The sequence below is a fragment of the Scardinius erythrophthalmus genome (genome assembly GCF_964197995.2).
Source record: "Scardinius erythrophthalmus genome assembly, chromosome: 16".
In the NCBI taxonomy this organism is placed as follows: domain Eukaryota; kingdom Metazoa; phylum Chordata; class Actinopteri; order Cypriniformes; family Leuciscidae; genus Scardinius; species Scardinius erythrophthalmus.
The window spans coordinates 7325028-7469206 of NC_138236.1; the positions used below are offsets into that span (position 1 = coordinate 7325028).

General features: G+C 38.3%; 2 protein-coding genes across 4 annotated transcripts in view; both read left to right on the forward strand.

The window, feature by feature from the left end:
* Positions 1 to 212: 212 nt before the first annotated feature.
* Positions 213 to 106412, forward strand: LOC308703988 (oxidation resistance protein 1-like; the record flags this gene model as incomplete). The annotated part of the gene is made up of 4 exons (XM_081388035.1): positions 213 to 354; positions 18441 to 18505; positions 91045 to 91238; positions 106369 to 106412. Exons 2-4 carry the CDS (start codon positions 18489 to 18491, stop codon positions 106410 to 106412), a joined length of 255 nt encoding a protein of 84 aa, XP_081244161.1. The 5' UTR covers positions 213 to 354; positions 18441 to 18488.
* Positions 106413 to 113417: 7005 nt separating this feature from the next.
* LOC308704542 (oxidation resistance protein 1-like) overlaps positions 113418 to 144179 on the forward strand; it is a 73788-nt gene continuing 43026 nt past the window's right edge. Inside the window, exons 1-4 of one of the 3 annotated variants that reach the window (XM_081388930.1) lie at positions 113418 to 113784; positions 130320 to 130402; positions 138025 to 138132; positions 139923 to 140039. In XM_081388930.1, the coding sequence (XP_081245056.1) occupies positions 113646 to 113784; positions 130320 to 130402; positions 138025 to 138132; positions 139923 to 140039 (447 nt within the window). In that variant the 5' untranslated portion in view covers positions 113418 to 113645. Of the gene's footprint in view, positions 113785 to 114087; positions 114107 to 130319; positions 130403 to 138024; positions 138133 to 139922; positions 140040 to 144179 lie in introns of those variants that run through there. The other 2 variants (XM_081388929.1, XM_081388931.1) reach the window with 2 other exon arrangements.

The following is a 144179-nucleotide window of genomic DNA, read 5'->3' on the forward strand; positions in this document are numbered from 1 at the left end:
ATATATATATATATATATATATATACATGATATAAACAAATATATACATATATACATTCTATATTTGTTTATATAATGCAATAATATTCGGATCTTTTTGTACGTTGGAATTATACAGGATACTGGAAACTTGCTGTTTGGAAAATGTTTTAATTCACTGTGTGTGACATAAATGATTTGGTATGATCCATTCCTCCCCCTTTCTCAGTGGTTCGGTCTGTATTTAGAAGGTCGGATTACTCTGCATGTGTGTCTCATCCTGCGCACAGATGCACGTGTGACTGGCTGCATAAACTCATCTCAAACATCCGAGCACGAGAGACCTGGGTCATGGAGAGAGCTTCAGTTTAAAGAGTGAGTCCCATCATTTTTCTCTTCTCTGTCTCTTGCATGTTCAGGGAAAGACACTGCATCACCTGCATGCTGTGACAAGGGAAGTCTTTGAACACCTGGATGATACGAGACTCCATGCATGCTGATATTTATATAGAAAGTGATAAGACAAGCATTTATAGATGCTGATGTTTTACATGATGTTCATATGAACACACAGGAGTCGCTGTCTAATTTTTGGGATTGCGTTTTAACTTCTAAGTTTTACTACTGTTGCAACTCAGTGTCAAATGACATGCAAACATCATTTAATTTTACTTAGAGATTTAGTAAAAGTAAAAAATTAATAATAATAGTAATAAGTAAATAAAAAATGCATTTAGTTAGTAAATTAAGGCTAGTTAAGAGTTTTTTTTCTCTTTAATTTCTTTAACACTGCATTTTTAACCGATTAATAAATAATATGAAACTATGATATTATTACTGTTTTTAGTCATTCTTTCAATCTCTTGTTTCCCCTTTTGTAAAGGTATTCTCCTTTAAAGCTATTAGCTGTGACAATCATTTCTCTGTATATATTCTTGCTCTTGCTGTGCTGTTTTGAATGATTCTTCTCTTGATTTATGCTACAAAACAGTTAAGATCTTTCTCACAGAAACAGAACATCTTTATAAGCAATTAAAAACAATTAGACCGTAGTTCACTTCAAATATTAATGTCTTCGTTCTTGGAATGATTTTCCCTGAGAGCGGCTCTGTGATCAGAGATGAGCACTGACTCAACCCTTGTTGAGAATAGAATTGCAGTTTTATGGATTCATGAAACTTCTTTAATCATTAAAAATTGTGTTCAAAAGTGCAAATATTTCAAAATGACTTTGACTTGAAATTGACTTCAAAATGAGTGTGTAATGCACACGTCATTGCTGAATGTTCTGCCTGCTGAGTTTGGATAGAAATATTTTTTATATTAAATATGAGAAACAGTTTTTTATTCAGTTAAAGGACTTGTATGTAATTCATCTCATACTCTAGGGGGAGCTCTCTATCATAGATTTGCCTCCAGAAAACTTTTGAGTTTCTGAGAGAATCAAAAAGCAGCCTGAGGACATGAATCTGTTTTTTATGCTGACTTTAACTAATGTGCCCAATTAGCCAATTATGTCCTAGCGTTGCATTATGAAATGAAACCCAACACATTGTTCACATTTCATATCACAGATTGTTGAGAGGCCTCTTTACACATAGTAAAATCAATGTAAAGTGTATCCTGTGAATATTAAGCGCCACAGTTTAATATTCTTTGACATACGAGTTCAGATTAAATATTCAGAGAAGCGCAAGCCCACCAGAGGATTTGATTTATCTACAATGAATATATACTTCGCTTTATTCCTCAGTTCCTGCTAGAGAACATAGATACTCTTGACAGTCATTTTTCAGATAATATATTTCACTCCTTGGTCTTGGAGTAGAACAGCAATCAGAGGTGCTCATTTTATAGCAAAATGTAAAAGTATAAATCTTGACAACTGTTTCCTTTACTCGTGACACTAAAATGACAGCTGCTACATTGGTTCAAGGCATTTGCTCCACTGTCTGGAAGATCAATTTTGAGATTTCCTAGAAAACACTGTTTCCCTTCTTTATTTGACAGAAGACGTTTATCTGATTTCGCTATAGACCACTTTGATTTTATGTTCTCCCACAATATTAGTAACAAAAAGAATTATGGTAGCACTTTAAATTAGGTCCAATTCTCACTATTATCTAGTTGCTTACGCGCATGCATATTATTAGGATATTTGCTGTTTATTAGTACTTATAAAGCACATATTAATGCCTTATTTTGCATGACCATATTCTACATCCCTTAATCCTACCAACTACTTTACTAACTATTAATAAGCAGGAATTTGAGGATTTCTTTGAGGATTTTTTTTTTGTAAGGTTTTTGAAAGACATCGCTTTTTATTACTATTTAAAATAACTATTTTCTATTTTAATTTATTTTCAAATGTAATTTACACATGATCCTTCAGAAATTATTCTAATTTGATTTGATGCTCAAGAAACATTTCATTATCAATATTGAAAACAGCTGTGCTGCGTAATCTTTCTTTCTTTAACCCCCCCCCCCCCCCCCCCAAACTTAAAACAATGTCGACTAACAAATCCACATTCTTTTGTTCTGGTTTTAGATGCTCAAAGCTTAAAAAGCTTGAAATTCATATTCATTTGTGATAAATGTTGTGTCCTTGCACGCCATTTATTTTCTATTTCTCTAATTGCACAGCGGACCTTTTCACATCTCTTAGTGAAATTAAAATTCAGCTCTATTCTCTCTGAAAGACTAAACAACTTGAGAGCTTGTCTCTCTCAGATTCATTTATAATAAGGGTTTCACTTCAGTTTTGACAAATCACTAATTTACAGCACTTAAATAAATAATACATACGTGCATACATAAAACAATGGCTGTGTGCCAACAAGAAAAATCTCACTCCGCCCTCTTGGATACATTGGCTGCGTCCAAAAGCTTAAAAATGCTGTCTTTGGAGGATGCATTCCAAGATAAGAAGGCATCAAGGCACATCCGAATCCAACGTTAGCTTCTCTTCCTGTCTCCTGAGATACCTTCATCTTATTGATTTTTGAAGGCAGCATAGATGTATCCTTTGTTGATATCCCACAATCCTGTGCTTTCCATTCTGTGACAGTTGAGCTATAAAGATGGCATCTGAAAGTTGGTCAGTTTGTGTGTAAATGTACGTTTTTGACCAACGTTTTCCACTTCTGATTTCATTTCTAGTGTGAAATGACTACTGTAGAAATTAAATATTTGCTTAGTTTACCAAAGCTCTCTCTATTTTGCTGTAGATCATTAAACCGCTACGCTTCCTCAGAAGTCTGTGTGAAATCAGCTGCCTAAGTTTTCGGATGCATCTCTTATTTCAAAGAGCTTGCTGCAATGCACTCTATGATTGTCATTCTTATGAAAGATGCATACAATGTTGCCTTTTACAATTTGGCTTAAATAAAGTATCATAATCATGCTACCTACTTTTTGGAACTGACTTAAAATGCTGCCTGCATACAGTCAGCTCATTAGGTTTTGGAACAGAATCAATGTGTTTGTGTTGTTTTGAATGCTGCAATAAGAGTTTTTTTTTTCTTCTGTGTCTGAGGCATTATAGTCAGCTCATGCTCTTGCGTAATAGTGTAAATCCTAAATCCAAAGAAGCCGGTCGGAGTCCTCCAGGTGGTTGGAGCTTTTCAGTCTATTGTGATATATCATAGAGCCACACTTCATTTATGAATTAATAGTGCGCTTACGCAAACTAGTCAATGATTTATGGGGAAGACGGAAAAAGCTGATATATCAAGACTTTAAAGATGGTTGTTGTGTGGGACTGCATACAGATGTATTAGGTATGCTTCTTTTTCACGAGGGTAAAATGTCTAAGCTCTAATCACTATCAGTTTGTTAGTGATAGCGCTGCTAACTAATGCAGTAAACATTTGTGTTGTGTCACTGTACTCGTTTGTTTGCATTGTGTATTTTTGTGCAGGTTTGATGTCTTTCTAAAACCTAAAGCAATAAGACATCAGACAGCATGCATTGCAATTATTAGTTCTTGAGCATGATGTGAAGCCTTAAAGTGTAAGTTGCAGGTTAACCACCACAACCAATTAATGTGTAAATTAAGTGCTCAATATGTATATATGTAAACATTTCTGTCTTAAAATGCGTTAAAATAACATTTATTGGGGTTTCTTCAAGGTAGCGCGTTTTTACAGCAACTGGGCGATGACGTCATAGAAGGAAGTTGCAACCATACTCCGCTAGACTCCTACTGTTTGTGGCTCGATTATGGAGAACGACTGGGAGACTGAGGAGGTGGGAAACTAGCGTTGTCAAAGTACCGGTACTTCGGTACTGAAAATGTGACGTTACCAGCATTTCTGTAGTACCGGGTATATTCGGTACGCAGTAATAGGCAGCTGCGTTAAGTCGCTTCCCGCGCGCTGTTTTCAGTCTAGCTGCTGCCAGTCACGATATGATGACATGATGAAATTCATCTCCAGAGCCACTCTGAGTCATTTTACCGTTTCATTTGAGAAAAACTATCGTCATATCATAGCTACACACAGAAACTCAAAGGTCTTTGCGGCAACCCATCAAAATAAAAGTTCGGTTTAACTTTGCGTGCATGCTGCCTGAACCCGTTTGTTTTGCGAATAGCTTACTCTGATTTCAGGCGGGATCACGGTCCTCTTGAAGCCAGCACACACGATTATGTTTACAATTGAGTTATTTCAATATAACTGCTAGCCTACTTGCCATTAGACTACAGTAACTCTAGGCTTGGAATTCCTCTTATGACGTCACGCCCAGCCTAGTGGAAGGGAGAGGGAGTGCTTAAAACCACTAAAAAGTTCCAACTTTTCATATTATATTCAGCATTTTGGTATGAAAAACATACAAAACAGTGGTGGACGGTTCTTATCTTTATGTTTATTGCATTTTCTTCGTGAAAAATTTTACCTGCAACTTACACTTTAAGGGCATGTGTTCAAATCAAACATATGGCATTGAAGTGGCATGTCGCTTTTATGTAACATCTGCAACAATATTCAATAAATAAATGTATTAATAATTGAAATAAAATACTTTGACCTCAAGCAATATAGTTCACTAGTCTGTAATGATGTTTTAAAATGGATTTTGTGTCATAAGAGTGGCCTTGGAAATGAGAGGATCTCTTGAATACTAAGAGCACTCTGGTCATTAGCTTATAATTTGAACAGCTATTAACACACAGTTTTCACATTGCATAATATTTAATAGTTATGATGATCGGTTAATGGTGCTAGAGGTCCAGTAAAAGCTTTGAATCCACATTGTAAACAGAAGTGAAGTGCCGGCTGTAGATTAGAGAGGGATTTTCTCTTTTAAGCCCTAGTACCACAGTGACTGACCCCTGTAGCCTGGGCTGTCATGTGTTACTCATATGTTGCATGCTTTACATGTATAACAGTCCACATCATGACAGCATTTGAGAGATGAGTGACTCATTTTTGACCAGTTTCCTGCCCCGTTGTAGAGACATTTAGTTTGCTCATCTGCTGTTTTTGATGTTTCCCTGCAAAACCCAACGAGTTAAGCTAACTGAAACCATTCAAGGAAACCAATTGCCTTAAACCAATTAAGATTCCACAAAAAGAGAATATTTTAATCCACTCAAATACTTTGTGTAACTAAAACAGAAGTTGCTTAAAACAACTAAAATCATAAACTTTAACTCAAATCGTTTGCAGTTACTTGCTAACAAACTAGCTAGCAATAGCACAAGCACTCATTCATGTCTTAACATAATGTTCATCCCGTTCTCATCCCAAGGCGTCATATAGAGCTGGTAAGTCCCGCCCATCCGTAAAACCCCAAGTGGACCTCTAGGTTGAAAAATCGTCAATGCAAGTGAATGTGAGAAAATAATTATTTTCTGGTCCCGTTTGAATTGTGCCATGAATGTGAACATATGTTGTCTGTGAATTTTTTATATAACTTTTCGTGTAAAGAATGCTACAATTTAGCGGGTAGAAGTTTGATACGGTTAGACTTTGTGTGAGAGCACTTTGTGGACTACAACTCTTCGCTGCTTTCGACGCGTTTGAAACGTCAACACCACTAGCACACGACACTAGCTCACGGATCCCGCTAAACATGGCTGTGTCTTTGGTGCACTTCACCGCCTTCTTTCAGGGAGAGGACAAAATCGTTGAGGTTGGCGAAAACCACGGGTAAGTCAACTTTATGGGGTGACGTCACATAGGCGACAAGTAGTCTTTCTCGTTATGTCTTTTCCACAACTGCTAGCCGAAGAATCATACCATATACTGTCAAACTCGTAACATGACAAAGTTATATAAAAAATTCACAGACAACATATGTTCACATTCATTTTCACTTTTAAGCCCTAGTACCACAGTGACTGACCCCTGTAGCCTGGGCTGTCATGTGTTACTCATATGTTGCATGCTTTACATGTATAACAGTCCACATCATGACAGCATTTGAGAGATGAGTGACTCATTTTTGACCAGTTTCCTGCCCCGTTGTAGAGACATTTAGTTTGCTCATCTGCTGTTTTTGATGTTTCCCTGCAAAACCCAACGAGTTAAGCTAACTGAAACCATTCAAGGAAACCAATTGCCTTAAACCAATTAAGATTCCACAAAAAGAGAATATTTTAATCCACTCAAATACTTTGTGTAACTAAAACAGAAGTTGCTTAAAACAACTAAAATCATAAACTTTAACTCAAATCGTTTGCAGTTACTTGCTAACAAACTAGCTAGCAATAGCACAAGCACTCATTCATGTCTTAACATAATGTTCAGCCCGTTCTCATCCCAAGGCGTCATATAGAGCTGGTAAGTCCCGCCCATCCGTAAAACCCCAAGTGGACCTCTAGGTTGAAAAATCGTCAATGCAAGTGAATGTGAGAAAATAATTATTTTCTGGTCCCGTTTGAATTGTGCCATGAATGTGAACATATGTTGTCTGTGAATTTTTTATATAACTTTTCGTGTAAAGAATGCTACAATTTAGCGGGTAGAAGTTTGATACGGTTAGACTTTGTGTGAGAGCACTTTGTGGACTACAACTCTTCGCTGCTTTCGACGCGTTTGAAACGTCAACACCACTAGCACACGACACTAGCTCACGGATCCCGCTAAACATGGCTGTGTCTTTGGTGCACTTCACCGCCTTCTTTCAGGGAGAGGACAAAATCGTTGAGGTTGGCGAAAACCACGGGTAAGTCAACTTTATGGGGTGACGTCACATAGGCGACAAGTAGTCTTTCTCGTTATGTCTTTTCCACAACTGCTAGCCGAAGAATCATACCATATACTGTCAAACTCGTAACATGACAAAGTTATATAAAAAATTCACAGACAACATATGTTCACATTCATGGCACAATTCAAACGGGACCAGAAAATAATTATTTTCTCCCATTCACTTGCACTGACGATTTTTCAACCTAGAGGTCCACTTGGGGTTTTACGGATGGGCGGGACTTACCAGCTCTATACTGAGGCTTTTGACATTTTGTCTACATCGAATGCACATGGCACCCTTTAGCGTCAATATGAGACGCAGATAGATATGGGCCAGAAGGCGCCTCCTAGCAATCTAACCCTAACCCTACCCCAGACCTAAACCTACCCATAAGCGAACAAAGCTCTGTGCGTGTCATATTAACGCTAAAGGGTGCCATGTGCGTTCGATGTAGACGAAATGTCAAAAGCGTCAGTATATGACGCCCAAGGATGAGAATGTGTTGCAATGTTCTTTGGCCCATCCACAACCCAACCAAAGGCTCATACTCTTCACCACAATGGTAACCCAGTTCTCTCCATCTCTGAAAAGCCAAGCCAATGTTGATTCTTGTATTATTACAAGCTCTGTCGTGTTTTTGTTTTGCCAGCAGACTCTCCTCTGTTTGGATTTTTTTTTAAATGGGTGATTTGAGGTTGGAGATTTATCTGCTCCATGTCAACCTTTCTTGCTCATTGTGACAACTAACCTATGCCACTCCCACACCATACACGTGTGACAAAGTAGCCCGAGCAACTTTTCTCAATTTATGGATATGACGAGATGTGCATGGGCGAGTGACGTATGTATGCAATTTCCATCTCACAGGGTTTAATATATAGACGCTTAACAAACTTATAGTAATTTAGACAAAAACATGTTTTGGAAGAAGGATTGATGAGCTATTGACTCAAGTACAGTTACATAGTGTACCTTTTATTTTGTGCAAAAATACACAAAACAACTCTTCATTTCAACAGTCTGACGCAAAGCATTCTGAAAATGAAATTTGCTTTAAATTATGCTGCACTCACACCATGTCGTAATTACGAGATGACAACACGTTCTACTCTGAGCTTTCGGACTTGGAATTCTATGCTTCTATGGCAACATTATCAATACCCATATGAATCTGCCGTGGTCCGGTGGTACAGCGGTCACGTGTTACAAGTTGGAACTTTCAGAAAAGTACAAGTTTACAAGCTCTAATTACGAGTTCTACAAGGACATGGATGCTTTTCACAAGTTGGAATTCAGTAGCAGCAGGTATCACTCTCTCGCTTCGATTTGATTTTTTTTTTTCAATTTGATTTAAAATTTGGGATGGAACTAGATACTGTTTGAACAATGGTAGATTATTTTGGATGTTTTTTTTACCTTGCAGATGATTGAATGTTGGAATGAAACGGAGGTTGCGATAGTCTTTTCTTCCCTATTGTGACGTATATCCGAGTGAAAAGGCTTTTCAAACAAGAAAAAATGTAGGGCGGGACTTCATATCGTTGTTGTTTGCTTAAAGGTGACCTATTATGCCCATTTTCACATGATGTAATATAAATATCTGATGTCCTCAGAATGTGTCTATGAAGTTTCAGCTCAAAATGCCACCCAGATTTAAAAAATGATTTAATTATATAAAAGTATTAGGTGGATTTTTACCATTAAAGGCTGGTTGTTTACACACACTGTAGACACACATCTTACTTTACTAATTTTACTTTAAAAGTAAATTTTGCATAATAGGTCCCCTTTAAATTATGAGGGCACATGAATTTTGAACAAAATTAAAAAGATAAATCAGTTATAGTAAATACTGCAATATTCCATAAAAAAAACAAGAATCGTCCATTATGATTCCATGGGGACTTTAAATGTGTAAAAAAAAAATGAGCCAAAATGGTACACCTCCCCTTTAAATATGCATTACAGCCAGCTCTTGATAGTCATTGAGATAAGCATGACAAACAACTGGCAAATTCCTCATGCACATGATAGAGACCAAAGCGGGAATGAAATGCTCCTATAGGACTGAATTAGTGCTCTGTTGTACTGAAATGTGTCCAGCTCTCGAGATTAAATTTACCTTGGAACAAAGTCATTTTAGAGCACTGCCTCCTGAGGCATTTGTCTCTGTCAACATAATATCATTTTGTGTAATGACTCAGCATAAATCCAGAGTTGGACTGACAAGTCCCACCTTGCCAGGAGCTCAAACAATCAGGTCTGTGTTCGGCATGTAAATTGTTGGGAATGTAGCTGAAGCACATATCACATTTCTGCAAGGTTAAAGCACTGTTTATGTTATATGGATCTGATAATATATTTACTGGAGCTGATATTTGTGGCTCAATCCCAAATGCATTGCAGTTCAAGAGGCTTTAATATTCTATTTTCAGCATCCGTGGCATGAGATTGATTAACACAGACAAACAATTGGACTAATCCATCAGTTTGTAAAAAAAGATTGGGAAATGCATTTACAGTGATACATTAAACAATGTAAGCCTAGCAGGTGATTTTGCATCTTAGTGAATAAAAATGTAACATTTGAAACCATCACACACTGTATTAAATGAGATTAAGCGACCATTGGGGTGAAGGTACATTTGAATGGGAAGATGCTTTCTGATGCTACAGTAACTGACCAAAATGTATTTTTCTTAAAAAGTCACCTTTCAAATTTAATACAGAATATATTCATCAAATGCAGAATTATTGCCTGTGTTAATCCAGTGATAATCAGTCACACAGAGACCGTAAATGACCTGGAATATTCCAGGAAAACAACAACAGAACTCAACCACATATTAGGGAACTGCATCATGGCAAATCCCACAGGTCTGTGTCTCGTCAGTTTAATAGTTAATTAAAACAAGTGTGTCTGCTCAAGGGTGGCAGGGTCTTGTAATGAATATTCTGAGCAGATCTCAATCCCAGCGTGTCTCGGATATCACGACCCACACAACTTTCACTTCAACTCTTCACTTACTGAATAACCATGCGGACGTGCAACTGATTTAAAGAATCGAGCATTTGCATTCTGACCTCGTAAACTGAAAAATAATAATGTGATTTTACAAAGTCTTTTTTTCTGTGATGTCGACCTTATATTTTTTGTATTCCTCAAGCCAAGCACAAACTACAAGACTGAAGCTAGTTACACTTTCATGTTTTTAATACGTTTTCTTGAAAAATCAAACTGCTGCCCACATCTCCCCAACCACTGTCTCGTCCTTATTCTTTCAGCCTTTTATCATGTTCTGTGTAAATTCTTAAAAGTTTTTCTTTTAAGTTGTTGGTTTACAAATCAAGAATACATTTTAGCGTATAGCTATGTGCATGCGAGAACGAATTTGGGCATCATAACTTCAGTTGGGGAGGAGAATTATCTCTAGTCCAGGGGTGTCCAATCCTGCTCCCGGAGGGCCACTGTCCTGCAACGTTTAGCTCCAACCTCAATTAAACACACCTGAGCCAGCTATTTAAGGTCTTATTAGGCATACTAGAAATTTCTAGGCAGGTGTGTTGAGGCAATCTGGAGCTAAACTCTGCAGGACAGTGGCCCTCCAGGACCAAGTTTGGACACCCCTGCTCTGTGTTAAAAAAGTACACACCAACATGACACAATACAATAAACTAAGTTTTAAAAGTCAGTAAATCTCAGTAAAACAATCTTTGTCTGGCATGAGAAATTACCATTTACCAACCAGATAATCATTTTGCCCACATATTTTAGCAAACATATGGTGTGTCCCGTTTTTGTAATGATCTTATACGATTGCAGAAATTGCACAGTCTGTATGCAACAGTCATAGACCAGTAAGAGCTGTGCATGTAAACCTCACTCCCCTGATCTCAAGAGGCGCTCTAGCAACTGACGCGGTCTTTAGCCTCCTTGTTAGAGCGCCCGCCTCCAACGCCGGAGACCACGGTTCGAATCCCATTTCACTTGCTTCCTATCGTTTATTATTCGACTTGTATGCAGCAGTTGTTAATACCCACATGGATATTTTTCTAGATATTGAGGTTGCTCTGTCACACTACAGTAGCTTAGAAGATACTGTATCTCTGAACTCTCAGTTGTGTTTCAATTAGATATCAACTTTATGTCAGATGTTTCTTCTAAGAATAAGACTGTTATTGATGGTGAGAATATAAAGTGGACTGTGTAGCTCAGATAGTATTGGAAGATAAATTTGAATGCTTGCTGAGAACTGACTTTTGCTTGGCAAATCTGAGAACACATTGAGACATTGTTTAACTTTAGATCTTGTGAGATCACTGGAGTCTGTTTCTCAGGGGAAATGTCTAAGAAGAGTTCTTCATTTGATTTCCATTGCTGTAGAAAAATTGAGATATCCTTTTTTTCTTTATAGGTATGTAATTATCAATTAAATTCACATGCTTGAATTTTTGTCAACACACATTTGCATGTAAAAAACTAAATTGCTCCAAAAAGGCCCAAAATCTCATTTTTGGCCTCGACGGACATGAAAGATTCAGTGTAATTTCTGTGCCATCTAGTGCATTCATGCAAGGAAAATGCAATAAATACACATTTTGTATTGAAATGAATTATTGATCTCTTAGAAGGTCTGAAAATTGATCATAATTTAATGAAAAATGTTAATAAAAAAAAAGATGCCATTTTCATTTTTAGTATTGTGTATTGATTTTGCTGGGGATAGTGGCACCAAACCCCAAACAGAATTACATTGTACGATGTACATACGCATACGTACATTGGTTCAATCTTCCATACAAACTGGCACTGTAGTTCTGTCCAGATCTCACACCATGGGTTGACCAGAGTTATGTTTAGCATTCAATGCTGTTAAGATGCTGTTAAGAGTAAAAAATACACACTTCAACTGTATAGACATGTATTATACTGTACGCTGTTAAATGTCAAACAAAACATCATTTTTAAGCATCGCCATTATTTAGTGCAAGGCATGATTGCATTTTCTGGCAAAACTATCAGGTCATTAATGAAGAGTCTTGTATGATGTCATTATGTGATGAACTGATGAATACACTCCAAATGTTTGTAGAATCAGCAGTGTTTATGCAGGTCTTTATTTGTTAATCTGCATGAGCAAATCGTCCCCCTGTGCTTTGATTTATTGATTAAATGGCAGGCAGTGAAAACAGCGACCTGTGATGAGAACTGAACCTCTGGAATGAATGTTAGCACAGCTCTTTGAATCAACACTGGGGCTGTTTACACGTCTACAGCAATTGCGAGGGGAATTTCCATAATTATGCCATGTTTTCTGCAGGCTTCATTTGACCCCTGTTTGTCCCTGGAGATGCTTTCAGCTTTAAAAAGTTTCTGTAAGAATCAGGTATGACGAGAATCAGGATGACGCGAGCGCGGTGGAGGATGAGTCACCACCACTGATCTACATTTATATAGATCACCTCGCTGAAGCCACACAGTGATTAAGACCAGAGAAAGCCAAACCAACTTGGATGATTTGTTTGTTTATGTGCGGGTGATTGTGGGAACTCAGTGAGGATGAGTCAGAATTTGCTTTGTAATATTCGACATCTGTTTGTTCCATTTAAACACGTGTTTTAGGATGGCAAACAGCTCTAATAAGAGTACCATGGTTTTAACAGACAGACAGAGGACCTGTAAATACCATGGTGGGCTGTATTATCAACATCTTGAAATTAATTAATTACTTTACACAATAGTTATTGTTTCAAAATAACTATCATCTCATTTCATGACAAGATGAATTCGATATTCTATGATATTTTTCAGATAATAGTTGAAACATACGGGAACTCTAAACTTCCTCCCCAGTCTAAAACCTGAATCTAATATGCAAAAATTACTTCTTTTTGTTCTTCTGCTACTTTGTCATGCAGATGAATGACCAGAGTATGTGTGCAAAGTTAATCGACAGCAATTTTCCAAAAGCATTCAAATCTGCTCCGTTCACTCCGGATTTTCCTGCATTTCAGTCTCTCCTGTTCACTGTTCGCTCCATTGCATTCGGTTTTGTTGCACCGTAATGTTCTTTTAATTAATTTTTTTTTTTATAAACACTACCATTCAAAAGTTTGGGGTCAGTAAGATTTTTGAAAGAAATGAATGCTTTAATTAAGCAAGGATGCACTAAATTGATCAAAAGTGAAGACATTTATAATTTAACAAAAGATTTCTATTACAAATAAATGCTGATCTTTTGAATTTTCTATTTATCAAAGATTCCTGAACAAAATGTATCTCGTTTCCACAAAACTTTTTAAGCAGCACTACTGTTTTAAACATTGATAATAATAAGAAATGTTTCTTGAGTAGCAAATTAGCTTATTAATGATTTCTGAAGGATCGTGTGACACTGAAGACACTGGAGAAATGATGCTGAAAATTCTGCGTTGCCATCAATAACATTTTAAAAATATTAAAATAGAAGACAGTTATTTTAAAGTGTAATACTATTTCACAATATTTTTTGGTTTTACTGTATTTTAGATCAAATTCCGTAAATGCAGCCTTGGTGGGCATAAGAGGCTTTTCAAAAACAAAAAAATGACAGCATCATTTTTAAGTTTTTCTTTTTTTTTATGTGAAAGGAAGACTTCTCACATGTATTTTGTTTTTTAATACACAATAAATCTTTGGTCATACCACAGTTTGAGAGTGGGGTGGGGGAATCACATCAAATATTTTTACACTCAATACGGAGGACCACAATTCCCAATGGGAAGCAGCACTCAAAAAAAGACAAGCCATCAAAGTGCCAGCGAGCGTCTGCCCACGTCTCCCCAGTGGCCGTCTCATCCATATTGTTTTTCTTCTTGTTCTGTACAAGAAAATGACCAGAAGCCATCCTTCATTTTGTTTGTTGATGTTGTCAAGAACTCTTGAGTTGCTTTGTGTGTCAGTTTGTATAAGAACAGAGGGACTTTTGGGTGTGATGTTTAAGGTCAGGGAAGAGAGTAATGGTGTAATTCATGCACCTAGTCTGAGATTAGTTGTGTAAACTAGGAGCCTTTACAAATCAGTTGTTTGCCCTGAGTGTTCACTGCGCCTTATATTTCAATGTCAACAGTGTTTAGTTTCCTCAACAAGCTTGCCGCTGCCCTTTGAAACCACACACACAGTCTGTGCCACTTTATTTTGGAGCGATAAAAGGCTTTTGATGAAATCACTCTAAATCTGTAGAACGCTTAGACCAGAGGGATGACTCACTACTGAGAAGAGGAAATACAATAAAATGAAATAACCTTCTGAACATGCCATGTTTCCCTCAGCACAGACCTCTGCTTCCGTTGCTGTTGTGTGCTCTGGGTTTATGACATGAAACGCTGAACACAGATGATTTTTTTAAATACCTGCTGCAGGTACCACAGCTTTCATGATTACGTTTCTTCTGTCTTAAACATGCCCTGTCTGTTTTTTTCACATCTCCTCCCACACGTGTCTCAGATGTGTTAGGTTAAAAATAGACTTGATTAAACCGGCAAGTGAAGATCAGAGTGTGAAAGTCGGAGTGGAATACCGAACAGGAGAAAATCCCATGATTCACTGCTGTTCATCAGTGACATTTCTTTGTGTATTCCCAGCACTCCGCAAACCACGGATCTTAAAATAGACCGTTTTGTGTGACTGTGGACTTTAGAAGGAATAAATCAACAAAGCACTGACACAACTGCACACACATAAAAAAGTACCTTTATTTTGACCGTTTATTTTTATAACTAGTAAATAGGCAATTTTCAAGAGGCTAGCAATAGCAAGCTAGCTTTGAACAAATGAACGCGTACCGCCGGGAGCAAAAAAAAAACGTCACAAGACGGCGTCGGCGTTAAAGGAGAACTCCGGTCATTTTTTTTGTAAATTTGGAGTGCTGTCAATACAGAGAATGACAAAAATCGGTGTTGCCTACACCATGTTATCCTCTTTTTAAAATTTGCACCCTGTTGACTTCAATGGGGCAAGTTTTAAATCAGCTTTTAGCCTCTTAACATCCTTGATGTGTCATTACAAGTGCACAGCTAATGTGAGTGATTCCTTCAGAGTGAACACGGGTGAATCTGACTTAGTGCTGGGCGGTTTGACCAAAAATCCACATCACGGTTTTTTTCTAAATTAAACCGGTTTCACGGTAAATGACGGTGTTTTTTTTTTGTTTGTTTTTTCAAGCATGATGGGTGTTAACCACATTTTCTACTGAGTGAGAGAGGAAATACTGCAGTAGATTAACTTATAATGCCCTATTTTATTGTCATGAGTGAATGAAAAAATCCACACTAATATTAATAATACAGGTTTGCAAGGCTGTTTACAAAGAGGTGCCAGCAGGACGCGCTTTAGGAGCGGCAGAAATAATGGTTTCCCCAGCAACGCTGCTTTATCAGGAAAGATAAAGAAAGATTCAATCGTAATAACAAAGAAACTTTTCTAAAGACCGTCAGTTCACTTCAGATATGTTCATACAGTATAAAAACACGCGCGCCGCGAGAAAAAAAAAAACACTCTCACCCCCACACGGCTGCGACACGGCTACCGGAGCTGATCGCGCCCATTCTAGTCAATGCTTGTGTTTCAGATCGAAGCTTCCCAAAAGCAGCTCTCCGCGCCGCTTCGCTAAATATAGGCGCCTAGTCTATTTTGACGCACGCGTGTGGAGGACGGAATAAAACCTTGTCGCAGACGTGTGTTCTGTGTTGTAAATGAGGTGCGAGACAGTGTCGCGCAACGCCGCGTTCCAATTAAAGCGACATACACCGGTATTGCGGTTTATTAAAAATTCATATCGTAACAAAAATAAACACCGGTATTCGGTTTGAACCGGTAAACCGCCCAGCACTAATCTGACTGCAGTAGATGTGAAAGATATGAATAAAAATGATGTTATTTCAGCCAGCGCACATACCTGTATTTTCTTCCTGTTTTCGGTCGAAGTCCATAGTAATCAATTGTCGAGTTCACCCGCATAGGTTTAGTTACCTATGATCACGCGCGTGAACTCGACAATCGACTACTATGGACTTCGACCGAAAACAGGAAGAAAATACAGGTATGTGCGCTGGCTGAAATAACATCATTTTTATTAATATCTGCAAATTTTAAAAAGAGAATAACATGGTTTAGGCAACACCGATTTTTGTCATTGTTCTCTGTACTGACAGCACTCCAAATTTACAAAAAAAGAGCTCAATGTTAAAATTGACCGGAGTTCAACTTCTCCTTTAAACTACCTCATGGCTCAAAGCATGAACATAAACATCTTAAACAGCACTGACCTGCACCACCCGACAGCTGCAGATTCATGTCGGCATTGATAATGTTTCAGAGTCGTTTACCTTGTATCCTAACTACTTCAAGAATACAGCTATGATCTGTACTCCAAATTCGAAATCCTTTTAGTAACTTATTTAGTGTGCTGAATAATCTAAATCGCAAAACATCTCCTAACAAGGCCACATATTAAGGTCTGGTTAGATTAGATGGTAAGCAAACAATAATTAGTGTGTTGGATGCAGAGGAAATGGGCAGGATTAAAGATCTGAGTCACTTTTGACAAGTGCCGAATTGTAATGGCAAGGCGACTGGGTCAGAGAATCTCAGAAACGGCAAGGCTTACATACTAATGAATTTTCTCTGTCTGCTCCCAGAACATTAACTTATGCACTTACCAACTCTTCCAAGTGAATATTTCTTATGGCAGGTTTATTTTTGTAAAGGCACATATAACTTGAAGTCTTAGCTACAAAAAAGGTGAACTGAACTCTTCCACCATTGGCCAGAAAGATATTTGAACACGTTGACTTCACGCCATGTAATACCTTAGTTTTTTGTAAATGTCTTCCTCATTTTCTCTGTCTTTCTTTCTCTGTCACAGCCACAAATGTGTTTTTTAAAAGCTGTTTTTATCATGCTGAAGCAGAGCAGTCACTCCCTCTCATTATGACACATTTCCATGTTTAAGGTCCTGCGCATAAAAGATGACCTTTACCGTCAGAGCTGTAACCTTTGTGTTAAAGAGTAGCTATAGCCTGCAGGAGACATCACTTATGCATGTACTCCTGTGTAGCATCTTTTCAGGTGCATAGATTAAAAGATTCTGCTTTTCCTATGCTCTGTAGATATACAAGCCACTTTTATCCACAGAAATCCATATGAAAACCTTTTAAAATGAAAGTTTGGGATGATGGGAAACATGGAAGAAGCACATCTTTTTCTTTGCATTTTTCTTGAGTAATAGACTTTAGCTTCCTTTTCCATTAAACGAAGTTCAAATATTTCAATGCATAAGTTGAGGAGTTTAAATACGCATACGATCTGAAATCTATCCAGCTCCCATACTCTCTTCCACTACTCTCCACTGGAAATGAATGACTTCTGGTCTGTCATTTGTCAGAGACAAAAAGGTGGTTTCGGGCAATGTCTAGAATAACATAACATACTACTCATACTGTTTCTGTTGTGTGTAATATGTGTCCCACAATGCACTGCTCTCAAATTGACCTTTCATTTCCAGTGTACCGAAGAACAAGAAGTAATATCAGTGGTTGAATTCAGAATAGTGTACTTGCAAACTATATGTCTGTCATATAAATATATGGCAGAAGTAGAAAAACTAATATTTTATTCTGAATTCAGCCAGCATCACTTGTAGAATTAAACATGCTATATCATCATGTGACAATAATGTGGCATGTTACTTTTTCTAATATTTATATTAACATACTGTTCCACATACTGTTTAAAAAGATTAGGCAGTTTTCTGCTAGTCTTCCATCTGTAACAACTTTAATGTTGACAACTCTCTTAATTTACCCCCAATTAACAGATGTAGATGACTGCAAACTTTTCCTTCTGTCTTTAGATCGAGTACAGCTTACACTCGCCAAACATCTCAAAACATTCAACCAGTGGGATAATGAATTATTCATCAGCTTGGAGAAACTATAAGATCTTTGAACTCAACTTACTTCAGTCAGACATTAATCAACCAGTTTGTTTTTTATCCTTATCCTATTTTTCTTTTGCAAGGTGAAAAAAATGATCCTACTCACAGACTTTTTCTTTTTTAGCGGATGTAAAGCTTGTAACTGTGTTTGAGTTTGTCCTGAATATGGTTTTGGGTTTTTTGGGGATATAATCACTCAGTGTTGTTTTGGAATGTTTTGGGCTCAGGTCACCTTCACATTTCTGCTCTTAATATACTTTCTGTCTCTGGTTGCTTTCTCAGGTTTGTCCCAGAAGGAAACCTCTGAGTCAGAGACATCGTCCTGCCAACATGTTCAGCACCAAAAGGTCAGAGCGACACAGTGGCTTGTTGTTTGTTTTTGTGATCTTTTATAAAAATGTACTGTGACTTTGAGGGCTAGACTTTATTCGCATCATTTAATCATGACCTGTCCTCTTAGGGACATGATAAATCACTCGCAGCCGGTTAATGAAAATGCACTTACTTGAGATTGTGTTACATTTTTGCTGTCACTTTCTGAATGTAGGATTGAAGGGTTTACCCATAAATTTATGTATTTTTTTCCCACCATTTTGATAGATCTTGTGAAGCCATAGGCCTTTGTACTAAAATATATTGTAGGATTCAAAACTCAAAACTCTAGTCTGAGGTTATCCTTCATTGAATTTAAGCAGCAAAACATCGTATTCTTTGAAATGTTAACATATGATCGCCCACTTTTTTTCCCACCTGAACGATATACTAAACAACACATTGTATACTGAGATTTTACCATTGAAATTTATTTCATTCAGGCTGTATAGTTTAGATTTTCTTAGTAATTAACACTGATCATGTTTGTCATTAGAGCAATTTTAACCTAATATATTTCTTATGAGATGTTCGTTTGACATTCTAGATGTGATGGTGACGTTTTTGTTAGTCAGCCCTGTAACCCATTCTGACTGACTAATGACTTTTGGCAGCATTAATCCAAGAGAAAGAGCAAAGAAAAATCCATATAAACATATGTTGGGTGCATATTGTGCATACATTTTAATGGGAAAATCTTTTACTTAGACATTTCCTTTGATGCATAGTGGAAGCCTGTTGCCATTTTCTGGTCAGAATGTTTTCACATTCCCATTGCTTTATATTCCAATAGCCAATAGTAGATTTGTTGTTTTGTTGAAATTTGCATAAATGTAATTTGCATAAAAAGTGACTGTTGAAGCATGAAACATGCATGGTTGAATTGTTCGCAATAAGATCAACAACATGCAATTAGAAAATAAATAGGGTGAGTTTTCATTTCATGCCAACTTTAAATAAGAGAATTTCCATTTTAACAGCTCATAAGTTTTAGCTTGTAACTAAATGGTGCATGTTTGGCTTATTTTCTTTCCGCCTCCTTCAACAGGGCAAAGTTGCTTAAATTCTTTTCCATCGCATTCCTTGTTCTCTTGGTATTTCCATCCAGCATTTTTTTTATGCAGTATGTATCCCATAATTTTCATTAAAAGAATATGTTGATGGAAATCTGGCTAATGACCCTAATACTGAAATGACAACGCTTTCCAACACTATTAGGGTATAGCGCATGAGCACATCGTTTTGAACCAATCCACATCCAGTATAGAGCTCTTTTATTGTTTGGGTTTTCATCAGAAATGTAATGGCTCATGTTTACACGCGCTTGTTAAACTGAAACGGGAACACGGCTAAATTGAATTCTTCATCGCTGGGATTGTTTATTAAATGCATTACAGTTGGAGCAGCTCATTAAAATTTTTGCCCTGCCATCAGTCTTCTCATGAAAAACGAGCTGTAGTTTTCTTTGATGTTGCAGTAATGCGTATGCGCTCTGGGCGGCAGATAAGGCTTCCTCTAATTAGACTTACCAATGTTTGCGTTTCAAAATAGGCTCGGGCAGTAAGAGCTAAATCCTTCCTCTGATGCCCCGGGCACTGGACTCATTACGCAGTCGTCACATTGCAGCCAGTCACCGGAATCATCTTGACCTCCCGTAGCTACAGTGTCACTTAAAATCCTGCAAATATACATCTGACCTTGGGTAATGGAAAGAAGGTTCACTTTTCAGGTCTGTTTTGAGACAAATCACATTATAGCTTAATTTAGTTGTGCATCTGTGACTCCTACGCACAGAATGAAGTAGACTCCTCCTTAGGATGCAGAGACTGAGCTATCACATACAAGGTTTTAATTGTTGTCGGTGAGAACTCTCTTGATATTAATGTATCAATGAGTTGGACTCATGAGCTACAGCGAACGGTGTGATGCTGTCTAAAACAGGAGGATGTCGTATTGTCAGGCTGAATGACTTCATAAGAATGGAAATAGATAGTAGTGTCACTGAGAGGCTGTTACTCGTGGAGAGAAAATTTTGGATATGATTGTTAACTTGACAGAAAGATGACAGCTGGAGACTTGCTCCATCATTTACTTTGGTTGTGTGAGGAAAACAGAGACGCATGCATCTTGGACGGAATTAAAAATCTCGGAAATTAAAGCCTCGGAAACACAAATGTATGTAATAATGATATGATTGTCAGGTGTGTGCTTTGTGTTTGTTTCTGTTTCCTGCGACCTAGTTTTTCAGTTTACCTGTTGTTAATCAATTAGCTCATTAGTTCCCTCATTAGTCGTGGTATTTATACTCCCTGTTTTGGTTCAATCCTTTGTCTTGCCTCATCTACGATTTAAATGTGGTTGTGTAATAAGTTGGATTTATTATTAAAAATAAGTTTATGTGAGCTATTCCTCTTGTGCGCTTCATTAAGCACAGCCACCAATGATATTATTTTGGATATTGGATAACATGCTAATTTTTCCTGTATTTAAATTTGCATTACTTTTTGCCATATTCTAATACTCAGTTAATCTTTAAAAAGACTAATTTAATAACAGTGTTAAATGTAATATTTAATTCTTAAAATTAAAATTATGAATATTTTTACAATTTATAATAATTCTATATAATTGTATAATTATTATATAATAAAATATTATATTATACTAATTTACTTATTATAATTAAAGGAACCGTATGTAAGATTGTGGCCAAAACTGGTACTGCAATCACTTTCAAATTACTGTAGAGCGGTGTATCCCCTCCCCCTCCCCCCTGACTCGAGGTTGCCAGTTAGGCTGCAGGATCCAGCAGGAACGTAGGCTGCTACAAGGAGCTTCCAATGGCAAGTGACGAGTCCTACACAGTAAGTTTTTTTTCAATGTTAGCAATGACGACTCGCCGTTTTTATTTCCCAAACAATTCCTTACCTTTTCAATTCGATGACCCACCTCCTCCATATGCGCTAACGCAGGGGTCGGGAACCTTTTTTGACCAAAGAGCCATTTTTTCATTTTTGGATAATGCATTTTTCCAAAAGAGCCACAGTAGGAAAAAAAATTGCCTATATATATATATATTATTAAAGTTAATATTAAAGACGTGCTTTTTTCAATAAAAAATTCAACCGTAGTAATTATTATTAATATTATTTAATTATTAATATTATTAACAAATATTCAGCAAACAATAAATAAGTTGGAATATGGAATTAATTCTGCAGGGCTTTCACTGTGAGGTTGAGTACCAAGTGATGAGCATATACCATTTTGTGTGCGTGTGAGAGAGAATGAATGCACACAGTACTATCTGCTGTGTTTACGTGAATACTCGACTTAGCATTTTGATATATTTCTGTGTTTATTTGGCCGTTTAGGCGCGCAACCGAAGACAAAGGCTGCTTGTCCGTGTTGCGCTCGGAGCGCGCGCACAGTATCCTGTCAGTTCTCTTTCGCGACTTATCGCGCTTTTAATATTTCTTTTCAATATAAAGCACATCCTGTTCTTTTCTTTCTCATTCATTCATGTTTTGTTTTTAATAACTTTAAACAGAATCGTCAACTGAAATCTGCGCGGATTATCAAAAATACGACACATTTATAGGACATAAAGGGTCTCTGCGGCAAAAGTGAAAGTAGCCTACCAGCGGGTGAAATGTCTCTATGCGCAGCAAAGCACCCTTTCAATAAAATGTTATATTAAAGTTTATAAAGTCTACTTTTACATTTTTGCTGCTGTTCTAGAATGGTTTTCGCCAGCTTGAATCCCAGTGCAGGAGCTGTAGGTTACCACAGAAACGTAAGCGGTTAGTTGATTGCTGTGGTGACTCGTGACACTCGCGAACAGCACTGAACACGCACTTTTGCCGGTACAACTTTAATATTATTATTATCATAAACTTTTCATTAACTTCAGTAGGCTGTACTACAACAAGGGAATTGTAATTGGTTGCTTTTTCTGCAGAGAGCCGATCTCTGTTGATGTGTTTTAATTGTTTTTCATCGATGGTTTGTTGGTAAAGGGTTAGAGACCTCGCGAGCCACATGATTTTTGCCAAAGAGCCAGATGTGGCTCGCGAGCCATAGGTTCCCGACCTCTGCGCTAACGTAACGTTACTTTGCACAAACATGCATAACTTTGTTCGACTGTCATGAATATTTGAAATGTCCATTTACATTAAGTACAAGTTAGCCAAACATAGATGAATACCTGTCCAGGAGAAAATTTGTAACATTGGCGTCTGTCTTCAAATTCTTTTCCGTTTTCAGCCGTCTCCATCTTTCAAAGGCATCTCCTATACAAATCCTTGTTTTATTTCGGACTTTATCACAACGTATTTCAGATTCATAACAAGGTCTTTTAGGTTTCGTAACGTTAGACATTTTTTTTATCCGACACGTTTGTAGCTGCAGCTGTGGTAACTAGAGCAGAGCTGGCAACCCGGATGCCGAAACACTACTGACTTTGTGATTGGTAGATAGGTGGAGGGTGGGGCATCAGACAAAAACACAACATGACAACATCAGTTGAGGGCTTCAACTTCACTTTTTAATGACAATATCCTGGCTGGACTACTGTTGTCAGTGATATTGTATTTGAAATGAACATGATTTCTTAATGTTTATATCAGGGCCATTTTATGATTAATTGAAATACATTTCTTACATACGGTTCCTTTAATAATATTAATACTTTTTTAAACAATAATTATGAATATCTTTCGTACTTTATACTGTTGTGACAGCTACTGTAAACTGACTTGTTTAATCCAAAAGCAGGTGCAAAGACAAACACATACAACAACCGACAACCAAAGACTGAAAACAGAGGAACTAAATACAGAGAAAATGAAATGATAGCGAACAGGTGTGATGATTAGCGTCCATGACAACTGATGACTGGCGGGAAACTTAGAAAAATAAACACATGTGACTGATGAAAACAAACTGAAAGTTCATGAAAACCGAGAACAAACAAAACTAAGTGCGTGTGACCGTAACATAGGGGGAATGCAAAAACGAAGGAGAGCCAAACTGAGTGAATTTTATAAACAGAATAAACATAAAGCTAACACCAAGAACTTTAAGGACGAGACTCGAAAAGGAACCCAAGAAATACTGGAGTTTAAATACACAAGAGGTAATAATAGGCAAACAAGACACACCTGGGAATAATCACAGAACTAATAAACAGGAAGAACTACAAAGGACTACAAAACATGGCGCAGAACAGGAAATAACAGGAAAGCCTGGATCATGACAACGTGTAGCATTTAAACAATTTTGCTTTAGTTAAGTTTCAATCTTAACATACCAATAATAAATATCAGCTTACCGGTATCAGCCAGAATTTTAATATCAGTCCATTCCTAATCTTTACCTTTTGAATATCTTCTTCAATTCTTATTGCTTCTGATCTTTCCAGACCTGCCGTTGTTGTCAAAAGCAAAATTGATTTAAGACAAATCACAGATGTGACGTTGACAGCAGCAATCAACACCACGCTGTTCCCATGTGTAAAGTGGGCCCAAATCAAACTCCCTAACCTCGCCAAAGAGGGCACTGACTTCAACGGCCCACACTTGATTAGCTGCATATGCAGAAGACGTTCTTCTTTTGGAGAACATAAGCCATAAAGTGAAATTCAGTCCTCATCAAAGGCACAATGATCTAATCAGGTCTGAATGACCTACAGTTATGCACAGATATCCTGACTGACATTGGGAATGCTTTGGAGTTCTGAGATGAAATCGCAGAGATGTGTGGAGAGCTCAACCGATTACTGTTTTGATCCCCTGCAGTTCCCTTTCCTGAGGGTGATTTTGATTCCGCAAGGGAAGGTTCATTAGCATAAAGGGGAGGGGTCTGTGAGTTATTCCGAGTGTGTTTTTCAGATCACAGGAGGCACATGCAATCATCGGGAGCTGATTTTGGACTTGTGCTCTCAGGGTCCACAATTCACACTCTGCAAGAGTAAAAGTAAAGTAAAAAGTAAAAATTGCCTTTGACAAGTAAATAAAATAAAGGCATATAACTTTATTTGGAATTGTCGCATTAGATTGTTTTAAGTTGAATTGTGAGAACTGTAGTCTACCCCTGAGACGTGTAAGAGATGTGTATGTGTCCTTGTTGACGCACATTGAGTCATCCATCGGCTGTTTCTAGTTGCTGTGGCGATAGATACATGCGGTTGTTTCTTCAACTATGAATAAATAAATAAAAAAGCACACTTTTATACTTTACTAGTTTATTTAAATTGTCTAACAGTGTCCAACAGTGTATATATGTGCATCACAGAAGCCATTTTTGAAACTGATCATTTTCACAGCAATGTCTATTCTACCACATCTCAAATTATGTGTTTGCTTTTAATAGCATTCTTTAGTGGCAATAACAGTAGTGGAATTTACTATTTTTTTAGTATAATATGGCAGAGTCTTTTGTCTTGCAATTTCAGCCAGCATGTTATATATGCTAAATAAATACATTTAATTTAATATTTTCATTAAAGGTAGGGTAAGTCATTTTTTTTATAAACGCTTTTTGTTATACTGGTTGAAACTCTCTTCACATCCTGATAGCAATCAATAATAGAATTGGTCTAAATATAAAAACATGTACATATATCTTCTGTGGAAGTTTTAGGACCAAAAAATGTTTGTCCAATCATTACATTCGGTCCGAATGCAGCGATATGATGTCTTACTTGCCTGTCATGTGTATTTCCATACCTCTGCGCACACCCTGCTCACGCAGACATCACACTTTTTGCCTAATTTAACAATTTTAGCTTGATTGTAAATGACGCACAATGAAAATATTCAGTGCACAAGTGATTTTTACTTTGATTTTTGTTTCATCTTTACAAATCATGTATATCAAATCAAGCATGCTCTTCACTGACACAATTTTTGCATTACCTTTCGTACACCAACTTTTAATAAAACTGTTGTTTGTGATGGAAAAGAAGTCTGAACTGAAAATAAGAATCAGACAGTCGTCATTTGTGTAAAAATTACTACCATTTTCATCCAATAAATGGTTTATGATTTCAAACTCTTTATTTAGGACATGACTGTTTTTTCTGTTGTTGTTGATATTATTATTATTATCATTCAGATTTTTTCATGGTTTTTATCAGTAGTAGCAGAAGTGCTTTTCACATACTATGAAACAGTTAACTGGCAACCACAAGAGCATTTACATCTTTAGGGCAGAGAGATTTTTAAACACTGTAGAATGAACGCAGCTCCCTCTGCAATTCCCTGACCTATATTACAATCTCTTAGACCACAGTAAATTTATTTAAAGCTCTGGAGACATAGACGAGGGAGGGCTGCTATAATTTCAAAGCCATTTCATTGGCTACTTATGAAAATGCATTTTTATATCAATTTATATTATTTTCAGAGTGACTCATTGCCACTCGTGGCACGAACACTGTCCCAAAAGTTAGACTTAATTATGCCTTCTAAGATGCATTCTTTTCTCCAACTTTCAAGGTGGGAAAGCATCTGTATTCTTGCATGGATTACAACACATTTTGTGAAATAAATGAATTGATTATTAAAGGTCCCGTTGCATGCGATTCCATGTTTCAAACTTTAGTTAGTGTGTAATGTTGCTGTTAGAGCATAAATAATATCTGTAAAATTATAAAGCTCAAAGTTCAATGCCAAGCGAGATATTTTATTTAACAGAAGTTGACAACAAAAAACGGCTCGATTGGACTACACCCCTCTACATCCTGCATTAGTGACATCACCAGAACCGTTTCTTGACTAACCTCCGCCCACAGGAATGCTCCCTCAACTCTACTGGCTACTTGCGCACTTCTTATAACTTAGGCTACTGTGTTTACTCAGCTCTTACGGTGATTTTCTGAAGTAAAACTGACGCTTCATCTTTTGTGTGATGTACAATAAACTTTATTAAACTCATCAGTATATGTTTGATCATCATTCAGACAGCAGACTTGTAGGCTATTAATAAATAATGGATAAATAGCCTACAAGCAGATGACAAATACGTTATAATAACCGTAATTAAACTACTAAACTATACCTGTTTCATCTCTATACAGCACTCTGACTCTGTAGACATTATTGTCCGACTCGAAATGAACGCCGTTACTGAGAGTTTCTGATATTATCATCATTCCGTGAGATGAAATTTTCCTGACAGACTGAGCGCGAGCTCATGAAGCTCCGCCCCCTGTGTCGTCCAGCAGCACCTCATTTGCATTTAAAGGGGACACACTGAAACGGCTCGTTTTTCTGAGCCCCAAAAAATGTCAATTTAAACATGCTGTAAAAAATTATCTGTTGGGTATTTTGAGCTCAAACTTCACATACACACTCTGGGGACATCAGAGACTTATTTTACATCTTGTGAAAAGGGGCATAGAACGGGACCTTTAATATAATCAATACAATACTGAAAAATATTGTTTAAAAATAGTTTGGTCTACAATTTTGCTCAATATTTGTGAGTGCTGCGTGTTTTTATGCTGGTGTAAAAATTACAAGATGCCAATTCCCAACACTATTGAAATGAATTGTGAATCAAGTCTAATGTGTGCTTCGCATGAGCAGCGCTGTTTGTTGTGATTTCGGGTTAAGATGCCTACAGAGCTGTTGACTCAAGAAAACTCTTTATATGGCGAGTTGAATTCATTTAGGTGGACCGTTTTATATGGCCATTTGCGTTATTCCATCTCCATTTACCAACATGCTGTTCACAGTCTATTAATGACTCCAGCTTCCCTCCATCTCTGTTTCAGTGCTGGGATACGGTCGTTTTTTTTTCCAAAGCCAAATACTGAAGCGGTTTTTATGCCCCAGTAAATGAAGCTCCATTTTTATGGGATTATTTTTTTAGGCTGCGTCTTTAACTTCAAAGAGACTGATCATTGCCGGAGGTTATTCCATTTTCTATAGGAATATGTTTCAACATATTCCCTTTCTGACTGTAATTTATCACTATTCCATATCTCTGTGTTAATGTTTGGGTATTTTATTGCAATATTTGCAATTTGATTCAATTTGAAGTGTTTTTAATAGTTAGTAGTTTATAGTTTTTAATAGACACAGTTGTCACTAAGTCTTGATTTTGTGTATGCAGTTTGTGTTTCAGATTGACCTCGTGATTGTCAAATCTGAGAAATTTAGATGGCGTTCCAAGGTACTTTAAAGAATACCACAATATTACCATGGCCAAAAACATAGTAAGTGCACAATTTGTGATTTTGACAGCAAATTTTTATTTAGTTTTAATCAGTCTTTTGCCATTTAGTCATTTTTAAGTCATCTGAATTGTTTTAGTCTACTAAAATCTAAAGGGTTTAGTTAAATTGTAATGCATCAATTAAGCATTTCTCTAAAATGTCAAATCTCATCATATGGGTTCTCCTAGAGAAAGCATCTGATGATATGAGGTTTGAACATGCAATACAGACAGATTTAACTGCTGTGACATATAACATGTCTTTATTTATCTTAAAATGAAATAAAACCACTTCTCATAAAGAATCAAGAACATGGTCATCTTTTTAATTAATGATATATGCATTCTTTATAACAACTTTCATACAACATTATTTGTTTGTATATTACAATATTCTTCATTCTTTCAAGCAGACATATTTATTTGTATTAAATATAGATTCACCCTTATGAAAGCTATTAATATTATTCAGTCAAGAATACTGAGTGATTTTTCTGTTTGATTACATAAATGATGGACAGCAGCAGGTTTATTAGGCTACTGTCACTTTAAGGCTGAATGTACATTCACTTAAGAAACAATCAACTGTGTTTAAGTGAATACTTGCCAAAATTGCCATATGTCTGGTCAAGTTTACATTTTTTAATGTTTTAGGAGACATGCAGGCTGATGCAGCAAATGTATGGCAACTTATATCCTGCCAGGTACATCAGGACATTACAATTCAAATGTGCACATCAACCAGACAGGACATCATTCTGACTGGATCTCTTCCCAAATCTTTTTTTTTATTATTCATTGACGAACATGTCAGTAAATCTATGTCATAGTTTTAGTTGTCATAGAACTTACTTAAGCTGGACTGTGACACTATTTTCTTCTGGAAACAAACTTTGTTGCATTATTTTCCTGTTATCTCTGTAAAGCTGCTTTGAAACAATCTGTATTCTAAAAAGCGCTGTATAAATAAAAGTGACTTGACTTGACTATATCTTTTAGATTATCAAATACGATCCTTTTGTTGTCTCTGACAGGATTTTTTAACACAGTTCTCATCCTTCAGCTTTTTATTGATGTTTTGCAAGGACAGAATGTTGTAGTTGAATTCTGGCAGCTGACTGGACAGTATGGCAGCGGGTGTTGTGACAGGCGGTGCTACTAAGCTGCCATGATCATGCACTGAGTATTGAAATGGGTTGCCAAGGAGCCCTGCGTCCTCACATTAACACTTCATATGAGCCGATTTATTGTCTAATTTCATTTCCTACTCGAACCAGCAGGTCATTTATTCTATCTTTATTTACTTACCCTCATGTTGGGTAAGTAATGTAAGGGTGGGTAAGGGTGAGTAAATAATGACAAAACATTTATTTCTGAGTGAACTATTCCTATAATAAGAAAGAGTTGTAAAATTTTGCCCTTTTTTTTGTGTGTATGTGTTTTCAGCCACAGTTTCAGCAGAATACATCAGTCATGTGAGGCGTATTATTATTTTTTATATATATATATTTTCGTCAGACATGTCAGGCCATTTTAAAATGTGTCTCTTCAGAGCTTGCGTCAGCAGTTTTTTCCCCCTTTATACTTTCAGTATCAAATCATGTCAGATTTTACACTAGACCCTTGATTAGAAGTCTTTAAATGACCCAACCCTGCTACAGACCTGAACTCCCGCTGCATTTCTCTCACACACACAAACATTTGCTGACGAGGAAAGAATGTGACGAATGTTCTGCCACTGTCACTTTACATCGGAGCAAGGCAGTGATGCTCCACTGCGCATTTATTTGAATAAGTGACGTGATTTGTGTTTTTCGGCTCTCTGATGCAGCTGTTTTAGGACAGACAAACTTGAAATTAGATCAGAACCTAGTAATATATGAAATAAAGTGAAAAAATATAAAAAGAAAAATGTACATTTATAAAAAAACTTTAGTATATATATATACAGTGAGGAAAATAAGTATTTGAAAACCCTGCTATTTTGCAAGTTCTCCCACTTAGAAATCATGGAGGGGTCTGAAATTGTCATCGTAGGTGCATGTCCACTGTGAGAGACATAATCTAAAAAAAAAAATCCAGAAATCACAATGTATGATTTTTTTACTATTTATTTGTATGATACAGCTGCAAATAAGTATTTGAACACCTGAGAAAATCAATGTTAATATTTGGTACAGTAGCCTTTGTTTGCAATTACAGAGGTCAAACGTTTCCTGTAGTTTTTCACCAGGTTTGCACACACTGCAGGAGGGATTTTGGCCCACTCCTCCACACAGATCTTCTCTAGATCAGTCAGGTTTCTGGGCTGTCGCTGAGAAACACAGAGTTTGAGCTCCCTCCAAAGATTCTCTATTGGGTTTAGGTCTGGAGACTGGCTAGGCCACGCCAGAACCTTGATATGCTTCTTACAGAGCCACTCCTTGGTTATCCTGGCTGTGTGCTTCGGGTCATTGTCATGTTGGAAGACCCAGCCTCGACCCATCTTCAATGCTCTAACTGAGGGAAGGAGGTTGTTCCCCAAAATCTCGCAATACATGGCCCCGGTCAACCTCTCCTTAATACAGTGCAGTCGCCCTGTCCCATGTGCAGAAAAACACCCCCAAAGCATGATGCTACCACCCCCATGCTTCACAGTAGGGATGGTGTTCTTGGGGTGGTACTCATCATTCTTCTTCCTCCAAACAAACACGTTTAGTGGAATTATGACCAAAAAGTTCTATTTTGGTCTCATCTGACCACATGACTTTCTCCCATGACTCCTCTGGATCATCCAAATGGTCATTGGCAAACTTAAGACGGGCCTTGACATGTGCTGGTTTAAGCAGGGGAACCTTCCGTGCCATGCATGATTTCAAACCATGACGTCTTAGTGTATTACCAACAGTAACCTTGGAAACGGTGGTCCCAGCTCTTTTCAGGTCATTGACCAGCTCCTCCCGTGTAGTTCTGGGCTGATTTATCACCTTTCTTAGGATCATTGAGACCCCACGAGGTGAGATCTTGCATGGAGCCCCAGTCCAAGGGAGATTGACAGTCATGTTTAGCTTCTTCCATTTTCTAATGATTGCTCCAACAGTGGACCTTTTTTCACCAAGCTGCTTGGCAATTTCCCCGTAGCCCTTTCCAGCCTTGTGGAGGTGTACAATTTTGTCTCTAGTGTCTTTGGCCAGCTCTTTGGTCTTGGCCATGTTAGTAGTTGGATTCTCACTGATTGTATGGGGTGGACAGGTGTCTTTATGCAGCTAACGACCTCAAACAGGTGCATCTAATTTAGGATAATAAATGGAGTGGAGGTGGACATTTTAAAGGCAGACTAACAGGTCTTTGAGGGTCAGAATTCTAGCTGATAGACAGGTTTTCAAATACTTATTTGCAGCTGTATCATACAAATAAATAGTTAAAAAAATCATATATTTCTGATTTCTGGATTTTTTTTTGATTATGTCACAGTGGACATGCACCTACGATGACAATTTCAGACCCCTCCATGATTTCCAAGTGGGAGAACTTGCAAAATAGCAGGGTGTTCAAATACTTATTTTCCTCACTGTATATAATATGTATATGTATGTGTATATGTGTGTGTATATATGTAATCTAAAATAACTGTTGTCTATTTTAATATATTTTAAAATGTAATTTATTCCTGATGCAAAGCTGAATTTTCAGCATCATTACTTAAGAATCATTACTAAATTATTCTAATATGCTGATTTGTCGCTCAAGAAACATTTCTTATTATTATCAATGTTGAAAACAGTTGTGCTGCTTCATATTTTTGTGGAAACCTTGAAACATAATTTTATCAGTATCCTTTGAACAGAAAGTTCCTGAAGCAGTGACATGTTTCTCTGAGCATCCCTCCAGCTGTGGATAGAGAATAATCCAGCTGTGGATAGAGAATAAGGAGTATCTGTCAGACGTGTGTGAGAAGCAGAGACGGCAGGCTGGTTCCTGTTACCTCAGGAGCCTCTGCATGAGACCAGAGCGCCTGCTTCATTTTCCTGAACCCACACTTCAGGTCCTGTGAAAAAAGACACTGTTTTCACAACTTCTAATAAGCCTTGGTAAATGCACAGCCTTTCACTTGCATATAGATTGGGAAGCATGATTTACAGTTACAAGCTAAAAAGGGCACAAGTAATTGTATCTTAAAAGTGCTGTATTTGGAGTTTAAATGGGTCATACCTGAGTTTAAATGGGTCATACCCCACCCCCCCCAAGGTCCACTTATAAAGTTTTTTTCATTAGAGTCATAATTTATTTTTCATCCTCTCTCTTACCCTGAAAATTAATTAGGATGTTGTTGTTTTTTTCTGCTGAGCCTTTCAACAGGCTGAGTCTATTCTTTATAAACACAATTGAGTTACAGCATTTTTCTGCACTCACACACAGGCTGCATGTTTAATATCAAGTTCAGTATAGTTTTTAATTGCCCTATCCATTATAACCAGCTTCTTTGCAAGCTTTATTAAAGCTGCAGTCCGTAGTTTTTCTTCTGTCGCCATCTGTTCGAAATCTGCAATTGCAGTTATCTGCGGAATTATTGACTTTATGTGGGTTGTGCCTCGGCACGGCACAGCGCAGGTGAATCCGATGTTTTGAGGAGAATGTGCGGCTGTCAGTCACAGCGCCGGTGTGGACACTCTCATTCGCAATCATAGATTAAACTTTTTGGAAGTATGACCAACATAAGAATTTTCACTGGAAAATGTCCTCTGAACAAGTAACATCCACTTTTGTTCTGACCAATTAAGGGAAAAAAAGCATTGCTGTAAATCGCGCAAACCGTGCAAATTATACTTTGTTCTCAAATTGTTGATGTTAACAACATGAGTATTGCGTGACTACATTTATGCCCTTCTGATATTTATCCTTGTTTTCGCATGTGCCGGTTGCTGTCTCTTTTTTTTCTGTAGCCACGGGTGAATCTCCAGTTGTCACTGGTGATTGTCGTTTGCACCTTTCTGGATCCGCCATCAAATTGATAAGTTCAATTATATCATGTGCTATGAGAAAAGGCTTTAAATCTCCACCTCCAGCATCCTCACACGCAATAAAGCCTACTAGCCGAGACACCTTCTTTATGTGTACAGATGTGACATAATGACGCAAAGACATGCTCGAATTTCCCGTGGAAATCCACCAGTACCACTGGAATTAAAACATTATTACAAGCTTACCGTTTTGAATCAAGCTATGGCAATCAGATAGTTTTGAAGGTTATGTACTTGCTCAATTTATTTTGGATAATTTTTAACCCAAAAAGTTTCGGACGGCAGCTTTAAATTCGGACAGATTCACACACACAAAAAGTTGTGGAATCTGTTTTGCAGTTCACTTTCAGTATGGGCTCTTTTTGGATTGGAGAGAAAGTTTTCAGTTCTGAAAGTTTTCAGTACAATTACCTTTTTTTATTTATAGTTGGCATGAAATAGAAGTTGCGATAGTCTTGTCTTCCCTATTGTGACGTATTGTAGCTGCTTCTCGAACAAGAAAAAATGTAATGTGGGACTTGATTTTGTCCATTGAGAATTGATTGGATGGTTGTGGTTTGCTATTGGTGAAAGGTTGTCCCGCCCTCACACCATTAAACGCATCATCAGAGAAGAGAAGAGAGACCACTGAAAATGGGAGGGGAGGTTATTTGGATTACAAGATTGCAGGGCACATGAATTCAAAAAAAAAAAATGCATATTATGCTTAATAAATACTCCAATATTCCATAAAAAACAAGAATTTTCGATTTTGATTTCATGGTGATATTAAACAGATTAAGGAAAATGTGATCCTTATGATATGACCTCTTTAATAAGTCAGATTGTAATTTTTATGCACTTGGAATGTCCTTGTGTCAGACCGAGAAGCTTCACAAGTCCACAGCACATGTCAGTGTCACGTCAGGAACAAACCGTCCTCATGAAACCCCACAATGTCCTCCAGCTGCACTGAAGCAGCTCTCAATGATTCCTGACAGAGATGCCCACTGCTATGACTATAAAACATTTATATTTGTTATTTTCTGTCTGGTACAACACAGCTGTCTGGTACAACCATCTTATGAATGCAGGTAAATCAACCCCATTGAGCTTGTTTGAAGAATGCAGTGACTGAATTAAAGGGGTCCTATTATGCTTCTTATTTTTTTTTTTTTTTTTTTTTTTACATTTTCAACTTACTTTAGAGTGTAATTTTGCTTCTTGAGCATGAAAAAGGTCTGCAAATTTACAAAGCACAAAGTCCACTTCAAAGGGAGTTATTATTTATATTAGCAAGCAAGCACTGTTTCTGAACTCCATGAAATGCCTTGATTGTTCCTTCCGGGAACAAACATGTCAAAATATTTCTCATTTAAATAATTCCCACCCATGGAATACATATGCAAAAAAACAAAAAGACGAGGCTTATTGTGTTAGTAGTAGTAGTAGTAGTAATAATAATAATAATAATAATATTAATTAACTTGTTAACTTGCGGTTATGGTAAAGGGCCTAAAATTTCCGAAACATGCTCGAAGTGATTGACCAATCACAAGTCAACTCAGAATATTTCCTTAATGTGACTGTGTAAGGGGCAGGGCTTGACATTAACGGCAGCCATATTGCGCCAGAATGCCCACCACACACCAGCTTATTGGTGGAGAGGAGACAGTGAGAAAGCCAATCAGTCAATATGGGGAATGGGGATGGACAGAGGCCAATGGGCTAATTTGGCCAGGATGCCGGGGTTACACCCCTACTCTTTTTTTGAAGGACATCCTAGGTTTTTAATGACCACAGAGAGTCAGGACCTCGGTTTAACGTCTCATCTGAGACAATGCTTTTTGACAGTATAGAGTCCCCATCATTATACTGGGGCGTTAGGACCCACACAGACCACAGGGTGAGCGCCACACTAACACCTCTTCCAGCAGATACCTGTTTTTCCCAGGAGGTCTCCCATACTGACCAGGCTCAACCCTGCTTTGTTCAGTGGGCAACCAGTCTTGGGCTACAGTGTGATATGGCTGCTGGCCATATCTAAGATACTAAGATGCGGCTTTCTGTGTGCGCACTTTGGGTGCGAGCACAAAATATGCGGGAATGAGTAAAATTATGTGCAATACGTGCAATCCCACAGCAAAATTCACGCCCTGTAACACCATCAATATGCATCCGGAGAAAATGAAACAAGTGAGTGAGTGGAGGCGGGTTTGTGTGTCAACTCGCTGTCGGAGAGATGAGAGAATGAGAAAGTGCAGCTGGTATCATGTGTATGTTCTGAGGAAAATGAGTATTGGAAGCATTTCGGATATATTTAACTATCAATATGTATCGAAAACTCTATTTTTGACAAGCACTAATATTTCAGATGCCTTTTTAAAAGACTACAATTGAAAAGTTTATTTATTATAAGTACAATTCAAACTGCCAACGTTACTAGTAGGACTGACTGTTACACGCCACTGCTGAAATCAAGCTCTGGTTAATGTCAAGCTCTGGGAAGGGAATAAATGTCTTTATTCTCATAACATTATATAAATCATTATATACAGTTAGACCTGTATGCGCAGCAATCATACAGGTCTGAAATTTTAATATTTTGCATCTGCGCTCAGAGATTGTTTTCTGTAATTAGAAAGTCTCAGTTATAGATAGCACTTGTCACCTGCACTAAATGCTTGTGCTGCCCTTTTAATGCGCTCTAATGAGTTTTTTTCATTCTTTAATGTCACTGATAATATTGATCTTAACCAGCGGTGGTTTAATAACAGTCCACAGACAGTCCGCTTCTCTTGTATGTATTATAAAACAAGGTCAGCACTGTCTGCTATAAAAAAAATGACTCATAGATTAGGGAAGAATGAAATGCCAAGAGATGAGTTGAAAATCGCACTGCTTCATTTCTTAACTCACTGGTACTTCTTCAAGGACGCGGCTGGTAGTTAATTGTCTCTTATGTAATACGTTGGACCACGTGTTCTCTGGCATTTGATGTGAGAATATGTGGTGAATGTTTAATGCATCCTATAGATTTGAGATAAAGGGAACTGTTATATGCTGAGATAAAGGGAACTGTTATAACTGTTATATGCATATATATATATATATATATATATGCATGCATATATATATATATACGTTTATATATATATACGTTTATATACTGTTGTATCTATATATATATATATATATATATATATATATATATATATATATATATATATATATATGTAATAACCTGATTGCTTATTAAATCAGTATATTGTTTGTGTTTACAAGTTAAATAACACTGGGGTGTTAAATGTTTTTTCTACATGGTAATGTACATTATTTCATGTTTTGATGGTAAAACATATATGTTAAAATATTAAGGAATTTCATAGTTTAGTTGTAAGTTAAAAACAAATCTGTATTATTCTGTTTATTCCATGGTGATGCTTTGTGTGCGCTTCGCTAGATGGAAAGCGTAGAAGAAGAGACATTGCCGGAAGCGTAGAAAGGGAAAAAAAAATAGAGAATACGGGAAGGGAAGGAGAGAGATGGCGTGTCGCGCTGGTGCATGAAGGTGACACGTGCACGAGAGAAAGAGGAAATATTATATAGCTCAGTGACTTTAGGCCTGGATAACTTACCTCTCGTTTCTGTGGACTGCGGTGGAGTTTACTAACGACCCGTTCCGCGAGAGAGTGAGTTGAGTGGCGTTGCTAGGCCAGAACTGAACTAGCTGAGTGAAGCTAACGCTACTGAGTCGGAAGGATCAGCCTCGTCAGAAGTCGGACGGTGAGGAGAGACGGTGTTGCCGCCCGGAGGATCAGCACTCATCTGCGTTGAGGACAACGGGACAGAGAGAGGTTCTGCGTGCAACAAGCTTGCTCATCTGATCGTGAGGACAAGGTTCTTTTCATTCCTGACTGGTAGGATTATTGCTTTCAATTTGTTTCCAATGGATAAGAGCTCCAACGCGCGCCAACGTTTCTAAAAACTAAAGAGTGCACTCTATAAAAAAAATAACTGGTTCAAACTATTTCTTTTCTCTTAAAACTGTATTGTTTTTTTCATTGTTCGATCTTTGAATACAGTAGACTAACAAGTCTGAACCGCAGTTATTGTGTGTGTGTTAATCATTTCATCATTTAAGTAGGCTACACTGTAAAAATACCAATTCTTATTTTTACTAGTGACATTTTCACATTGGTTTATTCATTGATTATTATTTCGGGGAAACCTCTTATTATCAGATTTGTAAGTGAGTATCATATTTTATCCTAGACACAGGTTTTATACATTGGAATGTCTCTTTTGCCATAGGAATGATTCAGTAAGGGTGGCAGAAGGGTTACATTTTTGGGGGCTCGTCCGAGGATTTTTTTTATTGCTTATGTACAGTGTGGATTTATTTCTTTAAAGCTGTAGCCTATGTGATGCTGCTAAATATTTTTCGAGTTTTGCTGTGAGAATTTTGGTTATTTTTTCTGCTTCAAGTACTCAAAATGGAGGCAGTAGAGATTAAAGCTTGGTGCCACAGACATCAGTTAGATCCCACTCATGCTTTAGTTTTAAGTGGTGTATGTGACATCTCAGATGAGGTTTTACAGGAAGTCCTAAGCTCAGTTAAAATTCTGGGAAAGACAAGAATAGTGGACAAACGTCCAGACTTGACTTCTAAGACTGATTTTGTGCTAGTCCAGACCTTAACTAACGTGACTGAACACACTTTACCTGACCAAGTGGGCGTTCCGGGTGAAGTTGGCCCCTGGCCCGTTCACATCATTCCGCCAGAAACTGAACACCAAGGAGATTTTCAAGCAAAGTTGCTGTCATTTCTTGAGCATGAGGGCAAAAGTATGTCTGATGTTAAAGGACTGTTAAACCCTTCATCCCTTGATGTAAATACTGCTCTCATCAATGCCATTAGCTCGCTTGTTGACAAATGCAATGCTGCGCCTGCTGATATTCAAAGCTACAGGAAGCTCAGAATGTTTTCCGGTGTGCGACCAACACCTAGTGGTGAAGAGGAGTATGATGCTTGGGCAGAGCAAACTACACACATGCTGGAAGAATGGCAATGCAGTGACAGTGTCAAGAAACAAAGAGTTGTAGAGAGTCTTAAAGGACCAGCTGCTGACATAATAAGATTCCTCAGAGCACAAAATCCCAATACTACAGCAAATGACTATATGCAAGCACTTGAAACAGCCTTTGGGACTACTGAAACTTCATCTGACCTCCTAGTCAAGTTCAGACACACATTTCAAAGCGAAGGTGAAAAACTGTCTACGTACTTGCTGAGGCTTGACAAGTTGCTGCACTGTATCTTCAGGAAAGGAGGATTGCAGTTGGCAGACATGAACCGACTCCGTATCGAACAAATCGTACGAGGTGCATTACCACATGACATGATCGCAATGCGCATACGCATGACCCATAAACTACGACCACCACCTTCCTTTAACGATTTGCTAAAAGATGTCAGAGAGGAAGAGGACATGTTACAAGGCAGAACTGATGCAAAAAGTGTGGTTATGTCAAAACCAGTCGCCTCAGTCCCCAACCCAGCACCTGAGAATAAAGCTGACCCAGAAGTTGAAAAGCTAAAGAGAGAACTCAGGGAGATTAAAGCTGAAATGAACAACCTTAAAGTGGCAACTGTTGAAACAGCAGCGGCTCAAACCGAAACAAAAAACCCCAAACTTGACAATGCAACCAAAAACAGATACCAAAGAAACACCACTTCTCAAAGATCAAAGAACAACACAGATCAGCCTGGGATCTTTTGTTATAGATGTGGAGAAGATGGACACTACATGAGAGACTGTGATGGAGTAGAGAACTTGCAAAGAGTAAATAAGCGGCTTATCAAACTGATAAGGAAGTCGGGAAACTACCAAGGGGCACAGTAAGGGAACGGCCTGGCGTCCCGGAGGTAAAGACACGTTCCAAGAGCATCAAAACTGAGGAAATAGTGGAAGACACTATCCCAAAAGGCTTAGTGGGCCCAAGCTCTGCTGTATCAGTCCAGATTGAAGGCATTTACACGAAAGCCATACTCGACACTGGCTCTCAGGTCACTCTACTCTACAGATCCTTTTACGACAGATTTCTGACACATCTGCCATTGACACCTATCAGTGCTCTACAGATATGGGGTCTCAGTCCTGCTGATTACCCGTACGATGGCTATTTGTCACTCAAGCTGGAGTTCAGGGAAGCTGATGTTGGTGTGACAGAGACCATTGATGCACTTGTACTCGTCTGTCCTGATCCAGTTGTCAAAGATAATGCAGCTATACTGGTTGGCACCAACACACCAACAGTGAGACGGCTCATAAAAAGTTACAAGGACAAAGAGGGAGAAAACATCACAACCGTGAAACACATTCACCCTGCTTTCCAAAAGGCTATGGCGGAAATATCAAAGTCCCCATCTGAAACTGACAGCCAAATGAGAGGATCTGTATGGTTTGCTCAACCAAAATCAATAAAAATACGCCCAGGAGGTGTAGTAAGGGTCAAAGGTGTGCCAAAGTTTCAAGGGATACCAAGTACTCAAGCAGTTTTGGTGGATTTACCCGATGATCTTGCAGAAGAACCGAGGTTTCCAGATCAGCTCCTGGTGAGACCCGAGCTGCAATCAGTCACTGCTGTGAGTTCCAAGAGAATCACTGTCCTTGTCACTAACAGTTCGTCTAAAGATATCATGCTGACTCGAGGTATGCCAATCGCTCACCTTTTTCCAGTGAATGTGTTTCCGACGCCCCCTGTGAAAAGAGAGACCAAACCTAAGACCTCAAATAAACTTACCCCATCCTCTTTTGACTTTGGAGCTTCATCTGTTCCTAAAGAATGGAAAGAGAGGTTGGTGAATAAAATGCTTGAAAGAGGAGATGTTTTTTTCCACTCATGAGTTTGATGTGGGCTGTAGCAAAAGTATGCAGCATGAAATAAAAACCACAGATGATAAGCCATTTCGAGAGAGATCTCGCCGCTTACCTCCAGCCGATCTTGAAGCACTCAGAGAGCATTTGTTAGAACTAAAAGGAGCTGGCATAATCACTGAATCTCGCAGTCCATATGCCTCCCCTATAGTGGTTGTGCGAAAGAAAAATGGAAAGATCCGTATGTGTGTGGACTATCGGACCCTCAACAGGCGCACAACCCCTGACCAATACACGGTGCCCAAGATTGAGGATGCTCTGACATGTCTAAATGGAAGCAAGTGGTTTAGTGTCCTTGACCTCAGGAGTGGATACTACCAAGTGCCAATGAGTGAGTCAGACAAAGAAAAGACCGCTTTCATATGTCCTCTTGGGTTTTACCAGTTTGACAGGATGCCACAAGGTGTGTCAGGCGCTCCTGCAACTTTCCAGCGCATCATGGAAAAAACTGTCGGAGACATGAACCTGCTGGAAGTCTTGGTCTATTTAGATGACCTCATTGTTTTTGGAGCAACACTCGAAGAGCACGAGCAACGACTACTCAAAGTGCTTGACCGCTTACAAGAGGAGGGCCTCAAACTGTCATTGGACAAATGCCAGTTTTGTCAACCATCAGTGTCTTATGTTGGTCACATCGTGTCACAAAAAGGAGTGTCTACAGATCCCAAGAAAACAGAAGCAGTCACTACATGGCCCAGACCAACCACTGTAACTGCCTTGAGATCTTTCCTCGGTTTCTGCGGATATTACAGACGCTTCGTCAAAGACTATGCTAAAGACACATTTCCTTTGACTCAACTTTTGTCTGGTTACCCGCCCCATACAAAAAGTTCCAAGAAAAAGCTAGACCAGGTCTACTATAATCCATCAGAGCCATTTGGTCATCGGTGGGATGACAAGTGCGAAGCTGCTTTCAAGGAGTTAAAACAAAGGCTCACCAACTCCCCTGTGCTGGCCTTTGCAAATCCACAGTTACCCTATGTGCTACACATTGATGCAAGCCGAGAAGGGCTTGGTGGAGTTTTATACCAAGAACAAGGTGAAGGGCTAAGACCAGTCGCTTTCATCAGTCGCAGTCTAACTCCCTCTGAACGTCACTACCCTGCACACAAGTTGGAATATCTTGCTTTAAAGTGGGCCGTAGTTGACAAACTACATGACTATTTGTATGGAGCAAAGTTCGAGGTCAGAACAGACAACAACCCTTTGACCTATGTGCTGACATCAGCCAAGTTAGACGCAACAGGTCACCGCTGGCTTGCGGCCCTGTCAACATACGACTTCAGTCTTAAATACAGAGCAGGAGTTCAAAACATTGACGCTGACGCCCTTTCAAGGCGCCCTCACCCTGACCCATGCCAAGAAAAACAGTGGACAGACATCTCCGCAGATGGCGTCAGAGCAATGTGTCAAGTGTTTCACGTGACCAAGAAAAACACTAATCACGTGAGAGCAATCGATCATTTGGGCTTGTCCATACATGCTGTACCCAAAGCCTTCTGTAACCTGTCCACACTTAGCTTGAAGGGAATGCCAATTCTGAGTCCCTTTGAGATCTCAAGAGCTCAACAGGAAGATCTGACTCTAAAGGAGATATGGAGAGCTTTAAAGCAGAATGGATCACCTCAGATCAAGTCGAGAGATCCTGCAGCCTCACTCTTGTTGAGGGAGTTCGAAAGACTAAAACTACTACAAGATGTTGTATACAGAGTGACAGTTCCACCCGGTCGAAACCGCCGTTCACAACTAGTTTTACCAGAAAAGTTCAGAACAGCAGTCATGAAATCACTCCATGATGATTCTGGTCATCTAGGCATCGATAAGACCTATGGACTCATCAAAGAAAGATTTTATTGGCCTAAAATGAGATCTGATGTTGAAGAACACTGTAAAAACTGTGCAAGGTGCATACAGAGAAAGACACTTCCAAAGAAAGTAGCGCCCTTGTTTCACATGCAAAGTGACGGTCCAATGGATTTAGTATGTATGGATTTCCTGTCCATCGAGCCAGACCAAAATAACACAGAGAACGTTCTAGTCATCACTGATCACTACACCCGGTATGCACAGGCTTTTCCTACTAAAGACCAGAAAGCTGCAACCGTGGCCAAGGTTCTGCTTGAAAAGTATTTCATCCATTATGGTCTGCCAAAACGCATGCATAGTGACCAGGGCAGAGACTTTGAAAGTCGTCTCATTCAAGAGTTACTGAGTTCTCTTGGCGTGGAAAAGTCGAGGACCACTCCATACCATCCTCAGGGGGATCCTCAACCTGAGAGGTTTAATCGAACCCTATTAAACATGCTTGGAACCCTTGAGCCCAATGAGAAAAGGAATTGGAGTAAGCACATTTCACATCTGGTCCATGCTTATAATTGTACGCCAAATGAAGCTACAGGTTTTTCGCCGTATTATCTCATGTTCGGGCGTGAAGCAAGGATGCCCGTAGACTTATGTTTTGGAACATCAAGCGACAACACCTGCAAAGAAACTTACCTTAAGTATGTGAAAGACTTGAGAAAAGAACTCAAAGCTGCTTACAACCTTGCAGAGTCTGCCGCTGCTAGACAAAATAAAGGAAACAAAGAAAGATATGATCGGAAGGTTAAGTTTACACAACTTTTACCTGGAGACAGAGTCCTTATCCGTAACCTTGGACTGCAGGGAAAGCATAAACTGGCAGATCGTTGGGCCTCAACACCTTATGTTGTTGAAAGTCAACTGTCAAACTTACCTGTGTTTCGGCTGAAACCAGAGGATGGTGATGGTCCTATCAAAATCCTTCATCGTAATCACATCTTGCCCTTGGGACAGAAAGTATGTTTGGTACCAACACAAAACTCCGACATTATTCCAAAGAGGAGATTAAGAAGGAGGATAAGACACAAAAATAAAGAGGTTGACAAAGGATTCATCCAAGACCCTGAAATGTCAGAACAAGAGAACAAAGATGATGACACAGATTCAGAGGATGAAATGTTTCATATGCCATTCTCAATACAAAGTACCAGCAAAGATGATGAAACATGTGAACCATTCAGTCTAGATCTTGATATGCAACCTGAAGAGAAGACAGAAGATTTGCAAGCGTTTCAAGAAGACCAAAATGCAAATAAAGAGACTATACTTGACATAGCTGAACAGTCAGACTTGCAAGAGACGCGCAACACTGAGACAGACTCACAAGAAGACTTACAGATTGATAGTGAGACCCGACGATCTCAAAGACTTAAGAAAGTTCCATTGAGACTTACTTATGATAAACCAGGGAGTCCCAGTATTTGCCCTGTGAAGTTTGTTTCTTGTTTTTATAAGTGGATAAGCTCCCCTTTCCCACCTTAGTTGGGTCTATCTTACCTTGTTACTTACCAAGCCATGAGGGCATGTCTTTATTTTGGTAGGGGGAGAGTGTAATAACCTGATTGCTTATTAAATCAGTATATTGTTTGTGTTTACAAGTTAAATAACACTGGGGTGTTAAATGTTTTTTCTACATGGTAATGTACATTATTTCATGTTTTGATGGTAAAACATATATGTTAAAATATTAAGGAATTTCATAGTTTAGTTGTAAGTTAAAAACAAATCTGTATTATTCTGTTTATTCCATGGTGATGCTTTGTGTGCGCTTCGCTAGATGGAAAGCGTAGAAGAAGAGACATTGCCGGAAGCGTAGAAAGGGAAAAAAAATAGAGAATACGGGAAGGGAAGGAGAGAGATGGCGTGTCGCGCTGGTGCATGAAGGTGACACGTGCACGAGAGAAAGAGGAAATATTATATAGCTCAGTGACTTTAGGCCTGGATAACTTACCTCTCGTTTCTGTGGACTGCGGTGGAGTTTACTAACGACCCGTTCCGCGAGAGAGTGAGTTGAGTGGCGTTGCTAGGCCAGAACTGAACTAGCTGAGTGAAGCTAACGCTACTGAGTCGGAAGGATCAGCCTCGTCAGAAGTCGGACGGTGAGGAGAGACGGTGTTGCCGCCCGGAGGATCAGCACTCATCTGCGTTGAGGACAACGGGACAGAGAGAGGTTCTGCGTGCAACAAGCTTGCTCATCTGATCGTGAGGACAAGGTTCTTTTCATTCCTGACTGGTAGGATTATTGCTTTCAATTTGTTTCCAATGGATAAGAGCTCCAACGCGCGCCAACGTTTCTAAAAACTAAAGAGTGCACTCTATAAAAAAAATAACTGGTTCAAACTATTTCTTTTCTCTAAAAACTGTATTGTTTTTTTCATTGTTCGATCTTTGAATACAGTAGACTAACAAGTCTGAACCGCAGTTATTGTGTGTGTGTTAATCATTTCATCATTTAAGTAGGCTACACTGTAAAAATACCAATTCTTATTTTTACTAGTGACATTTTCACATTGGTTTATTCATTGATTATTATTTCGGGGAAACCTCTTATTATCAGATTTGTAAGTGAGTATCATATTTTATCCTAGACACAGGTTTTATACATTGGAATGTCTCTTTTGCCATAGGAATGATTCAGTAAGGGTGGCAGAAGGGTTACATATATATATATATATATATATATATACAAAAGTACGTTTTCAGGATAGCCCAATTTTTTATATACAGTGAGGAAAATAAGTATTTGAACACCCTGCTATTTTGCAAGTTCTCCCACTTAGAAATCATGGAGGGGTCAGAAATTGTCATCGTAGGTGCATGTCCACTGTGAGAGACATAATCTAAAAAAAAAAATCCAGAAATCACAATATATGATTTTTTAACTATTTATTTGTATGATACAGCTGCAAATAAGTATTTGAACACCTGTCTATCAGCTAGAATTCCGACCCTCAAAGACCTGTTAGTCTGCCTTTAAAATGTCCACCTCCACTCCATTTATTATCCTAAATTAGATGCACCTGTTTGAGGTCGTTAGCTGCATAAAGACACCTGTCCACCCCATACAATCAGTAAGAATCCAACTACTAACATGGCCAAGACCAAAGAGCTGTCCAAAGACACTAGAGACAAAATTGTACACCTCCACAAGGCTGGAAAGGGCTACGGGGAAATTGCCAAGCAGCTTGGTGAAAAAAGGTCCACTGTTGGAGCAATCATTAGAAAATGGAAGAAGCTAAACATGACTGTCAATCTCCCTCGGACTGGGGCTCCATGCAAGATCTCACCTCGTGGGGTCTCAATGATCCTAAGAAAGGTGAGAAATCAGCCCAGAACTACACGGGAGGAGTTGGTCAATGACCTGAAAAGAGCTGGGACTACCGTTTCCAAGGTTACTGTTGGTAATACACTAAGACGTCATGGTTTGAAATCATGCATGGCACGGAAGGTTCCCCTGCTTAAACCAGCACATGTCAAGGCCCGTCTTAAGTTTGCCAATGACCATTTGGATGATCCAGAGGAGTCATGGGAGAAAGTCATGTGGTCAGATGAGACCAAAATATAACTTTTTGGTCATAATTCCACTAAACGTGTTTGGAGGAAGAAGAATGATGAGTACCATCCCAAGAACACCATCCCTACTGTGAAGCATGGGGGTGGTAGCATCATGCTTTGGGGGTGTTTTTCTGCACATGGGACAGGGCGACTGCACTGTATTAAGGAGAGGATGACCGGGGCCATGTATTGCGAGATTTTGGGGAACAACCTCCTTCCCTCAGTTACAGCATTGAAGATGGGTCGAGGCTGGGTCTTCGAACATGACAATGACCCGAAGCACACAGCCAGGATAACCAAGGAGTAGCTCTGTAAGAAGCATATCAAGGTTCTGGCGTGGCCTAGCCAGTCTCCAGACCTAAACCCAATAGAGAATCTTTGGAGGGAGCTCAAACTCCGTGTTTCTCAGCGACAGCCCAGAAACCTGACTGATCTAGAGAAGATCTGTGTGGAGGAGTGGGCCAAAATCCCTCCTGCAGTGTGTGCAAACCTGGTGAAAAACTACAGGAAACGTTTGACCTCTGTAATTGCAAACAAAGGCTACTGTACCAAATATTAACATTGATGTTCTCAGGTGTTCAAATACTTATTTGCAGCTGTATCATACAAATAAATACTTAAAAAATCATACATTGTGATTTCTGGATTTTTTTTTTTAGATTATGTCTCTCACAGTGGACATGCACCTACGATGACAATTTCAGACCCCTCCATGATTTCTAAGTGGGAGAACTTGCAAAATAGCAGGGTGTTCAAATACTTATTTTCCTCACTGTATATATATATATATATATAAAAAATTGGGCTATCCTGAAAACGTACTGTTGCTGGAAAAATGGCCCTGTAACACTGTACAATAAGGTTGCATTAGTTAACTACTTTAGTTAACATGGACTAAGAATTTTCGGTCGAAGTCCACAGTAGTCGATTGTCGAGTTCACGCGTGTGATAAACCTATGCACGTGAACTCGACAATCGACTACTGTGGACTTCGACCGAAAACAGGATGTAAATACAGGTATGAGCGCTGGCTGAAATAACATCATTTTTATTCATATCTTTCACATCTACTGCAGTCAGATTCACCGTGTTCACTCTGAAGGAATCACTCACATGACCTGTGCACTTGTAATGACACATCAAGGATGTTAAGAGGCTAAAAGCTGGTTTAAAACTTGCCCCATTGAAGTCAACAGGGTGCAAATTTTAAAAAGAGGATAACACGGTGTAGGCAACACCGATTTTTGTCATTGTTTTCTGTACTGACAGCACTCCAAATTTAAAAAAAAATGAGCTCAATGTTAAAATTGACCGGAGTTCTACTTTAATAAGGAAATGAATGAATGTCAAATTCCTCCCTCAGATATCAGACCGATTATTAACAGATATATTTTAAATAAGTGGCAAGAAGAGTGGCATATGTGCAAGAATAAGTAGTTGTATGCAACTCATCCGGAAATTAAAACCAGGACTTTTCTCAATTTTAAAACTAGACTTGATCAGATGGTCTACACCAGATGTTGTATAGGTCACACAAGTTTGACCCATGCTTTTTTACTTAAAGGTGAAGACCCAACATTATGTATGTTTTGTAGGATTCCTTTAACTCTCGAACATATTTTATTAGATTGTCCTGGACTTAACACAAGTAGAATGCTTTTTTTATGAAGTTATTTCAGTTAAGGACATTTATAATGAGATTATACCTGAAAAGGTTTTGGAATTTTTATCATATGTTAACTTAAAAAAATATATTGTATAATATGACTTGCTGGTTATCTTTGTTCTGTTTTTATTGTATTTACATGATATTTGTGTTTTTGTAATTGAATTTTTGCCATGAAGATAGCTCTGATTGCTGACATGGCAATAAATAAAAAAGATGATGATGATGATGTTAACATTAGTTAATGCTGTGTGAACTAACATGAACAAACAATTAAAAATCTGTATTTTTATTAACTAGCATTAACAAAGATTAATAAATACTGTAACAAATGTATTGCTCATTGTTAGTTCATGTTAGTTAATACATTACCTAATGTTAACAAATGAAACCTTATTGTAAAGTGTTACCAATGTCTCGTTCTGCCACTTCAACAGATGAATACTTACAGTATGAGCAAATGACCACATTATTTTATTGACGCTTTTTTCATATGTTTTTCATGTGCAGTTATATTTTCTCTGGAGCAGAATCATTTATTTATTTTTTTGCCCATTCAACAGAAGTCAATGGGCTCCAATGCTGTTTGGTTCTCAGTGTTCTTATTTTATGTTCCATAAAACAAAGTGCACACAGGCTTGTTGGAGCTACATGAGGGTGAGTAAAGGATGACATCATTTTTGTTTTTGGGTGGACTGTCCTTTTAAAGGCAAAGTCCATAAAATAATGATAAAATAAAAAGAACCCTGTTGCAGGCTGTTGCATCCAAACACAACATTGGCTCTTGAATTGTAAGCACTGCTTGCATAAGCGTTATATAAGTGAAGATTGATGCAGACAACCATTAGAAATGATGAGAAGAATGATTCGCACAGCTTGATATGATTACATCGATTATTCCGCAGTCTTTTACGCTCAAGGTAGATGTCTGTGCATCCGCCGAAGCTTAATAAATGCTGTTCTGTTTCACCTTCAGCTCAGTAAGGCTTTCAGACCTTGAGGCGGACCGAGGAATCAGTGAACCCAGAACAGGCAAGAGATGGCGGAGCTGTCCTGACTTTCTGGTGGTTCACTGGAGCTCTCAGTGGCTGCTGTGGCGAATGGAAAGTGACATGAGACAACCACAGGCGCTGTTGTGCCATGCTGATGTGACAGAGCTCATTATAGGGACTCGCCGAGACTTCCCCGCCAGCTGCGCCATGTATTTTTAGTCTATAACTGCTGTGTGCCTCGGTAGATGGGCACAATTATGTAGCGTTGTTGATTCAGAGATCTTTCAAGTTGTTTAGTCATTTCTGAACTGCATAAGGAACCATTGTTTTCAGACACCTACTGCCCCGCCCACTTCAATATCGGTAGTCCCGCCCCAAACGTTCACCATTGGTTGACTTAGAAGTCAGGTCGCTGGGGTGTGCAAAATATTGAGAAAAATTTTCTAGAATGTTTTCTGAGTGTGTTTTTGTGCAGGTGGCTTGACTGGTTTAGGCCCGTCATTCATTCATCCGATTTGTTCAGGAATTAAGCAACTGAATCATTGATTTGTCCAAAAACGCTGATTCATTCAGGAACAAAACACCATTGTGTGTTTCTCAGAGATGTACCGCTGTTCTGTTGCGGCTTTGTTTGAAACTATTTTCGTTTGCGAAATAGAGCAAATATTGACAATATTGTTTCTATAATGTAACAGTATTCACTTGTTTATTGAACTGTTGTTTAAGGGTGTATTCACACCAGGAAAGTCCGATAGTTCACTTGCTTTGGTCCGGACCAAATAGAATGTTGATTTTTTTTGTTTGGTACGGTTCGCTTTCACACTGTTCTTTTTGCAAGTGAACCAAAATGTGTAAACAAAACCACACGTGTGCTAAGGTCGTTCATTCATTGGACAGGAATTCTCAAGCAGGGAAAAGCAGGAAGTGCACAAACAGGCTCAGCATGGAGATATTTCATTATGTAATATTTGTTATTTTACTGATTTGGTGTTATTCTCTACAAACGCAATATGAAGAAACTATATGGTATAGATAAAAGCCCGCCCGCACTGACTTGGGTCTTTACATGCGCTTCGTGAGGCACGGCACACACACGCAAGGTCTCTCGCTCCCTCTCTCTGCCGTGCGCGCGCTCTTGCTCGCTCGCTTTAGACACCATTATGCCAAAATGTCCGTTTTGTTAAGTATCCTCATAAGAGCAGTCAAATAAAAAGACGCAGTTTTCTGCAGTTGGGTCGGTTCATGTTCACACCATAAACGAACCGTACCAGAGTTCGTTTGGAACCGTACCGAGACCACCTCTTCAGCTGGGTCTCGGTTCGATTGTTTGGTCCGCACCCGAGTTCGATTGCTGTATTCACACCTGCCCAAAAGGTCCGCACCAAGGGGGGAAACGAACTAGAGTTCGATTCAATCGAACCAAACGAGGCAGGTGTGAATACACCATTAATATCACATTTGCAATAGTGCTGATATTAGGGGAAAACAACATGTTTGCTTGTGTGATATTGCTTAACTAACACAGATATTGAATTTGGGGGCATTCATTTCTGACTCATTCTATTAGGATACATAATGCAGTGAAAGACCTGTTTTTGTTCGTTTTTGTAAAGTGAGTGACATATTCGATGTCAGCTTCTACATTGTTAAAACAAAAATTACGATATTATCATAGACTAAACATATAGTTATAAGTTAATGTAAGTTTTACATGACTTTTGAACAATACCCATTCTTGTCTTTGGACAACTTTGATTAACTTTTTTGATCCACTTCAAATGTTGACTGCTGTGTTTTGGCTGGTTAGCATGGCCTCCTACATTGCTACACAATCTCAACTAGTGTTGTCACGATACCAAAATTATTGTTTCGATACCGATACCATGTCAAGTATTGCGATTTCGATACTTTTTCGATACTTCTCCTGAAAAGGGAGAAACACTCTCAAATATGATTGCTGTGCTTTATTTTAAAACCGGGACAACATTCTAATCATTTAACACACTAATAAATGAACATATGAACAGCATATATATTAAACATTTGAACAAAATATGAAATATCAAAATATAAAAAATAAATTAGAGCAATGACATTCAAGGTAAAAAAATAAATAAATTTAGCAGCATTATCTCATTTATCATTAGAAAAATAAGAGTTACCAGTAATAACTTTATCTTGATTCTGAACTTTGAATAAAAATATGAACAGCGATTATATTAAACAATGTTTAATATTGGTAACATATGATAAGCCTCATTGGTGATATATTGACATATAAGGCGAGAGAGTTGTGGAAAGCCTATACTTCATGTTAAACATAATATATAGCAGCAAAGACAACTTAGGCAGTGTTGACGGCAAAATAGGCTACAGAATATGGCTACTACACTTGTAAATGAGATATTTATCTCAATGTGATATTTCCCTGGTTAAATAAAGTAAAAAAAAATATATATATATATATTTCTTTCTGTATTGAGAGGTGCAATATTGGAAAATCGATATTTTTTAAATCACATTTATATTGTATTTATGTCAAAACCTAGAGACTTTCAAACATCAAAATGTCATTTATTAATATGTATTCGTGTCAAAATGACATAGAAACATCTTTTCCTCTTCTATTTTGCCTGGAAACGCTTCCAACACGCGTGTGTCGCGTGAAAAATAGGCGTCAGTTCTATTTCTAGAATGCACGCGTTTTCTGCGCGCGCTCGAGCTGCGCCTGAGTCACGCAGGCAGTTAACATGGGAGCCGAAATAAAAACGGACACGCCACGCAGCCCGGTCTCAAATCTGGAACGCGGTCATTCAGTGCAACAGAGCAAGGTAGGCAAAGTACTTCCATATGTCACTCCTCGCGTCATCTTTTTCTACGAGTCGTGGACCACTAGTGCTCGCACGCAGCCATCTCGCTGTAGTGTTTTGTCACATGACACTGACAGCGGCAGCTTCTTTGCGAGGTGCGTCAAAGAGAAAAAAAAACACGTCCATTGGGAGGCGTTTTTTTTTTTTTAATTTTTTTTTTTAAGTATCGATACTGATAAATTTAGGTATCGTGACGTTTTTAATTTCCGAGTATCGCGATTCTTTTGAAGTATCGGTACACCGTGCAACACTAATCTCAACCTAAACAGAGCATCTTCCTCCATTCTTGGCCTATAGTTATGTATTTGAGCCATGCTAACAATGATCAGATTTATGACATCCAGCTTACTGTGACCACCAATACAGCCATTTGGCAGCTGATCAGTGTGTGATCTGGACATTGTCCATGTTTATAGAAATCTCACAGCCAACTGCTTGTCCTTGTCAGAGGACATGTCTGATGCTTTAAATCAAACTTGTGCCTTTGCCATCGCTGGGTTACATAATACATAACAGCTACTTTTAGGTTGAGGAGCCTGAGGACGGCAGAGCAGCTGTAATTATCATGAAAGGTCATTCAGCGCTGTAGAGCACACAGCTCTGGACCGCAGAATTGGCCAAGAACTGCCCAAAGGAAGAATGAGTTAAGGGCCTTTCACACTGACTGATTTTTTTTTTTTTTTTTTTTTTTTTTTTCTGGAGTTTGTCAGGATACTGTATTGTTGGTCGTAGTAAACATTTCGGCCACAACATTATTGGTGGGCTTCACAAATAACCATTGCATTTGACCATCTGACCTTTGGAAAGAGGACTGACCACACCTGTAGTGTATTGTTGGTGAAAGATTTTTGTTGCGTCCCAATTTGCCACCTTATACTACTGTATGTCCTAAAAGTATATACTGTTTTTGTGAAGAAAAAGTACATACTTTTGAGTGTGTAGCAGAAGAGTAGGCAAGCTTTGGGACAAACTAAGTCATAATTGTGTCTTTAACAGACAGCTCTGTCGCATAGTTACGTGCATCCTTTCACCGTTTAAACTGCCCTGTCAATCATCTTGTCACAGTTCAAATCCTCCACATTCAATTTCATTTAATTTCCTACTGTTTCGGAGAGAAATGTATTAGCACGTTGATCTGCCTGACGTTGGTCTTTAATGCGGAGAACTGTCCTTGTGTGTGCAATTTGCTTAATGATGCATTTAAATTTAATGACCAAACGTATCTTTACAAAAGTTCACAATGCTTTAACACTTTATTTTACAGTGTCCTTGTTACATACAGTATGTTACTTGTATTTACCATTGTAATAACAGTATATTATGCATAATTACGTGCACCCTAACCCTATAGTGAGTACATGTAGTTGTTTTATATTACCCCGTATTTAAATATATAATTACACTGTAACAGTGTCACTTTAAAATATTTTTTTAGCTGGCAAGCTTTACATACCTCGAGCTGATTAGTCTGAAAGCTGAACGCATACTGTGAGCTAGCTGTGTATTTATACCACTGTATATTTGTAGTATTCACAATTTGTAGCTATACCACTGTTACAAAAGTAAAAACCAGAAAGGCTGTTTTAACTATTTACTAGAAGATATCCTAATAACACATTTAGCAATATGTTTTGGGTTGGCTGATATATTAAAGGGATAGTTCACTTTGAAATTAAATTTGGGTATGTTTTATCTTACCTCAAGGGCATCCAAGATGTAGGTGTCTTTTTTTCCGCAGTAGTTTAAATTTTGATATTTTTAGGTCAAACCGTTCTTGTCTGTCAGTCGTATAATGCAGGTCTATGGTCACTGTCTCAAAGAGCATGCACAGAGTCCAAATTAAAACAATTCCCCATCGTCCAAATTAAACAATTCCCCATCGTAAGCACACATTGATGGCCTAAGACACGAAACGAGCGGTTTGTGTGAGAAAACGAACAGTATTTATATTGTTTTTAGCTCTTATACACAGCCACGTCCAAGTGATCTGAGGGCACTCGCGCATCCTGGTGTGACGTGTGCGCAGACTGGTGCATAGATATATACACTAGATGCCGCCTTAAAGACATTCGTTCCAATGAACTGCCGTAGACAAGGCGACATCTAGTGTATACATCTATGCACCAGTCTGCGCACACGTCACACACCAAGATGCGCGCGCGCCCTCAGATCACTTGGACGTGGCTGTGTATAAGAGGTAAAAACGATATAAATACTGTTCGTTTTCTCACACAAACCGCTCGTTTCGTGTCTTAGGCCATCAGTGTGTACTTACGATGGGGAATTGTTTAATTTGGATGATGGGGAATTGTTTTAATTTGGATTCTGTGCATGCTCTTTGAGACAGTGACCATAGACCTGCATTATACGACTGACAGACAAGAACGGTTTGACCTAAAAATATCAAAATTGAAACTACTGCGGAAAAAAAGACACCTACATCTTGGATGCCCTTGAGGTAAGCTAAAACATACCAAAATTTAATTTCAAAGTGAACTATCCCTTTAAGTTGTGGGTAGTGAATGGCATTAGTCAAATGGCTGAAGTCAAGAATTTATATTTAATGAACAACGCAATATGAAAAGGACAGCTGGCTGTGATTTGACTTATTTTGTTCTGTTCATTGCACAAAGCTATCACATTGCTTTAGAAGACTTGAAATATAGTGCACAAGTTGTATAGACCACTTTAATTATACATTTATGATGTTTTTCTTGTACTTTTTTGAATTTGACTGATCCTGCACTCTATGCTTTTAGCGTGATCATGTAAAATGTCATCTTTTGTGTTTCTTGAAAGTCCTACGGGTTTGAAACCACAACGTTTTTGGATGAACTGTCCCTTTAAAGCTTAATAACATCTCTGACATTTAGAATTCTGAGTAACACTGATGCAGCAGGTGCTTCATTAGCCTCATGAGTTCCATCGTTACTCAAAACATCTTCAATATGTTCTCCCAAAAACAAGCTCTCCTGCTTTCAGCTCCCTAAAATGCTTTTCTAACCCCTGACGCAAGCTGTATAATAACCCGTTGGCGTCCTCAAACTATTAATTAGCTGTTGACAGTTCAGTGATTCCCGCTAATGAAGATCCACGGCTTTGTCTCCGTAGATGTGATGTCTTCATGAGAGCTTCACGTGATTGTGTACAGAGCATCATGGGAGTCTGCTACACCTCTCCTCACAGGCTCTGTCATCACTGATGTATGCAGATGCACGTTTCTTATAGATGTCTCGAGGATGTGAACCATGTCCCATGAATTGCCGCTGGGCATGAGCTGTCTTTAATGTCAGCTGTGTGAAGAGATTTCTGAGCCAGATTCTTGCTGAGCTGTATCTTAGCATGCCGTTGTTCAGAAAGGGAGAGACGGAGATTGAAAGTGAATGGAGAAAAAGACAGATCAGTCTTTTTTAATCTAGCTCACTGTCCCCACCCCCCTCAAGGCTAACAACCTCCAAACCCTCCATCTGGGTCAGTTGCAGTGGCCGAGATGGTTTCTGATGTGTGAGAAATAATTTAGCACCTACTGCGCACACGTTTTTCTCTAGCCTCATATATGAAACATTCAAAATGACGTGAAAACAAGGTGTGATTATTACTCTCGATTGCTAATAATGCATATCGCAAGTCTGGCTCAATAGAAACATCGTGCCAGCCTTCTCCTTTCAAAGTGATTTGTTTACTTATTACATTAATATATCTCTTTTTTGTTAAAGGTCCCATGACATGAAATTTTCACTTTGAGGTTTTTTAACATTAATATGAGTTCCCCTAGCCTGTATATGGTCCCCAAGTTTCTAGAAATTTCAATCGGTGTAAATCGAGCTTTTGCTATCTTTCTCTGCCTTTGAGAAAATGGAGGCTCAATCGCGCTGATCTTGAATCTCCTCCTTGTGACGTTATAAGGAGGAATGTTACCTCCCCTGTCTCTGCTTTGCCCGCCCAGAGAATATTTTCCGCCCATGAGAAAATGAGCTAGGAAGTAGGAACGCGCGCGCGCGATTTTTGTTTGTCCACGAGAGATATCATGGCTTTTGAGCGAGCGAAGCATAACAATTGCTCAATAATTGGATGTAACGTTACAAATGAACACCGAAGGGTTAATACAGAGCTGGGCTTGATGAACGTCTGAAACTAAAGTCTGGATCACTCTCTTTGGCTCAGCTACACACCTCGGACAAGTAAGTCAACTAATGATAAGTGTGTTGCTTTACTGTTTATGGTTGCCTAGACTGTTACACATAGAATGTGGCTGTCACATTAGCTATGCAGCTATGCAGTTTATGTGTGTGAATACACACACTGTAACGCGAGTGTTGTACACTTCTTATTTGGATAACCGTTTTCCTGTTGGTTATACGGCGCGCGCGATATCCGCATTTCAAGATCGCAGAGCTTGATGATGTAATTGTAATAAGATAAATTACAGATGTTACAGATCTCTCATGAAAAGGCAACAGTAGGTTAGCGTTAGCTACATGATAATAACTGTAAACCATCCGAATAAAGTACCGTATCCAGACATAATATTTTAAACTAACCATTCGGAAACGTCCTGCTGGAACCGCTGAGCTGTTGCTTCTCCATCCGGATCAGATTCTGGGTCAAACTGAAATGCTTGAACGACTGCGTGTCCTCGTGCCATTGCTATATCCAACGTAAACATGCACGCCTCGGTACCGTTGCGCAAGATGGTCAAGGCCACACCCACCCTCCACCTTGCGCCGCCTTTCTCCTCCTCATTAGTATTTAAAGCTACAGACACCGAAACGGCCTGTCTGAAGGAAGCTCATTCTGGGACTGGCTTGTAGTGGCTTTAATTCTGCACCGAGGCTGAATTTTTGAAAAGAGATTTCAGATACAGTACTAGGGACCACTAAGGCCTATATTAAAGCCTACAAAAAGTAGCATGTCATGGGACCTTTAACAACTGTTTATTGAGTTTTCTTTTTTTAAGTCAAGAAACACAAAAATACAAAGCAATCCCACCCCTGGTACACTTCAAGAAAATAAAAATAAAATACAAACATAGTATTACATTATTTTTATCTCAAGCTCATACATGGCTTATTTATGTTTTTATTCTGTACTCCTTTTTTTCAGAACTTTCTCATGTCTCAGTTGAGTCTACTTTTATTTCTAAGAAATTTTAGGAGAAAAATCTGAGACACTGTTGATACTAAAATGAGAGATGTTTGAGTATCTCAACTAAGTCTCATGAGCTTAAAAAGAGCAACCTCTGGGTAATAAAATATTCATATAATGGAGTTTTGAAAGAGCTTGCAGCAAGACATGAGATGTTCTCTGTTTCTTCTACCACTTTCTCATTTTTGACTCTTTTGCTCTCAAATATTTCTCACATCTCATTTGTGTCTATTTTTATTTCTCCTAAGAAAATTTAGGAGAAACATCTGAAATGCTACTGATACAACAATGAGAAATCATAACTAAGTCTCCTGAGCTTAGGAAAAGCAACCACTGAGCAATACATTTTTCCTCTGGGTATACACACGTGGAGGCAACAGAAAGCAGAAAAATGTGTTCAAGAACAACTGATAGATCCTAATGCCATGAAAATGGAATCATTAAAAAATCACTTCTTATCTGGGTTTTTGGAGCATTTGTACACTTTCACCCCCTTTTTGCATGCTTGCTTGTTTTGGTCTTTTATCTAAGCCTGTTTTTCACCCCCTGACCAAAAAGACCAAATTTCAATTTACCGCCTGTGAAAATGTAATCTACTCATACTGGGAGCTTGAAAGAGGTTGGTGGACTTTCTGCCGGAGGACAACGACAGACACTTTGTCACAATAACACATGGTGAAAAACAAAAAGCAGGTCTATTCATGTATGGTTTTTTACTCTTTACATCAGTGTGCCTTTGATCCTAATTTATGCTTTTAAAAATCTCTTTTATATCTGGTTTTTTTTTCAGCCTTTTTTGACGATATTCAATATATATTTTGATACTAATATGTGAAATTACATTGCTTTTTTATGTTGCTCTGAATTTTACTTTTATTTTTAACAAAAGTAATTCAAATGTAATAATTTTCTTTTATACTGCCATTTAAAAGTTTGGTGTTTATAATTTTTTTTTTTTATATATATGTTTTTAAAAACTCTCATACTGTATGCTCAGTGCTCACCTGCATTTATTTCATCAAAATACAGTAAAAACACCGTAATATTGTGAAATATATTTTTAAAATTTAAAATAACTGTTTTCTATCTGAAAATATTTTAAAATGTAATTTATTCCAGTGATGCAAAGCTGAATTTTCGTCAGTGTCACGTGATCCTTCAGAAATCATTCTAATATGCTGATTATTAAATGCCAGACGATAATTCATAATACAAGTACGTGTTGTCATCAGCTTGGCCATGGCTCTATGTTGCGTTACCACTGTATTTTTACAGTCAGTTTTCTCTTTTAGGTAAAAAATGTAGTTATGTCCTGCCCCTGTGTTGTTTTCATTATTGTAATTGGTTTGATGCTATTAGTTGTGAGTCCCAGTTGAATTGTGTTGTGGTTTTTTATTATCACTGCTTCACTCTGGTGTGGTTTATTTTTGGCTCCAGACCACAGACAGCACCCTGCCATAAATATAAGCCTGCATTATTAGTATTCTGCACCACGGTTGGTAAGCCATCTCAGAGTCTATTTTTCAACCTCCGTCTAGAAATATCATCCCGCGCCACCCACTGCAAACAGGACAGAATACAGATGTGCCCGAACGGCCCATTTATTATTCAGATATATCTGTAGAGCTTCATATAGCCCACTTTCCATGAATATGGCAAACTTTTTTAAGCTTTAGTCACTTTTTTTTGTAATGAGAACTGAGATGATAAATTTGAAAAATTGCCAAACATGACAAGTTTTAAACGCATAATGTCTCTATACCCATTAAAATGGGGATTTTGGCCTGTACAACAACACAAGTTCTTCTTTCCCTTTCGGTAGCTTTAACTAAACCATAAACTGCAAAATGGTCTAGCTCTAATGTGTTGATGGTTGTATGCTGTCAGGGGTATTTGTGAGCACCTGAAGTAATTATTTTTGTGTTTTTTGGGATCTGGGTCACTGTTAACCCCAGGTGTTTAGCCATCAGCGGCAAGAATGTGTGCATTGTGCGGTGGCATGTGTGTATATACAGTATGTGTTTTCCTCTTTCACAATCTATATCAATGTTGACCTTCACATAGTAAGTGTAACCCGTATTTAGTTGGGACTTTTATGTTGGCGGGTCTGCAAACTCCCAACTTCCTCAAAGTGACTGGTTGCTGAGTTCACTTCCTCTGTGTCTCCACTGTGGCTGTGGCATGGTTTGTTTGGCATCCCCAAGCAAACCTAAAAAAGTGATTCAACTTTAATGATAATAGTGATTCAAGCCATGAATACTCATTGCTGCCGCTTTCTAATCAGAGCCTTTGTCTGATTTCACTCTGTATAAAACGTTGGGTCACGCCTGGAGACCTCGCGTTGGTCATTTCAATTTCAAAGGTAAACTTTTTACTTGTTATACTACGAAGGCATTGATTTGATGTTAGCATGGGTGCTAATTTAGAGCATGATTGCTGTTTTGAGTGTGTGCTGTTACTATTGTGACTACCGCTGAAATGGCTATATGTTTGGGTAGTCATTTAAGATTATCGATTTGAACGTAGCTACGTAATTTTCTTTTGATATTGCGCAATATTTTTCACAAATACCAAACTCTGCTTTAGTGTTTTGGGTAATTTAGAGATTAACATTTTTGGTTAATGGAATCTGAAGGTGCACTTTGCATTATTATTTTGAATGTTAATTTTGAGTACATGTTTTGATTCTGAAAATGACATTTAGATTAGTTGACTATGAAATTTAAGTTATGGTGAAATTTCATGTAACATGAGATTAATTACTTTACTTTATTATACTTATTTCACATAAGTATAATACAATTACTGCATAATTTAGATGTATTTTTGATTGCTGTATTAAAGATATTTATTTTTTTTAAATGCCTTGCATTAAGCAGGTATGGTTATGCATATATTGAATTACTTTAGTATTTGTTATGGTTATTTTATTTTTGAATGGAATTCTTAATTTGTATTTTTGGCCTTCTTAGGTCAGGTTTTTTTTCCTGGATTAACAAATCTCCATTCTCCAATTATGGAGTCTTGAATTCTCGACCCGTCCTAATTCAAGGACTCTGATCGAGATGGCGAGCTAAGAGAACTTGGATTAAGAGAACTTGGATACAGGCCTATATGTGGTAGGGTAACTGAACCACACATTCACTGCGACTGAACACTTCCCTATCTGGATTATCGATTGCTCAATTTGTAATTAATTGACATTTCACTAGACCTGGTCCCGGCCGTGGAACACATTGTGTCGGGTTAAGTCTTTCTTTCTTTGTTTTTTTCCCAAATCATTGGCAGCGCACTAATCTGCCATTGAACTGAACTGTAAATCGGATTGTTTTGTATGTGTCATTGAAGTTATTTTGTTATGTTGTTTATGTATTGTTTATGTTGGTTATGTTTTGTTATCTACTGAATACATACACTCATACTAAAATCTAAAATCTATGGCTCCAGTGTACTCATTCACAACCCAGGCTCCGTGATGAACCATCTTCTGTTGCCAGGGGCATCCGCAGTCAATTGCCTAGCTTATATACGTTACATCTTTGGCGAGCCAGCCAGGAGCCTGATATTGTGAATGTCTGTACTTGTGTCATTGTGTAAATTTCAGTTTAATGCATAAGAGCAATAGTAGTCAGGTGGGAATATGGATATCTTTAAGAAAACTGGTATCAATATAGCTAATTCTGTCATTGTTAGTGGTGTGACAAACACCGAAGCAGATGACGAAATCATTGATCACTTGCGTAGCTACGGTGAAATTAAACAGTCGTTTACCGTTACCGAACGTGAGAGTCCACTTTACAAAAACCTGACCGTTGAATTTGTTAATGCAGCAGCTTTAGCACAGCTAGAACCGAAATTGCCTTATACTTTTTCAGCTCAATCTGCTGATTTTGTTATTAAATTACTCAGGAGTGAGTACGCTGCCGCAGGCACAGTGGAGGCCACCCCGTCTCCTGATTACCTGCAAGAATTGAAACGTATCTCCCGACAGAGTGGCCAGTCATTCGACAACGTTCTGAAAGGAATGTTTGACCAAATAAGTTCGCATTTGGGAATAGCAGCCACAGGGGGTAGAGAGGAAGATGATGATGAGGATGAGGATGATGTAGATGACGATGACGATGAGGATGGGGATGAGGATGATGTAGACACTGAAGTGAAGAAGGAAAAGGACACTGTTGAGGTGCTTGGAACTGCTACAGAGACCGATCAACGGCAGTCATTTACTTTTCCCTTAACATATCGGAGTCGTTCCTCGGTTGCACAGCAAAGACCTCGACCTCGACCAACCCCAGCTAGGGACGTTGGACCAAGAATTCCACTTTCTGGCAATGAACTGAATCCTCCTGAGGTCCAAAGGGTGGTAGTTGAACACATTGTGCGCAGAGACGATGTTAACTTCCAGCCCATGTCCTCATTCCGACTACGCACTTTCTCAGGAAAACTTCCAAAACCACAGCATGAAGTAAATTACGAGTCCTGGAGGTCACAAATTGAACTTTTGAATGCAGATCCAAGTCTAGCACCAGTACACATCACGAGGCGCATACTGGAAAGTTTACTCCCTCCAGCTGCAGACCTGGTCAAAAGTTTCGGACCCAATGTTCTGCCTGCTACCTTTCTGCATGTGCTTGACTCCGCTTATGCCACAGTTGAAGATGGGGAGGAGCTGTTTGCCAAATATCTGAATATTCTTCAAGACCAGGGAGAACAACCATCTTCATACCTTCAGAGACTCCAGCTCGCTCTTGGTAGCGTGGTAAAGCGTGGTGGTATTCCAGCTGCTGAATTTGACAGATACTTGCTGAAGCAATTTTGCAGAGGGTGCTGGGACAATGGCGTGATAAACAAGTTGCAACTGGAACAGAAAAGAGACCAACCACCTCCCTTCTCAGAGCTGTTGTTTGTGCTCAGAACTGAAGAAAACAGGCAGTTGGCAAAAGAGACACTAATGAAGAAGCATGTTCCGTCAGTGAGGCATCATGCAAAACTGCAAGCTCATAGCACTAGTGCATGTGCATGTGACCATACCTCAGACACAAGCGCTATTGAAGAACTGAAAAAACAGATGTTGCGACTGCAGAGCCAGATGTCCGCCTTGTTGACTCAAAACTCTGCTAAATCAGACAACCAGTTAAACAAAAAGAACCCAAAACTTGGTCAAGGAATCAACAGGCCAAAGTCTTGGTTTTGTTTCCAGTGCGGGCAGGATGGTCACATAGCCCCCAACTGTTCCAGTCAGCCAAATCCCAGTCTGGTGGAAGAGAAACGCCGCCAGCTTAAATGCAAGCAGCAATCCTGGGAAAAGCGGAAGCCATCAAACTAGAGGCAGCTTCTGCCGAGGGACAAGCAGGAGCTGCAACCAATGAATGTCCCCACGCTGAGTATTCATCACCTCGTTGGCCATTGCCAAAGGGGTTGGTGGGTACGAGAAGCACTGGCGAGGTTAAGGTTAAAGGGACCACCTTCCATTGCCTTTTTGACACGGGGTCCCAAGTCACTACAGTTTCACATTCCTTTTACAACACCTACCTCTCAGACCACGAAATAAAGCCGTTGACTAATCTGTTAGAGGTAGAGGGCGCCAATGGACAATGTGTGCCTTACATCGGGTATATGGAACTCTGTTTGACTTTCCCACCTGAGTTCATAGGGGAAGAGATGGACATTGATACACTTGCTTTGGTAGTACCAGACCTGCGAACGACACAGCCCCCTGTTCTGATTGGCACCAACACTCTAGATGTCGTCTACGACCAGCACTATCTGTCACGCTCTGAGTTCCATCCTGTGCCTTTTGGATATAAGGCGGTGCACAAGATTCTGGAGATAAGACGCAAGCTAACAACCGATGATTATCATGGCGTTTTGAAGATGCTGTCCACCACCCCACAGACCATTCCTGCACGGAAGACTGTTGTGCTGGATGCATATGCCATTTGTCCATTTCTGCAAGGTGAGAAAGAAGTGCTCATCCAACATCCAACTTCTTTCTCTCTACCGGGTGGTTTGATGGTGAAATCTAGTCTTGTCGACCTACCTCCAGTCCAACCTGTTCATTTGCCAGTAGTAATCGCCAACGAATCGGACCACGACGTTATGATTCCTACCAGAGTAGCCATCGCAGAGTTAAGTGCCATCGAGACCATCCTTCAAAAAGAACAAAGTGTGTGTCAACCTTCACATTTGACAGAGCCAATTCCGACTAAGCTGAACTACAAATTCGGAGAGTCGCCGCTCTCAACTGAATGGAAGCAACGTGTAACAGCAATGCTCGACAGTATGCCTGAGGTGTTTGCAAAGCATGAACTCGATTTTGGTCGCACGGACAAGGTTAAGCATGACATCAAGCTTTCCAATCCAACTGCTTTCAAGCAACGACCAAGACCGATACACCCTCAAGATGTGGATGCTGTACGTAAGCACATTCAAGAACTATTGCAGTCTGGTGTTATACGCGAATCTAACTCACCCTTTGCTTCCCCAATAGTTGTGGTGCGGAAGAAAAATGGTACAATACGGCTCTGTATCGATTATCGACGGTTGAATGCACAGACAATAAAAGATGCGTACGCACTGCCGAAGTTGGAAGACACATTTTCAGCACTCGCTGGCTCCACATGGTTCTCCACCCTGGACTTGAAATCTGGGTACTATCAGATAGAGATGGAGGAATGTGACAAGAGCAAGACAGCATTCGTATGTCCACTTGGATTTTATGAATTCAACCGTATGCCTCAAGGGGTGACGAATGCCCCAAGCACCTTCCAACGCCTCATGGAGCGGTGCATGGGGGATTTGAATTTGAAAGAAGCGCTGGTGTTCATTGATGATCTGCTCGTGTTTGCACCAACACTGGAAGAGCACGAGCAATGTCTGATGAAAGTGCTTCAACGCCTGAAAGAGTTCGGACTGAAGTTATCCGTTGAAAAATGTGTCTTCTTCCAAACATCAGTTCACTACCTTGGGCATGTCGTTTCCAGCGATGGTGTGAAAACCGATCCTGACAAGATTGCCACATTAACGTCCTGGCCTGTCCCTCAAAACCTCAAAGAACTCAGATCATTCCTTGGTTTTGCAGGGTACTACCGGCGGTTTGTGCAGGGGTATTCTTCCATCGCCAGACCCCTCAATGATTTAACTTCTGGATATCCACCCAGCCAGAAAAGGTCCAGGCAGGTGGGGAAATCGCAACAGTATCTGAATCCAAAAGAACTTTTTGCTGACCGTTGGACCCCTGCTTGCCAGCAAGCCTTCGAGGAGATAATCGAGAAGCTCACGACTGCCCCGGTCCTTGCCTTTGCCGATCCAAGGAAACCCTACATCTTGCATACAGACGCAAGCTCTACAGGTCTTGGTGCGGTATTGTATCAAGAGCACGATGGACGAAAACGGGTGGTTGCATACGCTAGTAGAGGCCTGTCACGTAGTGAAAGCAGATACTCCGCACATAAACTTGAGTTTTTGGCGCTCAAATGGGCGGTTACGGAGAAATACACTGACTACTTGTACGGTTCGGATTTCACTGTAGTCACTGATAGCAATCCATTAACGTATTTGTTGACTTCTGCAAAACTGGATGCTACCAGCTACCGATGGCTCTCCGCCCTCTCGACTTTTACATTCAAGATTGTCTATCGAGCCGGGAAGTTGAATGCTGATGCTGACGGACTCTCCCGGCGACCTCATGCTGGGCTATCAGAGGATGCCCTATCTCAGAAGGAGAGAGAGAGAATACTGAAATTCACAGAACAACACCTTGAGGATCCATTCTGTGTTTCTATTGACCAGCATTCAGTCCAAGCTGTATGTGACAGACAACTGGTTTACAGCTCACCCAATCAAGACCAAGTTGCTGCTCTTGTGCAAACGCTCTCCACTACCGCTGACAGCCTGCCAGACAGTTTTGTAAATGATCTGCAGTTCTCTTCACCCGTGGTGCCACACCTTTCTGATGTTGAGATCGCTGCCAAACAAAGAGCCGATCCAGTCCTTCAGCACATCATTGCTCAGTTGGAGAAAGGAGAAACTCCACCGCCATCCCTGAGGGAACAGCTCCCCGATCTGCCATTACTCCTGCGAGAGCTTACACGTCTGGAGCTCCATAATAATGTTCTCGTCAGGAGGAGGCATATCGGAGGTGAGCCCACTTACCAACTTGTCCTTCCAGAGGAGTATCGGCCTGATGTCTTCTTCCAGCTTCACAATCAAATGGGCCATTTGGGCACAGAGAGAACACTGGACCTTGTCAGATCCCGGTTCTTCTGGCCACGCATGTCAGTTGATGTCTGTAACAAGATTAAAAGATGTGAGCGATGCATCCGGAGGAAAGCACAACCAGAAAAAGCTGCACCCCTTGTCAACATCAGAACATCAAGACCTCTAGAACTTGTCTGTATGGACTTTTTGTCTATAGAACCAGATCGGAGTAACACAAAGGATGTCCTCGTTATAACAGATCATTTCACAAAATACGCCGTAGCAGTGCCTACCCCGAATCAACGAGCCAAGACAGTTGCAAAAGCCCTATGGGACAATTACCTGGTTCATTATGGAATCCCTGAGCGGCTCCATAGTGATCAAGGGCGCGATTTCGAATCACATACCATCAAAGAGCTCTGTCAAATGGCTGGAATTCACAAAACCAGGACCACACCTTACCATCCTCGCGGAAACCCTGTGGAACGATTTAATCGAACACTTCTAAACATGTTGGGCACTTTGCAAGATCAGGATAAAACTCACTGGAAAGATTTCGTCAAACCGCTTGTACACGCTTACAACTGTACTCGAAATGACGTCACTGGATACTCCCCATATGAACTTATGTTTGGTCGACAACCCCGCCTTCCTGTTGATTTGGCTTTTGGGCTACCTCTGTCTGAGAAAACATCTACATCTCATTCACAGTATGTTGAAAAGCTAAAGTTCTATCTTGAAGAAAGCTACAGGATTGCCACCGAGAATTCAGAAAAGGTTATGGGGAGAAACAAGCTCAGATTCGACAAGCAAGTCACAGCTTCAGAACTCTCTGTTGGGGACAGAGTTCTGGTCAGGAATGTCAAATTACGAGGCAAGCACAAACTCGCGGACAGATGGGAGCCGGATGTGTATGTTATCCAGAAGAAAGCCGGCACTCTTCCGGTATACAGAGTCAAGCCAGAAAGCAAAGATCGCCCCATCAGAACTCTCCACCGAGACCTATTGCTGCCTTGTGGTTACTTATCGCCAGCTTCCAAGCCTGAACCAGCAAAGACCACCTCAGTAAAGTTATTGCCTCCAGTGATTCCTGAAAGCTCTGACCTTCTAGACCCTGATGATGATCTGCAAGAACTGTTCTTACCTTACTTGCCTGACACCTCAAGTTCCCCTATTACCCGTGTCACAACCGTGGTGGACTTACCTGTTCCAGCGCCTGCAGTTCCTCCCGTTAGTATGTGTGTGATTCCGCCTGGCCAGCATTCACAGCCTGTCACTGACGAAACTGTTGAGGTGGGACAGAAATCGGAGTCTGGACTTCCACCTACTGCTGATTCTGAACCAGAACTAGATTCCATTGAGCTGGGTGTGGCTGCAGAACCTTCAGATGAAACTGACTCAAATGCTGCTGATAACCCGGAGCCTTCAGGGGAAAGAACCTCCTTTGATTCGGAATCTGTGCATGCTCTGGGGCCAGTCAGCATTTCAAGTGATTCTGAACCATTGCCTACACCTGAACCTTCCAGCCCAGACTCGGAACCACGAGTGCAACGTCCTATTCGAATACGTCAGCCACCTACTCGCCTGCAGTATACGAAGCTTGGGAATCCACTTCTGCATAGCATTCAGTCCCTGTTCCATGGGCTCAGTACTGCATTTGCCTCTGCTCTTCAACTTGATGAGACCCCTCTGACCCCTACTCCCTGTAGCGGTGCTGTGTGCCATCAGCCATCTACATGTACGAGGCCGTACATGAGTATAGGGGGGGAACCTGTAACCCGTATTTAGTTGGGACTTTTATGTTGGCGGGTCTGCAAACTCCCAACTTCCTCAAAGTGACTGGTTGCTGAGTTCACTTCCTCTGTGTCTCCACTGTGGCTGTGGCATGGTTTGTTTGGCATCCCCAAGCAAACCTAAAAAAGTGATTCAACTTTAATGATAATAGTGATTCAAGCCATGAATACTCATTGCTGCCGCTTTCTAATCAGAGCCTTTGTCTGATTTCACTCTGTATAAAACGTTGGGTCACGCCTGGAGACCTCGCGTTGGTCATTTCAATTTCAAAGGTAAACTTTTTACTTGTTATACTACGAAGGCATTGATTTGATGTTAGCATGGGTGCTAATTTAGAGCATGATTGCTGTTTTGAGTGTGTGCTGTTACTATTGTGACTACCGCTGAAATGGCTATATGTTTGGGTAGTCATTTAAGATTATCGATTTGAATGTAGCTACGTAATTTTCTTTTGATATTGCGCAATATTTTTCACAAATACCAAACTCTGCTTTAGTGTTTTGGGTAATTTAGAGATTAACATTTTTGGTTAATGGAATCTGAAGGTGCACTTTGCATTATTATTTTGAATGTTAATTTTGAGTACATGTTTTGATTCTGAAAATGACATTTAGATTAGTTGACTATGAAATTTAAGTTATGGTGAAATTTCATGTAACATGAGATTAATTACTTTACTTTATTATACTTATTCAGGGCTCCAGACTGCGACCAAATGGTCGCATTTTGCGACCAAAATTTGAGAGTGTGCGACTAAATTTTACATCCAGTCGCACATGTGCGACCAGTAAATTTCATCTCGTTCAAAGTGGGCGACAACCGACGTCGCGTCTGCGATGCTTTGTTTACGACATCACGACAAGAAGACTAGCATGTTTAATTTTTTAACGGTCCTCCATGAAGGGTTCCGAGTGAATGAGTGTGTGTGTGCGCGCGAGTGAGTGAGTGAATGAGTGTGTGTGTGTGTGTGTGTGTGCGCCCGCGCGCAAGTGACGGTGCGTGTCCACTGGCGCGTTGCGAGCGGAGCGGAGCGAGCGTTTTCAATTCATTCCTATGGAAGTTGAGCTTCACGCTCGCGCAGTGCATTTTGGGATTGCCAGCGGACCGGAGAAAGCGTTGAGAGCGACCGAGAGCGTCAAAAAGGTTGGGCAGTTTTTGACTTTATGCAAATATCAAGCGAAAAACGCGGTCGGCAGCCAATTGCTGTGAGGTTCGGGATGTGACGTCTGTTCTGAGAGTTTAAAAATATGCAAATTGTGCCGGAGTTAATGCTGGATTTAGTGCGTAAATCATTTTGTTTACAAATTAGACGCTTTGCAGTTGTTATATATGTTAAAGATTTTATTTTGGATGTGTTCATTGTGATTATATTGGCTGGGTTAATAAAAGTTTATAAAATTGAAAGGATATCTTTGCTTGGTGCATTTGGAAACAAAGCTTGCCTATTTCTAAATGTAATGGCGTGCATCTCTGATGATTATATTGTACGTGTGTTGTAAAAAACATAGATTAAACACACTCGCAACAGACACACCCCAAAGCGGAGACGTTACAGCGTTACCAGCGGCACTGAGCGGACTTTTGCCGCTGTAGTGGACACGCACCGTGAGTGAGTGAGTGAGCGAGCGAGCGAGCGAGAGAGAGTGAGAGAGTGTGTGCGCGAGTGAGTGTGTGCGTGCGTTAGTCTATGTGCGTGTATGTGAGTGAGTGCGTGTGTACATGTGCGAGTGAATATGTGTGTGAGACGGCTCGAGATGACTGGTCGTAAAGCAATGTGTAGTCTGACAATGTTTCTTGTCCAGGACATGACAAGATTTTTAGGAGTCGAGTGTAATCTGATACATTGACTATAGTAACAGACAAAAAAATTGCGTATTCTGAACCAGGCATAACTATAACTATGGTATACTGTGGTTATGAAAGTAGCCTACACATCTTTTTACAGCACTTCAAAACTATATCCTATTAAAATGTTGTTGTTTTTAATGTGTCGACCAAAACATTTTGTTCATCCTTTAAAGATTGTCTCTATTTATAAAACTGAAAGTTTCAAGAAGTAGGAAAACTCACACTTATTTTTTTTTAAAAGAAGACTAAATTACCATTGTAAACAGCTGCTGAGGGTGCTTATTGGCTATTTTCACTCCCTAATATCTATTTTGTCACTCATTTTGCTTTTGAAATAATATTAAGACATTATGAAGGATAATAATTAAATTTAACTTTATCTATACACCACAAATTTAGCTCAGTGCTTTGTCATCCCACAGTGCTACCAAATACTTTCTGTAGAACTTAGAGCCGCGGCCCTCAGATGTTAGTCTGGAGCCCTGTGAACTTAAAATAAAACTGCACCATAATTTCTGTACGCTTAATCTATTTATTATCAAAGCATTTGTCTGTAATAGTTATTTAGGGGGAAAATGTGAAGGTGTGCCCCTAAATTTTCTGCTTGCGCTCCTAAAATTTTAAGTCAGGGGCTACAGCGCTCCTAATAAAAAAAGTTAGTCTGGAGCCCTGCTTATTTCACATAAGTATAATACAATTACTGCATAATTTAGATGTATTTTTGATTGCTGTATTAAAGATATTTATTTTTTTTAAATGCCTTGCATTAAGCAGGTATGGTTATGCATATATTGAATTACTTTAGTATTTGTTATGGTTATTTTATTTTTGAATGGAATTCTTAATTTGTATTTTTGGCCTTCTTAGGTCAGGTTTTTTTTCCTGGATTAACAAATCTCCATTCTCCAATTATGGAGTCTTGAATTCTCGACCCGTCCTAATTCAAGGACTCTGATCGAGATGGCGAGCTAAGAGAACTTGGATACAGGCCTATATGTGGTAGGGTAACTGAACCACACATTCACTGCGACTGAACACTTCCCTATGTGGATTATCGATTGCTCAATTTGTAATTAATTGACATTTCACTAGACCTGGTCCCGGCCGTGGAACACATTGTGTCGGGTTAAGTCTTTCTTTCTTTGTTTTTTTCCCAAATCATTGGCAGCGCACTAATCTGCCATTGAACTGAACTGTAAATCGGATTGTTTTGTATGTGTCATTGAAGTTATTTTGTTATGTTGTTTATGTATTGTTTATGTTGGTTATGTTTTGTTATCTACTGAATACATACACTCATACTAAAATCTAAAATCTATGGCTCCAGTGTACTCATTCACAACCCAGGCTCCGTGATGAACCATCTTCTGTTGCCAGGGGCATCCGCAGTCAATTGCCTAGCTTATATACGTTACATAAGCAAGCAATCATTTTCATGGACAAAATCCACTCATTTCAGTAGGATTCCAATTTCAACCAACAGAAAGCTGCTTGGTTTAAAGGTGACTTCTGTGTGAGATGCTCTTTTTACATCACTACATTTTATTGTCAATAAACAATTTTGTCCGTGAAATTTTGCAAAAGTGGCCACACCTAAAGACTATCTAGAATCTGTCGTAAAGCCTAATGAGCTGCCCATGTGCGTTTTTAAGAATTTGTTCCCGATGCGACGACTGTTTCAAAACATAGGCAGCATGATTCTGCAAATTTTTAAGGCATGCATATTTCACGAATAAAGTATTACCTTAAATTCCCTCTTTTGTGCTTTTTCGGATATTACCTTTTATGTACCATGTTAAACCCCTTTCACACAGAGCGTTGATCCCAGAAAATTGCTGTAGAATGCCTTCTGAACGCAAACATGTCCCAGGATTGATCCCGAAATGGGGACCTTGTAACATTGCTGGGATGAGTCCCGGAATGCACCCTGTGTGAACAAAAGCAGGACCAATGCTGGTAGGGGTGTGTCGTAGTGATGACGCACGTGTCGTCGCAATGACGTACAGTAGTTATCGTGCGACTCTTTGACCTGGGGTTTAAATGCAGATCAATGTTCATGTTCCACATTAGCAAAGAAGAACGTTTGTATTCGTCAAGGAACAATGGGTTCATCAAGGACAAAAAAATGTCTGCAAACAAGTCATGAACTGCCTGAAACCAGTCTTCAGTAATTCCAGTCTTACTTTCTGCACAAAGCTACGTAGGTTTGTCACATATATGCATGATTCCAGCCTATGGTCTTCATTGGCTGCCCACAAACAATGTTTAACTTTGACCGGCCTCAAACTCTGTGGTTTTAGCTGAGGTCTGGAAGATTTGCCGCTGTTTTCTATGCTGCGAAAGCAATTCCACTTTTCTGCATGCATTTCCAAAGGATGAAGACACAGGCTTGATACTGTAAAACCAACGCCCTCGTTTCTGTGCATATCAGCTGAAATTCAGATATGGTAATGGACGTTTTGTTTCTGATACACACTGTAAGCGGTAGACTAATCACAACAGACTGGGCCATTTGACCAATCAGAGCGGAGTAGGCTCTTGGAAAGGAGGGGTTTAGAGAGACCAAACCATTTCAGACACCGTGTGAAAAGAATGCACCTGTATATTATGAGAAACTTATAGTTTGCTTGTTTTTTGCCTTAAAAATGGTTCCATTTCAGGTAGTCAAAATGTTTTGGAACAAAGCAATAGTTTCAGAGATCAAACAGTGACTTGGAGAAAATGCTGCAGCTATATAGATTGAAAACTTGAACTTGCTGAAGAATAGAGAGCAATTGTTAGTGTTAGGCCTCCTTGGCTAGGTGATATTTCACTCGTTCATTCCAATTTCCTCTTTTCATGTTGTCAATATCCTCTTACTCCTGTTTGTTTAGCCTGACTTTGCAGTGCTAGACGAGCAGCTTCAAATCCTCTTGTGTGGCTCAAGCTTTTCTCTGGCACTTGCTCTTCCTGCTTCATCGGTCATTTGGATCTATTCGTTAAATACATTAGCCTGGTGGCCTACTCTCTTTAAGGTCGGTCACATGATCTCGGTTCTGCCTTAGCTTAACCTCAGCAACGCGTCAGTCTTCAGATCAGCTCTGGAAGCGCACCATCAATGGAGCCCGTGCTGCACACACCACGGTATGTACACAACCTGCAAATTATCATGCTCAAGTTCTCTTGGCCTTGCTGGAGACGTTGTGAAAGTTGCACGCCAATAACAAAATCTGTGTCTAACACTACAAACACCTGTTATTGGAAAAAAAACGTTTCTGAATGTGGGCTATTGAATTTAATTAATGTGGGATTTTGGTGATCAAAGAGCAGTGTTTTTCCCTAAATCTTGTAGGAAACAAGAATTGGCTTGCAGCTTTTTGGTTGTAGCTTTTATCTGTAAATCGTCCTTAAATGGGGAATTTGCCTTCAATCAATAGGCATTTAATTCAAGTCAATCAGGCTTTCAATCAATTGCAGGTAAATAACAGCTCTTAGGCGACACAAAGGTGCGAGTGAAGAGATTTGAAAGGATTGAGAAGTCTCTCTTTGGAAAACCGTATGTCTGCAGAATGGGATTTACCAGCGAGTTCTTCAAAACACAGAGCTACTTTATTTACCATCACTTTCCCAGTATAATATAGACTGTACATGGCTGTACATTTATTTGTTTTGTCAGATACTTGATACTCAAATCTCTTTAATCTGTCAGGTGAAATGTAATAGATTTTTTAGACTATTGTTATGCATTGTAATGTATCTTTTTTTTTCGTGTATAAATTTTCAAGACAACGCACATTGCATTTTTTAACGATTTTTGCTGCTTGCTTCCTGAACATGCTGTCAACTTAATTTCAATGGGTTCAGTCTGCTTAAAATTTGTAAAATGGAAGTTTAATCCATTAATCCATTAATGTTGGAAGTTTTGGTTGCATAAACTGAAACCGGGCAGTGGATTTCGAATTCCCAGCATGCATTGCATAACTTGGAGAGTAAATGTCAATGTTACTTTACCGTTCAAAAGTTTGGGGTCAGCAAGTTTTTTAATTTTTTTGAAAAAAAAAAAAAAAGTCTCTAATGCTGACCAAGGCTGCATTTATTTAATTAAAAATTAGACATATTTTGAAATAATTAGCCTATTAATTTAATTTACAATGTAATTTATTCATGCTGGCAAAGCTGTCTAGGATGATCATCAGTAGATTCATGTTGCTTTAATGTTCAATTATTGTGCCTTTTAATTATTTAAGCCAGTATACTGACCAGTCTCTTGTGTCTTGCTCATCAAATAAAGTAAAAACAAGTCCTGCTGTTAGATATGTTTTCCCTGTCTATTTCTAAGGAAACATGGCGGGTGAATTTTTGATGTGGATCTGTAAACAATGTGCTAGCAACAACATCAGGGGCCAGTTGCATACTAGTATGACCAACTAGCAGTTAGTTCAGGGTAATCAGTCTTACTTTTTGGTATCAAATTAGATCGATCTACGTTTTTATGTAACTGACTTTAAAAAAGTTGTGAACAGTCTTAAAAAAAATTGATGACTAACGTGTAAGACTAGTCTTAGCAGTTTATGCAACTGACCCCAGAACACCATGGCAACGCCCTGGCAACCACACTAGCATGTTGACGTGCTAGCAGATGCTATGAGGACAGGTTAAAGTGAGGCATGGCAGAAAAGAGCAACATTTACATGTGATGTTTGCAAGCAGATGCTCTTATTAGGTTGTGTTTAAAGGCTCTGTGATTGTTTGAAGTGAAGTGAGCACTCCAGGACACACTTTAAGCTGAGCGATGGCCACGATAATCCCACTTGATCAGAAAAAGTGGATTTACAGAGTTTTAACTGCTGTGTCCCAGTTATCCCGGCTGATGAAAGCCAACCCCCTTGTCCTCCGCCAGCTTTTATCTTTCAATTCATTCATCCATCCATCCGTTTATCCCTGCGTCTCTCCCTTTCAGTGCATCTAAAGCTCATCAGAACTATTTAGCCTCTGGCCTAGGCTAAATTTGCAATGATGATATATTTGGTTTCAGACACACACTGTTACATCATGGAGTTCATAGCATGCACACTTGTAAAAAAATAAATTCATTATGTGCAGTGGAGAAGCACTAAATATTGGCAAATCAGAGATGTATAAATTAATCTATAAACTCATCAGTATGACAAACCGCTCCTAATAAGTTCGATTAATGTTGCCGAATCCATAAATGCATGTTTTAAGTTTCTCTGTTGTTCATGGGAGCATAGAATTACTGAAGAAACATCACTTAAGTAAGCTTTAGGCCCAAAATAAAATGCGTCAATGGTATGGATTCTCTAGATGTCATGCACTGTTGACAGTGTAACACCCAGTGCACACCGCAAGCGGGTGATGTAACAAAACTAGAACACTCATTATAATCAACAAGGCGTCTACATGGTGTAAATAAGAGATTTATTGTGAAGTATAGCCGGGTTCGTTGATTATAATGGGAGCATTTGTAAGAGAACTGCAGGAATCAAACCATAATATGAGTGACAGCGTCAGTGATTGTAATGGGACAGTTCTAATACTGCTGTGTTGCTAGCTTTCTGTGTAATTTAGAATTTGAATAACAAATCAGTTTTCATTTTCTCCTAATTCAGACATCACTGTATGAGTTTATATACAGTGTGTGTGTGTGTGTGTGTGTGTGTGTGTGTGTGTGTGTGTGTGTGTGATATGTATGTATATGTGTGTGTATGTATATGTATATACTGTATATATATGTATATGTACTGTATATGTATATTTATATATGTATATACACACAAAATCAAAATAGCACACAAACTAAATTTCCTTTCACACTTGATTATTAATCACAACAGAACAGACTGGGCCATTTGCCCAATCAGAGCAGAGTAGGCTAGACACTACATGCATGGGAAAAATTATGTTTGTTAATTGGATATTGGAATTTAAGTTTTAAATTCAATTTGTAACTTTATTAACAACTTAATAGTATCAAAAGGCCAGCAAACGTGACTTGACAACCAGCATTTATAATTTGCACAGTTAGTTACAGTTTTTTTCCGATTGCTAAACAACAGTGAGCACAACTGGAGCTACATGTGCAAAACTCTAACTACAGTCTGCACTACCAACAGTCACCTGAGCTAAACAGTTCACATCACCTGCAAAACTCACTCCAAGCAATACAACTCATAACACATGGCTCAAAGCAGGCTCAGTGCAGCCAAACACTATGCACAACCCTCACTGAGATAACACACACTGTCACTCAGAACACACTGAGAGTAAAAACACTAGCATCAAACACCAATACAGAAAATACAAAATTTTCATCTTTACAGTTTGAACAATTTCAGTGACTTCATACAAAGTAATATTTTCTTCAAAGAAAAGAGTGACATTCTTTCACATGATTTATTTTAAAGGGCACCTATTATGCCCCTTTTTAGAAGATGAAATATTGGTCTTGGGTGTCCCCAGAATGCATTTGTGAAGTTTCAGCACAAAATACCCCACAGTTAATTTATTTTAACCATTTGAAAATGTCATTTTTGGGGCCTGTTTTAAAAAGAGCTGTTTTGGTGTCTACCACTTTAAATGTAAATGAGATGAATATCCCGGCCCTGCTGCTGGACCTAGATGATGAAGAGACTCCGGCACAGAATAAACACGAATGAGAATGGACTAAACGTCTCGGAATGGTTATTTGATACATTTATGTACTTACAAAGTTTTAATCGCGTCCCCTTTGCCATTATGGATGTGCAACACACACACACACACGAACTGTGATTACGTTCGCGCAATTTTTTGAAACTACACACACACACACACACACACACACACACACACACACACACTACTGTGATAACGTTTGCTAAGTACAAACGATTTATTTATTTATTTTCTTAAGGGGAGGGAGATAGACGTTTATAGCCTACTGTCTATGGAGATAGAGCAGACCTTAATTTATTTACATTTGTAAATGCTGCAAAAAAAATGCCTACGTGACATAAAACTGTCTGACGTTGTTTGTTGAGACATCCTATGACGACGACAATAAATAGCTTTAGACGCATTTGTTGTTGAACTGGCTGACATCGATTGAAATGACTATTTGCTCATAAATCATAAAATACACTTACTTCTTCTGGAGGTGACGTTGGATCGCGAACAGTAGGCAACGATCCACACTTGAGGATTAACTTTAACCCTCGTTCACTAAACAGTCAGTCAGAAAATGAATCTCGTATTTAGGAAGTTTAAGTGGTGCCTTTTCTTCATAAATAAAATCCATCCGCTGCGTTTTCAGTGGCTCTGATGTCAGTGAAGACTAGTATGTCCATTCTTACATCCCACAGCAGAACACCTACACTTCTTAGGAGACATTACCGGCTGTCGTTGAAACAATGGAGGATGCAGATCACCGAGGGCGGGGTCTATGCCAAAACCAGATGTCAATCAAACACGTCGGTGGGGCTTAGCTCATTTCTACGTCACAGTGAGGGAAATCTAGAACAGGGTGTTCTGAGACAGTGCTTATGATTTATTGAGATAGTAAAAAAACTACTGGGTGGGTTTTTATCATTCTAGGATGGTTTTGCTCACACACTGCCAACACACATTTATGTTCAAACACCATGTAAAAGTGAATTTTGCATAATAGGTGCCCTTTAAATTTTTAGAACATAACAATTCTTTAAGGTAAATGAAAATTAGCAGTTTGCTTCAATAGTCTGTAGTAATTTACGGAATTACAGTAATGAGAAAAAAAGGCAGAAACTAAACAGTAATTCGAACAAATAATTGAGGGGCTAATCCTTCCTCTCTCTAGCATCAGGCCACAGGTTTTCATCAACATCAGTTCCCATCTAAACTCGTCTTCCTTGTTCCATTTCCAAAATTAGTCTTTCTGAGCTCTACCTATATGTGTGTGTGTGTGTGTGTGTGTGTGTGTGTGTGTGTGTGTGTGTGTGTCCACTAACAAGTCTAAAACAAGACACCTGCTTAGCCTTTCAGCTGAAATGGCAATCAGCAGTGTTTGAAAGGCACAAGGCTGAAATCTATTCTGTTTTGAATGTGTGGTTCACAGTTGTGACAGCAGTGTGTTAGCATTTGAACAAAGTGCTGTAAATCCACAGTGTTGTGCAGGTTGTGGTTAAAGTCATGGGATAAGTGTGTAGAGTTTTGAAAACTGTGTTCAAGCAATGAAAAAGGAACTAGAGTTTGGTCCACATGAACTGCTGCTGTGCAGACTGTAGTTAGAGTTTTGCACATGTGACTCCAGTTGTGCCCACTGTCGTTTAGCAATCGAAAAAAAACTGTAATACTGGCTTTCAACATTTATTTTAGCATTTATAATCTAAAGTAAAAGTACATTTGTTAATTTAGTTTTGTTAGGTAAATTCCTAGTAGGGATTTATTTGATTGCTGGCATATTATCCAGCTAATTAATTAACTTCACTAATCTGAATGCATGTTTGTCTGTGTATTTATTTCCTGGTTGTGTGTGTGTGTGTGTGTGCGTGCGTGCGTGCGTGCGTGTGTGTGCGTGTGCGTGTGTGTGTGTGTGTGTGTGTGCATGAGTTTGTTTCTATGTGTAAGTCACTGCAGAAAAGGTTGAGAGTGTAACAGCCGTGCTGCCCAGTCGACTGTCTGCACAGGAAAGGTGTGTTTCATAAAGGTGCAACGCCAGTGTGCTGCAATGCAGCATGCATAAACAGTGGGAAATTGTTTCATTTAAGAATCTGTGTGCAGTGGGATCATGTTGCAGGCTCAGTGTCTGTCAAATTTAAACATGTTGTTCAGCATTTCATTTGTGGTTCACTTAGGAGATTGCTTTCTCTCTGGAGAGAACCTCTCATAAAGTATTTAGCCGCCATTGTAATTTTCCCAGGCTTGCGCTTGTATTTATGTAATGAGGTGGGATCTGTTTATTAGTATGAAACTAAAGCAGGGGAACCAAAGATTATACTCAGCATTCAGACATTTTGTAGACACCTACAGTATAATGTTTGTGTGTTTATAAAAACACTTAAAGATAAAGAACTTTTCTTCAGAGAAACTATTGGTCCGTCTCAAAATATCTTCTTTTGTGTTCAGCAGAAGAAATACATTCAGGTTTGAAACAACTTGAGTAAATGATGGCATAATTTTCATTTTCCAGTGAACTATTCCTTTAAGGATCACTTCAATCTCCTGATATTTGAGATTTGCTGTAATTGAGACAAAAAAATGTGTAAAAAATAACCAAATTAAATGCTTTGTGATTAGATGTTCATGTTTTCTCAGTGTTTCTGCCAATACTTTGATTGCGTGCCGTGTACAGATTGAAGGCTTGTTGAATTGAATAATGTGTATTGCTTTATATCAGGGTTTGTGTCGTGATTTTGTGATTGACAGTCCTGTGAATGTACAATGGCAGACCACTAGGCATCTGTCAGACCAACAGCATGATATACAATTAGACACGCAATGACTTTGAGGACACAGCAAGACAAAAAGTGTTTATACGCACTTAAAAAGTCATCACCTTGACAAACAGTCCAAGTGTTGTGGCTAATACTGCTACTGTATTTACTGCCATAATCTCTGACCCATGCAGGCCAGCATAGACACCCACAATAAATCGAAGATAAACCCAGAGATGTCGCATTAGTTTGTAAATCAAAAATAATGGCAGCTATGTAATCCTTTCTCTATGCTGCTCGCCCAGCCACACGGGCGTTGCTATTGGATTCATCTTGCACGTCGACTGATGATATAAACCTCTTACTGCTTTGGCTGGTCAGCCATGTGGTCGTATGTTTACCAGTGGCTTAAGAAAGACAGGACAGGGCTGTTACGTGACAGAAAAAGCCCCTTAGAGCTGCTGTCTGGAATGTTTCAGCTCACCAAAAAATGTCTTTAGCCATTATCCAACATAACTGTGATATGGGTTGGTTGCATGGATGGGTGGATGGGTGGGTGGATGGATGGGTGGATGGATGGATGGATGGATGGATGGATTGATTTTGGGTTGAAAAGTGAAATGGACTTTGAATAATGACAGAGCTTTGGACTTCACCTTAGACAGTAATATCGAGAAGATGACCGCTTGTTAATGGCCCCATCTTGTGTTCCTCCGCCATTTGTTGTGTCCAGATGGAGGAAGACCATGAAGACAGTGATGGTGAAAGGGTAAAGACCAACTCAGAACTCTTAGGATAGAGATGGTTGGATGGATGGATTTACACAACACAACATACTCAGGGCCCTATTTTAACGATCTGATACGCAAGTATCAAGCGCAAAACGCAAGTAACTTTGTGGGCGGGTCTTGGGCGCTGTTGCTATACCGGCGGGATAAATGACTCTTGCGCCCAACGCAAATCTAAAATGGGTTGGTCTGAAGTCGCTTCATTATTCATAGGTGTGGTTTGGGCATAACGTGAAATAAACCAATCAGGGGTGAGTTTCCCGAAAGCATCGTTAGCCAACTATGGTCGCAAGTTCCGTCGTTATCAGCATAGTTCAACGATTTGGTGTTTCCCGAAACCATCGTTCCAACGAACGTTCGCAAACAGCATCGCAAAGTTGTGTGGTTAGAGCGACAGCTCTCGAGCTGTTGTTAGAAGCATCGTTTCTAGTTCACATGAGATGTAGACTGAATAAATCCTTATCTTTAGCAAAATAAGCAAGCTGACATTCAGTAGGCTACAACCCGTGTTATTTATTTAGAATACATACAAATGTAATTTACGTCTTTTAGTTTATCAAGAGATTTAAAGCACCGTTTTTGAAGACTGCGCATGTGCGAACGTGCTCTACTATGTAAGAACGAGCCAAATATTGAGTCTGTTAATAAAGCAAAATAACTGAGAAAAATTAGAAATGGTCTTCAGATGCCATGTCTGTAACTTATATGACAAAATCTAGCGTTAATTCGATCTAAAACAGATGAATTAAAATAAGTTATTAGTCCACCACTTGCGAGACGTCATAAACCAACGTGGTTGAACGATACTTTGCGACATACGGTTTCGGGAAACAGTCGTGACTAGCTAGTTGATTTCTCCAACAATGCGTCGTACTATGGTAGTTAAGCAGCGAGCTATATAGTTGTACGGGAAACGCACCCCAGAGCGTCATCTCACATTCCCTTTAAGTGCAGACGCGCTTTTTCCATAGCGGATTGCTATTGTAACGGCTGATTTGTCGTAATAATGTATGATTTGCAAAAATTAAAACTGCTGCTTCTGTGTAGATGAGAGAATCAAAGTGTATGCGCGTTGTGCACACGCTACATTGATTATGGCCAAGCATGCGCCCTTAAAATAGCATACGAATAGCATGCGCAACGCGTCACTGACTTTAAACTATTTTTTCCTGGTTAGTGGTGCAATTGTTTTCTAAACCTGCAAAATAGCATGAAGGAACGTTTGCGCCGGAACACGCCTCCTCTTTGCGCTGAACCGCCCAGGGGAGCGCAAGTGTATTTCCTAACTTACCGACGTGCATCTGTGGAGGGAAAAGTCCGCTTTGCGCGGGTGCAAAATAGGAATGATACATGCGTCGGTGTACAAAGTAAATTGCGCTGGGTGCAAGATAGGGCCCTATATGTACTGTATGTGTATTATATGTATTGCACTGAGCGGTTGTATGTATCACACACAATATATAGGATCAGATTAGTTGAAAACCAAGAAGAGTTGAGGACTGTGAACGTGACGTTAAGAGTTTGGGCCTATGACACTTCTGCACCTAGTGGTTGATATGGTCAGACTGCAGGCAGGAGGATGGAAATAAAAGACTGATTCAGAAAGTCATTCATTCTACCTAAGTGCTCACTCACTCTCATTCAGTGGCCTGATAATCATAAGCTTTCAAAGCGGAACAATGTTCATCATTTCTTCTTTCTTCTTTCTTCTTTCTGTCACACAACGTGACGTGTTCAAATAGGGAGTCATTTAAAGAAGTAGACAATGGACCGCACTACCATGAAAGTCCAGAACCATCAGCAACAATTTCATCAAATGAATCTCCCACAGTTCCTTTGTCTCCTCATCGAAATAAACACTCAAGGCTGTTTCTCAGGAATGACAGCTGTTCTTAGAAAGTTTCGTAGAGATGAGCGCTATTATGCTCGGAGTGATGAATGCTAGTATGATCAGGACTGGAGCAGAGATGTGCACCTGCAGAATGAGAAGTTTTAAATCTCAAGCTCACTGTGGCAATGTACATAATACCATACTATCACAATTACCTCCTAAAATAATCACAGACAAAGTGCTTATAGACATTTCAATACAACCGTTCAGTTTGCGGCTGAAACTAATTAATATGAGGCAGTCATCTGCGGCACTTTCCTCTCCGGTACCGTATGCTTGGATGGTTTTATCCTGGCTCACTTTCTGGAAGCAAACAGATGTCCCACCTGAGCCCGAACATGACGGGAATTTCAAATGGATTTGTGGATTACGGCTCAGGTCAAACATCGGTCTTCTCTGCAGTTTTGAAGGAATGAACTATTGAACTGAATCTTAATGCTTCTTCTGCTGAGCTGCGCTGTTCTGATTCTGCAAATAATCAGGTCTCTGTTCAATAAATCCATGGTGAACAAGATTGTTTTAAATCCATTTTTTAGTTTGATATTACAAGAACAACAAGTCCAGTTTTCCTTTCCATCTCTTGCAATCTTGATTGCTCCCAGCCCAGATTGTGCATAGTCATGCCAGCATGATGCCTGCTGACTCTGTGTGGCGGCTGATGGGATGTGAGGGTGACGTTTTCATGCCAGCTGCCCTGTGCCAGCGCAGACTGACTGGTAGATGGGAGGTGTTGGAGTGGAACGTGTGAAAAACCACGGGTCGACCCAGGAAAAAGCGCCAGGAGCCCAGACCACCATCTGAACCAAGAGTCCACCCATATGAGCCATTAAAGGCCATGCTGTAAATCTGTTCTGAACTCCTCATGTTGCCCGTAGCTCACAGCTTTTAAGCAGCAAATGTTTCATAAACACGCGCTCCCCCGTGACCTCGTCGGCCAGTGCCGGTGGTGTAAAGCCTAATTTATACTTCTGTGTAGAACTCGTCGTAGAGGCTCCGGTGTAGGTCCGACGCAGAAGTATAAATCAGCCTTATGTCTGCACAGATGCGTAGAACTGGCCACTGCACAATAAGATGACCCCTATCAACACATAAACTAGTGCTAAATATAAAGTGGTGTCCAAAAGTTTGCTTTTGGAGATTATAGTGAAAATGCTTTATATATAAAAAAAAAAAAAATTGTTTAATACATTATCAGCATGGCATCAGCGTTTACACTAATACACTTTGAATTGATTCTATGGGTTAAAAAAAAAATTATAATAAATGTAAGGCTAATATATTTGCTCAAGCACTTTTGCTTAATCTTATATTAATTTTTACTTGAAATGCTTTGTACAGAAATTCATGCGATTGGAAGAGGTTTGGGATCTCTTATGTTTGCCAAGGTTGCATTTATTTGATCAAAAATACAGTAAAAATGTACAGTTCCAGTTTAAAAATAGCTGTATTTGAATACATTTTAAAATGTAATTTATTCCTGTGATGGCAAAGCTAAATTTTCTTCTGTCTTCTGTGTCACATCCTTCAGAAATCATTCTAATGTGCTGATTTTCTTATTACCAATGTTGAAACTGTTTAATATATTTGTGGAAACCATGATGCTTTTTTTCAATTTTGATAATTTAATGCATTCTTGCTGAATAAAGAAATTAATTTCTTTCACAAAAAAGGGGAGGGCATGCAGTTCATTGGGGAAATAATAATAGAGCAATAGATAATAGGAAAAAACAATAGACAAATTCTAAAAAATACATTTATTAACCTCTTTATAGTCACACAATAACAAAACTTTTTATAAATATATATATTTTTACAAATTGTGATTTTTATAGATGGGTGCTTGATCGATTTTATTGATATTGTTTATTCTGTTGAAATGCATTTCTCATGAGTGTCACATCACAGGGCAAAATATAACCCTTGTTCTTTGTGTGTGTTTGTTGGTCAGTGGTCTGAAGTGAGAGTTGTTCCGCTGACCTCCGACTCATTACAGTGTGTCTTAAAACAAATGAACATGGCCTGATTCTGCTGTGGCTCGACAGAATCACAGCGCTCTCACTTCACAACAACACATGGGACACAGTCCAACCACTTCTTCTTTCCTCTCATTCTCTCTCCTCTGTGTTGTAATTCAGTTCATTTTCCTGCTGAAATCATCAATGTTCTCCTCCAATCATATTTGCTCTCGGCTCACCGTCTCCACCAATGAGAGAGCAGGAGTGTGGCTAGCAACTGGAGAGTTATTGAGAGACTGCGGTTAACTCAAGGAACACTGTGTGTGTGTGTGTGTGTGTGTGTGTGTGTGTGTGTGTGTGTGTGTGTGTGTGTGTGTGTGTGTGTGTGTGTGTGTGTGTGTGACACGCAGCTTGAGAGATGTGCTCTGATTCAGCGAGGGAGAAGTCTGTTTCGGCATCACATTTAGCTCAGTAATGAAACAGACATCAGTTAAACCCCAGCGAGAATCATAAAGTTTTTGCGTCTACTGTGTGTGCATCATTTTCTCTGTTTTATAGTCAATTTGGTTAGAAACATAAAGGCAGTGTCAAGAGAGATGTAGCCGTAAAGTAAGGTTTGCTGCTTAGTCATAGACCTGTGCTTTTCATTGCATTTTTAAGTTTGCTACAAAAAATCCGGTGCAGTTAAATATATAAATGTATCATATGTAATACTAAAACTTTTTTTAATAATATGCTATATTGTTATCACATAATCTTACTATGTTACATGAGACCTCCAATTATCATATTGGAAATAAATGTGTAATTATAACAATTAAGTAATTAAAACATTTTAGAATCAAGTATTTCTCACAGTGCAGTGTGCTTGATCTTCTTGGAAATGGAAGGGCAAGCCAAGCATACTGCATTGTACCTACAGTATTCATTTCTATGTGGTGAATTTGCCTAAATCAAGTAATTTAGTCAAACTGAGCAGGTCATCCAAGTACAGAAAATGCACATATTGTGCACAGAATAAATATGCACATATATGCATATTTGAATGATCTGCCTTACTTAAGGTGGATGATGACGCAATTTTCTTCTAGAAACAAACTTTGTTGTAATATTTTCATGTTATCATTGTGAAGCTGCTTTGATACAATCTGTATTGTAAAAAGCGCTATATAAATAAAGGTGACTTGACTTGACATACTAGTGCAGAAATATCATTTGTAATTAGGCTATTACTTAGGTTATTAGGCTATAACAAAGCCTTATTTTACCAAACATGCATCTGGCAAAGTTGATTTATAGCAAAATATTAGTGCATATACATATAGCCTACTCCATATTATTTTTAATATGTTTGGATGCATTATGCAGTGACAAATATTTCAAATATGACCTCATTATTTTGCATCCAGTTATCATCTGGATAAATATATGCTATTTATATATGCTTATTTTGTGGGGTTAGTTCACCCAAAAATGACAATTCTGTCATTTACTCGCCCTCATGTCATTCCAAACCCGTAAGACTTTCATTCGTTTTTGAAACACAAACGAAGCAATTTTAATGAAATCTGAGAGCTTTCTGTCCCTTCATTGACAGCTACACAACTGACTTTGACGCTTCAAAACGTTCATAAAGAGATCATAAAAGTAATCCATATGAATTGAGCGGTTTAGTCCAAATTTTCTGAAGAGACACGATCGTTTTATATGATGAACAGATTGAATTTAGGCTTTTATTAACATATAAACATTCACCAACTCAAACATCAGTTGTGGTAAACAGAAGCTCAAGCATGTTCTCTTGATGTGCAAGAACCAATAAGGTTCATTCTCGTGTTACGCATTACGATTGAGCTTCCGCAAGAACCAATGAAGTTGAGAGAGGGAGGAGAGGAGAGAGGGGGAACTAGAGAAAGGGTAAAATAATTTAAATTACTGAATACCTTAAAACACTCAACACCCCCAAAGGACTTATATTTCAAATTATATGGTCTTTTTTTTCTCTACCTTTTTTTTTGTCGATGTGTATTTTGTTAAATTTCTGATATTTATTCCTGCTATAAAAAAAGAAGATATATATGTGTGTGTGTGTGTGTGTGTGTGTGTGTGTGTGTATGTATGTATATATATATATATATATATATATACATTGCTATGCATAAGTTTAGACACCCATGCTAAAGTTGACTAAAAAGAGGAATAAAAAATCAAAATTTGGAAATTGAACTTAATGCCTTAATTTAAAAAATTAGGAAAAATTCAACCTTTAAGGACACCAATTTTCTTTGTGAATGAATAATGTATCATAAATAAATAAATGTTCTTCCTTAAAATACAGGGTGCATAAGTTTGGACACCCCTATGTTAAATTCCCATAGAGGCAGGCAGATTTTTATTTTTAAAGGCCAGTTACTTCATGGATCCAGGATACTATGCATCCTGATAAAGTTTCCTTGGCCTTTGGAATTAAAATAGCCCCACATCATCACATAGCCTTCACCATACCTAGAGATTGGCATGGTTTTATTTCAGTTAGCCTAATGGCTAGTTTGATTTGCATTGAGAGATGATCTTATGGAAAGTACCCCATGTATATGTATATGTATATATATGTATAAAAAGAACCAATGAGGTTCATTCATGTGTTACACAGCACGTTTGAGCTTCCGCAAAAACCAATGAGGTTCATTCTTTTTTTTTTGATTGATTTTTTTTTTTTTTTCTTGCTTTTACACAGCAGTTTCCAAGACTCTGTGTCCTAAGATGTCACAGTTCTCTCTCTCTCTCTCTCTCTCTCTTATGAGCTGATGCTGAGAAATCGGAGAGAAAAGAAGCCATGGAGGCTTAAAAAAAGTATGTCTCATCAGAAAATTTTGGCAGAAATGAAGGCTGCAAGCAAAGTGCTGTACAGAATGACAGTCAGTTTATAGAAAGATGACAGTTCTGCATCAGTATGTTTTGTAACAGAGGGATTGTCAGGTGAAGTAACCTATCATATCAATCAATATGATATTTCTCTCTTGTCTGTTTTATTGAAAGTAATCATAACATGCATATATGTGATGCTTTACTAGTATGAGCTGTGATGCTTTCAGTTTTGGAATCTTTATCAGGTCACTTCCTGTTTAAAATGCTGTTTAGAGCATTTGTGTTTTCCTAAGGTTGTACATAGTGACTTATGAACCAAATAAATCATATAAAAAACAGGCGGCAGCCTCTGGTATTAAACCTCAGCACGTTGAATTTTAATGCAACTCTGGCCAAACATTTGTTCAAGCCTGGGGCTGTTTACTCCAGTGGAGACGCAGTTTATTTCACAGCACTGTTGGGAAGCTGCTTTATCACTTTACCTGCTTTATGCAACACAATTTCATTTAACACAGTATGGTTCACAAATGTTTATTTTGATTCTTAAATCTGAGTGAGGACATTTTGGCTGGTCCTCACTTTCTGAGACCCCTATAAAGGCCTGTTTGAGGGTCAGAACTTGGTTTTAGGGAGAAAGTTATAATTAGGTTTAGGGTTAGGCACTCAGTTGTGATGGGTAGAGTTAGGGTAAGGAGCTAGAGATTGGTTTGTGTCAATTAATGTGTGTGTGTGTGTCCTTGCATTTATCTCAATTCCCACTAGTTTGTTTAATATCTTATCATATTTAAACAGCTTCATGCATTTCTGAAGTACAGTAGCTCGGCTTCTAACTTATTTTTCAGTAGCCTAATAAGTTTTATAGAATTTTCTGCTGAGTAGTGGTGTAGTGAGACAAAATGTTGAATAACGGCAAACTACTAGTGCATAATATATACTACATGCTGTCTTTTTTTTTAAAATAGCACGTTAAGATGCATTATGCAGTGATAAACATTTCAAATAGAAGTGTACTAAATTGTCACATGACTCACTATTTTACATAATCTATTTCAGTGAGCGGCATCCAATATTTCGTCAATTGTATGGCGCATGCTTTACAGCTAACCTTTAAAAATATTCAGATGCACTTTTCTAAACTGTCCTCTTTCTTATATGTACAGTACGCAGCAATGAGGATTGATTTGAAATTCAATTGGATCAGATGAAAAAAGAATAAAATATTAATCTCCGTCCAAGCATTGTGAATCTTTTTTATAGTTAAATATTTAGCTGTACACTTCTGTTAATCACTGTTTTAAACTTTGTTATATTTAGTTTTATTTATTGTAAAATTAACATTTAATTTGAATGCTGTCAAAATTAATTAATTTTAAACAATGTATTTATATAATTTAATATATTTTAATAATCACATTTTTAAATACATTTATTTTTTGTTAGTTAGTTTTTGTTACTAGCAACCTTTTTGCAAATTTTTTTACGTTACTACCTTTTAAAAAGGCTAGCTTCACTCTAATGTAACGACTTTAAATAATGAGTTGCATGAAGCACGTCAAATTCTTGCTTTTCACTAGCTACGTTATTCACCTCACTGTTGTGTTTTCTCTTTCTATTAATATAAAATGAGTATGATTTCCTTCAGATGTAGCGTTGTCTCGTTCTGTACATCCCTGTCCTTCGCTGACTCGATTAAGCTGTCGGCTGTTTGAAAAGCAGAGGACTTGTCAAGGCCAGTGTCCCATGACTCTCTCTCATAAGAGCCATGTGTAAACGGCCAAGAGGACCCACAGGAGCTGCTTGTCTCCTGTAAATGACATGTCTTTCTCATGTCCTCATTGAGTTTCATTGCATGAAGTCCGGTCATGGTAATGGCACCCGAGAGCCGTATTTGCTATTGAGGAGCGTTGCAGCGAGCGACCACATCGCTGACGTCAACCCTTCACGCTGAGATGCTTGGTTCCCTGTGCACACCAGATCTGAGTTTCGCCCGGGCTCAAATCCATCTCTCTGACTGAGATAAGCGTGTGCTGGCTTTGCCCAAATTCCCTGTTGTTTATGCGTCGTTTGCCAAAGCATGTGACTACGCTTAATCTCCAAATGTCTGGCAATGCAACACTCTCTGCGTGGAGCACGAGGAAGAGGAGAAGAAAATGCTCTTCCTCTCTCCTTTACTCATTAGCTGAAAGATAAGTATTGGCAGTACTGTAACACACACACACACACACACACACACACACACACACACAGATCTCCTTCTGCTCCCCTCCCACCATGTCCCTGTCGTACTCTGTTGGCCACGATAAAGAGCAGCCACACTCACGGTCTCCATCATCCGCCTGCCAAAGCGTTTAATCTCTCTGCAATTTCCCACCACTCTGTTTTCCGGCTGATCCGCACTACGTCCTGTGAGTGGGGGGGATTCGGGACAGTTCTAGGGGTTCGACAAAACATTCCAAGAGAAAAAGGTGTGGGTGAATCTCATGAAGCCTGACCAGATCATATATCACCCCAAACAAAAAGAAAGATGGCTGCTTTTTTTTTTTTTATAGAAGTTCAAATGAAATAGTCTATTTTTTGAACCATTACGATTGCGTGCATTGTGACATTGTGTTCATGACAATTAAGCATTTTTATCTGCAGTTCTTAGTACTCCAGTGCAAAAAATCTCATTAAAGCCAAAAAAAATTTAATTGCCTTTTTAGTTATTACAGAATTTGCAAATAGGTCAAGGGACAGGATCATTTTTCATTTTACATCTAGTTTTATTTTTTAAATAATCACACACTAAATGAAATGTTTAAATTTTTAGTTCTAGCTTTTCTTTTGATTTTGAAGTGAAATATGCACAGAGCCCATAAAGGGACACGAAGGGGAAAAAAATGAGATGGAGGAAAAATTATAAGTCAGTGCTTTTGCGTTCTCTTGCAAATGTTTTGCGTTCCCCCAAGAAGCTCTTTTCCCTCGGAAAAACTTTTGCAAAACGTTTTGCGAGCGAACACAAAGTTTCTCAGGGGAGTGCAAACCATCATTTCCACTGAGATCAAATAACATTGTAGGATATAGTCATATTGTGAGATTTAAAGTTATATAATGAGATGTACAGTCTGCTGTGTATGTTTTGTATCTATGACCCAGACATGTTTTCGTGATATTCACCCTTATACCATGGCGTCCGATGACCTTGCTTAACCTCTACCATCTTTTGCTTAGCAGCTTAGGAGGGTTTCCCAGTTCTGATTAATCTGACTTTGAAAACTGATTTTCTAATTATAACTGGAGCAGTAAGCAGTGGTTTACGGCAGACGTTCTGTACCAATTCAGTGCAGCCTCACATAATCTTCCCCTTAATTGAAGGAGAATGTTGTTTACATAAACACCCGAGCAGCGGCGGCCGGTGCTGACGGTTAAAATACAGCTTCGGCATGAATACGTTCTCCTAATCAGAGCAGAAGTCATGTGGTGAGGCGGCTGTGGTTGCTATTGTTTGAAAGGAGGCTGGTGCTTTGTTTACATCTGGTGTTTACGGAGGCTGAAAGCTGGCCAGACCCTCCTCTCCCCCTCACTGTCTTTCTGAGCTGTGAATAATAGATAAAGCCTCGGTGATGATTGGCACCGCATCTCATCTGTGTGGAGGAATGAAAGAGCTCTAGTTAATACACACCCCGCATCACAGCGTGAGCAGGACCTCTGCGACGGCTCGCCATTCGGCCTTCATTTTCAATTCAAAAACGCCTGTTTTGCATTTACAATAACAACAGAAGCATCTAAATGGAGGAATGAAGAATGTTTCATTACATGTGCATAAGCAGTATGTCTGACTGAACAAATCACAAACTTAACTAGTGTCGTTGATTCTTTGTTGATCTATTGAATAGTTGATTCATTGATCTACACTGCCCGGCCAAAAAAAGTCGCTGTTTGGATTTAAATAGGCAAATGCTTAAAAGTATATGATTGGATCATCGCTTAAGAGTCTATGATTGGATCATCATTGCAGTGATTATTGTTTCTAGCATGTTATATGTTTGGCAACAGTTCTTCTAACCCTATTGATTGAGTGAGTGTGTGTGTGTAGCTTTTCATTTCTTAAACAACCATGTAGGAAGACACATCATGGCCATATTCCAGGATGACAATGTCAAGATTCATCAGGCTCAAATTATGAAAGAATGGTTAGAGGGAGCATGAAGAATCATTTTCACACATGAATTGGCACCTCTGAGTCCAGACCTTAAATTCATTGAGAGTCTTTGGGATGTGCTGGAGAAGACTTTACAGAGTGCTGGACTCTTGCATTGTCAAGATATTGACCAAAAATGTATGTACCGCTTAATGGAAATAACATCAAAACATCAAGAGGTGCTTTTATATATATACAGAGAAGGATTTTGTTGCTTAATGGGTTGTTAGTGAGGTGAATTATATATTTTTATGTAATTTATTATCATTCTCTGTGTATGTAAATATATAAATAGTAGCTAATTATAGTAATTTACTATAATAGTGTGACTGATGACATTTGGTTGCTAAGCTAAGACTTAGTATTTGGATAACAGTAAAAGTATTTTTTTATCAATGCTTTTTGGTACAAAATTATATTTATTATCAACATCCTTCTCACTTTTACATTTTAAAGTTAATCGCTGTACATTCAGCTTACCGTTTGACAGTTGGATGTGTAGCCTATTCTAAATGTTTTTGAGCTGGTTAAGAGAGACCCTTGGTTAAAGTCTTGCCAACTGGCTTCAGTTTTCTGGTTGACTTGCTGCTCTGTTGTCTAACCAACTAGTTCTTGTTTTTGTTGGGCTTCCTTAACCGTGTAATCTTGCCAGCCGGTGTTTGTCTTCTGGCTGATTGCATGTATTATGCAATGGTGAGTTGGTTTGAGAGAGAGGGAGGGAATCGCACCTGGAGTCTGCCATCAACATGCAGTCAGAGGTGCTGTCGGCTCTGTTGTGAGCTGTTTATTTAGACAGGTGTCTATGACATGCCCACACATACCTCTGTTGAGAGAGAGAATCATTTCATGTTGTCTATAAGGTTTTTAATTGATTATTAAAGTTTTGAATGCATGATACTAATCCATGATAATCATTTGTGACACATGGGATCAATATCTCACTCATAATGCTCTGCAAAACTCTTTTCTCACGTATTCTCATGCAAGCAGTAATTCAGCTTTAAAATAAAATTTAGATTAAATTTGGTCTTGATCCCATTCTTCACCCTTTTTTTCCTAATAACTTATAAAATGGACTAAAATAAATAAATAAATGCAGATTTTTATTTTTATTTTCCTATTATATTATATTATTTTATTATTGTATTTCTATTATTTGTTTTATTTCTTAGCTAAGCAGTTTAAAGGTTATAGATTGGTCATGATTATTATTATTATTATTTGTACAATTTATTACCAGTAGGTGGCACAGTTTTAAAGCTTTAGGGACCCCCTTACGTCACCTGCCAAACTAGAATTTTAATGAACATCTAAACTTTCAGCACCCTGCTTTTCTCATTTTTTTTTTTTTCAGCAAATTTGATTACTACATTTTTATTGATAACTGTAGCATAATCTCATTTTACCATGTTTAATCTATTCCACAGAAACATAATAAATGCAGAAAAAAGTAATGCATAAATGTGAAAAGGTCTGCTTCTTTGACTCACAACAGCACATGTTTATCTGATCATTCCCTCTGAGTCTTCATGCTGGCAGCATTTCAGGATTATCCAGAAGATGATGTGCAGGATTCCTGGGAATGTTATTTGCTTTTTCATTTGTCCAACTTATAGGTTGAGATAAAATGTGAAGATGATTGACTGTGAGATAAAAAAATAAAGGGATCTTGACTCCAGTGATCTGCCTCTCCTTCTTTAGGTTCAATACCTGTTTTAAAGCAAATCAATTTAAAGATTAAACATTTGCCCTGAGCTAAGGAATCAAACTCTTTTTGTTCAGTGGTGTTTGAAATCCAAAATGCCTCTTTTGAATAATGCAGCATTTTTACAGCTGCTGTTAAATTTGAGGACCTGGAGGCAAATTTACTGCACCATGTTACATTTCTCTTTTTAAGCTGCACAATATATTAGAACCATAACGTGAATTAGAAGAAGCCGTGTTACTGAAGAACAGACATTTCCAGTCTAATAACCCATTAGAAAGAAACAGTTTCACAGTGTCACCTGTTGCCTCCATGTGTTGGCTTTTTTACGGATGCATGATACTACAATTGTAGACCTTTTTTTTTTGTTGGAATCAATCATGACAGGCCTTTAGCAGCACAGAAACATTTGCAGTCGCACACGTTCTCCAACGATCCATGACGGCCAATTCACACCGCACCAACAGACGGTAACACTTTCCGTCGGGTTTGTCGGATCAGCTTGTATTGAGCGATTTAACAGTGATTCAGAATTAGAATGTCTGAGAAGTGAGAAGTGCTGTAATCTGGTCTGTGTGTCTGTGTTAATTGGACTTAAGTGTTCAAACACTGCTTGATGTGGTTTGAAGTATCAGTTCTTCATGTCTTCTTTGCTGTTTCCTCTCAGACTGAAGAAGAAGTCCCAGTCGGTGGATATCGGCTCTCAAAGTTTTCCAGCACGGCTCATCCCAAGTCTGTCCTTAAACAGATCTTCACCACCTGTTGCCAAGACAACCCCATCCGAGGTGCAAGAAAACAACACCACCAATTCCCAGTTCCGTGGTCCGCGGTGCAGTGAACTGAAACGAGGATACACCATAGGTAAATGAGCATCTCTTCAGTATTCACCTGTGTGTGTGTGTGTGTGTGTGTGTGTTACTCCATCTCATAAGTTTCATTTTGCGCTTAATCTCTGTGTAAATGTTTGTGTGCATGAAGATGTTCACTTTAGACGAGTCAAAGTTACTCTTCTAACCTCTTCTCGGCTCTTTCACCTCATTCTCAACTCTCTCGCTTTCTCCTCTTTTTCTCCTAATACTCTCATGTCTACTCTCATCACTCTCTCCTCTCTCTCCTTGCTCTAATCTCTCTATCCTCTCTTTCCCTTGTCGTCTATTGTTCCTCTCCTTCTCATCTTCTTCTCTTTGATCTCATGTATATCTCCATTCTATCTCCTCTCATTCTCCACTATTTTTTTTTACTTTGCTATCATCTCTCTTTCTCATCTTTTTCCTTTCTCATCTATCTGATCTATTCTCCATATCTCACCTTTTTCATATCTGTCTCCATAGTTTTTCAGCTCCATCTGTTTTTGCTCTCATCCATCTCTTTCTCCTCCCATTCTCCACTCTCTCCTTGCTCTCATTTCTGTCTCTTCTCTTTCTCCCGTTTCCTATTTTCCTCTTTCTCATCTATCTCATCTCAACTCTTTTTCATGTCTCAATAGTTTCTCCTCTCATTCTCCTCTCCCTCTTTTTGTTCTATTGTCTAATCTCTTTCTCCTAGATCTTCTCTTTCTTCTAGATCTCACCTCTTTTTTATTCCTCCATAAGTCCATATTTTCTCGTCTCCATCTCTTTTGTTGCTCCCATCGATCTAATCTCTTTCTCCTCTCATTCTCCCCTCTCTCGTTGCTCTCATCTCTGTCTCTTCTCTTTCTCCCGTCTCCTATTTTTCCTCTCTTCCTTATCGATCTCATCTCTTTCTCCTAAATCTCACCTCTTTTTTCATGCCTCCATAGTTTCTCATCTCCATCTCTTTCTCCTCTCATTTTCCACTCTCTCTCTGTGCTTTCAACTCTTCTTTCTCATCTTTCTCCTCTTTTTCTCATATATTTCACATCATGTCTCCATGGTTTCTCCTCTCATTCTCCACCATCTCTTTTTGCTCTCATCCTAGATCTTGCCTCTTTTTCATGTCATAGTTTCTCTTCACGTTCTCCACCTTCTCTATCTGCTTTCTCATCTCATATATTTGGCTGGTTTTGAAGGGATTGTGAAGAGAGGTCAGAGGCTTTAGAGAGAACAGGAGACTGCTTTCCTTTCATCTCGGCCTGTTTGATTGTGCTGGTGATTTAACGGCACAGTTTAAGAGACGATTGAAAGAGACGTTTCCGCAAATCAAGAAGTCCTTCAGTGCCTCTCACAGAACACGGGTTAGCAAATGGACCTGCTTTGTGTTCACTTCATTTGCCCGCTCTTGTAAAGCTGCTTTGCCGAATGTATAAAACAGATAATAAAATATGCTCATTAAACCTACAAAACCATAAGTTGTGCTATAGCTACTATAATCTTTATTAGTATATCTATATTTAATGGTAGGGATTTGAGCAAATTCCTGTGGTAAAAACTTAGTTAACTTATAGCTAACTTGCCCCACAATAACCAGTGTTATTTTAGTATTATTTATATAGGCCTATTTATTAATAGCTTTTACTTTAATATTTTCAGTTTTCATTTTAATTTTACATCAAGGTTTAGTAATTTAGTTTTTGGCTTTTGTCATTTGTATTAGTTGTTTATGTTTCCAAATATTTGTATTTATTTTTATTTTAGATTTAGTCTTTTTAGTTCTTCAGCTTAAACTTAATTTATTTCAGTTTTAATGCAACATTTCTAATTATCATTTGAGTTCAACTAATATTTATATTTTATTTTATTTCAGATTAATTTCAAGCAACAAGGTGATTTTTCTAAGCAATTAGACTTGTAATTTTAGCCTAGTGGATGATAAACCAAGAGAAATCCCACTGATGACATTGCAGAAGTGAAGCGAACGGGTCTTGTATTAACCTGAAAGGGTTTATTTTGCTTTAATGATCAGTTGACTATGCCCTGCTGCTTAAATAAATGAGCATGGAATATAGATCGGAGTTGAAATTTGATTTCATCAAGTGAGAAGAAAGAGACCGAGCCATAAGAGAGACATTGAACTGGCACAGCTATGTAGAAAATTTGTCGCCTGGAATAGCATCCAGCTATAGTTTAAAGTTAGCCTGGCTCCGCCCTCCTACGTACTTCCGCTCAATTTCATTTTCCTTCAGTACTACGTCTGGGACTGCTGTATATTCTTAGGTTTCCAGAAATCAATTTTTTGTAGGACCAATCAGCGAACAGAGGGAGTGGCTGAGAACGATGACGTTGAGATCGTGCGCTAGTTTGAGTTGACATACGTCACGACCAAATGTTAGTGATTAGTTATGGCAGATCCAGAGTGACTCTGGGCAGATCCAATAGTTTTAAACTTCGACAGAGTACCCGCCTACAAGGAAGTTAACGCTTGTCAATGGAGAGAGGCCAGACTCTCTGTACAAATGAAATGTACGAGAGTCTGGTAGAACCAGGCTAGTTTAAAGTCCCCCTGTGGTGAAAATCAAGCTTTTAATGTTGTTTATAAGTCTATGTGGTGTTTTTAATATGCGTTAAGACAAACCATGAGCAAATTCATATGTCAACATCATTGCTGAGTATTTTCTCCTTAAAACGGCAGTGAACCAAAGACGGTCTCTCAAACACGGTTTGAAATCTTAGCATGATGTCACAAACTACCTTGTAACCAATCACGTCCACGTGAGTGGATCTCTGAGCTGGTGTGAGTGATCGGAGGCGGGGCTAATTTGCATACTAAATGAGGCAAGGGTGTAGAGTTACATTCAAGCTATTTTAAGGCAGGAAGATTTTTTGGAATCTGAATAAAGCAGAGTTGGTGATCAAATATGATTTTTAAAGGATAAAATTATCGACTACAGGGAGACTTTAAAAGTCATTATTATCACAATCAAGCATTCATGAGAGTCGTGTCATAATGAACGATATTTTACTCTAATTTCCCACTCTTTAAGGTTATTGGTGATGTTGCTGTTCTCATTGTTTGACTTTCTCCTGTCTTTTAAAGGCAGTGCCCTCTGGCAGTCACTGCAAATCACGGCACAGTTTGTCTCCTCATAGTGCCTCTAATTGGTGGAGACGACCGCAGGAGAGAGAAGTGTTATTGATGGCCGCACGCTGGGCATCTTTTCATCCTGTGTCAGAACCGCCATTAAAACCACACCACATATCCCGCTACATTTTAATAACCTGCCCTCATGTATCCCACCAAATTATACTGTCATTTCCAGCTCGATGTGAGCGATGGTTAAGAGTGTTTTAATGTTTTTAAATGAAAATGACCCTGACAGACCATTCAGTCTCCTTAAATGAGAGTGGTTTTATAGCAGGGAAGCATACATGCCGCAATAAGTGCTTTTGGTTAGCTGCAAATGGGTCAGGGTGAGCGGGGTATAAATTCGTCCATGTGGACATAAGCCTGCAATAATGAAATAAGTGCAGATCTTGGGGTGATGTGGGAAATGCGCTTCAGGTAATCAGCAGAGAAGGAGTCTGGTCCACAACGGTCCCATACAGTAGGGTCCTGTTCTAGCCTTAATACCTAACTCACCTAATTCTGTTAACAAGATACTGGATAGTCTCTTATATAAGCCTCCTTTATCTGATCTTTATCCTGTAGTTCCTTAGGATGACATTATCTAGCCTCAGCCTTTGGTGCTTGTATATACATGTAAAGTTTAGTGGAGAGCGATTAGTTGGGCTTGGTGATTCACCAAAAACAAAACAAAAAAACTACAAAAACGTGCCTAAAACATAAAGATAACCAGCAGTTGGTTTTAACTGGACATTTAAAGTAGTCTGTTCAAAAGTTTGGTGGTTTTTTTTTTGTAAGGAAATTTATATTTTTATTCAGCAAAGATGCATTCATATTGATCAGAAGTGACAGTGAAGATTTATAATGTTAAATAAGATTTTATATTTCATATAAATGCTGATCTATCTATTCATCAAGGAATCCATTTGTTTCCACAAAAATATTAAGGAGCGCAACTGTTTTCAACATTGATAATAATAAGAAATGTTTTTTCAAAGCAGAACATTCTGCTTTGCCATCACAAAAATAATTTACATTTTAAAATATATTCAAATAGAAAACCATTATTTTAAATTGTAATAATATTTCACACTATTACTGTTTTTTCTGTATTTTTGATCAAATAAATGCAGGCTTGATGAGCATAAGAAACATTATAAAATCGTATCCACCCCAAACTTTTGAACGGTAGTGTATTTAACCAAGAATTTATTATATGCCATTTAAGAAGGACGAAGAGTTGCAGTTAAACGATTGATTTTAGACACGTGGACTTGATAAAGCCTCTCCTTTGAGTTTTTCTAAGTTCCCTTCAGTCGATGTTTCATGTCATCCTCCAGCCGTTAAATGTAAGCGTCTTCCTCCACATGCGATCTAACGCGGCGTCATGCGTAATGCCTCTGTGTTTCCGTTCTCATTAGGAGGCTGAGTATGATTTGCTGTCGGTGTGATAAGGTGAACTGTCAGACTGCTCAAGACTGATAACAGCACTAATGGTTGTGGAAAGGTAGAATGTTTGTCCTGTTCCTCAGTCTCCTCTCTTCTCAGAAGCACTGCCTTGTTGTGCTGAGAGTATTCTGAAGGTGCTGACCTGTGGGGTCAGGAGAGATTCTGTATGGGATGAAAATCTGTCTTACAGGGAAGCAACAGATGAGGGTGCAGCATGCTAACAAACAAATGTCATCCTGATGAAGAACGGTTAGGCTGTTGGGAACTTGAGCTGGGTTTCTAATTACCCACTGTCTGCTGCCCTTACAGACCTCGTACTGTTGTCTGCTGGGTATTTATGCATTCACATATTCCAGAATATCTAAAAATAATGCCAGTGTTTTTTTTTACTTTTTGAAAGGTAATGTTAGCTGATATTAAGACCTGAAAAGTGCATTTTGTTTTGTTTTTCACTTGTTGTAAGCATAAACCACCCAAACCCAAACCCGCCTTTTGTTATTATTGGAAAATGCAATTATTTAGGCTACTTTTATATAAAAAAATTAAATCATATAATCCAAATATAAAAATAACATTTGATATATACATGTGATAATAACAATAATATATATATATATATAAAATAATATATATAAGCATTTATAAATATTTGTATTTCATAAAATGTGTTTAATATTTAATAAAATATATGTAATGACCATTCGTCATTCGTAAGTGCATGGGGATGAAAGTACACTATAAACTAGAAAAAGAAATTCCACACACTACTCAAACTTGTTTATTTTTCCCCAATTAAGTATTCAAAATAAATAGAAATACAAATATTTGAAATGTTTTCATAATGTCATAATGTTTCATAAATTATATATTTTTTATTTTAAGTTTCAAATATATTTCTAATATAGCTAAATCTAGATTCATATTCATATATTTAATTCATTTTAACACAATATCTATGTCTGACTGGCATCTTTCACTGGTTGTATGTATGAAAAATCACAAAAACACTTGTAAATCAAGTTTGTTTGCACACAGCAGTGTCCCGCTATTACCCATGTTATTTACACACTGAAATAGATTGGTTTGGGTGTTAGGTGGAATGATGGCGGTGCAGACATAGTTACTGTAACCAGCCTTCAGCCTCCACCTGCACGCTCCATCAGCGCCCGACCTGCTGACTCCAATTCAATTAGCAGCAGTTCAATAGATTGAGCAAGTGTTGAGCTCAAGCATGGCTTCCGCAGGCTTCTCTCAGGCTGCAAAAGGAGCCGCATATATTATCCAGTAGAAAACGTCTGTGACATTTACTCTCCTGTGCTATAAAATGCAGAAGGCCACAATGGCGGACCGCTTTAGAATTTATGACTGGTCTGTTAGGCCTAGAGGAGAACTTGACAGTTTTTAGCACTGCGTTTTGTAAAGTGCTAATGTTTATTTGCTCAGATTGATGCTGTCTCGCATGTACCTGATCTCCAGCAGTGCCTGTTCATCCTTCTGTTTACACAGCCACAGCAAATGAAGACACCACTTTTGAGCAGAAAAATAGCCCTACGTCTGTCTCAGACAGGATTGACAGACACCCCCGGAGGCTTCAGTGTGGGTAACACACATTATCGACAAGCCTGTGACTGTTAAACGGCGGAAATATGTGAACCATGTTGCATTCGGATCAATCACGTTCCATTCAGGTCAGCTTTAGCTGTGGTGCGGTGGCCCTTCATGATGTCGTTACTATCTATACTCTGACCTTTTGTGTTTTAACTGATTGACCCGTCTTGAACCTTATCATAGTTAATGCTGCTCATGGCCACAGCCTGGGCTTCTGGGCCATGCAGAGATCAGATATAAGAAGGATCCAGGACCACTTGCTGAAAAGGTCAGGGAATGATGGTGGATTACTGAGGCGAGTCCTGCCGCTTATATGAGGCTGTTTGTCACATTTCATAGTTTTATGTTAGGGGTTGTTTACTATTTAATGTAGTCAGTGTCCACAGGTTTTTATCGGTCCTCTGTGAAACAAAAACAAGCTGATCTTGCATTGTTTTGTGCTCTTTTCACCTTTATGCAAATCGGGTAATGATGTAAATATTCCTCGCAAAATTGTGGCTTTTAGCATCCCTTTTAAATAAACTTTGTCTGTGCTGAACAGAATGACAATGCTCACGGCACTGTGCTATTCCAGTGCATTTAGCACCTGCATAAAACCGGTTACGAGTGCTCTGTGAAAAAGATATCACGCAAAATACTGCATGCTAATGTGGTGCAACTATTTAGTAAATCTGAACCTCAGAGTTTGGTTTGAGGCAACTTTGGCATGTAAAATGATATATCCGTGGGTAGAATTGTATATTCAACTTTGTTTTATGAGTTATGTCTCATAACTTGACTATTGAAACAAAAACTAGATACTTGAGCAAAAAAAAAAGAAATCTGTTTCTGTTCAATGATTTTCAATAGCTGCTACCACATTTTTGAATGAAAAATAATAATAATAATAATTCTTGTAATACATTTTATTTATATAGCGCCTTTCCAAAGCACAAGGACACTTTACAATCAATCAAACCAAAACGCATCTTAATACCAGATGTAAACAGGGCCGGAGATAAGATATCAAGCAAGAAGTTATTGCAGAAAATTAGCATGCAAACATGTCTGATGCACCATATGTTACATTAGATTAGCACAGGCAGTGTGAAAATATAGCAAACAACAATCTAATCAGAAACTGTGAGTGTTATTATAGGTAAAACAGAATAGCATTCTTTACTCAATTTAAAAACAATAGAAGTCAAAGACAAGATCATACTGAATCAAACTCTGAATCAACATGCACCATTGCTAAATTTTCTATATATTGTAATCATTATGTTCACAACTTTTAATTATTACTTCAATGAGCTCATTGGTTCTGCTCTAACTGCGTGATTTGTACTATACTTGTACATTTCTGAAACACATTACTTGGACAGTCACCTCTGATAATAGATCACTCTAAATTGTAATGTAGACATTTTCTGTAAAGCTGCTTTGAAACAATATGTATATTGTGAAAAGCACTAGACAAATAAATGTGAATGTGTGAATTGAATGAGAGAGATGCTGTGTCCTTTTTGTTGATGAATACAGATTGAAATATATGTCTGAGTAGTCAGTGTTCATTAACTCATTCCCAGAAACAGCGTAAGAAAAACACAGCATCTCGGTTAAAGGTTAATTGTTTGCTTTAACCTTCCCTTCACAGCAGATTTGCTGTGTTGTTTATTATTGTCACAAAATATCACCTTTTTTTTATTTGTCAGGGTTCTGACTTATCTGTGCTTGTTACTGTCATGCCACAGTGTTACCAGCATCTCTTCCGCAGATTTACCCTTCTGGAACCAAATGATCTGTTTCTCGAGTTGGTCTGTGAAGAGTGAGAGCCGAAAGATTCTGTGACTTAAAGCGGAGGTACAAAGTGGCAACAAATGCTTGACATGTGGTCAATAACTGACACAGAATGAGCAGAATTATATGGCAGTGTCCTTTTAATGTCATGTGGAGGAGGTTATGAGCTACATCACAGTAGCTCTAGAAAGGTTAAGTCAAGCATTAAAGCAACAGGGTGGAACTGATTGTAAATCAACATCCTAACAGCTCAGACACGCATTAACCCAAACAGATGAAATCTAGAGGACGTCTATCATTCTTGTAGATGTCAATTTTTTTAGAAATTAATACTTTAGTTCAGCAGTGACACATTAATTTGATCAAAAGTGACAGTAAATATATGTATAATGTTGCAAAAGATTTCTATTTTAAATAAAAGTTCTTTTGAATTATCTTTGGTATTCATCAAAGAATCCTGGAAAAAAAATTATCACAGTTTCCACAAAAATATTGAGCAGCACAACTGTTTTCAACATTGATAACAATAAGAAATGTTTCTTGAACAGGAAATCTCCACATTAGAATGATTTCTGAAGGATTAAGTGACAATTCAGCTTTGCCATCACAAAAATAAATAACATTTTAATATATTAAAATAGAAAACAGTTCTTTTAATTAGTAATAATATTTCACAATAACCAACTTTTTTATTGTATTTTTCGACCCCAAACTTTTGAACGATAGTGTGCATGCTGTATAAGGACTTGTATTGAGCTAGTTCACTCAAATAAATCACCTGAATGAACTGAATCACTAAAATGAATCATTTGATTTGAAAATGTATATATTTTATCTTTCACTTCATTTGAAAGATAGAGTGGATACTTTAGGATAGCATGTTTGATTATTCCCTCAGTTTGCTTAACTGGGTCGGTATTGGAAAAAGTGCTTGGTTTTGAAAACTCTTGTTAAGTTAATAGCATCATACTTTTTGTTAGTTACTGCCCTGCTCTCAATGCTCTCCATGTCTAACTAGATTGGCAGTCACAGTAACTCTCAGACGAAGGCACAGAGATTCATGGATTAGGCCGTGGGGTGGAATGAAAACTGTTTGCTTTCCTGGAGGTGGTTCTGCATCCAGGGCTGAATTTACTGCTGCATTCCCCTCGGAAGGATTGGTGCCGCTGGATTTATAACCAGTGCTGTATAATTACGCCCTCTCTCTCTCTCTCTCTCTCTCTCTCTCTCTCTCTCTCTCTCTCTCTCTCTCTCTCTCTCTCTCTCTCTCTCTCTCTCTCTCTCTCTCTCTCTCTCTCTCTCTCTCTCTCTCTCTCTCTCTCCCTCTCCCTCTCCCTCTCCCTCTCTCTCTCTCTCTCTTCCGTTTGGAAGTCTATGGCAGCCCATGGAACCGCTTGCGGGAAAGTTATGAAATTTGGCACACTGATAGCAGACAGTCTGAACAGTCACAATAGCAAATTTGGAGTCTCTAACTCAATCCCCCTAGCGCCACCAACTGTCCAAAATTTCACTCATGGTTTATGGTAACTTTTGAACCATAAGGGCTAGAAACAAAATTGGCCCAAGACGATTCGATTGCATCACATGACGTAATTTTCCATTTAGATTTTTTTTTTACTTACTTTTTTGAACTCATCCAAGACGGTTGCTCCGATTTTCATGAAAATTGAACCAGATCATCTTCAGTCCATGCCAACAAAAAATTATGGAATTCAAGTTGATTTGTCAAACCGTTCTTGAATACTGCGCAAGCTAATTTTATGTATCACTTGCAAAAACAAACGTAAGGCTGTATCTCTGCAACGCTTTATCGTATTCAGACCAAACTTGGTACATGTCATCACAAGCATGACTTGAGGCTACATGCTGCGTTTCGGCAGAGCGCCACCTACTGGTCCGGAGATACGAAAAATGGCTATTGACTATTTGATAGAAAGTGGCAAAAGAATCCAATCAAAGTCACCCACGGGCCATTTTTTATGCTCTCATTCATATAAATGTCTATAACTCCAAAACAAAATGAGATATTTTCACCAAATTTGACACATGTATGGGCTATATGGCGCTATAATAGAACAAAACAAGGGCATTGCGATTAATTAAAATATAATATCATGATATTAATTGCAACACTTTACAAGTGCATTAGTGTACCGTTACAAAACTCGGTATGTATCTTGATAATCCATTAAATCATATTTTTAGTTACTGTATATACAATTTTTCAGCCATTTTGCCTAAAATTATCTTTAAATGTCTTTTAATTTCTCATTGTTGCAGTTGGTCTGACACTCCCAGCCATGCTGGCATGTTTCGTTGTCATCTTTGCACTTGGCCCCGGTAATTGCTGCTTGCAGCTATATTTATTGATTATTATTGATTAAGGGGATTTTAATTGAGGGGCAAGCAGTTTTCCCTGTGGTTTTGCCTTCCTATCGATTGAACCCCTCGCTGTGTAAAATAAGTTCTTCCAGTCCTCATAAAGGTTGATATTTGTTTTAGTTTCCTTGTGCATTTACTGTGCAGTGTCAGGTCAGACAGATTTCTGTTCTTGTGTACTGAAACTTGAATTCCTAAATTATTGTTTTCCTTATATTTTCATCATTATTGCCAAAAGTAAATGTAAATCAAGCTTAAAGCCTCAAATTCACTCATTGTTGCCACCCCAAGACTCTGCTCAAATACATCAGAAATTATCTGTTTGGTTTCAGTGTTGAGTGCATTTGTGGCTTGAGTCCATTTATAATGTAATTCAAGGCACTAAGAAAAGTTTTCCACTGTTACACTGAATAATATCAAACACTCTTTGCTTGTTATAGTCTTTGGCTGGTTAGAAAAAAAACTTGTATGCATATTGTCATTGGATAATAGTGATCTATGAATTCATTTTATATACGTGAACATTACTTGAATTTAAAGGTGTGTGGTAGCTTTTATTGTTTTATTTTGAGGTGAAAAGTTAGACCATTGGGTTTACATGCCCCTTTCAGAAAGTTGCTTTTTTTTTATAAGAATTTATGGTAACACAACACTTTGGTTTAGGGTCCAATTCTCACTTTTAACTGGTTGCTGCTTAGCATGCATTAAATTGACTGTTTATTAGTGCCTATAAAGCACATATTAATGTCTTATTCTTCATGACCATATTCTACATTCCTTAATTCTACCCAATATCTAAACTTAACAACTACCCTACTAACTATTAAAGGAGAACTCCGGTCAATTTTAACATTGAGCTCATTTTTTTGTCAATTTGGAGTGCTGTCAATACAGAGAACAACGACAAAAATCGGTTACACCGTGTTATCCTCTTTTTAAAATTTGCACCCTGTTGACTTCAATGGGGCAAGTTTTAAACCTGCTTTTAGCCTCTTAACATCCTTGATGTGTCATTTCAAGTGCCCAGCCATGTGAGTGATTCCTTCAGAGTGAACACGGGTGAATCTGACTGCAGTAGATGTGAAAGAAATGGATAAAAATTATGTTATTTCAGCCAGCGCACCTGTATTTACATCCTGTTTTCGGTCGAAGTCCGGAGTAATCGATTGTCAAATTCACGTGCATAGGTTTAGTTACCTATGATCACGCGCGTGAACTCGGCAATCGACTACTTTGGACTTCAACCGAAAACAGGATGTAAATACAGGTATTTGCGCTGGCTTAAATAACATCATTTTTATCCATTTCTTTCACATCTACTGCAGTCAGATTCACTCGTGTTCACTCTGAAGGAATCACTCACATTAGCTGTGCACTTGTAATGACACATCAAGGATGTTAAGAGGCTAAAAGCAGGTTTAAATATTGCCTTATTGAAGTCAACAGGGTGCAAATTTTAAAAAGAGGATAACACGGTGTAACCGATTTTTGTCGTTGTTCTCTGTACTGACAGCACTCCAAATTGACAAAAAAATGAGCTTAATGTTAAAATTGACCGGAGTTCTCCTTTAATAAGCAATTAGGAGTTTATTGAGGCAAAAGTCGTAGTTAATAGTGAGAATTGGACCGTAATCTAAAGTGTGACCGAATTTATTATTTAATAATTTTATAGATTAGATGTACTTTTTAAACATCTTCATTATTCATCATAACGTAGTGGAATAATTTAACCTGCATTCTTTCTGCATGTTTTTTGCAATTATGCTACGTCAGTTAAAAAGATAGACCTACTGTATGTGTAATTTATTTAATTCATTTTCAGATGCATTTCTTTGACTGTGCTTCTGTTATTTGATTTGTCTGTCATTATTCAGTTATTAAAGCAAATGTCAAAGTAAACTGTCAAAAATGCAGTAATTTATATAAACTTTACATAAATGTTTTGATTACTATAAAATTAAATCAGATGATGATTGGGATAAGTGGGAGACAATGGCACCCTTTCATGCTTTTCTAATTTAGCTATAAGAACTAAATTAGCTAATTTTCTATGCATTTCATTTAAAAAATATATATTGGATGATGCATCATTATGCTAAAGTAATCTCAAATATGTTGCTTGTATTTCAAAAGAGAACAATATTTTTCATAATATGAGCGTTTTAAAGCAGTGGAAAGACCAAATCAGCTGAAGGGTCATTATATGGTGTCTTTCCGGTCCTGAAATGAGAGACTCACAGTGCCAATCACACTGGCACATCTTTGTGATTGTAGCCTCATAGTCTTGATTACCCTCTGCCACCCTGAGCCTCTCACCAGCAACATCCACCTCCATCCTCTTTATCACAAGCACTTGTCCGTTTCTTTTCTCTTAATCAGCGCAGGAATGAAAGGAGACAGGCGTTAGGCCATTATAATTCATGCACCAGCGCTTAACATAATGATGAAAAATATGAGCATGTCCTTCTTAAAGTGAAAGCAATTAATTCCCCCTGCAGAGTTCTGGAGAAGATACTGACACAGCGGTTAGCATAAGATTGAACGTGTTTTGTTTACATTAGCCTGATATCTGTGTTTCTCCCACAACATCCTGCTGGGTTATTATTTGACCACACAACTGAGTGAAGCTTAGGTTTTAGTGTTTTAATAAATTGGCCAGATAAAGATGCTAGTGCATTTCCGACGGTTCTTTCTTTCTGTTCCACTACTAAGCTCACATTTTCAAATAGATTATTTTAGATATATTTTTACATATATTTCAAAATATAGCCAAAAATATTCCAAATATAGATTTTAAAATATATTAACATGAATATACTTTCGATAAGTTTTAGTTACTTATTTCCTTATATATTTTTGGATATTTTTTGTTTCCAGTATTGTCCTATATTTTTTTATATATATATTTCAAAATATACAAATAGTTGGCAAAACTATATTTCAAATATAGATTTTAAAATATTTTCAATATATTTTAGTTACTTATATTTCCTCATGTATTTTTGGACTTTTCATATTGTCCAAAATATATTTCAAAATATAAAAAAATGTTATGTTATAAATGCTATATGTTATGTATATTAATTCAAACAAAGTTATATATATTTTGCATTTATCTAAAATGTATTTTATGATTGGAAATGTATTTTCTTGCCCCTTGAAGTACATTTTGTATAGGCTATTATACATTTTGCCATTCAAGGTCAAGTTTAAACAAAATATATTTTCATTTAACAAAAATTAAGACTTAGCATAGTTTCCTAAACGTTAAAGCATATGTCTGTGGAGGCCGTAGTCCTCTAGTAGCTACACACTAAAGCAGACCCCTTGCAGTGGGCTGTTAACGTGGGTGTACACTGTGTGAGTTAGGACACTCGAGAGGTTGTGAGCCATTGCACACGTTACGAGTCGGTTAACATGATAACCGCATCAAAGCAGGCATGACTGTATCAGCGGCAATCATCTGAGCTTTTGTGATAAACACCGAGACTGGAGCTTTCAATGTTGCTGGTGTTGCTATGTGATGTGGATGTATGATTTGCCAATAGGGGACACTGGACAAAATCAGGCCGACTCCCAGAATTTTTTATCTCAGGAAAAATCGCACGGAAATCGTTGATGCTCGTATGGTCGCAGCTCGCATTGTGTGAGAAGAATTACAAGCTGAGCCGAGTACCTTACGACCACCTGATCATTTTTAAACATGTTTAAAAAAATGGTAGAGTCGGCCCAATTTTGACTAGTATATTAGGCTGTCCCCTATTGCCAAATCATACACAACCACATCATATATTCCAGAACATTATTATAGCCATGTGGCTACAACCCTACAGCGTGTGCATACACAAACACACACACACACACACACACTTTCTAGTGGTTTTGTTGAAGGAAATGGCTGTGCTGTTATCTGCTTTTCATCAAATCATTTGCAAACTAGTCTTTTTTATTTTCTTTCTCTTTTCTGAAGCTATAGAAGCAACACTGAAAGCTCCAGTGTCCATGTTTAGCACAAAAGCTCATGCGATTGCCACCGGCTCGCCGTGCAGTACAGTCGTGCGGTGCCGTGTACTAGCTGCTTTGACACGATTATCAGGTTAACTGACTCGTAACGTGTGCAATGGCTCACAGCCTCCCGAATGTCCGAACTTGCACAGTGTACGCCCACCCATACATGTTTAAAAATTATCGGAGGTCGGGAGGTGCTCGTAACGTTCCCAGCTCGGCTCGTAATTCCTCTCCCACAGTGCGAGCTATGACCATATGAACATCAATGATTTCCACATGATTTTCCAGAGAGACACAAAAAATCTGCAATTTTTTAGGGGCCTGCAAGCCCCTACAACAGCAAATATCCTAAAGTGTACGCCCGGCTTTAGGCTGTGATGTGGATCAGATCAGTGCAGTCGTGTGTTATAAGTAGGCTAAAGGTCTCGTCTCTCCATATCTTCAGGAAGAGCAAGTAAGAGATGGAGACTATTTTCAAATCAAGATTTAATGTATTACCATGATAACTTCTGTTTCCAGGTTGATGAGCCAAGAATCCCACTTTTCAGAATCACAATGCTTTTCCCAGGAGGTTGGTTGTTTGTTCAGGTGTCCCACAGTTCTAATGCCTCCTTTGGACTTTGAAGCTAAACCCTTTGTGCTCTGTAACCAGGACAGATATGACATAACCATATCAGCTACAGAAAAAAACAGAGCGGGATGGAAAAAAAAATCCTGATGCCAAAATGAACACAATTCAGTATGACGAGAGGCTTATCCGCTAAAAATAGCTTTGTCTTCCTGATGTGATTTTTCTTTCTTTGTACAGGGATTTTTCCTTCACAAATGCCATCAGGAAATGCCTGCCGTTAAAGCTGCCTGCCATCCCCTTGTGTACAGGACTGAATGCATGTGTCTGCCAGTGATGCCTTCATTTTGTAGAGTCCATTAGTGAATGATACGTTGACATGATGAGGTTCTCAACCTTGGGTCACGACCCCATGTAGGGTCACCAGTGATACAGGTGGTGTTGTGGGCAGGGCCGTTTCTAGGCATAGGCAAACTAGGCGGTCGCCTAGGGCGCAAACAGCTGGGGGGCGCCATTGAGAGCCCCCACCACACCAAGAGATTTTTGCCCAAGCGAGTGAAAATTCTTCTTTTTTTACATTTCCGATAATGGAGCGTATATTTGCACTAAGTTCCTGTCTTTTTTAGCAAAAATACGCCCACCACTAAATATCTACAGTGGCATAGGTTGTAAGGGTGTGAGGTGCTTGAAAGTAGCTTTGGATGCGACCCGAGTTCGAATCCGCCTTTTGCCGAAATCGCTCTTCTCCCTTTTCCCAACACTTGAGATGTAAAATTTATAGCCTAACATAAAGGTCTCTAGCGTTATATTTTGTCAACGAATTAAAATCGAAATTGTGATATGGCTTTGTGCCTTTATAAAACAGCACAAGACTTTAATTAAGTAGCCTAGACATTCTGTTTGTGCTGCGTGATTTAAAGAAAAGTGCGTACTTTGCTCATGCGATCAGCATGGTGATCTGTGTTTTTCTCCAAAATAAAAGCTCAAGGGTTTATTTCTTGCAAGTGAAGAAATTAGGAGGACAAAAGTATTGTAATTTTCCGATATAGTGTAATGTAAAATATACTTTTGAAATATTCATTTTAATTTATAAAGTAGCCTACATATTATTGGCTATATGGATTTTACGTCATAGGAATACTTATATAAATCATAAACACCAGTGATAATGTAATGTAGACTGAGACTCTATATCATGATAACTAATAAGATGTTTGAGCCCTCTTTAGTGTCCAGGTACAAGTCAATGGTTTTTCTTTGTTCAATGTGCACAGTTCATGGGTTGAAGCTCTTAATTTTTAGCTCTCAAAGTACCAGATTGATGCATTAATTTAACCTTAAAATGTACAAAATTTTCTTGCGGGGGAGCATGCCCCCAAACCCCCCTAGGGGGGGGGGGGGGGGGTTCAATAGGAATCTTGCCTAGGGTGCCAAAAAGGCTAGAAACGGCCCTGGTTGTGGGAGATTTTTGTGAACTGATTTTAATTTTAATATACCTTTCGTTTGCACAGTGTGATTTAAAACATGTATTGTGTTGCAGAACAACCCCTACACATAGATTAGGTTAACACTTTTGAGTGATGATGCTAACTAATCACTGTGTAAATGACAATGTAAATATTCTTCTCCCTTTACATCAAATATTAGCATTTGGGTACCCGCTAACGTCCAGGACTCTGGTGTAATATGTCAAATATTTAGAGTATACACTCTAAAAAATGCTGGGTTGTTTTAACCCAATTTTGGGTCAAATATGGACTATCCAGAACGTTGGGTTAAAAATGCAATTAAAAAATGTAACCCAACAACTGGGTTTGTCCATTTTTAAATTGCATTTTTAACCCAACGTTTGGGTTAGTCCATATTTGACCCAAAATTGGGTTAAAACAACCCAGCATTTTTTATTCAGAGGTTTGGGGTTGTTAATATTTTTAATGTTTTTGACCAAGTGTGCATTTATTTGATGAAAAATACAGTAAAAAAAAGTAACATGAAATATAGATACAATGTAAAATAACGGTTTTCTATTTTAATATTACAAAGAAATTATTCATATTTTTCCTGTGATGATACCTGAAATCATTCTTATAGACTGATTTGGTGCTCAATAAACATTTCTTATTATCATCAATGTTGTACACTTTTTTTGGAAACCGCAATACATTTTTTGCCAGATTCTTTGAGGAATAAGAATAGATGAATAGAAAGTTTAAAAGAACAGCATTTATTTTAAACAGAATTTGAAATAGATTTTTTTGTAACAACCTAATTTGTTAAGTCTTTAATTTGATTTCATTTTAATTTTATTTGATTTCATTTTATGCATCCTTGTCAAATAAAAGTATTAATTTCTTTCAAAAAATACATATCACTCAACAAAACAGAACTGCAAAAATAATGATTGTTTGCAAAGTTTTGTGCATGAAATTTTTCGTTGATCTAGCAGATAATTGATCCAGCGATTGGTTGCTGTAATGACAGTTTACCAGATGATTGGTTGCTGTGACAAGAGTCTAGCTGATGATTGGTTACTGCGACAAGTTCAGCAGTTGATTGGTTGCCGTGTGCGTCTATGCTGTCACTTGTGTTTGATGAATGCAGTGTGTTATTGCAGTCCCTGATTCTCACTGCAATGGCTAAGCAACTGCTGAGGTCAATTGAGCAGAAAAGTTAAAATAGCCTCATTAAAAACACTTCTGTCTGCTGATGTGAAAGATCTGACTGATGCCTCTCATGACTGCACATATTTAAAACTTTAATGCCTCAGTTGATGGATCGTTATGCATTTGTGTCTTTAGTGAAATGATTAATTCTCTTGATATTCTACTAAGATGCCATTCAAGGCCAGACTGAGTCATTTGCATTTGTCTTGTGAATATTCATTTGTTTCTGTGCAGTTTGGACAGCATAATCATCTGTTAGATGGTGCTGTCATCTGAGAGAGGGAAAGCAGTACTTTTGTCTTTGAGGCAATCATACACCTGACCAGCTATCCACCTGCATGAAAGCCTTCCACCTGTGTGCTGTGCCTCAGGTGAAGTGTGTTATTTCTGCTCCATTGGCAGCAACAAACTGTAGGCTATGGCATTATTGCTAAAAAAAATCTGATTTATAGTAATATTCAATATGTATCTCAATATGTATGCATTTGTGGTTAAATAAACTGGGAGGTTTTTTTTATTTTCATCCTCTCAATCAAAGGAAACATTTTTCAGCCAAACGGATATTATTGAAAGTAAAATGCAATTCAATCTTGTTAAAAATAGTCAAGGCATGTTTTCCACACATTTTCTATAAAATTATATTTTTCTCATTTTCATTTACTGTATGTGCACCAATTATTTATTATTTTATTCTAGTGCTCTCATATTCCCCAAGGAGCTGCACTGGGATATGAGAAAGCAAATTACCATCCAAAAAATTCCCACACAAGGAAAATGGAAGGAAATGAGAAACGTTTCAGGCATTGAATGTCATACATCCATATGCTGTATTTCATCTCCACATTCACAATCTCTATACAATTCCTTCCTCTGCGCCACATTTTGTGTCATAAATAACATTTCACTTTATCTTTTATCACAAATACAGCTGTTGTACGGGAAACAGTCCGTCTGCCGTAATCTGATTGTATTTAGTGCTCATTCATTACAGCAGCAGAGCTTCACTGCCTTCTCTATTAACTGCATCTGCCCAGCCGGACTGAGTTTTTGCTCCATTTGTGTCTGTCTAATTGGGCCTGTAAACTGTGAGGCTAAGGGTAATGTGCAGATGTTCATCCTTGTGTTGATGTGCTGTGTGTGGTGTCTGGACACATTCAATGTAGAGATGGCAGTTCTGGTAGTGGTTTAGTAATGAGATCCATCTCGACTACATGCAAAAAAAAGATTTTCAGGTAATTTTCATCTATATCATCTCTTCCAACCTGATCTCACAGGAAATCTATGTTACGAGGTAGAAATTTGGCATGAACAACTTTACGTCTCGTGCTTCATATTTTTATTTTGATGGGTTTATGTGGAAAATATTCCACATATGTGGCAGCAAAAGCGGTTTCAATTCACAGGGCCCAGAACAAATTGTTGTTGGTGGGTTCCCATAGGCTTAAATGAGTAGGATGTACCATAGAGGACCATAGAAGGCTCCCTGACAAAAATACTGTTTGTATGTCTTTGCACGTCTCTTACATCAGTGAGGATCAGACTGTTCTTACAATTTAATTTAAGCCTTATGTTACAGTTCCTAATGAATTTACTGGCAGATTGGCAAGTATCTCCATTTAATTTACTCATCAAAGGCAATTTTTCTTGTATTTGGTGCTGGGTGAGTGTTAATTTTAGACCCTTGTTGACTGCATTCAATAATTAGGGACCTATAAAGTGTTATTGGTTACAGTGATACACACTCACCGGCCACTTTAAGTACACCTAGTACGACCCTCTTTTGCCTTCAGAACTGCCTTAATTCTTCGTGGCGTAAATTCAACGAGGTGCTGGAAACATTCCTCAGAGATTCTGGTCCATATTGACACGAGAGCATCACGCAGTTGCTGCAGATTTGTCGGCTGCTCAACCATGATGCGAATCACCTGTTCCACCCCATCCCAAAGCTGCTCTATTGGATTGAGATCTAGTGACTCTAGATGCCATTTGAGGATAATGAACTCATTGTCATGTTCAAGAAATTAGTTTGAGATTATTTAAGCATTTGTGACATGGTGCTTTATTCTGCTGGAAGTAGATCAGAAGCAATACTCAGGTAGGCTGTGGTGTTTACGCAATGCTCAATTGGTACTAAGGTGCCTAAAGTGTGCCAACAAAATATTTCCCACAACACCACCACCAGCAGCCTGAGCCTAACCATGGATCCATGCATAAGGAAAAATCCTGCCTTATTCCCATTTGGAACGTTTGATGAATCACTATAAATATCCAATGGAGAACAACTGAACTAATTCAGTGTGCTCCTTATTATTTCCCCAGACTCTCTTCAATTGAAATAGAAGAAGGCGTCCAATGAACACTGTGTACAATGAGAGTAGAGAGGAATATTGGATGGGAGGGAAGTCCTGCTTTAATCACCCTCAACTAATAGGGCTTATTTTATTTCTCGTCTGTGAAATGAGAATGATAGATCTTTCATAAGGCCGATCAAATTAAACTGTTCTTTAATTACAGCTGAGCTTGTGGAGAACATCGAATCAATAGGATGTTTCTGTATCTGTGTTGAGTCTAGCAGAACCTCTTATTATATAAGAAATAATTTAATGACATGCTGGTTTTTGAACTGCCATCCAATTACAGCATAACAAGGGCTCTTTTGTAGCTCCTGTGTGCCCTTAAAGGGATAGTTCACCAAAAAAATGAAACATCCTATTTTCAGTGAAATATAAATAGAATTTTTGGGGATTTTTTATTTCTCCTAAAAAAAATTGATCACTTTATTCCAAGTGTTCTGAAGCCAACAGCTTTGTGTGAGAAACAGAAAGAAATTTAGATTCTTACTCGTGGAATAATATTCTAAATTTCTCTTTTTGAGATCCACTGGAGAAAAAGTAACCACTTAGAATGACATGAAGCTGAGTAAATAGAGAATTTTCATTTCGGGCAGTGTTGTTAATGCTCACTAAAACTGCTAACAAACTGTTTTCAGTCATTGAAATAAAGCTGAAATAAATTATACATATTACATGAAAAAAAAAATGAAAATTAGAAATGTTGCTTTGGCAACTAACGAAGTTGAAGTAGGCTACTAAAATTACTAAAACTAAAATCGAAATAAAAATAAACAAAAATGACACAAGCACATTACTAAAAACTAAAATGAAAACTGCAAATATAAAAAATAAAAGCTAGTTCAAAATATTAATACATACTACTAAAATAACACTGATAGGGTTAATTACTCCACAGTTCCTGCACTGAACAGACCAATTAGAGGAATGATAAAATACCAGGTCAGGACAATGAGGAAGTTTCATCCGTCAGATGCACCTTTATTTTGCTGGTTTCCTCTAATCACAGTTGTTTTGGCTTGGTGTCAGAACTTTCTGGCTTCAGTGTTACTCAGATGATGACTTTTATCAGCAGTGTTTTTTATGCATGTCATCTTTGTTGCTAACCCGGCTGGGCTAAACGTGCCACAAATCTAGCAGGGTGCAAACATTATGGCTGACCAGCAGATGGAGTTTCACTCATGTCCTTTTTTGGGATTTTGGGATCTGTGTAAATTTGGCCTGAGAGGCACATTTCATTTGTCACCCTTTAGGATGTAATTAACTTGATGAATTAAAAAGACACTGAACAATCTTTGCAATTAGCAGTGGCTCTCATATCATCAGATGAGCTGTATAGATGTTGTTGGGGAGGTGGAGATACAAATCCGTTTCCCTGCAAGCTGTTTTCATCAAGTTAAAATATAATTGTGACTCTCTGCATAATTACAGCATGTTTGCCTAATTTACCCCCTCTGAATTCAAGGTTTACTGTTATTTTGGGATGCTGAGGTAGGCGATCATGTGACAGCAGTGTGTCATGCTATGTAACCACCTTCAAAAGTGTGCCTGAGGCATGGTAAAATCATACAGCATGCCATGATCATCTGGGACTGGGAAAAAAGTGTTTTATAGGGCTAAGGCACAACACTTTTCACAATTTACTGCTTCAAAACAGCATTTAAATTAATTTAAATAAATAAAAATTTAAAGCTCACAAAAATATATTAGTTTTGTAGTTTGATACTCATTTATTTCTATATTCAAATAAGATCTATTTTACAGTTTATTTTACATGGTACTCCAACAAGTAACTTCAAAGACAATATTAGTGTCCACTGTATTAAAATATTACCAGGTCAATCATGCACGATTGGGTAGGCTACTGTGTTTTTGTACCGTACAGGCTACTGTATGTTCTAGTAGTTTATTATGTTTGTTGTTTAGGACCAATTTACGAACACAAAAATCCTCGTAAAACTAGCCAATAAACAAAACACTCTAAAAAAAATGCTGTGTTATTTCATCACACGTTTGGGTAAAATATGGACAAACCCAGCCGTTGGGTTTAAAATTTAATTATTTTTTTTAGAGTGGGACATAAACTCAAAACACGAATTTGGTATTACCTTGCAACTGTGCGATATTTTTTCAAATAAATGTTTTGTTAATTTTTTCCCCTCATGTGTTTCACTGTCTACTGCTACCGACGCGACGCGTCTATCGCTCTTAAAACCCTGACGTCGCAGCCAGTCGACCAATCAAATTCTTTGTTTACGTCAGCATTCCATCACTCGCAGTGTAGAGGATGAGCGTTCTGGTAGCGTCGCGTCGCGTTGCTCGCGCTAGTAACGGCGAAAAGTTCAGCAGGCACAGGCAGTGGCTGTCAGTCAGTTTCAGTTCCTGATTCTGCTCTCGTGTTTCTGCTGTCAGCTCTGGGCAGATAGCTCGGCGTTATTGCGTTGTTTTTTTTTTTTTTTTATTACTTTTTAAATGTTTTAAATGCTTTGTGGAAGATCTGAATATGGATTATATTCAGTCGTTCAGAGACGCGATCGCTGGTAAAATCTGGCCTGTTACCGAAGCTCTGAGAGAAGTTCAGTTTAAAGACTATTCTGATGCCGAAACGCCAATGGAGAACGCGCCTGAAACACACACTGCAGGTATTAGTTTTGTGTTCTTCTCAAAAGTTTTACAAACTTTTTAAAACGCAGTTGGTGTGCGTCTGTGAACATTGACAGCGCAACATGGCTGCAGTACAGCGAGTTACATGTCAGCTGTCCTCCTCCTGTGTATTTTGCATTGGATTTGACTGTTGAACTTTTACGAGGAAGAGTTAAGAGTTTATGTCCCGACCTTGCAATACACGTAGATGCATTTACTATTGTAATTTAAAGTTTATTACTGCATTGTTGTTCATGTGTTTTTTGACTCTGACATATGCAGGGCTCCTGTGGTCATACAAATGTGGAGATACATACAAAAGTGATCTAATGAATATGTTTGTCTTAGTTAACATGAACTAACAATTAACAATGCATACAACATTTATTAATCTAAACATTTACTAATACATTTTTAACAGCAAAAGTTGTTAACATTAGTTAATGCACTGTGAACTTGCATGAACAAACATTTTTAAGTAGCATTAACAGGCATATTGCTCATGTTAGGTCAGGTTAGTTTATGCGTTAACTAATGTTCACAAATGAGACCTTATTGTAAAGTGTTGCCGTAATTAATTTTTAATGTTTCACGGATAAAAGAAAGTCATAGGTATTTGGAATAACATTAAGGTTGATTAATTTTCATTGATTTAAAAAAAAAATTGTAATCATGATGCAATTGGTGAATCAATGGAAATCCATTGGTCAAAAACTGTGGGAACTCCTCATATTGTATCAACACTGATAGGTTCAGACCTATTTTTTACAGTCTATGGTTCAGAGGCAGTGTTTCCCACAGAATTAGATTCTATTTGCGGTGGTGTGGTGTTTGGGGACCGGGGGGGGGGGGGGGTGATTAAGTAAAAAAAAAAAATATATATATATATATATTTTTTTTTTTTTAATTTTTTTTTTTTATTGACAAGTACACATTCCCATTGCCAACACTTAGTGTCAGATAACTTAAAGACTTTGCCATTGCTACATTTCTATGCTATGACTGCTCCACAGACTTTTTGTTGCAAATTTTGCTCACACACAAACCTGGAACTGGACACACACACTCACAAACTTACTGACACACTCAAACGCAGGCTCACACACACTCACACATTCAAAAAGACTCACACACACAGATTCAAACACAGACACACACTCAGACCCAAACACAGACTCAGACACACACAGGCTCACACACACACACACACACACACACACACACACACACCAAACTGGACCTGGAGGTGGACACACACAGACTCAGACACACGCACATCTGGAGATTGAGGTGGACAAAAACCAACACACATCAACCTGAACCTGGAGATAATAATAATATAATGTCTAGTCTGGTGGCTGTGATATGAACCTACCAACGTCCGTTGCAATGATTTTTGGAATGACTGATCGCGAGAGGAACAAATTACGTTTTAGTCGCATAACATCGGTTAATGGAAACGCCGTCATTTCGCAATAGTTGTAACGTTAATTGATATTTAGAAGAAAAAAAAAATCGCAAAAGTTTTGCGCGAATCTGTAATGAAACGCGACCGCGCTTAACATCTAGACAACTTCTCAGAGTTATGTTGAGCAACAGTGTTCATTATACTAACCATTCAACTCCGGATTGATTCTGGAATCTTCGCTGGGGGAATAAGCATTAAGCACCGGCAACAATCCGCCCTCTACATGCTCATGTTTTGATTCAGATCGTGCGGTAAGAGAAGAAGGGGCTAGTCGTGCCTCCATTGTCAGTTTGTGAGAGAGAGGGGGAGCAAGCAGCGCAAATAAAATACAATTTTACCCATATTAAATAGTTAAAAAATCTGAATCAATCCGTGGCGGTCAGCGTTGATATGTGGCGGGCCGCCACAAATTAATGAATGTATGGGAAACCCTGAGAGGTCTCCACCCTAAAAATAGTTTGTGATGGTGTTCTGCCAACCCTACATCAACAGCTCACTCAGTGTTCAGTATCCGTGTCACAGTGGGAGTTAGGTTAATTGCAGGGACTAATTAGGCCTGATGGCATGTGCTGTATGGCAGTACCATTTTTTTTTATTTTTTTTGTAAAAGAAGTCTCTTGTGCTCACCAATGCTGCATTTATTTGATAAGCATACAAAAATATTGTGAAATATTATTACAATTTAATTTTCTATTTTATTATATTTTGAAGTGTAATTTATTCCTGTGATGCAAAGCTGAATTTTAAGCAGTCATTCAGTGGCACATGATCCTTCTGAAATTCAAGAACATTACTTATGTTTATCATTGTTGTGCTGCGTAATATTTTTGTGGAAACCGTGATGCATCTTTTTCATTGTCAAACCTTTTGAGAATTTCATTGTCAAAAGGTTTTACGAACCCTGAAATTAATGCAAAAACATTCGACTATTTCTGCCACAATACCATGATTACAGTTAGTGTTCCTACATTAAATCCATGGTAAATGTTGGTGATTTGTGGACTGAAAAGCCTTCTATAATTTATCCATAAAAAAGCCTGCAATTAAAATGGCAGCTCTCATCAGTTGGGCAACATGGTGGGCGCACCAGTGTGACCTCTAACACAATTTTGTCACACCGGCAGGACAAAAAGGTCACTCATCTCTAGAACAAAGAAGAGTAAAATGCAAGGATTTGACTGCTGTGAAGTTGACAGAGTCCAGGAAACGGCATTGCGCCATCGTTGGCCTCAACTTTCAGTTGTTAGACATCTATATTGCTTCCTATTTGACTCTTATCAAAGCAGTGCAACACTAAGCCTATTTGGATAAATGGATTTAAAAAAAAAAAAGAGGCAAAAGTTTACCTTGTCCTTGTGTAAAGAGCATCATGATCTAACTGTAGGAAATCACATTTCTGGATTGCTTAACACTTAAAATGAAGCACTGCTCAAGGTACAATAGGGTTAAACAAATACTTCCATTTTGCATTTTATTTAATGCGTATATTTTCATTATTAATTTGATAGTATTTATCAACCCCATATGCTCAGTGTTGGAATTTCAGAAGTCAAATGATTTGTAAATCTGCATGCAGTTCCAAAACAATTAAATAATGGCACAGTTTTCTGATGCGCCTCTGGCCCCTCATTACGTGAGAGGAACCGGTCTAAAGGATGAGTGGGACGCACTGATGCCGTGCTGGAAGCACAGGGAGTCCATTAGCATACATCTGCACTGGCTTTAGAAGGACGTGGGAGGCACAAGACACGTCCTGCTTTTCTCTAGATCACCCCCAAAGATGAATGAGGTGTGTGGGTGTGTTTTCATTACATTAGAGTTAAGACTAATTCCTTGGTGCATTAGGCAGTAGCATATATGCTGTGCCAACCCAAGAGGTCATAATTGGATGCCAAGGCAGGTAGAACTGAAGCTAGCATGGCATGACTGCTCGTGTGCTGGCCAAGCGCTTTATCTGTAAAACTACCTTTCTAACTACCTGTGCTAGGGCTAGAGTAGTATTGTAAGCCCGTTTATCGGTCCAGTGGCGGTTTTCCAATAATACGGGTGAAGGTCTTTGCTCGTTACTGTCTTTCATTTTACGCAACACAACAAGATGAAATGAAATAGCCTTTTCTCATATATGTATTACCTCGTTATTTCATCTGACTCCATAAATGAAAAAGGTTTTAATGATATCTGAGCATCATTAAAAATGAGCGAATGTTTGATTTATTCTTTTTAACTCTTAGTATATTTTACCTGTTCCAGACTAGGAAACTATGTCGCTCTGAGGTCCTCACGTCTTCTGTTTAACGTGGCTCTCACGTTCACAAGCTCATCAGTTTTGGTCCCCAAACAGAGGTAATAGCTATATACCTGAGATCGGTCACATTCACGTTTACACAATCAAAGATACTTTGGTATAGCCCCCATGGAATTGCATACACTTGAATTTAACTTAACGTTTACTTCAGTAGAGGTATGGCCACTATTACAGATGTAAGCTGACCAAAATTACGTCTCTATAATAGCTTTGGATTGGCCATGCTGTGGTTTCCCACGTACACTTATCTATAGTAACATTCAATTAAAACAGAGGTAAGACACACCCAAATTTAGATTGGTCAAGCAGCATTTGCTGTTCTAAACGGAAATTCACTTCTTGTCTTTGCAAACCACACTTAAAAACCACACTTAAATTGATGCCAAATATTAGTTGTCACTAATCTGATGCAAAACTTGCGGTAATTAATCTGTTTAATCTACTTGGGAAAACAACTTCAGAGTCAATCGGAATAAAATCAAATGTAACTATTTATTATGGTATAATTTATCATGTATCATGCCAATTTCATAATCAGTTTAAAGATAATACAAAACATCAAATGCTCTGGAATAAAGAGAGAAGATGCAAACCTGACATTATTATAAAATACATGATGCGAAGTGTTTTGCATAAACTCAGCATCACGGGCTGATTTGAGTTACAAATCGCCCCGAGCCTTCTTCAGCATCTCCCTAAATACTCAGACCAAGGCAGAAGCCTCTTCCTAACAGTGGGAATTTGCATTCAGAGTTTACATCTTTTGGGAGCAGGATGTCATTTGCCTGGACGACGCACCCTCCTCTGTGTGCCAGTTATCTCTAAACTCTTAAATACCTTATTACCTTTTGGTTTGGGAATGAGACCTTTGTACCAGTCGCACTGAGACATTTCAAATGATACCAAACGTGTGTAATACAGTATGATAATTATTCACATTAGATTCTAGGGTGAATTTTGGTGATCTCAGCATGAGAGGGAAGGAATGGGGGATGAAGAGATGTAGATTAGGATGATTCTGAGGTGAGACTTGCGTCTCGAATGGTGCACAAGTGAGTTCAAATGTTAATTTTCTTTGTTCTCTCAGAGTTGCCCTCTCTTCCAGTTTTTCCAGTCTTACAGTATCAAAATCTTGTTTTATGGTATGATATGAGTATTTTATATTATGAAAATGCTATATATTTTTATTAGTAGTCATTAGGATGTATTTTAGCCTTTTTAATTATTTTTAATAATTACATAATATATGAAAGCAGTGCATTAATGAACAGACCATGGATTATTCAAACAGACCATATATATGTATAAGTAAATTAAAATATATTTAATAAATTGATATATATTGTACATGTATATAATACATTAATAAATATAAATCAACTATAAAATAGAAAAATATTGTTTGTTGTATTGTTAATAATCCAATGAATTAAATTCTTCAATGAATCAGTAACAAATAAAAGGTACATCATCTCATTTGATTATTTTTTTCTTTTGTTTGGATCTTGGATGCAAACCAAAAGGAAAATGAAACATTAGCATTGACTCCATGGACGTTACCTTTAAACTTCATTGATTGCTCGATTGAAGCGTTGTGGCCCCAGTGGTGTTTATTTTGCTCTCGTCTAGACTAAATGCTAAAGTAGCAGGGATGGTTGACGCTTAGCGTATCAAACTTTGCCCTCTATTCAATAACCTTTTAAATTCTGACTAAGCATCCAGGCCCAGTGTGTGTCAAGGCAGAGGGAGCTGTTTACCTGCAGCACAGCGGCTGATCTTTCAACTCCAGCCTGCCTCTGGGTCTCTTTTTTTCCCTTGACCTGCATTATTTGTCCTGCTTTCCTGATGGTGGATATGGATTTAGCACTAAGACTGCCACATGCAGTAAGATGAAGAATAGTTAAAGATCTCTGCTGAAGGGAAGTGTTGAGCTAGACTTCACATCTCATCCCAATGTGCTCTTTAGTCATGCCGATAAATTTGAGACTCTAGACCCATTCTTTATTTGTGCCTCGTGTGTCATATAGGTCATGTCTTAGAAATCATGCATCATACCTCCCACAAGAAAATCTGGAACACAATGGGTATGTTTCAAATAATGTACTATCATACTTTTATACCATTTTATAGTGTGCTGAAGAATATATATATATATATATATATACAGAGCTATACAGTGCAACATATATGTGCTATGAATGAGACCGAGCTGCTTGTTTGTGTGAAGTGAGCATTTGTTGTATGCTTGTTTGCGTGTGAGGTTAATAGGGCTGCACGATTAACCAAAATGAAACCAAAATCGTGATCAAAATTGGCTTAGTGACTCAAATAGCGTTAAAAAGCTTTTTTTCTTTTAGGCTAGACCAGCCAATTCTATGGGAACGGAAGCTTTCAATGGCAACTGCATTGGCTCTTTTATTTAAACCGCCATATTGCGCGTTTCTGTTTCTCTCATTCATTAGTAATAGAAGCGTGCCGTCTTTGTATATATCTGTAGTCTTTGATGCCTTTGTCCAGGGATTTCCTGGAACGTCATAAGTTTTATGACTTCTATGAGTCTTGTGGACTTTCAGTGCGAGGGTGCCCTCTTGCTACAAGTATGAACGAAACAGACATTACATTACATGTGTGTACTCAGTAATGCTGACATAAATAGGAAAAATAATACTTCTCTCTAAAGAAATTTGAATCCATACGTTTTTCTCCAGTGTAGAGAAGTGTACAGGAGGTTTTTTTTTTTCACACAGTGGATGAATAAGACTTCCTGAAATAAGTTAAAGGAGAACTCCATGTTATCCTCTTTTTAAAATTTGCACGCTGTTGACTTAAATGGGGCCTGTATTTACTTCCTGTTTTCGGTCAAAGTCCACAGTAGTCGATTGTCGAGTTCAAATTGACAGCTGACAGTCTGAGATCACGCGCGTGAACTCGACAATCGACTACTGTGGACTTCGACCGAAAACAGGAAGTAAATACAGGTATGTGCGCTGGCTGAAATAACATCATTTTTATTCATATCTTTCACATCTACTGCAGTCAGATTCACCGAGTTCACTCTGAAGGAATCACTCACATTAGCTGTGCACTTGTAATGACACATTAAGGATGTTAAAGGGGTCATATAATGCCATTTTTGTACAAGCTAATATGATTCTTTAGGGTCTAAATTAAAAGTTTGTAATATACTTTAATTAAAAATTCTCATTAGTATTGTAAGAAAACACTAATTTTACCTGGTCAAAAACAGCTCTGTTTTCAGCACGCCGTTTCAGTGCATGTGTCTTTAAATGATAATGAGCTTTGCTCACCCCGCCCCTCTGTTCTGTGCGTACAACGTTTCTAACACAATAATCACGCGTTGTTCATTATAAACGTGGGATTATGAATTATATTGAGAAGGTCGTACATAGAAAACATGCCGTAATGTACCCTGAGTGTAAACCTTAGATGCATTCATTGTGAAGCCTGCAGCAAGGTTTGCAAATTTCGCATAGATTATTATAAATACTAATATAAAGGTTAATAAAACATTACACTCACATTTTCTGGAGGTTCAGCAGGAACACGTTGGTACCGATCCGTTTTTTTCTCGTTTGTAAAGCTGTCTGGTGTGAAATGATTCGCGCAAACATGAAAGCATGGACGATCGTGGGGAATCCCCGTGAGGGAATCCCCGCGTCAATCCTTTGGGCATATCGCTTCAAAAACAAAACTCTTCAACGGCTCGGATTTAGGAACATCCAAATTACTGCTGTGTTCCTTATTTCATCTAAGAACAGAACACCACAATCGCTTAGACGCCATTCTGCTCCAGCATATCCACAATGGCGGACTACTATGACGGCTGTCACAGCTCACTCAGGGCGGGTCTTGTGTTGCAACACAGCTGTCAATCACAATAGCGGGAGGGGCGTACGATCTTATGACGTCACAATATCGAACGGCTTGATTTCAGAGAGGGTCAAACATATAAGGAGATTGAAACAAAACCACTGGATGGATTTTTATCATGATAGGATGGTTGTGTACAGGCACTGCCAACAGACATTTCAGTGCAATCAACTTGTAAAAGTGCATGTACCATTATATGACCCCTTTAAGAGGCTAAAAGCAGGTTTAGTACTTGCCCCATTTAAGTCAACTGGGTGCAAATTTTAAAAAGAGGATAACACGGTGTAGGCAACACCGATTTTTGTCGTTGTTCTCTGTACTGACAGCACTCCAAATTTACAAAAAAAAATGAGCTCAATGTTAAAATAGACCGGAGTTCTCCTTTAAGAAATTAGTCACACATTTAATGTTACACAAGAGTTGTTACATTCCTGTGGTCTGCCATTTTTGGCAAATAAAAACAATGTTTGTGTGAAATCATTTCCTATGAAGGATAGGTTATAGGTAAGGTTATAAGGTTTTTCTGCAGAGGGATTGATGGTGACATTTGCCTTTTGCCTCAGGTACATTTACATTCATTTAAATGTTGATTAATGTGCATTGTCCCTCTTTAAATAAATAAATAAATAAATAAGAAATCAATTTACAAATATTATTTAAAAAGCACATGAAAGATGACATGCATGGGGACAAAAAAAAAAATCCCTGAATTTCTTTTTTTTAAATGAACCATCCAATTCATGTTACACAAACTTATCATTAAAAACAAGATAACTTGATGCCATTAGCTAAACTGAAGCTGAGCAATGAAGAACATCATTGTATGCTGTTTTATGTTATGCAGCAGATACTGTATTATACAGTACTCAAGTGCTTCAAACAAAGCCATTGCCTGTTTCCTGAAGTTTTAGTATTATCTTCCTTGACAGAATACTTTACATATGAATTATTCTTTCAACAAATCTCGCTGTTCAATTCATTATTCAGCCTACCAAACCGGGGTATCTTCAGCATTTCTCAGGCGCTCATATTAAGAGCAGAGTTGAACTTGCAACAACAGAACAGAGGCAGACTTTAGCCACTGCTTTATTTGATTTGCAAACTAAATAGTGCTCACTAAAGCAATAACCGAGTGGATGGAAGGATCTTGCTGCGATTAGTCACCCTGGAGTGAGTGCTAATGAGAGGCTCTGGTGCGGGTGACTCACACAGAGCCACTGACAGGATCGGGGTTTGATTAATTGACCTGGAGTGGGTGTTAATGAGGGAAAGGAACAGGCCGTGTGGAGTTCAGCATCTCCCCTGACACAGCATTCAAACTGCAGATCTAGCAAACACACACACACACACACCAGCTACTGTGACAGTCTGGGCCGTGACTGCCGGGGTGTTCGAGTTGTTCGGTTCAGTGAGCAACTTCGCCATGTTTTTCCCATGGCTGTTATTTCTCCCTGTGCTAAAGGGGTTATATGATGAAACAGGAGTTTTATTGTACTTTTGAACTAAAACAGTCTGATGTACCGTACAGACATAGACTAGCATTAAAACTAAGCTGCAAAAACAGCTGATTCAGGAATCATCACAACTAACAGTAGCCAAACACATGACCGGCTCCGTTTAGTCATTACACCCATATTCTGTACTTTTTGCTGTAGGTAAAAAGACATTAAAAAAGAGGGAACTTTTTTTTATATAGTATTTTATTTTTATATTTTAATTAGACAGTGTTTTTTTAACATGTAAGAGGAGGTTCCAATAAAGTATAAATATGTACATATAAAGTGTGGGTGTATGTATATATATATATATATATATATATATATATATATATATATATATACAGTACCAGTCAAAAGTTTGGAAACATTACTATTTAATGTTTTTTAAAAAGAAGTCTCTTATGCTCATCAAGCCTGCAGTAAAAAAAAAAACAAAAAAAACAGTAATATTATGAAATATTGTTACAATTTAAAATAATGGTTCTCTTTTTTAATATACTTTAAAATGTAATTTATTTTTGTGATGCAAAGCTGAATTTTCATCAGCAAGTCCTCCAGTCTTTGGTGTCTTATGATCCTTCAGAAATCATTCTAATATGATGATTTATGATCAGTGTTGGAAACAGTTGTGCTGCTTAATATTTTTTCAGGATTATTTGATGAATAAAAAGTTAAAAAGAACTGTATTTATTTAGAATAGAAATCTTTTGTAACAATAAACACTACCGTTCAAAAGTTTGGGAACAATAACTATTTTTTTTTAAAGAAATTAGTAATTCAACAAGGATGCGTTAAATTGATAAAAGGTGATGGTAACGATTTATATTGTTAGAAATGTTTTTATTTTGAATAAATGCTGTTAACGTTTTACTCATCAATGAATCCTGAAAAAAGTATTCCAAAAAAATATATTAAACAGCACAACTGTTTCCATCATTGATAATAACTGAGTATCAAATCATCATATTAGAGTGATTTCTGAAGGATCATAAGACACCAAAGACTGGAGGACTTGCTGATGAAAATTCAGCTTTGCATCACAAAAATAAATTACATTTTAAAATATATTAAAAAGAGAACCATTATTTTAAATTGTAATAATATTTCATAATATTACTGTTTTTTTGTTTTGTTTGTTTTTTTAATAACTGCAGGCTTGATGAGCATAAGATATATAAACATAATTAAATAATTACATTTATGTATGTACCTTTATACAGGTATCAACTGGTATATGTATCAACTTTTCAATTTTATATAAATTTGTTTTTAAGATTAATTCCAAATGAATAGGGCTTACAAATAATGCACTCACAGTCTGAATGTTAACAGTAATGGTGGTTATATATATACTGTAGAAGTCTTAAAATAAATAAAAAATGGTCATTCAAAATTATATTATTACTTTTTCTTGCAGAAAAACTCTGAAAGTCCCGAATAAATCCTCTAAAGGAAAGAAAATAATAATCAATTTGTTGAATGAAGACAGTGATGAAATGAAAAGCATGTGTCAACTTTTCCTCACAGTCACGTGAAAGTGTCGTCCCTGTACATAGTGATTGCACAAAAGTTTAGTTTTGCTTAACGCTGGGCAGATGTTTTCATTAGCATTAGTCAGAAATCAGATTAGACTAATCCTGTGATTATATTACATAGTGTGTTTAGATGTAAATACACGACACGGACACTGTTATGGACACTTATATTAATAAGATACATGAGCTTCGTGGGGCGTCTTAGCATTACTGTGTGGAGAAAGAATGTGAGCTGGAGATTGACAGTTACATACAGTCATATGAGCAAAAGCATTAAATATCATGCTAATTTATTACATTCATGTATACTTTACAGTCAGAAAAGCATGTCATATAGCTTATAATAGGCTGGACAGTGTGACGGTTGCCGGCAGCTATTCACAAAAGAGCTCTTTCATGCCTGGAGTCGACAGTTTCTAGAATCTGTGTTCGTTCTGTATCTGGATGTCAAACACAGCTTTACTTCAAGAGTCTGTCAAGTTATATAAGTCGAATCATCCTCTGCAGTGAACGCTGTCACACCATTGTATTTATTTAAATGTTTGTTTGTCTCTTTATCGGTGAGGATGCTTTGTTTGGTACAGGTCTCTGTTGACGCATAAAGAATATCACTCAAAAATAAAAATACTGCCATTATTTACTCACCCTCATGTCCTTCCAAAGTGCTGTTTTATTTTCTCTTTTTGTGTTTGGAAAAAGTAACTGCATAGATTTGGAGTGACATGACAGTGAGTAAATAATAAAAGGCAGAATGCTCATTTTTGGGTGAACTATTCTTTTTAGACTGATGTTGGAATAGTGAATCAGATTGTTTGTTCCTTGTCTCCCCAGCCATAGTCATCTCATTCCAGCACATTTGGCTGTGTGTGTGTGTGTGTGTGTGTGTGTGTGTGTGTGTGCGCGCGTGCCACCTGCTTATTATGATGGGGCACTTGTTTCCAGCACCATTCTGAGCAGTAAATGAGAGCGGTCTAAGAATAACATCCGCCGGGCTGTTGCAGCTGCCGCTAACACAAGCCTGGTTGTTTTCTGTCACGCTGAAGTTGGTCGCATGCGTTCTGCGTCCTTGTGTGACAACAACACTCAAATAAAAAACTCACAACAAATACATAAAAAGGACATTTTATTTTACTGTGATTGCAGTGTCAGTTTTATAGCCGCTTTATTCGTTTTTAGCGCTGTTTGCTAGCCATTATTATTTTTGCTCATATGTAGGGTTACTATCTCTAACTCTATGGACCCTATCTTAGACGCGGCACAATGCAGCGCCAAACGCGACGCAAGTGTTTTTTGCTAGTTTCAGCCTGACACAGTTAACATTTTCACGTCCTGTGCCAAGTTGTTTAAATAGCAAATGCATTTGCACCCATTTGTGTGCCCATGGGCGTGCTGGTCTGAAAACGAGGTGTGTTCTGGCGCATTGTTGGCAACTGAAACCTGGTCTAAAGTCAATGGCGCAATATTTTTTTTGTTATTTAAAGAGCGCGTTAGTAATGTGCGCCTTTAGGCGGGTCCACAACGCGCGTACACTCTGCTTATTAAACACACAGGGACGCACAGCAGCACACAAACATGCCAAAAAAATTAAATAAAAGGATTACAATGTAAAAGATTATTATTGTGTACATAAAGATATGGTGGAATCTGGCTTGTTACCTCATGCACGAGCAGATCTGTTTGCGCTCTGGAGACGCTTCGGTCTTTCCACTATCAAATTCTGTCATGTAAATGAAGAATCTGCCATGGCGCGAGCTCAACTGGCATTTAAAGGGAATGGGAGATGAGACTCTGATTGGTTTAACGCACGTAAATCCCAAAACACACCCATTACTCATTAAGAGAATAGGGACAACCCTTTTAGACCATACGCCTGGCGCGCTGACCATTTCTCCCGTCGTTAAACTAGCAAAAGTGGACTCGCTCTAAGTGAACTTGTGCCGTGCGCTTTAGACCATGCGCTTAGATCGTTAAAATAGGGTCCTAAATGTTAAATGTTGGTATGTAACTCAGCATGCACCGTTTGATACCTCACAGACATGAATTCATATTTTCATGTAAACCGTAATACATTTTTTTCAGGATTCTTTGTTTAATAGAAAGTTCAAAAGAACAGTAATTATTTGAAATAGAATTGTTTTGTAACACTGTAAATCTTTATTGTCACTTTTTAGATAATTTTTAGATAAGTCTTTATTGTCACAAATTTAAATAATATATTAATGTGCATTATGTTGTGTTAAACATTATGGTAAATAAATTTAAAAAGTAAATCAATTAATGTAAAGGTAAGGATACAATTCTCACTATTAACTAGTTGCTTATTAGCATGCATAATACTAGGATATTGGCTGTTTATTAGTACTTATAAAGAACATATTAATGCCTTATTCTGCATGACCATATTCCACATCCCTAAATCCTACCCAATGCCTACTCAATACCTAAACTTAACAACTACCTTACCAACTATTAATAAGTGGTGAAGCAAAAGTTATAGTTAATAGTTAATAGTGAGAATTGGACCCTAATCTAAAGTGTGACCAAAATAAAATAAAAAATAATTTAATTTACAATTATAATTAGATTATTATAAGCCATATTGTGATTCTATGTTAAGGCCTTCTGTACATGTACAAACATCAGTCCTAGGTATAAGCCATTGTGTTTTATCACGTCCATGGTTAAAATCCACAAATTTACATGCGTCAATAACTGATCATCAACATTGGGTTAATGCTGATTGTATAACAGCTGCAGACCATTAGAGCGGCTTTGTTTGAGAGCTTTTACTGCTTAAAATCACAAGACTGATTTACGCGTGTGTGTTTTGTGCACGTACATTTAGTATTACATTTAGAGACAAAATAAGGAAAATGTTACAAATGCATCTGATGAATAATATTATTTTCTTTTTCCACTGAAAGGAAAAAAGCAAACAGCATGTGGCCTTGTCCCATATTCCCCACCTTTGTTATGTGACCACCATTGAACACTAGTTCTTTTTAGCAGTGGCCTTTATATAATTTAGAGCACAAAATGCTAGATAATCAGCGAGCCACTGTACAATGGCTGTGTTCCAAAATATAGTGAGCTGCCTACATATGCAACATAAGACAACATAGATGCAAAGGCTGTTCCAAAAGTGCTATTTAATTCCAAATCAGTGACTTCTAAGGTTTCATTTGAGCTAGGATGCTGCAGCAATGCAGCTTAGGTTTTAGAACAGACCCAATGTGTCATAACCACTGAGAACAAATGAATTTTATTCAAGAGATTCGTCATATTTTGTTGATGGAGAGCGGTGGATGGACACTGGCTGCACACAGAATGTTCCAGAACCACAGAGACGATGGATTTGGTGTCTTTCAGACACACATTGGCCTCTTTGTTTTGTTTCGATGTGGCAGCTCTTATCTCAGCGTGTGAAAAGCCTGTTTCAGGCGATACATACACGTGAGGGTTCAATTCCATACAATCTTGCCGCTTTTCATGGAACTTATCTCTGCTGTGTGTTTGCTCACTGAGTCTCTGACTCATGCCTTAGTCAATGCTGTCGTACTGGAATACATAGACATTAGCATCTTTTTGCTATTTATTATGGTGTAGTAAATATTCTAATATTAATTAAACCCCAAATCCTCCATTTGATAAAGGTCCTCAAATTTTTTAGATTTTAGATTTAAATTAACACAGAGTTTGTTTTGTTTTTATACATGGGAATCAGAGCATTATCCTTTGAAACGGCTTCGATATTTCTGTCAAATATATCTATTCTTTTCTTTCCCATGCGAAGCTCGTCACCATGATTTAGAGTTTTGTGGGTGGTTGCCAGGGCGTTGCTAAATGGTTGCTATTATATATCAATTTTATTTTATTAAAAGGAAGAACCCTTCAGTTATGCTCTGCCCAGACTTCCTGATTCATTTAAAATATGTCAACACAGGAAAGAAAATAGCAAAATTCCTTTCGGTTCCTTATCATCCCAAATTCCTAAGCCTATTAAAGGGCAATAATAATAGTACTGTTCGCTATATAGTAGTTTGTCTTTGCATGTGGAAATCTCAAAATATTCATTTGAATCAGTTTAGAGCAGCTTTATAAATATCATGATAATGTGTTTCTTAGTAATAAAACTCTGTCTATGAAGCGACATACTGTAAATAAAGAGAGATCAGCCACTGTCGCTGTTTGCAAGGTTATAGTCTCAAACAGAGGCGTGAAAGCGCTGGATAAAAGATCAGCGTTCGTGTCGGGTCTTGCGCTGGCCTGGTTTCTTTCGCTGCCGTCTCTTTGGTGTGAGCACAGAAATAGCAGGACGACTATGATTCATGGCTGCACAGCCGAGAGTCTCTCTGTCACACTGTCACAAGTGCAGAACCTGTTAGTCGACTGATTCTGGAGACGACCGACCGCCTGAAGCAGAGTGAACATGTGGGGGACTTGCTAACATTGCTGTGATAACTTTGAACACTACACATACACACAGAGACACACACACCCCCATGAGACTGCATACTAACACGTTAGCTTTTACTATTGGATATAAATTTTGGTTTACAGATTAAATGCAATCTTAATTTGAATGATTCTTTATCAATCCTTTTGAGGAATGCTACGTGTTTTACTATGAGGGAAAATCATACTGTAACATTGCCGCAGACAAAATGTGGAATACAACTATGTATATGTTTTGGTAAATACAATTATTTACTAATAAATAATAGATATTTTTTATTACAGAAATGTTGTATGATTTTAATTGTTGCTTTAGATCTAGGAGGTCAAGACCTCTGAATCCTCATTTTAAGGAAGGAAGAGTATGTTAATCTATGCTAGCGTGATCTTAGGTTTGGGGTCAGTAAGATTTGTTTTAAAGAAATGTGTTATTTTATTTAGTAAGGCTGCAATAAATTGATCACCAGAAAATTATGCAAAAAATCTATTTCAAATAAATCCTGTTCTTTCTATTGATCAAAGAATCCTGAAAAAAGTATCAGTTTCCAAAAATCAACATTGGTAATAATAATAAATGTTACTTGAGCAGCAAATTAGAATGATTTCTGAAGGATCATGTGACACTGAAGACTGGAGTAATGATTGCCATCATGGCAATAAATTACATTTTAGAAAACAGTTATTTTAAATTGTAATAACATTTCAGAATATTACTGTTTTATTATTTTTTTACTGTATTTGTGATCAATTAAATGCAGCCTTAGTGAGCAGAAGAGACTTTGAGAAACATTAAAAAATCTTAATAGTAGCGTAGGTTAACGCATGTTAGGTAGTTTTCCCAACATAACTAATAGTTCTCACAACTATTCCTCTAAAAGTTTCACCATATTTGTAGAGTGTGCCATTTGAAATCCCAGCTTAACTAATGTCAGGATTGAATTAAATTCAATCAGTGCGATACGTAACATATCTCTATTAGCTTTACGTAAGATTTCAAATTCGCTTCAAAGACACACAGAATCACAGCACAACACAAATGTGTCAGGAGACATCTCTGTCTCTTTCTCTCTCTCATAGAGGTCAGGGTGGTCTCTGTCTGTTACGGTGTTTGCAGCAGCAGGAGGCATTGCAAGGTGAAGACACATCGGCTGTCATTGTGCTGAGCGAGAAATAAGAGAGAAAGAGACAGCGGGGAAAGGAGGGGTAGACAGAGAGAGAGAGAGAGAGAAACGCTGCGTTCTCTGGCTCACCAGAATCGCTCGATCACACTTGCTGTTGACGGATGAGCCGTCGGTCGAGGCTGAGAGCTCGGCAGCTTGTGTCAAGCTGAGGGGAGAGCGGAACATGAACATAATGAGAACCTTCCCTCGCTTGCTTTCAGATACCGGGCAGAAGAAGACGCCGGAGAAGAAGGATGGAAGGCGGATGTCGTTCCAGAGACCGAAGGGCACCATGGAGTATTCCGTAAGTGAGAGCATCAACCCCTTTCCTCGTTATTTCTGTGCATGTGCTTTGTGTTTTGTAGGGTCGTATCTCGCTGAGCTCGTCCCAGCTCTGTTTACTCTGAGGATTTTTCCCACATGTACCTGTGAGATTTCTGTGAGAGTTTGCTCGAGGACTGTGTGCGTGTCCACAGGGATGATTTGAGACCGAGCGCGTTTTCATCAGTGTTTAGTATGGAGAGGCTGTGTGAAGCCGTGCGAATGTTTACATCAGCCTGTTTATTTTCACCGGTCTGCATGTGAATGTCCTCAACATGCATTCCAGCAGTGTATTGGTGAATGACCTTCCTTTCTGCGTTTGCATTTCTATTGATTTGGCGCGTGCGTGTGTGTGTGTGTGTGTGTGCTGTGTGAGAGAGATTGTGTGAGCTTCGATTGTCTATCTTAACAGCTTGTTGTGTTCTTGAAATGACCCTCAAATTCCAGCTGCGGGCAGAGCGCTTCTCGTCTCTCTCCCTAGTAACAGAGGAGCGTGTGGGTTGAGCCGAGCTCTGGAGTTCTGCCTGGAAGTGGAGAGACCGAGGAGAAGAAACTGCTGGCAGCTACAGCTGTCATTTAGCCAGAAGATCGGAATCATACCCCTTTTCCACCAAAAATGGTGCTCGGCCGGGGAATCTGATAACGTCTATCAGTAACAGCCCACGTTTCCACTGATTTGGATGGACTGACTAGATTACTGTCTTTGTTTACAAGTTTTGAAAACACATTTTAACATCCAAAGGAAGGACGTGTATAGTCAACTAGTCAGGGTTACCTGAATAAAGCGCAGCACATTGTCAGCATGCTATTGAAAACTAAATATATGAGAAAAAGTCAAGTTAATTTAAGTCAATTAACCTTGATATTCGATTTAGTTAGTGGTAGTTGGATGACGAGTAGAATAGTGAAGCTATCCCTAATCCAAAATCATTTAATTAAGTGTATTTTTAATATATTTTATCTAATATATTTAAATATATAATTATAATGTGAAATATTACATTTTATTTGATATCATTTAAATATACACTACCATTCAAAAAGGGTCAGTAAGTGTGTTTGGTTTATTTATTTTATTCCTATGTTGGCAAAGCTGAATTTTCAGCATCATTACTCCAGTCTTCAGTGTCACATGATCCTTCAGAAATCATTCTAAAATGCTGATTTGCTGCTTAAGAAACATTTATTATTATTATAAATGATAAAAACGTTGTCTAATATTTTATTTTAGACTAGTCAACCATTGTGACCCATCTTTTTCATTTGGTGAGTTGCTTTTGATGCAGCAAGCATTGTTTAAACAAATTACAATAATAATAATTCTGAGCAATTCATTCACATATGTGAAATTGAAATATTATAAGTTAGTTTTAGACTGACTGGTTAGGCATGGCACCCTACGAGTGGGAAATGGGCATCAGATTTAGTTGGGCATCAACTGGCATCAGGCAGCCGTGGAATCAGATGCTGGTGTAGTTGATGTGCTCTGCTCATCAGTGCCAGCGTTGCTGCTGCTGTCACAGTTCTGTTTCCAGACGGTTCTTTTCTCCCCTCGGATCTGAGCAGGTGTCTGACACCAGTCTCCCCACACACACACTGAAGATCTGTCTCTGTCGGCCGAAAAGTGATTGACAGGGCCTTTGTTTTCCTCCGCAGAGCATGAAAAGTGTGCAAGACAACTGCGGGGAATTTGTCACCGTTCATAAACAGCGTGTCATGTGGTTGTTGGTGGGGGTTAACATGCCCATACTATAAAATTCATTGTGGTCTAGTGGTGTTTTGGACCCGCTTGACTTTCATTGTATGGGAAAAAAACTGTAAAAAAAAAAAAAAAAACATATTTTGAAATGATGACATTTACAACTTCTGCAAGATCTTCAGTGAAACTGTTTTCATAATTGTGAAAGTCTTGCCTCCTGTTACAGGTGAATGTCTGCATTGCTGTTTTCTCAAGAAGCAGTTTTGACCTCAAGAGGGTTTGAAGGAGAGCTAAACTATTGTAGCCCATCTGCTCAGTCACTAATAACACACCGCAGGTCAGTGAGCCCTGACTATTGGCTGGTCTGTGGCCAATTAAATCAGTTGGACTGGAAAGGGCGAGAGACACTGAGATCTCATCGGAGAGAAACACTGTGGATTCAGCATCTGCTTTGATGCTCCTGAGTCTGTTGATTCCTACAATAGTCTGAGTCGGCTGGAGTAGTTGTAAGTGCACTGACGTCTTGTAGCTAGTGATTAAAGCTTATAGTCTCATTATGCATGATGCATACTGTGCACAAAATCAATAGACATTCTGTGCATATTTATAATTGCATTGATTTGCATTTAACATCAGCCAATCACAACAATCACTCTTAAAAATACAATTCCGACTAAACATGAAGCTCCTTTGGAATTTTATCACAGGCCTGAACTGTTTTAAATAGTTTTAGGGTGAATGTGAAGAGCTTCATGCAGTGAGTGTGTGTTGCCAGGCTCACCAGTTGCCCCTTGACCTCCTGCTGACCTTTTCCAGAACAGACATGTTGGAATATTAAATACAGCTCGAGCTGGTACAAAAGTACTGTGGAGGTACAATGGTTTCAGATGGTTCATTGATATTTACTGTAGTACTGAATGATTATCATATCATGTACCATGGTTTTTTACAAAGTACTCCCAGGTTTTTCAAGGAATACCATGGGTTTACCGTGCCCAACAACGCATGGGTGATATTTCTGTGGTGTTTTTGTAAGCGCTGTCTCTTGTACGTCCTGTAAAATGGAGAACGTCAACGTCTTGCCAAGACTGCTGAGATAAAATGAGTTCTTTAAGTGATCATCGACGCAGTTAGCCAGCGTGTGCCACGAGGGTAGCAATGACAGCGTCACTATGGCAACCCTCATGCCACGGCAGCCGTGATGTCCCACGCAGTATGGAGCTCGTCTGATTTGACATTCTGCCTGATTGCACCATTTGCTGGAACGTCATTTCCAGTTTGATGAGCTGTGTGTTCTGTGAATCTCACAAAACCAGTCAAGAACATGTATGGGTTGTTTGTTTTTTATCCCAAAAATAAATAAAAAAGTTGTATTTTGCAGAATGAAAACAACGCAATACAAATGTTTTACATTGTAACTATTTTTATTATTATTATTAACAAAATGCACACAAAAAAAAGATTAACGTATGATTCAAATTGTATAGAATTTATACATCATCATATTTTCTCATTTATTTATTTGTTTGTTTGTTTTTAAATTCGATGACCTGGAAATATGTCCTTAATTGTCATGAAATTAATGCCCAATGCAAAAACAAAATCATTGTATAGAGAAACCTATATATAGATTATATTGAAAATTCTATATCAATTTTATTCTACTAGTTATTTATTATTACTTATTGTTTTATTCGTCTTTTTTAGAGCTGCTAACTCCATTTTGTTGATGTGTACTTCTGTGTGCATACAATAACAATAAAGATTCTTATTCTTATTCAAAATAAATTAATATTATTGTTTTTCTTATTAATATAATATATGTATATGACCTGGAGATGCTGTCACACATGTTGCCTGTTTTGGTTTTGTTCTCTATGTTCAGTTCCTGTTTTTCCTGCCTGATTTTATTTTCCTCGTTTGTTAATTAGTCTTTCACTCCTGTTGTGTATCAAGTAATTTATGTTCCTCTGGTATTCTCAGTTCCTTTGTTTGGTGTCGTCAATGTTTAGTGGTTGTACTAACTATAATCTCCAGTGATCTCCTGTGTTTAGTCTGGGAATTAGAATAAAGATTTTTTTTTTTTATAAACTCCGTCGTGCACGTCTCTACAGCACTCGCGCCTGACAGATGGGACCTTAATTGTCATGAAAATAATTAATAATAAAAAGATTCTTTTTACTTAAAGAAAAACATAAAACACACACACACACACACACACACACACACACACACACACACACACACACACATACATACATAGATATATGAAACTGTTATCTATTGTTATAAAGCCGTTTGTGGCATTTTAAACAGTTGTAAACCGAGCTACCATAGAAGATATACAAATCAGTGACAGAAATTAGGAGAGAAATAATGCTGTAAAAATAAATCACTATAATAATTAAATAATACACACAAATGATGTGTTTTGAGTTTGGGCTTGAACATGACTGCCGATGAGACACGTGTGAGAACTTGTGGAAACTGCTCCCAGCTGTAGGGTGGTGTAGTAGCTGAACTCTGTCTCATGGTGTTTGGAACCAACCCTAGACATTACTAGTCTTGACCCTCATGACCTAAGAGGTCTTTGACTCTAAATTCAGAATGCATGAGTCGCGTTTGAAGACGTTGTAAAATGTGCCTCTGCTTGCAGATTCTATTGAAGTGCCAAGTGGTTAAACAGCGTATAGTTATGGTAAAGAATTCTACTACTTGCCAGAAGAATTATTAACCTTGATAATCATATGTGTCAGGAACCTGGAAGACTGATTCGTTCTGGTGTTTTAAATAGCTGTACATCTTCTCTCTTAGCAGATACTTTCTTTACATTGTTAATAGTTTTATTGTTGATTCTGCTGTAGAGATAAAGAATACAAACTTTAATGCATCCTCATTTTTTAAACAAGAATGCATTTGACTTTCATTTGATCCATTCACAGTTCCTGCCTCTCAGAAGGAAACTTGTGTCGCCCATGCCTGGGAAATGTTGAGTTTGTCTAGACTGTTTTGATGATTTTTACTGCAGCATGTGTCTTTTTTCCGAACAGAAGCGACTGGCAATGGTTGACATCTCCGCTGGCACTGCTCGCGTTAGATATTAAGTGATATTTTTATCCACGGCTGCCTTTAGAAAGAGGACGACAGACCTCAGCGGGACTCCCTGCTATTGAATTAGGAGAACAGAAAACACGTAGGATAGAGCACGTCTAGACTGCGGAGCAAATCATAAATTCGCCATCTAACAGAGGCATTAGTGTCCAGTGAAGGCAGGTTGTGTTTGCTCTGAAATGAAGCATCCAGAAGCTACAAATAAATAGCCCACAGAAGAGCCGGTCTCAAATGCCTCTCGCAGGGAATCAATGTTCTGTGCCAGACAGACGGGAGGAAAGGACGCCGCTAGCGCGGGGGCATTGGGAATATCGACTACTGGCGTTCCCATCTGGAGACGACCAGAAAACTTCTGTGCAAATTCGTGGGGGGGTTCTTTCATTCTCTAAGAAAAACAACTCACAGAAGTCTGATTCAGAGTGGAAATGGCATTGGATATGCTGACGCTTTTTGCCGTTTTTGATGTTGGGGGAAACTCTGCGATGATGTAAACCAGTTCGGTTATAAAATGCAAGTTTATTTATTTATGTTTAGTTTTTTGTTTTTGTTTGCATTTTTGGATTGTCCTCTTGCGGCCTGTGCACATATAACACGTTCAAAGGATCTTGAGGCATGTTTTTCAAAGTTGAACTACTTTTAACTTGATGGGGTTTCTCAAAAACTCAGCACTCATGCTGCAAGATGCTGGAAAAAAATGAGGCATGTGATTTAATATGAGGCAAACATGGTCTTTGTTTATTAGGAAGTGGACAAAAAATTAAATTCTGCCATTATTTACTCACCCTCAAGTTCCAAACCTGAATGGCTTTTCTTTTTTTAATGTATAGCTTCAATATACATTTCCCTGCAGGCCACATTCTGTAGTGTGTTGTGTTGTGTCTCCTTGATCTCATTCATCTCACTGTCCTCCTCACATGAGAAACTCCTGATATACTATAGCAAACAGACAGTCTCAGAACTATGTAGAATAATTTACATTAAGATATTATCAACAATGTAATGGTAATCTGACTGTCTTAAACTCAGATGTTTAAAGGACTGTAATCTGGATATATGGCGAGTGAGATATTTAGCAAGCCAGTGTTCTGTAGAATTGATCATGCAGCGAATAGTTCCACACAATATGTGCAAAAGGGGAAGAATGTGTTCACACCATGCAACATTTCCCTTGCTGCTAGGGTTTTGTCCTCTCACTTTGTTTCAATGTCAAACACAAACATTTTTTCTGTCTTTTTTGCTTGCTTTTCACTGACTTTGACCTCAATTTTTATTTATTTATTTGTATTTATTATTATTTTACTGGATATTGGACTGCTGGCTAACATTCTATAGTAGTAGTAGGTGTTTAAAATAAGGCTAATTATAAAAATTGTCATTCAACAAATCTCTCACACCTAGTTGATGGTTGGACATGCGCATAATGTGGAGTAGCACAAACTGGATCAGAATCGGATCAAATTGGACTAGAAATGACTAACAGTTTTACACTACCTTTCAAAGGTTTGGGGTCAGTATGTTTTTTTGTTTGTTTGTTTTGAAGGAAAGAAATTAATACTTTAATTCAGCAAGGACGCATTTAAAGGATTAGTTCACTTTAAAAAAGAAAATGATCCCATGATTTACTCACCCTCAAGCCATTAGGTGTAAATCAGATCTTCAGATCTAGGTGTAAATCTTCTTTCAGACGAATACAATCTGAGTTATTTTAAAAAATATCCTGGCATCCCAAGCTTTATAATGGCAGTGGATTTCAGCCAACAGATTGAAGCTCAAAAACATGCATCATCCATCATAAACTAACTCCAGGGGGTTAATACAGGCCTTCTGAAGCAAAACGATGAATTTGTGTAAGAAAAATATTCATATTTAAAACGTTCTAGCTTCCGGCCAACCGGCCATACGCAATCTACTTGCCCCTAATGCGCAATTTACGAAACTTACGATGTCAGAAATAGCGTAGTGCGTCATGGTGTAGCGTAAATATCAGCAGTGCGTCGCATTACTCGCATAAAGTTGCGCTTTACACTGAAGTGGAATCTGTATGTTCCAAACGAACACTGGAAGCTAGTTATTTTTCTTTATAAACTTTTAAATATGAATAATTTTCTTACACAAACTCATCGTTTTGCTTCAGTTTGGAGTTAATTTATGATGGATGACACATGTTTTTGAGCTTCAATCTGTTGGTTGCAATCCACTGCCATTATAAAGCTTGGATATTTTTTAATATAACTCTGATTGTATTCATCTGAAAGAAGAATGTCATATACACCTGGGGTGGCTTGAGGGTGAGTCAATCATAGGCTAATTTTCATTTGAAAGCGAAGTACTACTTTAATTGATCAAAAGTGAAGGTAAAGACTTAAAGATTTTTATCTCAAATCGCTGTACTTTTAAACTTTCTCAAAAAAATCCTGAAAAAAATGGTTTGAACAAAAATAATAAGCAGCACAAGTGTTTATAATTGATAATAATAAATGCAGCAAATCAGCATTTTAGAATGATTTCTGCAGGATCGTGTGACACTAAAGACTGGAGTAATGATGCTGAAAATGTAGCTTTGTATCACAGTAATTTTTAAATATACTGTATTCAAATTTACAATATTACTGTTTTTACTGTATTCAAATAAATGCAGCCTTGGTGAGCATAAGACACAATACCAACCCCAAACTTTTGAATGGTAGTGTAGGACATCCACCTTGAGTAGACCTAAAGGAACCCTAAAAAGGATGAAATGGTTTTCTCTTCTCCTTTTTCCTTGTTTTACGTGTTTTTGTACATTTGTTGTGCAGGTGGAGTTGCGGGACACTCTAAACAGCATTTCGCTGAAGTTTGACACCACTCCCAATGAACTTGTTCAGCTCAACAAACTCTTCTCCAGAAATGTGGTCCCCGGTCAGGTATGTATTTTCACGTTTAATATCCTCTTTCACTCGTAAATATGTAAATACCTGCTTTTCTGAAGTAAAATGGGTTTTTATTTTACTTTAAGGAATTGTTTTAAGCTAATGTTGTAATGCCTATAGTTAAAACCCAACTTTTAGCTTTTACTCACTGAATATCTTGTTTGCTCTGAAATGTCACGTTACAGAAGTTAAAAAGGTTGTAAATGCCATTACGTATTGGCTTTAAAGTCACAAAAAATCGTACACTCTTAACTGAATTCATGGCGGGTTTCGTCTGCAGACACTCATTACAACGCTTCACTCCCTTACCATTAGATCTCTGCCAAGCGCTAGACAAAGAATCAATCTCTGTTTAATATAACGCAACAGCATATCAATTATTGGCCGAAATGACATTTATCCAGATAATATCTCACAGATAGATGGAGTGATTAATGACTTCTCTCTTCCAGTCAGTGCATGAGTGGTTATGAAAGATCTCTTGCTAAACAGCTCTAGTATTGCTTCATCATCTCCTCACAAGCACATGTTAAGCAGAGCTGAAGTCCGGATGGTTGATATTCATGTGGCGCTGGGCACAGTAATGAGAGGGTAATAGATAGAGTCAGGCGCTGGAGAAGGCGACCGCCGCCTGACACAGTACAGCTGGAGGGCTCTCAGCACGGATCACGTGACCAAACTCTGCGGTTCCTTCCATTAGCGTAATCCTCCCAGTGTTTCGGACTGCTGAACAGCCCCTCCACTCTGACTCTACTGTCCCCAAACTAACTCGAGTGGAGTCCTGTTCGGTATAGAGATCTGAGGTGCACCTGGAGAGAGACCACATAAGATGGGATGAACTTAAAGAACTTAATAATATAAAATGTAATTATATTTTAAATAATTTATACTTATATTTATTTATATTCTATAATTTATGTATTAAATAAATATTGTTTTAATTTTTATTTTATTTCAAAATGTTCTCTGTTTGTGTTGTATGGAAGCTTGTTTCCGCCACAGAATAAAACAACTCGCAGTTGTGTGTAATAAAGTCAGAATTGCGAGAAATAAACATGCAATTCTGAGTTCATATCACACAATTGCGACTTTTATATCTCACAATTCTGACATCTTTTCTCAGAATTCTGAGATATAAACTCGCAATTGTGAGTTCTAAAGTCCAATTCTAAGCAAAAAAAAAGGACTTTTTAAGCAATTAAGCAAAAAAGTCAGACTTTATTTATCTCAGACTTTATAACACGCAATTGCTACTTTATATTATGCAATTCTGACTTTAGGACACATAATTGCGACTTTATATCACAATTCTGACTTTATAACTCGCAATTGTGACTTTATATCACACAATTGTGAGAGAGAAAAAAGTCTGAATTGTGAGATAAAAGTCGCAATTACCTTTTTATTTTTTATTCTGTGGCGGAAACAAGCTTCCATAGTGATGCCATTAATGCATTTATTTAATATGATAGATTCAGAACAGATTTGTTCTTTTTCAGCTTCAGATTTTACAAACCCAGCAATATTTAGCATCCATCCATAAAATTATTCGGATGTAACCGTAATACATTTAAAAAAATAAAGTATAAAAATGCAAACGGTTTTATTTTCAGGTTAGTTGTACATTAGTCATTGTTATTGTCTTCTTATAAAACACTAGAGGTCTATGATACAGTATGTCCTCATTTACATAAGTTGACCTGTATGTGAGTATTGATTGTTCGTCCATGCATGCAGTTGCTGGCTGGTGTTTATAAAGCGTTACGCTGCGGTTGTGTTTGCAGGTTCTGTATGTTCCTGATCCGGAGTACGCGTCCAGTGCGGGCAGCTCTCCCTCCTTCAGTCCCAGCAGCCCGCTCTCTCCCACCTCCTCTGAAGCTGACCTGGAGAAAGTTACCACGGTATGTGACATTTCCCTCTTCACACCACACAAGCCTTATCATTTAACCTGTGCTGTTGAAGGACTCTCACACAATCAGAAATGCCCTGAGCATGGCATGCGTTCATAATGAAGGCTCTCTGGGAATTTTAGAACAATTTTCCAGAATTGAAGCTCTGTGTGCTTTTGTTATCTTAAGCTTTCTGGTTTACAGGAATCATGTGAGAGGGCCCTAATGCCTCAGTGAAATCATGAGGTGACAGAACGAAATGCTGCTGTTCATTGTTAGTCAGGAAACATGCATTGTTTTTCTTGGGGTCATAGTCAGCATTTCTCTGATAGGAAGATAGGAAGAATGCCAGTCTTGCAGAAAAGCTCTCTAATAGGCAGTCGAGGTATCCATGTGTTCGGTCGAGACGAACAGGAGCTGGAATTGTTGACTTTAGATAATTAACTCAATGTCAACAACATGTTCATCTTTAAAGCTGAATGTAATTGTTAAAATACTTCCTTGTATCCCAGTTTAATATGCATACAACTAGAAGACATTCATAGGATGATTCCTTTAAAAATGTAAAGATTGTAGCTCTCTGATGCTATCAAAACACACTTCCTGAAGAAGAAAATTTGAAGTTATTGTGTTTGCAATTCTGTTTGGTAATTACCTGGCAAACTGCATGCTTCAACTTTAATTATTGGCAAATATGCCAATGTCGATCTAATTTTAGTTACCAAAGGACAGATGGATACATAAAATATTTATACAACGCAAATAGATTTACTTCTGTAAATTTGCTTTTGAATAGGTTTTGAGATCTCATGACTCAAGGCTGTGGTTTTTCACTGTCAGACGTGATATTTACGTACACACCCTCTGTAATCAAATACCTGCCATGAACTGTGTTGACTTGCCCTCATTCTTAGAAGCCCTGAGAAATAAGACATTCTGGTTTGATGAATAGAACTGGGTGATAGAGCTTATCAATTTAATGACTATGATACAAATATAAGGGATGAACAAAACACTAAACATGGTTAAAGTATTTATGAGACAAAATTATTTGGCAAGAAAAGGCAAACTACAGCCGCAGGTTATTTTACTGTGCAAAAAACATTGCATAGAAAAACAAAGCTCACAGGAAAAAGTGTACATTGAATATTTCGTTGGTTCTCTCTTGTTTTTGCATGTTCATATTTCTTTTTATGACAGCCTTGCCAAATTAAATCAGCAAAATTTGGCATGTTTCATTGAATTTTCACAAACAAAATAATTGACTCCAAGGACAACTACACAATATGCTTACAAAATCTTTAACAAATTTTGATTAATATTTGAATAAGAGTAAAGATGTTCATTTTCCTATGCCGGGGACATCACTTTTAAGCCACTACTGTATATAGTTGTAGTCAAATAATAAAATAAGAGGGATCGTAAAAAATGCATGTGATTTGTTATTTAGTACTGTCCTGAATAAGATATTTTACATAAAAAGATGTTTACATATAGTTCACAAGACAAAAAATAGCTGAATTTATAAAAATTACCGGTTTAAAAGTTTACATACTCTTGATTCTTAAAGGCACATTATGCAGTTTCCATTTTTCTCAAACAGCGACCCCTAGAGTCGCTGTTTGAGAAACCCCTAGAGTAGGCCTGTCACGATAACAAATTTTGCTGGACGATAAATTGTCCAAGAAATTATTGCGATAAACGATAATATTGTCGTTCTGAGACCATTTTCATTTAATATAATTATAATGGCATAATAATGCAGGTACACCTTTTCAACGATCTATAAACTTTTATTTCTAAAGAATATTAAACATTGAAAACGGAAAACATTTTAAATATCCAAAAAAATGAACAAAACAACCAAAAACAATGAAAGCAATGGACTCTTAGTGTCTGTTAACAAAATAAATGTCTGTTAATAAATAAAATGGATGTAAACAAAATTGCACTTCAAAAAATATTAGGCTAAACATTAGGCTTTAGACATTAGGCTTAAATAGTGATACATTCCATAACAGGCAAAACTGACAGTTAGGACCTTTGTAAACAAATTTAAAAAAGCCTCAACAAGCCATATCACACAATTTTGCACTGTTACTCCTGTTACTTTGTCCTCCTGTTACTTTGTCAAGTGATTGTGTACTGTCGGGAAGACGGAGACGCGCTTATTGCGTGTGTATGCTACGCACTGAAAATACTTGGTTAGGATTAGGGGTGAGGAGTGCGTGCGTAATACACGCCATAAAGAGCGTATCATATGCACGCAAAAACTATTTTTGGCGTATAAATGGCACGAGAAATAACATTCGTGGTATAGATACGCATTTTCATGTGACCGGGCTCGCTGTCGCAACTCACAACTAGCGTCTTCTCTCTCTCCCGGCAGTAGCCGCAAACAGTCCCGCCGGCGCTTTCCCAAAGACCATGTGACTGACAAGCGCCGCGGCGCCGCCTCCCCACACAAAGACCATGCAACTGACAACAAAGAGGGTTCACTCGTCCTACACGCTAAAGAACCGAGCGAGAGTGGTCATCCAGACGAGGAAAACAAACAAGCATGCAAATGGAATTATCGCGGCCGGAAAAATTATCGAGCTCATTTTTTTTATCGTGCGATTAATCGACTTATCGACTATCGCGACAGGCCTACCCTAGAGTCCCCCCCTGCTTTTCTATCGGGGTGATTCGCCCTACTAAGAGTTTGTTTACCATCGAAATGATTTTGAAGCTGTTATATTAAGGTACAAATCTTGCATAGTGTGCCCTTAAGACTGTACCATTACCTAGAAAATGATCCATGACTGTTTTTGTTTGTTTGTTTGTTTGTATTGTGATAGTTTTTCATGAGTCCCTTGTTTGCCCTGAGCAGTAAATCTGCCCACTGTTCCCGCAACTCTAACTGTATCATTTAACGGATAGAGACAGAATATCAACCAAAAATCCAGAAAAACACATTATATAAAGGTTGTAAATTGATTAGCATTTAATCGAGTGAAATAAGTATTTGATCCCCTACCAACCAACAAGAATTCTGTGTCCCACAGATTGCTTATGTGTCCATGTGGAACACAGATTAGTCCTGTCACTTTAAGAAAGTACTCCTAATGTCCTAATGTCAGTGGACACCTGTCCACAGAATCTGTATCTTCCATTCCAACTTCTCCACCACCATGGGCAATACCAATGAGCTGCCAAACGTCAGGGAATGCGCTACAAGACCACCAGCAAGAAGCTTGGTGAGAAGGAGACTTTTGTTGGTGTGATTATTCGGAAATGGAAGAAATACAAAATGAAAAATTAATCGCCCTCGGTCTGTAGCTCCATGCAAGATCTCGATTCATGGGGTAAGGATGATCATGAGAAAGGTGAGGGATCAGCCCAGAACTACACGGGAGGAGCTTGTTAATGATCTCAAGGCAGTTGGGACCACAGTCACTAAGCAAACCATTGGTAACACACTATGCCGCAATGGATTGAAATCCTGCAGCACCCGCAAGGTCCCCCTGCTCACGAAGGCACATGTTCAAGCCCATCTGAAGTTTGCCAATAAACATCTAATGATTCAGAGAAGGCTTGGCAGAAATTTATGTGGTCAGATGAGACCAAAATTGGGCTCTTTGGCATCAACTCAACTCGCCGTGTTTGGAGGGAGAGAAATGGTGACTATGACCCCAAGAACACCATCCCTACAGTCAAGCACGGAGGTGAGAAACATCATGCTTTTGGACTGTTTCTCTGGTATGGGTACAGGACGAATTCACTGTATTGAGGGGCCTATGGACGGGACCATGTACCATCAAATCTTGGACGAGAACCTCCTTCCCTCAGCCAGAACACTGAAGATGGGTCGTAGATGGGTCTTCCAGCATGACAATGACCCAAAACATACTGCCATGGCAACAAAGGAGCGGCTCAAGAAGAAGCCCATTAAGGCCTTGGGATGGCCTAGCCAGTCTCCAGACCTTAATTCTGTTAAAAAATCTGTGGAAGGAGCTGAAACTTTGAGTTGCCAAGCGACAGCCAAGAAACCTTAAAGGGGTCATCAGATGCCCATTTTCCACAAGTTGGTATGATTCTTTAGGGTCTTCATGTAAAGTTTGTAACATACTTTGGTTAAAATTCCTCAATGGTTGTGTAAAACAACACCCT